Source organism: Peromyscus maniculatus, chromosome 17 (genome assembly GCF_049852395.1).
Source record: "Peromyscus maniculatus bairdii isolate BWxNUB_F1_BW_parent chromosome 17, HU_Pman_BW_mat_3.1, whole genome shotgun sequence".
NCBI lineage: Eukaryota > Metazoa > Chordata > Mammalia > Rodentia > Cricetidae > Peromyscus > Peromyscus maniculatus.
In genome coordinates, this window is record NC_134868.1 from 57,454,109 (window position 1) to 57,596,310 (window position 142,202).

Genomic DNA, 142,202 nt, shown 5'->3' on the forward strand with positions numbered 1-142,202 from the left:
TGACAATTTGTCTTCAAATGGTTCAGATAAAGCATAATAATTTCTTAGAATGTGAATATTTGAGACAGGCAGTGGTGGCACACGCCTTTAATCCCAGCACTCGGGAGGCATGAAGCAGGTGGATCTCTGTGAGTTCGAGGCCAGCCTGGTCTACAGAATGAGTTCCAGGACAGCCAGGGCTGTTATACAGAGAAACTATGACTCAAGAAACAAAATGAAACAAACAAACAAGGGAGAGGGAGAGAGAGAGAGAATGTAAAGAATGTGGATATTTTATGATTCAACCTCTTCTTTACAGCATAAATCAGGAAGTCCTAAACAGTGCGCTAAGACAAGAAAAAGGATTGGGCAACATGGCTTAGTGGTTAAAATGTTTCCTTGCACAAGCCTGACTCTCTGAGTTCAGTCCCCAGAACTCCAAAAGCCAGATGCAGCGACTTGGGTCTGTAACCCCACACTCCTGCAGTGAGACAAGGGGGAGGGACAGGAAGTCACCCAGAAGTTCACAGGCAAGCTAGCCTCGATAAAAAAGAGACAGCGACAGATTCCTGAAAGTTGTCCTCTGACCTCCACATAAGCACCGGCATGCCACGCTCTCATTCATACATATCCGTCATACACCCACACCAACATGGTGGAGGACAGACTACCAAAAATGTTTGAAAGGATAAGAAAAAGAAATTGAAAGGCATAAATATCAAATAGGAAGACATATTTATTCTCAGATGATGATTGCACATGCAGGAAATAAAAAAGTCTATTACAGCTAATCAGTAAATTCAGCAGTTTCTGTGATACAAGAGCCATTCATGGAGCCAGAGTGTAACTCAGTGGTGGAGCACTTGCCAAGCATACGTGAGGCCCTGGGTTCCTACTCAGCTGTAGCAAATCAATCAATCAATCAATAATAAAATAGGTTATTTTTCTATAGAACAATACTCTATTGTAAATATATTTTAAATATAGTTTATAATAACATGAAAGAAATCTAATTGAAATGAATTCAGATTTGCAAAATTCCATAGGTTTAAAAAATATAAAACATTGATTTTAAAAAAATCAAAATGCAAATACAAATCACACTGATGGATTTGGAGACTATGCTGTTAAGTTCCATGTTAAGTTCCACGTTAGCGGTTCCATGAGAGTTCAACAAAAAGTCTCAGCATTTTTTTCCTATAACTTGGCAATCTAGTTTTTTTATGAGCTAGGTGTGGTCCTATATACCTTTGATCCAAGGTGGGTGAGAGTGAGGTAGGAAAATGGTGAGTCCAAGGCCAGCTTTGGCAACGTAGGGAGACCTCTATCTCAAAGCAAAAACATGCCTTGTTTGTTTACTTTTCCAATGGCAGCGCTGGTGATTGGATCTGGGACCCTGAACACGCTAAGCACACTGCTAGGCTATTTCCCCAAGGCCACATTGTTTTTTAGGACAGATTCAGAGCATCTACCCTATGGCCATCCATCCATGGAAACAGTGTCTCCCCAGTAGGTAGCCTCAGGATGGTACATTTGTCACAATCATTGCCTACACCGACCTGTAATTATCACCCAGAGTTCAGTTTGTATCAAGTTCTCCTCCTTTTTTGGAGGTGGAGGACAGTGGTTTTCTCTGAGACGGTGTGTCAGTATGTTGTCCTGGCACTGGCAATGTAGACAGGCTAGCCTCAGACTCACAGAGATCTCCCTCCTCTGCTTCAAGATTGCCAGAATTAAAGATATGCACCACCAAGCCTGGCAGGTTCAAATCTTGCTGTTATATACTCTGAGTTTAGACAAACACACACCGGCATGGAACCAACACTCCGCCATCCTGAAGAGTTTCATTAAAACTATTCACTGCCCTAAAAGTCCTCTGTGTTCTGTCAACCCCTGCCCACCCTCACACACCATTTCCCCGAGCCCCACAGACCTTTCTAGTGCCCAACAGTTTTGTCTTTTTCAGAATGTCATATAGTTGGAATGAGACAATATGCAAAGCATGCAACATTTTTGAATTAGCTTCTACACTTAACATCACTTAAAGTTCCCTGTTGTATTTCTACAACTTGATCATTCTGGTTTTGTTTTTGATTTTGATTTTTTTTTTTTTTTTTAGTGATGATTGTTCCCCCCTCTGGATGCATCACAGATTATTGATTCATTGAAGGTTCTGGGTTGAGTTTTGGCAGTAATGAAAATCTGCTCTAAACCGCCATGTGCGGATTGTTATGTGGACACACATCTCAGTTCACGTGGGTAAATGCCAGATAACTGCTGGGTTGGATGGTCAAAGTCTGCTTGGTTTTAGCAGAAACTCCAAACCTTCTTTGAAAGGAAGTCAAGTCCTCTTTGTGTGTATTCAGTCTACATGACAGCTGGATCAGAGAAAGTACAGACAAGAACGGGCACTAAGGGGAAGGGACTGCATGATGGAACCTCAAGATTAGATTCCATCCTGACTAGCAAACATGAATGCATCTCAGATCTGCTCATTGGGTCAGATGCAAGCTTGAAAAGCTGAAAATAGAAATCACTATTCTACTTGACACCTATCATGGCCAGCAATGTTGAGGTCATGTTTCTATAGTCTCACAGATAAAAACTGCTGCAGCAAAATGTCAAGCAAAAAAAAAAAATTAAGAAATTCTTATATTATGTGCTCACTGTATTGTGAGAGGTGTAAAGGGTATGAGGAGCTGGAAACTAGTCTCAGGTGAACCCCCAGATCACCTTGTTCCTCTATGTGTGTGTATGTGTGTGTGTGTGTGAGAGAGAGAGAGAGAGAGAGAGAGAGAGAGAGAGAGAGAGAGAGAGAGAGAGAGAGAGAGAGCCAGGGGAACCTATCCAAAGGTATCTGTTTGGAAATCTCCCAAGAATGGAGACAATTGTCATCCAACCCTGAGCTTCAGCTCCCACAGTTCGGTCCCTTGCACTTTTCAGGTCAAACAGACCAATGGTCACTTGGCTGAAATGAGTAACAAAGGTGAAAACTGACAACCTTAGGGTCATAACCAGTTCTTCGTGGTGCTGTTGAGCTCCGACTGAGATACAGCCAGAGCTTTGGGGCTAGACTGGCTTGGTTGCCTGCCGGTCACAGAAACCCATCCTTTTCAGTCTGTCCACCATGCTCTGGGCAAGTTTACTTCTACATCTTTGACCTCTTAACTCTGTAATGTGCCTGTAGTCTACCTTTCAAGAACCAGTTTTTGGGAAAAAGAGTTCCCAGCACCAGTTCAGCACCATCAGGATAGGATAATTTTAAACCAGATGCTATCTGTGTTCAGCTGGGACATCCTGTGCCCATTGTCCTGCTTCTCTGTGCCGTCATTACCCAGTAAATCCCCTTCAGTGAATGGTCTGTCTCTCCCTTCCTTCTCCCTGCGTAAAGCAGTATTCTTTCCGCCCAGTCCAGCCAGGCAGGAGACATCCCTGAACACTGTGCCTTGTGTTTGTCCCTCCAGGCCAGGGTCCTCCTCTCTACTTAGAGGTGCAGTAGCTATCATCCCTTCTCCTCCAGAACATGAAGTCCTTTGGGAGGGGTCCTGTCATCATCACCAGGCCCCACAGTCAGAGTAGGTGTGTGCCTATAGCCATCTTCCTCTTTCCCCTACATTCCATGCTGAAGTCAGCGCCTCCCAGGCCTTTCTACGCACATCTCTCTTCCCCTTCCCCTTCTTAGTGGGGTCTCCAACTGTTCCAAGTGCCTTGACCTTTCTAGAACCCATGTCAAGAAGGCTAGTGAGTCAGCTCCATTCCCTCTGTTACTCAAGACCCGCACAAATGGGTGACAGGAAGACATTTCCGGCTCTGAATCCATGCAGCCCTGTCTTGACTAGTGTGCAGCATGCCAAGGTGACGCGGGCTGGTGGAAGCTAGGGAAACCAGACATAGTGTCCTTCCTGCCACCACCCCATCTTCTGGGGACACAGGACCCTGGACGCATGTGCCTCCACACCTGCAAATGGAGGAGCAGCATTTGTCACAGCAAATGCCATGGCATCATTTTATTCCGAAGCACTGATGCCCTGCCGCTGATGACCAAGCTCTTGGAAGGTGGTGACAATGACCTCTTTGAGTTCTCTCTTCTGGACCTGACACTGTCCCTTCCCAGTCAGTCTCGCCAAGCAACCAACCTTTGCCTTCTTCAGATGTCACAGCATTCTAGTCACATGTAGCAGCAACTGCACCAGCATGCTCCTTTATCACATCCAGAGCACACGGTCGGGGTGGGGGTGGGGTGGGGTGGAATCGGCAAGCAGATGCCACTTAGAAAGAAGAGCAACACCATTTTCTAAAAGCCTGTTTATATTGTTCTCCATTTAGAGAAGACATAGTCTATTCCAACTGACTTCAGTGGTTTAATTTATATTACTATAACCCATAATATGCATACATAATACATAATCACACCTAATATTCTGTCTCTTTATCTCGGAGTATGACAGTCAATTTGTCCTTAAAACCAGTATTTATGGGGGAATTCTTGTTAAAAGTTAACAGCATACATATATATATATATATATGTGTATATATATATATATATACACACACACATACATATGTTCCGCCGTATACACACATATGTATATACATATACATACACACACACACATAATTGCAACTGTCAACTAAAAAAGAAAATACATGCAACTGAAAAATAAAGTACCTACTATGTGTGAATGTTTCCATTCCCCAAATTCAGGTGTTAACAGGCTTAATCCCCAATACAGTGCTGGGGCCCAGGAAAGTTTAAATCAGGGAGGACCCACTGTCATAGATGGATTAATTACGATATAAGCAAGCTCCTGGGAGTGGGCTCTTGCTCTGCCACTCTTCCCTCCTGGAAATCCCCTCTGCAGCACTCAGCCCCAGGGCACCCTCCCAGAGGCGAGGGATGGAGCCTTCCTTCCCTTGACCCTGTGCTTCCCAGCATCCAAAACTAAGAGACTACAGTCCAGTTCCTGAGATTATCCGGCCACAGGCCTGTGTTACAGTCCTGGAGAGACTGAATATGCCCCCCAGGGAAACTCTGGCAGGGGCCAGGTCTTCATTTCTAGGGCACTTAATAACTAAAACATACCAGTTAAATTCCAAAGTTAGAACTTAAACATTTTTTAAACACATTCATTTGGTCTTTGAGAACTAAATGATGACGCATGAATGATCCTATAAAAAAAAAAAGTCTGATGGGGCTGGAGAGGTGGCTCAGTAGTTAGAGCACTTGTCGCTCTTGTAGAGGACTCCGGTTCTATTCTCAGAACCCACACAGTGGCTCACAACCATCCATAACTCTAGGTCCATGGTATCTAACCCCCTTCTTCTGACTTCCTCATGCATCAGGAACACACATGGTGCACATACATTCATGTAAATATACATACATACATGCAGCAAACACTCATACACATAAGCAAATCTAAAATTAAAAAAAAAATAACATTGGCTAGGGTTTATGCAATGATTAGTTCAACACAAAAATCTAACTTAAAAAAAATGAGATTGTCAGTAAGTTTCAAATAATTATGCCCTGATCATAAATGGTCTTTATTTAAGAATGCATATGCTTATGATTCAGAGTCAAATATTTTTAAACTAAAACTAATAAAAATCAACATGAAAATGTTTTATTTAAAATAGTTACAAGGGGCAAGAAGACAGCAAGTCTTTAAAGATTAAAAGTAAGCTTCTAAGCTCAAAAATAAAATTAAAATCTCATATCACCATTATGTTTAATAACAAATATTTGACCAACAGATTATAATTGTACAATAAATAAAAAAAGGCTTTCTAATTTTTCTTCTTTACCAAAAACTCATGAGCTGATGAATTAACAATAGGGAGTTAATAATCTTCATTTAAAAAAAGGCACATTCAGGCAAAATAGTTCAGGTGATTGTAAAATGCAGTGTTAAAACTCTGTACATAATCAACGGACTGCAAATAAATTACTCTGGAAAACATGACAGGAGAGCTTCTGAAAATGCAAGCGACGTGAGGATACCGCCTCCTTGTCAACGTTGCTCTGTCTCTGACAGCAGGTCAGCGGGAAGGTGCAGCAACAGACCATGGCAGGACTCTGAGAAGGGACCCACCCCGAAGTCTGTCGTCCTCTGGTGCTGTCAGAGGCTTGACCTCCTCTCGGGTCTCGGCACACACTTTGTGATGGCTGCTTTCCACAGCACTGGAGCGAGCAGGAGGCTAAGTGTGGTCACACTCAAGATGAGGAGGTACACCTGTAACACAGGGGCACAGTCACAGGAGTTCCGGGTACACCTGTAACACAGGGGCACAGTCACAGGAGTTCCGGTACACCTGTAACACATGGGCACAGTCACAGGAGTTCCGGGTACACCTGTAACACAGGGGCACAGTCACAGGAGTTCCGGTACACCTGTAACACAGGGCAGTCACAAGAGTTCCGGGTACACCTGTAACACAGGGGCACAGTCACAGGAGTTCCAGGTACACCTGTAACACATGGGCACAGTCACAGGAGTTCCTGTAACACACGGGCACAGTCACAGGAGTTCCGGGTACACCTGTAACACAGGGGCACAGTCACAGGAGTTCCTGTAACACACGGGCACAGTCACAAGAGTTCCGGGTACACCTGTAACACAGGGGCACAGTCACAAGAGTTCCGGTACACCTGTAACACATGGGCACAGTCACAGGAGTTCCGGGTACACCTGTAACACAGGGGCACAGTCACAGGAGTTCCGGGTACACCTGTAACACAGGGGAACAGTCACAGGAGTTCCGGGTACACCTGTAACACAGGGGCACAGTCACAGGAGTTCCGGGTACACCTGTAACACAGGGGCACAGTCACAGGAGTTCCGGTACACCTGTAACACATGGGCACAGTCACAGGAGTTCCGGGTATACCTGTAACACAGGGGCACAGTCACAGGAGTTCCGGTACACCTGTAACACAGGGCAGTCACAAGAGTTCCGGGTACACCTGTAACACAGGGGCACAGTCACAGGAGTTCCAGGTACACCTGTAACACATGGGCACAGTCACAGGAGTTCCTGTAACACACGGGCACAGTCACAGGAGTTCCGGGTACACCTGTAACACAGGGGCACAGTCACAGGAGTTCCTGTAACACACGGGCACAGTCACAAGAGTTCCGGGTACACCTGTAACACAGGGGCACAGTCACAAGAGTTCCGGGTACACCTGTAACACAGGGGCACAGTCACAAGAGTTCCGGTACACCTGTAACACATGGGCACAGTCACAGGAGTTCCGGGTACACCTGTAACACAGGGGCACAGTCACAGGAGTTCCGGGTACACCTGTAACACAGGGGAACAGTCACAGGAGTTCCGGGTACACCTGTAACACAGGGGCACAGTCACAGGAGTTCCGGTACACCTGTAACACAGGGGCACAGTCACAGGAGTTCCGGGTACACCTGTAACACAGGGGCACAGTCACAGGAGTTCCGGGTACACCTGTAACACAGGGGCACAGTCACAGGAGTTCCGGGTACACCTGTAACACAGGGGCACAGTCACAGGAGTTCCGGTACACCTGTAACACACGGGCACAGTCACAGGAGTTCCGGGTACACCTGTAACACACGGGCACGGTCACAGGAGTTCCGGTACACCTGTAACACAGGGGCACAGTCACAGGAGTTCCGGGTACACCTGTAACACACGGGCACGGTCACAGGAGTTCCGGGAGGTCGAGCGTACAGCCGCCACGTGTCACTGTGAGTGTCAGGAAGTTCTGTAGCTTCAGGGAGCGCACTGAATGCCACATGCAGAGGACCACATGCTGAGGACGTGCTCTCCCCGAGGGTCAGGAGGTACACTGTCACCCAGAGCTCAGCCATCTTTAAAGAAAGACAGAGTGCCCCAGGGGAGAGGACATCTGCAGTGGGAAGAACTGGGATTTGACCACTGATGGAAAGCCGCGGTGGGTTCTGATAAATTCCAGGGTAGCAGCCTGGTTTCTCTGCTGGCCCGAAGTGACCCCTCCAGGGCCCCACACACGTCAGAGGGACTCAAACTGGATCTATGCTTTTCCCATGATGCAGCTGTGCATCGGGTCCAGTGACCCTCATTCTCTCATTAGAAAGGACTCTACTCCACGGTGCTTTGACTGTGTCCCTTACACCGCCACCTCCTCCCACTCCTCCCACAGAGAGACCACCACTGAACTGAAGATGCTCTGCGGGCTTCCCTGGGCTTCCCTGGGGGCGTCTATTGTTGGTTCAAGAGAACAGCCCACCTTTCACTTCTCAGCCTGCGAATTATAATTACTGTAAAAGACAGCGGCATCACTTCCTGGCCTTTTGGCTAAGATCAGGCATAAAAGACAACGGCAGGATTAACTAGCTCTTTTCACCTAAGAAGTTTAACACCTTAAATGAGAAGGAAGCAGCCAGGGCCAGCTTCCATGGCCCCCATCACAGCTTCCCTCCAGGCCAGCTCAGTGCCAGCTTCCATGGCCCCCATCACAGCTTCCCTCCAGGCCAGCTCAGGGCCAGCTTCCATGGCCCCCATCACAGCTTCCCTCCAGGCCAGCTCAGGGCCAGCTTCCATGGCCCCCATCACAGCTTCCCTCCAGGCCAGCTCAGTGTCCACTGAGAGCACGCTGCTCTCCCCAAGGCCCGGTGTGCCCGGACTCCCAAGTCAGGTACAGTGGGACCTGGGGAGTGTTCACTCTTTCCCAGAGATGCTTGCACTGAAGCATTCAATGTGCAACTCCACAGGGCTGTCATGCCTGTCGAGTCATAGACTCTTCTCACCTCTCTCGAGATGATGCCCGCTCTCCGTGCTCGGCTCCCCAGAACAAAGGAGAACTCGCTGACCTGTGCCAGCCCTGCTGATACAATCCACTTGATGTACTGGCTGCTCCTCGGCAGGATGAGAGACAAGACCAGCACTGCCAATACAAACTGTGAGAACAGTTTATCACATCACTATTCATGACCAAAGGCCAGACGAAGTTACTCTCATAATACAGAATCGAGATGGAAAGAAAAAAAAAAAAAAAGCTTCTGGTCCAAATCAAGCAGAGAAGCGCATGCAGAGGCCTGTCAAATAGCCAGAAGGCACCAGATAAACAGAAACCATCCGGAATCCATTTAGGACAGGAAGGCAAAGGAAGAAGTTCGGATTCATTGACAGAAAGCGAGCCTTCCCCCAGGAAATCAAGTCAACGGCATTTAATATTCAGTGCTCAAGACAGAGGTGCATTCCATACATGAGGTGCTCTCTGGTGAGCAGCCTGGACCCAGCAGGCAGCTCGGCACTAGCGACTCGCCAGATGTTGCCAAATGGGCCATCACACTGTGGCTTAGCCACCAGTACAGGTCACACCGTAACTGCGGCCATGAGGATGGACATCTGGGAGTGCCCACCGGGTTTCCTGTATGCTGAAGCACACCTCCATCAGGAAGGAGGCGCTGGCAGCTCCTCAGACTTATCCACCACAAGCCTGCAGACCTAGAAAGATGCTCCCCAGCCTGGCTTCTGCTAATCCCCCGCACCCCAATTCTGAAACGTCATCCTAACATCCAAACCGCTGGGCCAGACCTGCCTCCTTGGATCTGCCCAGGGCGTAGATCGGGAGGGTCTCCACACGGTGGCATTTGGAGACACAAGTGTCATCGGGATTCTGTGGGACTTATGCAGTAGCTGGCTGGAAACAAGGGCCAATGGGAAGTGCTGTGCTGTGTAATGAGTAATGGAGCAGTGTGGACCTCACCAGCTCTGAGTGCTAGGAGACAGCCTCATACCTTCATGACGACCACAGACAGGGTGAGGAATACCAGCACGGTCAACTCATAGATCACAAAGGTGGGGAACACATGGAGCCCTGTGGAGACAGAGAGACAAGACCCCTCAGAACAGGCTCCGCTACCTCTCCACTGCAGATCTACAACTCTAGCACACTAATTAAACTTGTTCTTACAGAAGAACTAAACTAAAACCCAAGTCCTTTTGAAGGTTTCGGCAAAACCCTCGCCCTCTCCTAGGGAAAGAGAGAGGTATGGCAGTCCTCCTCCATGAGGCCACACCTGCAGAGAATGCAGCGAAATCCCCAGGAGGCACAGGACCCAGCACTCCTTGCCGACCCGGGACCTGGGCACACACAGCTTGTGTGTGCACAGCAGCCACAGGAGAGGTGGAAATGTTCCACATCTACACACGGTCTTTGTCATCTCTCACCATGGGGCATGCCTGGCCCTAGGCCCTTCTCATTGTCCTTTGTTCCTCCAGAAAAGGACAGGTGGCTATAAGTGGAAGCGTCTCTGCCCACTCAAAGCTTTGTCATCTTCTCAGGAAAACACCGGCACCTGGAGATTGTCTTCCCATCAGAGGTTCCTGGCCCCGGAGTCAACCACTCAACAGACTCTGTGGCCTCAGCTCTTGCAGACCATGTTTCTGTTTTACCCACAAACACAAACGTAAGACTGCTCCCTTTCTTTCCTAGACAGTTTCCTCTTCCTGAGACACGGAGATGCTTCCTCAAAGTGGTTTGGACTCTGGTATGTATCCACCTGACCCTCCAGCCTCTCCAGCTGTAGATCCAAGGTCCTTTGGGGGCTCTCTCCCCTTTTAAAGATCTGTTCTCAGAGCTCATGCCTAGAGATCAGACTGCTACCCTAAACTATGACTGGTCCCCCTGCCTCTTCCCACCACATTCCCGAATGTTCCTCATGTCCTGTTAGGCCCACGACAGGCCCCTGGAGCCTCCTCATGTCCAGCCCTGGACACTCAAGACCTGTACCACCAACCCACACAGACCTCCTTGGTAAGGCCATGGTTTAGATGTTTTTGGTCAGAGCCCATCCACATAGGTATAACTAAGTCCAAAAGCTGTGCGTGGTACGGTAATACTCATCCTGTCCCACAGCAACCACAGCTGGTGGAGAGTCCCCAGACCCAGCCCACACGGGACAGGCAGAACCCATACACTGGGGCACTTAAGCTCTCTGTCTTCCTAGATTCCCGCCTGCATGCCACCCAGGAAGACCTCTCTTTTCAATAGACAGGAGGTCGGGCTGCGCTGTGGACAAATCCCAACTGACCCACACCTCTCCCATGGAATGGCCTGTGCCAGGCATTGGTTTGACCTCTCCCATCCCCAGGCTTTCCCAGGAGTCCCTCCTCCTCCTCCCAGGAAATACCGTGCTTCCTACCCTAGTTATGACGCTCTCCTGCAATGATGACATTTGTTTAGCCCATGCACACAGAGGGTTTCTGCACCTGGGCTGTAGGCGGGAAACGCCTTCCAGATACCTAAGCCTACCCAGAGCCCTTCTGCTTTGTGGATGGCATTGCTTTCTTGCCCAACTGGGACACAGAATCCACTAAAACCAGTGGTGAGGGCACGGCAAAGGTGAGACAGAGAATCTGCATCTCCACAGCTTTGCCACAAGCATCCGTGACAGGAGGACAGAGGAGCGAGGCGTCAGTCGTGAAGCCGCTGTCCTTTGCTCTCATGGTGAACACCACATGCTCTCAGCGTACGGCGAACTCTGCAGGCTCCACCACTGGCCCCAGGCGGTCTCTTGGTCTCATTGTACTTGCTTCCTCTAGTCTGGGCTGGAGAGGCAGGTGGATGAAATATGTCCTGAGAAGTGCATGGTCATCCTCGTGGTCATTAGGCCGAGGGCTAGGCCTCAGGTGTAAGGTCTGCAAGATTCCCCCAAGCCAGATCCCATTAGGTGTGTAAAGTCCAACTGCTAGGCCCCGCCCCTCAGAATCTTCATAATCTGAGGGGAGGTGGTGTGTGTGTGTGTATGTAATACTCAAAACCGGACCAAGCGGTTTGCACTGTTCACAGACCCAGATGAGGATGGCTGGCAGTGTGCGGCAGCAGCCGCTCTTCTCCAGAGAGAACACCACAGGCCCTGGATCCAGCTCTGCCGCTGCCACCGACTATGGACTTCACTGGGCTCTCCAGACCCCGCTGCAGCTTTCTCCACAGGGCCATCTGGAGTCAGAGTCTGCAGGAGGTAACCGAGCTGTGATGACACAGGGGTGACCCCGTCTCACAGGGCTGTGTCCAGTATGAGGGAGTCCGTGAACATTTTCTTTCTAGTCAAGACACTTGGGAGGCATGAGAGAAATCTGTTGTTTGAGGGACCTGGTCTGGGGTCTTTAGTCCTAACATCCGAAGCGAGCCACTGATATAACAGCTGTGTCCTAGTAAAACTGCATTTCTAAAACAGGGGACAGACTAAGTTGCAACATGGACTAACCCTTGTCACCGGTCAGAATATGGGCTACAAAATCTGGTGCCATATCTCCAGCACTGTGCTGCCCACACAACCCCGGGTCACGAAGCCTCCAGCCTCACAACAGCTCCTCTCTCCCCATGAGCCTGGTGTCTTCCTTCCACACAGAAGGCCCTTCCTCGCTATGGGCCGCAAACTGCTCCTTGCTCCTCACGCTCTTCGAGTGCAGTCTCTTCTCAGAGACCCACTGACTGGAGATTAGACGGATGGCTGTATGCAGGTTTCTTCAGAACTAAGCTTGAATTTCCCCAAGCAAACACACATGGAATCTAAAGATCAGGGAGCAGATGTTTCTGTTCAAATACTATGCTGGCAGAACTCCGGGTGTAAACAGACCTGCTCTGAGGCTGGAGAGATGGCGCAGCAGTTAAGAGCATGTAGTGTTCTTGCAGAGGACCCAAGTTTGGTTACCAGCACCCACACTGGGTGGCTCACAGCCAACTCCAGACTTGGGGGTATCTGACATCTCTGGACTCAAGAGCACCTGCACTTATGTGCAGATACCCACACAGACACATACATTTAGTTAAAAATAAAGCAAATCTTAAAACAAAACAAAACAAAACAAGAACTACTCCAAAATTTAGATTCTCACTTTTACTCCACGCCTTTGAACCTAGCACTCAAGAGGCAGAGGCAGGCAGGATCTCCATAAGTTCAAGGCCAGTCTGGTCTACAGATTGTGTTCCAGGACAGCCAGGTCTACATAAAGAGACTCTGTCTCAAACAAACAGACAAAAATATGGATATTCAATGATTGCAGATGACAAGATATGGAGGGGGAGCACACATTAGCCAGGTGGCCTGGGGGAATATGAAAATGTGCCATATAAAGCTTGGAGCTCGCCTCAATGGAGGTGGACCATCAAGTGGGAACAGAAGAGTCAGAACTAGCAAGATGTCAACATGCTCCGTGGGTGTCAGAGGGTTGAAGCTGGGGTACAGAAACGAGGCGAGAGATGGGTCGTGGTCTGTGTGGGTCACTACAAATGGCTGATGTCTTGTGCCCAAGGGCCTCCCCACTGTGAACCTCTCCAAGATGGACAGAGCTATGGACAGACTTTTGTATTTCTTTTATTTATTTATTTATTTATTTATTTATTTATTTATTTATTTATTTATTTATTTATTGCCGCCAGTGCCCACCAGCGGGCCAGGCCCACCAGCCTTTTGTATTTCTACATGAATCTCAGGACTATGTTATGGGATGTCTTTCTATACGCTGTGAATATGTGTTGTGTGAATATGCGATTGGTTGATAAACGGAGCTGCACTGGCCTATGGCAGGGCAGGATGGATCCAGGCGGGAAAATCCAAGAGAGGAGGAGAAAGGAGAGGCAGAGAGACGCCGCCATCCCACCGTCCAGGGAGCAGCATGTAATGGCACACAGGTAAAGCCACAGAACACGTGGTGACATACAGATTAATAGAAATGGGCTGAGTTTAGTTGTAAGAGCTTGCTGGCAAGAAGCTTGAGCCATAGGCCAGGGCCATGCAATTCATAATTGATATAAGCCTCTGTGTGTTTACTTGGGTCTGAGCAGCTGCGGGACCGGGCGGGACACAGGAAAACTCGCAGCTACAGGACTAGTTTTCCACACCCTGGGGGACTGCACTCCATCTGCAGACCACAGCAAACCACAGGAACATCCAACAATAAAGCAGAGAGGAGGGGACCAGGGTGCAGTAGGACTCTATCTGCTGTCCCCGCCTCCAGGATGAGACCCACTGAATTCCCACAGTTGCATGGCATCCTTAGGAACCTGGCACTGGGACCTGAGGACGAAGCTTAGGCCCCTGAAGGTCACCTGAAATGGCTATACACATCCTCACCAGGGCACTGATGAAACCTGACAAGCAACCAGCTAATTCTTGTCCTTTTTTTTTTTCCCTCCCCATTTTCCCTTTTTTAAAATGTCTTTTCCTCAGACTGCAGAAAAGCATATTTACATACAGACATTACAGACGAATCTCACATGCTTATCAAAGGCATGGCAGCCCTGCAGGGAGTACCTATGGATGCGAAGAAGATGATGGCCAAGAAGTCACGGATAGGCTCGATGTAAGTCATGATTTCCTCTGTGACCATGTGCCCTTGGGAAGAGACCAGTGCTCCAGCCAGGAAGCAGCCGAGCTCCATGGAGACGTCCAGCAGCTCTGTGACCTGGGGATGAGGAATCAGCTTCATTCGGGAACACACGGTACTGCCCAGTCTGATATACTTAAGGGTGCTCACAGCCTGACACTCCTCAACCCGACAGAAGAACCACAGTGGACAGCAACAATGCCTAGGACCCAAGCACCACCCCAGAGATGCAGGTTCCTATATGCGGCCCCAGTGGAGCCTAGGAGTGGCCAGAGAGCCCATACACCAGAGACTAACATTGGTTGAGCTAATCATACTTGGAGAGAGAAAAAAAATTAATATTTTAAACAGTCACTCATGTAGATCGCTGTGCTATTTTTATATTTTCCAACCTTTATTTTAATTTTTAAGACTTTTTATTTTATTTTATGTGCATTGGTGTTTTGCCTGCATGTATTTCTGTGTGAAGGTGTCAGATCCTCTGGAACTGTTACAGACAGCTGTGAGGTGCCATGTGGGTGCTGGGAGCTCAATCCTGGTCCTCTAGGAGAGCAGCCCTGAGCCATCTCTCCAGCCCGCCAACCTTGATTCTGAATAGCTGTAATACATTTTTTAATCTACATCAGGACAGAGCCAGTCTTTGCCACTAAAACTATTCCTGTTACTGACCCCAAACCTCACAGAGAAGACAGACAGCCACCACAGGCAACCACACTGTCAGGGCACAGAGGAAGCTCCCATCAGGACAGAGAGGATGGATGAGAAGCATGAAGAAGTGAGCCAGGTCAGACGGAACTATAGAAAATAACAACAGTCCAACACGAAACACTTAAAAAAAGAAGTACCACTTACAATGACACCAAAACCACCACCAAACAACAAGACACAGATGCCACAAAATGGCAGGACCGTCATAGCCAACACGAGACGCCACCGAGGTGCCAGAAGGAGCCAACAGCGAGGAGGCAGACGCTCTGCACCAGGAAGGTGTCACTACCCCCTGAAGGGACCGACGGACTTAGGGATGCTGGTGAGACTTACGCAGGCATGAGAAATGAAAGGCTAGACCTGAAAACTTGTGAGGAAGTTGGAGAAATCGCAAATAAAACTTATGATGATCCTGACACAGAACCAAATTTGGGCCAGAATGATCCCGGATGTCAAGCTACAAAACAGTGTGAGAGCAAGCACAGATTAAATGCAAAGCAGTAGTGAATCAAAATAACACCCCCAACCCATGCATTCATACACACACACATACACACACACACACACACACACACACACACACACACACACACACACGCAAAGACACATATACACATCAACCCACTAGATAGATATACACACAAATATATATATATATATGCATATACATATATATACATTATCCACATGTATTTACAAAAGTGCACATGTGCACGTATACCTCATACAACAGGTACAAGAACTAATTTAAACATACAAATGCACAACACAGCTACTTGGATTCTGACAAGGCTATACTACAAAGCAATGGGCAAAGATTCTTTTCTACAATTCACACCCCAGGTGGACTGTAGATCTAAACGAGAAAAGTGGAGTGAGATACTTGCAGAAGACACCACAGAACATCCTCACGAACCCAGAGCATCACACATTTATACAGAATATGGCAAGTGCTAACCAGAAAGAAAACGCTTATTGGAGTATATTGAAATTAAGAACCTCAGTTTATTAAAAATGGCCATTCAGAGCAAGCCAGGGCCAGGAAGACACTGGCAAGAATGGATGTGACACAGAGCACGATGTAACCATATGGACCGAAGTGCTGGCACATTCTACATGGGGACCTGAAGGCCGCGGACTGGAAGAAGCCAGATGATAACAGCCACATGGTGTCTGATCAAATTTAGATGGAAATGCCAGGAAGAAGCACCAAGTCCACAGTGGTGGACAACAGACCAGTGCTTATGGGGAAGGGGTGAAGAGGGGAGAGTAGTGGGGGGCTCTCCCACTCGTCAGTGGTGACAGCGGCACAGCAGTGTTAGCATGCTGGGAACCACCAAATCACACAGGAAGATGGTTAAAATGGTGATGGTTATGCTAAATAAATTTCATAGCTGCTTTTTTAATGAGACAAAAAAAAACTTGTCAAAAGTATTTTTTAAAGCCTACAAATGAGGGGGCTGGAGAGATGGCTCAGAGGTTAAGAGCACTGACTGCTGCTCTTCCAGAGGTCCTGAGTTCAATTCCCAGCAACCACATGGTGGCTCACAACCATCTGAAATGAGATCTGGTGCCCTCTTCTGGCCTGCAGTCATACATGCTGTATACATAATAAATAAATAAATCTTTAAAAAAAAAAAAGCCTACAAATGAATAAGAAAATTACCAATCCCATAGAGAAACAACCAGACCACATTAAGGTGCGTCCCAGAGTGGCTCCCAGGTGTCTTGCTTGAATCTCTTAAAAGGACAGCTGACTTCAGCAGCCCCAAGGAAATGGGAATCAGAACCCACTGTGTATGTGTGTGCAAACACATGACACAGAAGACAACAGCAAGTGTGTGGAGGGTGTGGAAGAACTGGGCCCCCAGCAATCTCCATGTCACAGACGAGACTTGGGGCAAACCGGAGCAGCAGTGAAGGTGACCAGATGTGTGTTCCAACCCAGCCATTCCACCTCCTCAGAAATGAAATCCAGGGGCGAGAGCCTGGGGAAGAGCAAATGGACTCTCTCACACCACCCTAGCCGGAGCGTCAGCGACAAGCACGGTACCGACATCTGATGTGCAGAGGCCGGCACCCCTGTCACACACCTGGAGCCTGACGGCAGGCGCCCAACCAACACTGCCGAGCGAACAGAGGGAGAAGCCAGGTGCCGACCAAGAGTCACTCTGGCTGCTACATCCCTGGGGAGGGCGACACGGACCTCCACAGACAAGACAACCTTGCTGGAGGTTACTTTCAAAAACAAACCACTCTGGAATAGATAAAGCAGGGGAAATTCTTAAATAAGTAACTTTCTTGGATTAATTTCAGCCATCATGAGCAGAAGCAAATGTTGCGCTTCCCAGAGGTTATAAAATAATGCCATACATAAAGAAAGCGTTTGCTAGTTTACTTCTTAAGACTGAACCGTTAATCTCAAGACAGACAGTTTGAAGAGGAGCCCTTAGGTTCCCAGGGCAGTGTCCCGTCTAACCCAGTGGCTTGGCCGGGCTACCTGCCAGCCTTTTCCAAGCCCTAGTGCTCACTTCCTTCCTCACTTTCTGAAATGGCTATTTAATAAGTACTATACAAACGGATTCACTCAGCCATACACAGCCTTTGAAGAACGGCTTCCACTCTGCAGGGCTCCCTGAGCTTTGCGCGGACTAGCCGTTTTACGGTAGGGCAGCAGATATGCCACAGTTTCTGCTTATTTATTTAGTGTGTGTGTGTTGATGTGTGTACATATGCACTTATGGAGGCCAGAGGTCAACATCGGCGGCCTCACTCAATCACACTCCCTCTCTCTCTTGTATTTTTTAAGTATTTATTTTTGGGGCTTACCTATCCAGCTAGACTGTGCGGCAAGCAAGGCCCAGGGATGCTTCTGTTCCCGCCCACAGCACCTTCGCACTCATGGATTACAGGACCTTGTCATTGCCCGGCTTTCTGAGTGGGTTGCTGGGATCCACGCTCAGGGCCTCGTGCTTTCAAGGCAAACACTTTAACAACAGAACCTTCTTCCCGGCCTGATACACCACAGTTCCTTACCACTCACCTTGAAGGACAAATGCACCGGATTTGGTTATCACAATCCAGGGTGCTATGGACATCCATGAGTTGGAGTGAACACGCACCTTCATTTTCCCGGGATAAATGCGGAGGCATGGCCGCTGAGCGGGACCACGGTGGACATGTGTGGGAACGCCGCCGTTACTAGTTAGGCTGCTCAGGGCGTCTCTGGGCCTTTCCCCACCCTTGGGAGAAGTCTACTTTCTAACACAAGTCTGGTTTGTCTGTTTTTATCTCCTGTACTTTTTAAAATTATATTGTTTCCCCTCCCTTTGCTCCCTCTAAATTCTCTTACACCCCTCTTTCAAACACACACATGGATCTGTTTTTAAAATCCCCTTTATGGCCACAGAAGTCATACCGCTAACCAGCTCATCCGCACCAGAAAGAATAAAAAGTGCTTTTAACTTGATCCGCTATTTTGAATGTGAAGCTTAAGATAGTAAATGTGCTTATGTGCCTTTTCATGAACACATACTTGTTTTTTAAAATGCAAATCCTGTCTGGAAATACAAAATAAATGCAGCACTCACGAATCATATTTTCACAAAGTGCCTGGTAACGATCAGATAGGCTTAGCCACGGCAGGATAAACCGTGTCTGGAGTCAACACTCCTAACTTGAATGTTTTAGCCACTTCTCCGGTGAGAAGGTGGAGTCATCACAGGCTTCGGCGAGACCGGCTGCACACCGGGCCATACACACCACAGATACTGGAGGATTACCGTCAACATGAGAAAGATGAACGCCGACACTCCCAGGATGAGGATTTCCTTGTTCCCTTTGCTTTCCACGTGCAGCTTCCGGTAATACGGTCCTATGAGGTAAGTCTTTATGATGAGACACAAGAGAAAGACAGCAGCCAGCGAGAAGAGAATCTGTCCAATCAGAAAGAGTATCCGCAGTGCTTCCATGACAACGCTGGGGAGAAGAGAGATGGCATTCACCTCCAAATATATTTCTTTAAAGTCCATAAATAATCTTTTTTTTTTTTCCCCCGAGACAGGGTTTCTCTGTGTAGCTTTGTGCCTTTCCTGGGACTCACTTGGTAGCCCAGGCTAGCCTCGAACTCACAGAGATCCGCCTGCCTCTGCCTCCCAAGTGCTAGGGTAAAGGCGTGCGCCACCACCGCCCGGCCTTGTGTAGCATTTTTATGAACAAGTGACTGTGAGTCAAACAAGCAAACACAGTGTACGGACACTGACCTGGACGACGTGCTGGCTCCTGCCTGTATGAGCGTGGGCATGACGGCGATGAACAGCCCCAACTGCACATCCTGCATCACCAGCATGCCAAGCAGCACCGTGCTGTAATCAATGTCGCCTGCTGGGGAGACGGCTACTCAGAACAGAGGCTCAGAGACTCAAGAGCCCCCGTCAAAACCCAGGCCCCGGGCGACCGCGGCACATGCCTGTCAACCCGAATCCGACCTCCAGAACCCGCGGCAATGTGGAAGGGGAGCTGACTCCACAGTGTTGTCGTCTGGGCTCCACAGGCATGCCACGCACATGCTCACAGACACGCACAATAGTAAAATTAAAAGAAAAAAAATCACGGGACTTGACATATTTTCAAAATAATTCAAATAACCTTCATCATTTAAATAAAAACGACTTTCAAATCTCTTTGGAGCAGCAGGTGGGGCACACTTGTAGTCCTGACTACTACCAGGCTGAGGCAGAAGGACCCTTTAGCACAAGAGTTTGGGGCCATCCTGAGCAATAGAACAATGTCTATCTCGAGACCAACTTCAACAGGTTTATAAACTTTAAAATCAAGGTTTGCGCTCAAAGAAAATTTTTTTTTATTAGTTTTGCTTGAGATGGGGTGGGCAGGTTTTACTGTGTTGCCCAGGCTGGCTCTTAAGCTCAAGTAATCCTCCTGCCTCAGTCTGTCAAGTAGCTGGAACTACACGTGTACACCATTGCCCATAAAACATTTTATAAAGAAAATCACCAAAATAGTTTATTTCTATTGCTAGTAACATAATTATAGCAAAATGCCATAATTAAAAGACACCGTGGCAGCGGTGGTGGCGCACGCCTTTAATCCCAGCACTCGGGAGGCAGAGGCAGGCGGATCTCTGTGAGTTCAAGGCCAGTTTGGTCTACAAAGCGAGTTCCAGGACAGGCTCCAAAGCTACACAGAGAAACCCTGTCTTGAAAAAACAAACAAACAAACAAACAAACAAAAGACCAAACTGTGGCAAACAAGATGGCGTGCTTGGAAAATGGAGATACGAGCTGCCTTTACCCCCGGCCCCTAACAAGCCAGTCTCAGCCCTCCTGGTGACAGGCTCCACATTCTGCACACCACCAGAGCAAACCCCACTCCCTTCCCCTCCCCTGGCATGCTCTCCCGCGGAAAGAGACTCCTCCTACACACACAGTAAAGCAGAACTGCGGATTGCATTTCCACCCTGGCGGTCACCTCGTGTCCCTACAGGCCATTGCAAAACCCCGTGTGTGCATGGAGAAAAGCAGAGCGCCACGTGACATGCGGTGGCGTCTGCTGCCGCCAGCTTCCAAGCGGTTGCTGGTGTCCACGCCCTCCCCTCTCTGAAGGGCCATCACCCGCCGCACTCAGGTTTATCATTCAGATGTCTCTTTAGGGGGCAAGTGTAAAAGGTCATGTCTCCAGACTTTACATTGTATCAGCAGACATGTTCTGCATCTCCGTTTCTCCTCTACTCCTGACATTAGCTCACATCGGTTTCTCCTCTACTCCTGAGATTGGCTCACATCAGTTTCGTAGTATGCCGATGATTATGCCACCGATGGCATTATCTGTTCTATTACTGAACACTTGCATTATTAGTCATTTTTTTTTTGTTATTGGAAGTAATTACAAGGCCTTTTAAAGGCATATAACTAGAAAGAGAATTTTCTGTTTTGAAATCATTCTCCAAAGGGGTTAGGCCCACGTACAGTCCCACTGAGAGCGCAGGAGCTCCTGAGAGCTGACATTCCATCAATGCTAGTTCATGTCAACCGAGCCTGAAGCAGGAAGACTGAGCCTGCAGGCAGCCTGGGCTACATTCTGAAATGCTGTCTCAAAACAAAACAAAACTCTCCTCCTCCGCTCAGAAGTAGAAAGTGAAATGGCGTCACAGGGGTACTGGCTTGTCCCTCCAGGGTGCTCACAAGCAGCAGAATCTTCGTCACTGTTCACTCGGGCATCTTCTCCCCCAGGGATGCTTGGTGATCTTCCCGTGGGTCATTATTCACATGGACTTAAAGAAGTTCCTGCCATGAGCCCGATGACGGTTTACATTGCTGTCACGTTGATGGGACCTAGAACCGCCGAGGGACAAGCTGCTGGGACCCTCGTGAGGAAACTACTTGGATTAGGTTAGCCTCTGGGCATGCCTGTGAAGGATTTTCTTCTTTAGGTGGAGGCAGGAAGGACCCCAGATGTGGGCGGAGCCGTTTCTCTGGTTGGGTCCTGCACTGAACAGGGCAGAGGGGACTGAGCAACAGCACCTGCACGTCCTTCCTCACCGCAGACACCGTGCAACAAGTAGACGCCGTGTAACAAGCAGACACCATGCAACCAGCCACATCACGAGGCTGACGCCTGGACTCCCCCGAAACTGTGAGCCAAGAGAATCCCTGCCCTGCCTCAGGTGCTTTCGTCAGGGTTACTTTGACCATAGCAACAGGGAGGGTAACTAAAACCCGGTACTTTATGGAGTGAGCAAAAGTCTCCCCCTGGCCCATGCTCATTTGTTTAGTTATTTGGTTATTTTTGATTTTTTTGAGACAGGGTTTCTCTGTGTAACAGTCCTAGCTGTCCTGGAACTCACATAGATCTGCTTGCCTCTCCCTTCCAAGTGCTGGGATTAAAGGTGTGTGCCACCATACCCAGCCTATGTTTATTTTTTTAAAGCCTTAAGGTTACTGTGCTCACAGCTATCAGTGTTTTCTTTGGGGACTGGACACTAAGGTCACGGGATAACCCTCTTTCCTTCAGTAGTTCTCAAGCTCTGCTCCTCCTGCGCTGCTGGTGACCCATGTGGAGCTCACAGAGGTCAGGGAGGGCTCTGGCTTCTCTCTTTGCATCAGGGCACCTGTTCTCACCAGTTGCTCCCGGTCCTTACAGCACCTGGGTCACCTGTTCAGTCCCACACATGCTTGTGGCAAGGCTCCACTACCTTGTCACAGCCACAGAAAGTCCTGTTATCTGGAGGGCTCTTCACTCAATATATATTTTTTAATTTATTTATGTTTTTGTGTGTGAGTGGTTTGCCTGTGTGTATGTATTTGCACCATGTACACACAGTGCCCTGGGAAGCCAGAAGAGGTCACTGGACCTCCTGGGATCGAAGCTAAAGAGAAGGTTGTGAGGTGCTGTGCAGGTGCTGAGAACCAGATCCCAGTCCTCTGCTAGAGCAGCAAACGCTCTAACCCACCGATCCATCTCTCAGCCTTTCCTCACTCAAGTCCTCAAGGGCCATCCCTGGCCTCTTGGCCTCTAGTGAATCCTTTTGCCAACTCCCATGAAAACACTGGCAGGTTTCTTTATTAGAACAGCTGTGAGCTTATAAATTCAAGGAGAAATAACATCTTATAGATCAGGCCTTTTTACCCATGAACACCGACAAATTCCCTGACTAACTCTTGAGTAATACTGCAGTATGATTTTTCCGTCTCAAGGGTAACAACACACACCTTTTGAGAGACTTATCCCCAAACCTCTTGTATATTTTATTACTACTATACATTAAAACTTTAAAAAAGAAGACGAGATCTTTAGCCAGGCTGGCCCGCATGGCTGAAAAGGACCTCGAACTTCCGATACCCCTGCCTCTCTCTCCTGAGTGCAGGGATTACAGGCTCAGTCCACTCAGCCTGGTTCAGGCCGCACTGGGGATTGAACCCAGGTCCTCGTGCGTGTAGGCCAGCACTCTCCCAATTGAGCTACACTCCCAGATCACAGACACTGACTCCTCCTCTCTAATTATGTCTCCTGACAGTGCAGGTGCACCACCTTCCTAACACATTAAATTATAAACTTCTTGCCAGAGTCTACATCCCTCAGAGTATCAGCCTCCCGAACACACGTACCACAGTGGCATGTCCTTTGACCTTGTCTACAGTTCTGGTGTGACCTCTGTGACCTTTAAAATGAAACGAAGACAACTCCTTTTCAAGCAGTCCCCAGTGGTCCAGCCTGTAAATCCCCTGCTCCTGCTGTCTCCCTGGCACGCTCCCCACCCCTCTGGACCCTCTGTTCTTGCTATCCTATAGTGTGGGATACGAGGATGGTGGAAAACCCTCACCAGTCCCACCCCTGGTTGCATTTCTGCATCCATGGGCTGATTTCCCAGGCAGCGGCAGGGTCTCCACCTCCTGACGTGACCTCATGGTACAGAGAAGGCACGTGCTATTTCTTCAAGCCTTTCTTCATGTCTTTTCCGTTGAGTGCCGAGATCCGCTTGGACTGGAAATGCTGCTTCTGTATTTTGACATGAGGAGGGCAAACTTCTCAGTTTTCCCATTCGGTGTTAGAGCTGTGCATTAAATCTAAGCCTCGAGTCTTTCCCCGGGTCTGGGAAAGACCCACCAGCCACTTTCCACAGCTTCTCCTACACACACGTCCAGCTTCCCATCTCGTCTACACACATCTAAATGTTTCTTGTCCCTTCTAAGCTTTTCGTACCTGATCCAATTCCACAGACGTGGCGTCTTCGTTTATGTTCAGTCGTTCGATCGTGCCCGCTGGGGTCTAGTGGACATCCTTGTGAAGGAGGGACTCACAGACAGAGGCTGACAACCGTCTTTTCTAGAAGCAGATTTCTTCATGTGCAGGCCATCAGTCAGAGGCCACCTCACACTCCATCGCTCACCCCACTTTCCCAGCCTGTGCCCCCCAGTCCTCCGTCACAGGGATAGCGGTCTCTCTGCTAGATCAGCACAGATGTGGCCACCGGTGACAGCAAGGTGACTTGCCAAGGAAGGGTCACACCCGTGTCCCATGAGTCCCACAGGCCTGGGAGAGCTGGCAGTTTTCCCTTTCCAGTGAGAGGCCCCTTCCCCCAGGCCATACTGGGAGTGTACTGGGACAGCTCCAGGGGGACTCCAGAGCTCCAGCCCCCGAGTTTAGAGTTCAGGAGGTGGGGGAGCGGCTGGACACACTGCCCCATACAGCTCTCGGTGCCCAGCACGACAGTCTCAGTCTCATCAGAGGAGGTAGCCATGTCTTCTTGGTTTTCTTTTTACATTTTCCCTTCTATTCCAGATGTGTTTGAGGCATCAACGTGACGATCCCACGACACTTTGGCCTTACGTTTTACTTTCACGAAGCAAACACCGACTGCCCCGTGAACAAGCACATATGAAAATGTTAATGCTGCTGAAGACGCAGGCAGAGCTTGATGGTAAGGCCACTTGTGACGGCCCCATGCTGCTCTGGTCTCACCACACCAAGCAGTGACTCAGAGACGACAAAAGTTCACACACAGAGGACAAACCAAGCCACGGACAAGGGCTGGTAGTTCTGTCGATGCGAAAGCGCTCTGGTTTACAGAAAAACTCCCCACCAATTGTGTTAACTCCTAGTACTGCCATAACTAAAGGAACCAGCAGTAACACGGGCCCTGCAACAAGCTGCCACCCCCACAGCCTCCATACTCGGTGCTGTAGAGACTTCTGCTCTCGCTCTGATTTCCTTCCAGCTCTCTAAGGATGCTAAGCGTGTGAGCACACAATGGGTGTTCCTTTAACCCAGCAGAGGAGCGGAAGCATGGAGAAACTGAACCCAGCGGTAGGCTGGTCCCCTGAAGTGCTGAACATGTACCGGAGTAGCCATCAACAGCTGAACAGTCCTAGGAAGGAGGATTGCAATGTCTCCTCACAGGCCTCCAGTCACGAGTCTGCAGGTGAGCTGCCCATGAGCATGAACTACACACATACTTAGAACATGCTGCTTACCTACCTTCTTTATCACCCCGGGCACTGCCCACTAGGAACCTGGACACCAGGGGTGTGCTTGATAAGGACAAGCAGGTGGAAATGAAGACACTCTGAGTGGGTCTGATCCGCAGAAGGTGGCCCCACCACAAGCCGAAGGCAATCATCAGTAGTGTCATGTAACAAGGTCCTTGTAAAGATATCCTCCACACCTTGAAAAGAACAGACAGATTCATACACCTTCCAGGGACAGCAGCCCGTCTCCGAACGAGAGCCACAGAGCAAAGAACTGATATTTCAGGAAGGGACTCAGAGCCTATACACCCAAACATAATAAACACCCCCCCCCCAGGCTGAAACACACTCAGACACAGACACTATGAACGGTCGTCTCACAGTATCACTGGAGATTGGTGATAGCCCCCGTACCACACCAATACCAGACACTGAAATTCTCCCGTGATTTTTATTTTTATTGTATTTATTTATGCTTATGTGCATGGGCATTCTGTCTGCACGTTTGTCAGTGCACATATTCATGCCTGATGCCCACGGAGCCCAGAAGAGCATGTCAGGCCCCTTGGGAATGGAGTTACAGACAGTTGTGAGCTGACATGTGGGTGCTGAGAATTGAACCTGGGTCCTCTGGAAGTGCAGCCAGTGCTCTTAACCACTGAGCCATCTCTCCAGCTCAAATCTTCTTATTTAGAATATATAATATTTATGCCTTCCTGTAGCCTTTAAATCATCTCTAGATGACTTATAAGAATAAATACAATATAAACGCTATGCAAATGCTTATATAGTATGAATTAGGGAATTAAGGACAAAAATAAATCTATTATATATTCAGTATAGAAATAATTGTTTCTACATATGTTCATTTTGCAGTTGGCTGAATCCATGGATGCAAAACCCGAAATATGGAAGACTGACCATGGGTCATTTATACACATGACTTCTCTGTCCCCTCCAGTGTGTGCATAGACATTTTTTGTTTTGTTTGTTTGTTTTTTGAGACAGGGTTTTTCTGTGTATCCTTGGCTGTCCTGGAACTCACTCTGTAGACCAGGCTGGCCTTGAAGCCAGAGATCTACCTGCTTCTGCCTCATGTGGAGCCATAAGGCAGAGATCAACACAGGCTTTATACAGAGCTAGCCTCCAATGGCTTTTCCATCCCTACTCTATGCCTAGGGTAACAATGCCATTCTTCCGGAACTGGGAAGGTGGGGAGATGCTCCTAAGCTGGTCCTGAGATTCCCGACTGTAGCTGAGTGAACACTCACTGGCCTCCCATTATGCACAGCCGGGCTGATCAGGAATAAAAGTCTCTGAGATTTCCAAACAAGCCCACATACAGATCATGTGATCACCACAGAGGTCAATGACAGATGACTGGGTCCAACAGCTGCTTAGTCTCCTTTGCTATGTAGCTTAGACAGACTCATGAGTAGGGGTGGGCTGTTGTAGAATATGATTTTAAGGTGTGTTACTTTTGTTTATGTTGCATTTGTTTAACTCTGTGAAGCTGGGTTACTGTGCCTGTCTAAAACACCTGATGGTCTAATAAAGAGCTGAACAGCCAATAGCAAGGCAGGAGAAAGGATAGGCGGGGCTGGCGGGCAGAGAGAAGATATAGAAGGAGAAATCTGAAAGAAGATCAAGTAACAAGACAGGAAGGAGGAGGCCTTCAGGGTCCAGCCACCCAGCCACCCAGCCACCCAGCCACCCAGGGATTAAGAAGGAAAGAAAAGGTATACAGGAGTTGAGAAAGATAAAAGCCCTGAGGCCAAAGATAGATGGGATAATTTACGTTAAAAACCAAACCAAGCTAAGGTCGGGCATTTATAATTAAGAATAAGCCTCTATGTGTGATTTATTTGGGAGCTGGGTGGCAGGTCCCCCAAAGAGACAAAGTGTAAGAAAGCAACTAACAACATTTTGGTACCCAATGTAGAGCCCAAATTTCCACGCAGGACTTAAGAAAGCTTAAAAAAAGAGGATACGGCTCCTTTAAGAGTTTCCACCTCCTGCGGTGAGCCCTTTAGCAGCCAGTATATTGAGTAGGAACAAAAAACTAAGTCAAACACCTGCCACAGCATAAGCATTGGCATTTTAGAGCTCTAGGAAGGTTGAATGCAGTTCTCAGCATGAACCTCTGACTGGCTCATGAGCTTTCAGCTTCGCTTTCCCTACCTGAGAAGTGGGCGGAGCCAGCTGCCAACGCTTTGGGCAGAGGTCCCATTGCTTAGCAGTTAAAAGTTTGTTCATGGAGTCAAAAAGGCTAAAAGATACGCAATAAAGAAGTCCAGACAGAAAAAAAAAAAAAAAAAAAACCCAAACAGGTTACAGCGTGTTTAACAAGGTGCGTAGGCTTAAGAAAAGGAAAAGGGTAGAGTCATAGAAAAAAAAAGAATAGTTTAAAAATAAAGCCTTTAAAGAGAGAGGTAAAGTAATATAAAAAAGAATATGCCATGCAGAGATGGGAAACACACAGGGAGTCTGGATCCTGCATGCTGTGTGGTTGATTTCGAATTTGACTGTTGAGAAGCAAAAGACAGCTGCTAGGACACATGGGGTTGTGAGCTGGACTGATAAATTGAACCAATCTAGATACTTTAGGAATGCCTTAACTTTAAAAGAGAAAAGCTGGGCGGCGGTGGGACACACTTTTAATCCCAGAACTCAGGAGGCAGAGCCAGGTGGATCTCTGTGAGTCTGAGGCCAGCCTGGTCTACACAGTGAGATCTGTCAAATGGAAATAAAAAAATGCTTTGGAGTTTTGTTCCCACAGGAGATGAGAGGCTGTGGATTCCTTCAGGGTTAATATGGGTCAGGTTTGATCAGGGGAGATCTCTTGAATCTAGACAGGTGATACCTATCAGTAAAGGTTACTGCTAGTCTTCCCAGGACTTGGTCATTATCTCAAATTTTCTCTCTGGGACCCTAAAGATGCTTCATCCACAGATGGCAGGAAGCAGTATGGAGAAAACTACGCCCACATTCCAAAGAGTTGGGGGTGTGGGTGGTCTTTGGTTATTTGGTGGGTTATGGATGTTTGTTATCATTTAGGGGAATATAGGATATTGATACAAATTTAAAATTATTTTTGTTATACTGTATATGTGTTTCTACTCTTGTTTAAAGGATTTTTGTATACTGATACAAATTTAAGGTTATTTTTTGTTACAGTATATTGTATGTATGTTTCCATTTTTGTTTGAGGTATTGTGCCTATGCAGTCCATTTGGAAATGTAGGGTGAAGTTCTAGTTTTTGAAAGCTATTATTATAAAGTATATAGGATAATCAGGAACATAGGTTAGTAGTTAGTCATTGATAAAAATCAAAATTGTATATGTTAGGTATGTTTTCCAGATCATATAAGGATATATTTTAGATAGATAAATGGTTTTCAAACACTTCAAAGACCTACAGAATATGGCACTTAAAATGTTTTGTTAAACTAAGGCTTTTCATGACAATGAGACACATCTGCTCCTGGCAGCATCAATTTACTTCAGAGATGATTGGGCATCGAAGAAACTCCTTATGGTGTTTGCTTTCAATGTGGCAAGCCATTTGGGCAAGAAGCTGCTCTTGCCAGAACTGATTGATAGTATGTTGTATAAACTGGACATGCAGGCCCCGCAGGGAAGTGACCGCTGAACTGTGCTAAAACAAGGCAAGATAGTCCTTCAGAGTTCCTGCTTTATAGAATAAACTGCCAGGCAGAGAGAATAAATAAAAGGAGAAATCTGTGAGGAATAAAAGAAAGAAGTAGCCAGAGAAGGAGGAGGACTCCAGGGGCCAGCCACCCAGACACACAGCCAGTAAGATTTACAGAAGTATGAAAATGAGAAAAGGCCCAGAGGCAAAAGGTAGACAGGATAATTTAAGTTAAGGAAAGCTGGCTAGAAACAAGCCAAGCTAAGGCCAAACATTTATAAGTAAGAATAAGCCTCTGTGTGATTTATTTGAGAGCTGGGTGGCAGATCCCCCAAAAAGAGCAAAAAACAAACAATAATGGGCAGCCCCACAGAGGCTGGTCCCAGATGCCCAGAGGCCTTTCTCTCCGCTCCTGTACTTGGCAGTTATGTGGTGCTCTGGAGTTAACTCATATCTTAACATTCCTGCCATGAACAGTAGGAGTGCCCTGGGCTGCATCTCGTGGAGCCACTTAGGAAGCCCACTCAACTGTTCAGGCTCATGAATTTGTGGCAGTTACTCCTATGAGCAAGGATGGCAATTTTTTAAAACAGTCTTACCAACCCTTAAAGGGCCTGGAGTTTAAGACTACTTCTGTCAATCACTAGCCATGAGCGCAGGTACCTAACAGATTCTACAGCTTGAGTTTCCACATCTGGAGGGAGGAACAGTGAAACTGAATGATCTTTGAGACGGAAGGAATCTGGGGTCCTTGCGAGAGTAGACCAGCACGTGGAGGGCCCGGGGGAGGCGGGGGGGGGGGGGGGGGGGGAACAATTCATGGGAAGACTCAGGTACAAGTGGGTTCAGTCAGAAGTTCCCAGTCAGCACGGGACCCAGGATGCATTTGAAATACAGTCTACTGGTCGCCCTGGGTCAGACGGCGGCGTGGGCTTTATCGCCAGGTGATTCCCGCAAAGAAGCACTAGGAAGCTCCTATTGGCAAACTTCCCACAATAGCTCTCATCCCCAGACAGCTGGGTCCCAGCCCCACAGGCTATCTCAGGTTTGTTTCTTCTTTCCCGCGGCACATCCTTCTGAAACCCTGAAGCCAGGCAACAGGGCAGGGTGTGCTGCACTGGACCTACAGCTGCTAAGGGGCTGAGCACCGGGGCACAGCAGGAACCTGCTGCAAGTGCAGAAGAAGACACGAGAAGAAACAGCTCCGGCTCCCCCACTCATAATTTATTTGGAGAGAGGTAGAAACTGACAAACTGAAGATTAAAAAAAAAGAACAACATTCAAAGGCAGGTAACCCCGGCACTAGGGAGGGTGAGGTGGGAGGATCTCTGAGTGAGCTCAAGTCCAGTCTTCACTACAGACCATGTCTCAGAACAAAGAGAATAATTCAAGTCAATTTCAAAGCAAGACCCTGGCAGGTCCACGACCCCAGACTGAGCAGTCAGCAGGGATGGACACTCAGGGCGGGGAGACTGCATTCTCTGCCACACTGGGAAGCTCTTCCAGATTCCAGGAACTTTGTTTCTAATCAGCCCTTCTGAGGATTCAGTCCTGAGACGGTGTCCCCCAATTACTACCGTTTTGGAAAACATTATCAGATGTTTTCTACCAAACATACGCTGCCTACATGGAAGAGACCTACTGGTGTGAAGTGCTCGCTTTCCTTCCTTTGGGCTGTCATTTATATCTTCATGAGAAGGCAGGGAAGATGAAGGACTGAATACGGTGGTTTGGTAAATCAATACCGATCCTCTGCACTCCAAACCGGGAACTGCAACAGGAACAAGTTGCATCTTGGCGATGAAAGTGCAGAGCCAAGGCACTGTCTAGGTCTGGGGCTCCCACCCAGCACGGAGGAGAAGAGAGGAGTGTGGGGCCACTAAACGAAGGCCAACAAGGACTCCAGACAACGCACGGCTCCTGCCCAACGTTATTCTCCTTTATCAGGCGCGTCACCCCCTCAAGCACCCACAACACACTCCCGTGACAGCGCGAGAGTCCGTCCTTCAGGCTCTCCCCATGTCTAGATCACAAGGGCAAAGCCTCCAGGCAGCGCTAATCAGAACTAGAACTGCTTTACAATGCTTACAAACACGATGTTAGTAATATATAATAGAACATCATGTCAGCATCAACCCTTGAACACTACAGAAAAAAAATTGATTGTGAAAACCAGGAGAAACATTACCAAAATTCTACCACACAGATGATGTCCCAACTGATGTCTAGAAAGATGAGAGCCCTGCTGAAGGTCCTGTTGCTCATTATAGAACTTTACCTGCCTTGCTTTATCCGTGAACCACCCACTGTTTGCATCAACTATCTCTAGTTATAAAATCCCAGATGTTACATGTTTCCAGGAAGCCTGCCCAAGACGGCACCTGTGATGGCTGGTCCTGACTTACTCTAACAAAATCCCTTCTACCTAAGCTTATTCCTTCCCTACCCCATATTCCTCAAGAGAATGCTTAGGAAAAAATGGAGCTTTTTTAAATTTAGAATCTAGAAGAATGGTTACTTTTCTGTGAACTTTGAGTTTAGAAATTAACATATGTGGCCTATGATGTAAGAAGCACATGAAGAAGACCAAAGTCTCTGGAAGATGGCACCAACACAATTCAGAACTCCTCAAGAAGCATGCCTTGAGACGTTGGTCCCGGGAAGTGAGATCAGACAGATTAACAGAGCTTGCAGCAATGTTTAAAAAAAAAAAAGGCAGATAGTTAGGAGTGGTGATACACATTTAAATTCCAGTACATGGGAGGCAGAGGCAGACAGACTGCCACAATGCCAGGGCCACCCCGAGCTACAGAGTGAAGATCAGGTTCTATCAAGAGTCTACAGGGGACTCTCAACCATCACCACCACCAACAACAAAAACCCAAAATACTGGCTAGCTTTCACACTGCTAGACGGTGCTATGCATGCTACTAGAGGAGAAAAGTCATCATTCATCATAACCAACTGTGAATCATGCAAACCACAACAATGACTGGCTTGGCAAGGTGTGCCCTCTGGTGCAATAGCGCTATAAACATTAATGGAGTAACCAACCACCTTCTGATTGGACTCAAGCCCTTATTCCGTAAGATGAAACCCAAACCTGGCACCATTACTGAGCCAAGAATCGATGGCTAGACAGGGCGTGGGCTCTAGGGGAGAATCTCCTACTGCTATTCTGCTGTTTAAATGAACATAGCATTAAACTGACTCCTAATGACTTATCGTTATACCCACAGGTCACCTGAGCAGCGCCTACTGGCGGTAGATGGTTAGTAATGGAGAGACCCACAACCCGCCAAAGTGCAGAGAATAAGATCACAGAGTGCTGGGCCCTAAAGCGAATGCACACAGCACACCTTCTTCCTAAGGCTCAGGGGTCACTGTAGAAGAGGGAGTGGGAAGAGCGCACGAGCCAAAGGCAGTGTGGGTGGTCAGCAGCTGTGCCGGCAGGCACAAAGCTGGTGCAAGCCCAAGCCAGATCAAATCCCAGTGTGGACCCTGGAGCTGGGCACACAATCCCACCCACAGCTATGGCACGGATGGCAGCGGTTAGCTGCTGGGAGAGGGAGAGACAGTTGTTTCCTAAGACTGTGTCCTCTGGTAAGCTGCCCACACTCCAACAGAAGACCATACACCCAAGAATATTTGGGTAGCACAAATTTGTCCTTATAGGTTAAAAAAGAAAATAGACCCAAATTTGGGAAGAGTTGGGGGCCTAAATATGATCAAAACACATTCTATGAAACTTGAACCTCTCAAAGAATGAGAGAGAGAGAGAGAGAGAGAGAGAGAGAGAGAGAGAGAGAGAGAGAGAGAGAGAGAGAGAGAGAGAACAAAGTTGGGGATTAGGGAAGTAGATCTGGGAGGAATTGGGTGAGGAAGTGAATATGATCAAAATAAATTAATTTTTTAAAAAATCCTCAAAAAATAATGAAATGTTGTTTGAAAAAAGAAGTACTATAGAAAATTTGAAAACACAGAGAAGGGTCCAACAATGGTGATTCCCTATTGTCTCCATGTGTGTGCGCTTGCCTCTTTACAATGCTATTATCATGTAATATGTCTTTTTTTTCCATATGGGTCTGACTACATGCAGGTCAGGCTGGAACCCTCCTGTTTCAACCTCCCAAATAGCTAGGATTACAGGTTCATACTAATGTACACAATTTCATTTCTTTCTTTCAAAGGTTTGTTTATTTTTAATTATGTGTGTCTGTGTGTGTGGGTGTGTGCACGTGAGTTCAGGCGCACTCAGGGCTGGATCCTCCTGGAGGTGGAGTTACAGGTGATTCCAAGCCTGTGAGCCACCTGAGGTGGGTGCTGGGCACAGAATGCAGGTCCTCTGCAAGGTCAGTAAGGGCTTTAACCACTGAGCCATCTCTCCAGCCCCTCAGCTTTGCTTCAGGTTACTGCTGTACCAAACATTTTCCTCTGTTTCTACACTGTAGTATTTTAGTGGCTTCATAACATTCCATCAGGCAGTCAGGCTGCCTGCCGCTTAGCCGTTAAGTTATTCAGATTATTTACAACATTCTTTCAACATCTGCTGATTGATTGGTGGGGAGGTGCCACAGCCTGCCTCCGCAGGTCAGAAGACACCTCGCAGGAGCTGATCCACTCCTTCCACAGTGTGGGTCCTGGACATCAGACCCTGGCGGTCAGGACACCTTGCAGGAGTTGATCCACTCCTTCCACAGTGTGGGTCCCGGACATCAGACCCTGGCGGTCAGGACTGGTGGCAAGCACCTCTTAGGTGCTGTGCCATCTCCCCAGCCCCCAACAGTCCTGTTTCGTTCGGTTTTCCTTGTTTCGAGACATTTATTAGTTTTGACTTTTTCAAACTGATTTTCTAAAAAACCAGTATCAAACTTAATTAAAATTCGTTTATTTTTAATTATTATTTTTAATGAACTAGTTAAACAAACAAGAACCACTTAATAGCCAAGTAGACTCTCTGTGAGTTTAAAAAAAAAAAAAAAAAAAAAAAAGGGAGTAAACCAAGTTGCTCCCTGGCAATGGCCGAGGAGTTTGGGTCCTTACCTTCCTGAGCTTTTCTGGAGAAAACTCTAAGCCAACAAGAAACAGGGTAAAGAAGACCCCAAATTCTCCCAATGTCTCCACCTGTACAATAGACTGAAAAACAAAGAAGGAGAATATTGAATGTTTTATGTTCTTAGCACAGGTTAGCAAAACAACATGTGCTGATACAGAGGAATATTCCCCAGCCCCCCCCCCCACAGTATGTTTTTTAAAAATAAATAAATTCTGTGAATTTCCCTTATATCCGAGATCTTTTGACTTCCTGACTGTGCGCGTGTGCACACACACACACACACTTTCTTGATTTGCCAGAGGAATATTTATTTTCATTTTCATTACAGTTTCTATTGAGAAGCAGCTGTGGGGTTCACCGACTCAAATATATGGCCACTTCTGCCTTCGCCACTCCTCTTCTCAGCCTCACCCCCTCCCTCCCTCCCTCCCTCCCTCCCTCCCTCCATCCCCCCACATCCCCCTCCACCCCCCACCCTCTACTCCTGGGAACAAGGAAGAGGCACCAAAGCTGAGTTTAAGACAATTCACATTGACTTCTTGTTGGGATACGGGGAAGTTTTTCTCAGGAGGTGAATTTTTCACATTTGGCCACATCCCAGAGGTTTTATTATGTAAGGTTTATATAATTATATATATATATATATATATATATATATATATATTATATCTTTATATATATTAAATATATCTTGACTCATTTGTCACTTGTTTTTAATAGTGTCAAATTAAACGAAAAGAAACAGGACGATATATTAGGTTTTAACTTTCTCCAGTGTTCACTGGGTGGTGCGGTGTTCTGAGCCCGCACTGTCCTGAGTCAGCATGGACCGAGGGTGCCGCGTCCTTGTCTGGGTCTGTGTGCGCCTTCAGCCTTCCTCACTTCCTCACTTCCTCACTTCCTCTGCCTACACCACAGCTCTGCTTTACGACGCTTCTGTTGGGACACCATCGTTTATCTTTCGATACGGGAACTCGTTCCACTTCCTGTCGGGCCAGATGTTACCTCCTTGACATCTTCTTGTTTTATGCTCCCTTACTTCTGTTTTCCTTTCCTTTCTCGTCCCTTCTCTTGGTCAGACCATTGCTATGATGCCAGAACGATACACTTAAATCTCCGTTTCTCGACTTCATACTGAAAGCCTATCGAGTTCCTATAGGGACAGGTTACGGTTTGGGTTCTCCTGACTACATCCCACTGTTAGCTAGGATGATGCCCTTGGATCTTCGCTCACAATCACGTTCACCTTCTCGTGGTACAGCGGACTGAGTGCTCGAAGTACCCTGGTGCTGTGTGGCCCAGTTATTCTGACTTAACAGCTTGTTTGGGAGTGATCTCTGCTCCTAGCGCCTGCTCTTACCCTCTACACTCCGGGTGGGGAAGGGGTGAGGCAGAGGGGAGTTTCTCCTTAATCGTATTATACTGTTCTAAGTCAGTGGAAATATCTGTGCAGAATATGAGCCTGGAGCACAGTTCACTGCGCTGTGAAGCCTTTGAGGCCCTCACGGACGCAGGGCTGCCTCCGAATCAGGTTAACTTGTTCCTGGAAGGCACCAGGCTTGAAGCCTGAGCAGGCTGGGCAGACAGCTCTTTTTTCTGGCCAGAGATCGTTTGCTATTAAGATGAGTCTCCTGGCCAGGTGGCTCACATCTTTAATCCCAGCATTCGGGAGGCAGAGGCAGGCAGATCTCTATGAGTTTGAGGCCAGCCTGGTCTACAGAGCGAGCTCCAGGACAGGCACCAAAACTACACGGAGAAACCCTATCTTGAAGAACAAGAACAACAACAAAAAGATGATGCGTCTCCCGTGGTTGTCAGACTTCGGCCTGGGGAAGTCACGGAGCTCTTCTGAGCTGGTTCAAGGACTGAGTACCCTCTGGTCCCTGCACACTGCTTCCTTCCCTTCCCTTAGGGGGTCTCAGTGGAATGAGGAGGGTTCTGAGGAGGCTTCTGAGGCTGGTCCTGTGCTCTCCTGGGTGAGTCCCTCCACCAGGAACTCACAGCACCCATTCTGAGCCCCTTTTCCCACTGTATGCTTAAGTGACGAACTCAAAAATGCCCAGGAACCCTTTCGTTCCTGCCGGAATGTGTTTCTTTCCTTATGACAGGGATCATCACCCTGCCCCACAGACGGCTTGAGCTCTACTGTCTCCTGAGACTGGGACTTCAGTCACCTCCCCCAAACCACAGCAACTACAGAAAATTACACTGAGACCAACGTTTGCAGCTGGCTTATTGTTGTCTGAATGTTGGTCTGGACAATCCGGGCCATCATATCACCAGAAATGCAATTTTTAATAGTAATATAATTTAAAGAGACAGATAGCCTGTCATCAAGCCACCTTGCATCAAGAAATGCAATATTCCCATGCACCAAGGGTCTCTCTCTGACTGGTCTCTTCACTGACTCAAGCTCAGATTTGTTAGTGTCCGTTCATGTTTGGGTTCCATCTTGTTAGACACTAAGACAGTGAGAATTATGCTTACCTTAATACTGTTCAGCCCGGAGGGCCCCAGCAGCACACCACAGATTATATACCCAAACATCGTGGGCAATCCTATTGTTGTACACAGCCAGCCGCAAGGTAGGGACAACATTCCTATGGTCACGATGTCCTAACACAGAAAGGAAAACCAGTAAGAGCGGCCGACTGTGAGGGCGGAAGGGGACGGGGATCCTCGACTTCACCTCATCTCGTGAGACTAAAAAGCAAGTGATGAAAGCCAGGGGCTAATGCTCACTACTGCTATGTCTCACACAGAGGCTGAGGCCCCTAAACTGTGTTCTAAGAGATGAAGTCCAGTTCTGAAAGGGTTTGTCTCCTTGCTCAAGCCCTCTAAAGGACATTCCACGACCCGTGACTGCTTGAATTGCATTGAGTGTTTTGGTTCCAGGGCCCTAAGAGCTCACACGTTAATCCATGGTACCTTCACCGTTGGATTTCTCACCACTCAGTAACTGATGCGGTAAGATCCAGTACGGTGTTGAAACCCCCCGGGCGAGTGAGACTTGGAACAGGGTATTTATCCAGTCTCCAATATTTCATAGAGATTATGTACTCATCACAAAAGGAGGGGAAGAGAACTCTTCAGAGGAGCCCCGACCTCCAGGGAGGGTACTGATGATGTCAGCTACAGAGTCGGCTCTGTAGGCCATTCTGTCACAACCATGGACAGCAGCACCCGACATGCGCTTGGTTCTCCAGTGAGAATCAGCACCTGGGAGGAGCCCCTGGGCATCCTGTCTTCTCTGCCCATCAAGAGAGGCCGTTTAGAAGTCAAACGTGGTGCTGTCTCCTGTGATGCCCGCACTCTGGAGGCTAAGGCAGGAGGACTTCCGGGAATTCAGGGCCAAACTGCACTACCTAGTGAGCTCCAGGCCAGCCTGGGCTCCAGAGCGAGACTCCATCTCACCAAAAGGAAACAAGACCAGAAAGGCTTCTGAAGGAAGAGATGGGAGTGCCCCAGTGGAGCCTCTGACAGCCAGAAGGCTGGCATCGGGCAGACCGGAGGCAGCTCAACCTCGTGGGCCAGCCCCAGGCTGATGGGCACGGCTTGCCTTTATAAAGTGGTGGTCCGCACGAGGGATGGTGGAGTCTCGGGGCTTGGTCAGAATGTATTGGTTGTTCTGGGAGTCGATAAGCATGCTGAGACCCAGGCCATCCTCCACTTCCCGCTTTGTGATATTCTGCTTGGAACTGGCCTCCTCCTCCTCCACTCTCAGAACAGCCTCGAAGTTGACCCCTTTGACCTGGAAGAGCAACCAATGTTACACAATTAGAACTAAATGTGTTCACACCAGCATTTAAAGAATCAGGACTGTAGCCAGGTGGTGGTGGTGTACACCTTTAATCCCTGCACTTGGGAGGCAGAGGCAGGAGGATCTCTGTGAGTTCCAGGCCAGCCTGGGCTACAGAGGGAGTTCCAGGACAGGCTCTCAAGTTACACAGAGAAACCTTACCCCTCAAAAAACAAAACAACAACAACAACAACAAAAAGAATCAGAAAGAGTAACTGAAGTGTTTTAGTGTTCTGTGACAAAAAGATCAGTAATGTTAAGTCTGGGGCCAAGGTCTGGAATCCCAGCTCATGAAGGTAAGGCACAAGAATCCCAAGATCAAGACCTCCCTAGGCTCCAGAATGAATTCAAGGGTAGCAGAGGCAATCTAGCAAGATCCCCTCTCGTAATAAATAAAAGTGGAGAGAAGGCTGGGTGTGTAATCCAGTGGTATGGCACTTTTCCAGCAATGTGCACAGCCCTGGGTTCAATACCCAGTACTTCCAACAAACAAAACAAACCAACCCAATAGTATCCACTGGCCAGAATCAGAGAAATTTTCAACTAAAGAATTTAGGGGTAAAAATATTAGGACTTATGCTACTTCCAAACATCTAATTTACTTATGGTATATTCTTTTAAATGTTTATAGCTTTAGAAATAACTAGGAGCTCTTCTCCGAACCCAGAAAGAATTAAGCGCCCCTTTCCTTCCCTGTTTTCTATTCTCCCCACACACGTCTGCATTTACTGATTTGTTTTTACTCCATAACCGTTTATAGGTCCACCCAAGACCCACCATTCTTGACAACAGTATGAATTTTCCCTTACGATCTCAACATAGGACAAATGAGAAGCCGGAATCCTATTTCTGCTATAAGCCGGTCTTTTGCAGAATTTAACAGACGCCCCAGCAGATAAGCATTAAAACTCAACCACCCAAAACCCTGAGTCTAGAGTCCCAACCCAAGCTGAGTGTCAAAGCTAGGGCCCGAGACAAGCCGTTTATACAGGAATGAGTGTGACTGTTACGAGAGAAAGCAGAAAGCTAGCTCACTTCTGAGGACACGTCATATTAATTCCAACGTGGCGCAGAAGTGTTTTAGCCTGCCCTCAGTCTCAGCTTCCCTAAGACACACAAGTGAACACCTCGAGCATGTCGGGGCCCATGCTCCTCATAATGGCTCAGCAGGTGGAAGAGGGTCACTCGGGAGCGCTGCTTACTGATTTATTGTCATCGAAGGCATGCTCCTCTATCTCCTCCTCCAAACGGTCGGCAGCCTTCCTCACGTCTTCGAGGATCTCGTCAAGCATGGACAGACTCTTGTTTCGATGCTGCATGTTTTTAAGGGCTTCCACTTGGTGTTTTTCGGCAGCAAGAAGTTCCACATATTCTGTCTCTTCCTAATGATTTGTAAGAAATGAGGCTTTGGTAAGGGTCACACCAGGTCATGACTTCCTCACGTCCACTAAAGGCTCTGATCTGGATTAGATCTACACGTTTTCTGGGTCAATGGGCCATTTGTGCAGGTGCAATTCTAACTCTAACCAGCAGAGGGAGTCAAGCATCCTAAACTGCTCAAATACGCCGAGCTTAGCAAAAAACCGTGGGGTTGGGGGAGCTACTTAAAAACATACCAAACCGGCCTGCTCTGGGCTACCACGGAACCATGTGCTGCGCACAGCAACGCTGCAAAGGCATTGTGGTGCCGAGCACGAAGCACAGATCCACGTGGATATTTAGCTACTTTCTGAGTTCACAGGTAGAGCACAAGCCAACCCTAGTCAGTTTGAGCTGAGCACGAGGATTTACATGACATGGCTGGGAACCTCCTAGAAGCAATGGCAGAACACACAGGCTGCGAGGAAGGTACTCCCTCCGGCCAGCCTTCCTAATTGTGTGTGTCACCTCAGCCCCAACTCCCATCCCGACAGATCCCCGCCGACCGGCGGCGGCGGCGGCAGCTGACCTTAATGGCGGCCTCCCGCAAAGCCTCCAGCCGCTGCTTGCTGCTCTCTTTCATGTTGACCACATCTCGGTAATCCCCCTGCAGGGCTCTCTGCAGTCCGTAGATGGCCTGGAAGACCGAATTCTCGCTCTCGTTCAGTTCTTTCTGGAAGATCTCGAACGTGTGCACCTGGAAGAGCTTCTCCTCGCCCGACAGGCCGGCGTCCCTCTCCACCGCTCTGATGGCATTCTTCAGCTTGTTCAGGACCACGTTCTTCTGCCGCAGGAGCCCCGTGAGCCTCCGGCAGCTGTCCAGGACCCACTGCTTCCTCTGAGTGGCCGTGGCCCCCTTCCCCCGGTGCAACTTGATGGCGTGTCTGGCCACCTCCTCGTGCTCGGCGGCACTGGCGATCAGGTGGAAGAACGGGAGCAGCATCCAGAAGAGGCTCTCATCCAGGACCTTCATGGTCCAAGGACGCGGGGCAGCCTGTGGGGGCTTCCGCTACATCCAGCCCGCATCTTACACACGCATTCTCCGCTGAAAAGCAAATGTGACATTGCATCCACTTCTGAATTACTGCACCCGGACGGCCACCAAACCCTGAATATTAAAGGACCGTAAGTGGAGAGTAAGGAGTTCCAGCTGACGTTAGAGACAATTGTATTTATTTATTTATTTATTTATTTATTTATTTATTTATTTCCAAGATAGGGTTTCTCTGTGTAGTCCTGGCTGTCCTGGATCTCACTCTATAGACCAGGCTGGCCTTGAACTCACAGAGATCCGCCTGCCTCTGCCTCCCGAGTGCTGGGATTAAAGGCGTGCGCCACCACCGCCCAGCTACAGACAATTTTAAAAGTTGAAAAATATAGCCTCTCCAGACAACATGTCACATGCCTGTCATCCCAGGACATAGACGAGGGAAAATGAAAGACTGGATTGGGAGTTCAAGGCCAGCTTAAGACACATAATGTCTTGTCTCAAAACAACCCAACAACTAAAACAGTAAGTAAATCACACACAGCTTCATAAACTGACCACGTGTGAAAGACAAAAACTATTCTACTTAAGAGGAACCACATGCCGGGTGGTGGTGGTGGTGCACGCTTTGATCCCAGCACTCAGGAGGCAGAGGCAGGCAGATCCTTGTGAGTTCGAGGCCAGCCCGGTCTACAGAGTTCCAGGACAGCCAGGGCAACACAGAGAAACCCTGTCTCAAAAAACAAAAAACAAAAAACAAAACAAAAACAGGAGAAGAAAAGAATCACCTTTCCCACCATATGGAAGCCACTGTCTTCTGAGACGCTGAGTGGTATGCTCAGCCACTCGGCTTGCTCTCCAAATCCTTTTGGAGTATTGTCATTTTTTCCCACATCAGCCATAGTAGACATGAGAATTTAAAAAATTCACAAGCGTCTGACCAGGCCTGGAACTCTAGGACTTAACCAAATGTTCAAACCTTTTCCACCACTGAATTTCCACTGAAATTCGGTCTCATTCTCTTTTCCTTTGAAGGGACACCTAACACAAACACATCAGTGTTTGGGGAAAAAAAAAAAAAAGGCAGAGAACCTGGTTTCGGATGTCTCGTTTTGGGGTGTGAGGAAGGTCTTGGTGCCAGCGGTGGCTGAGGCTGGAAGACACTGTTCAGGGCAGGTGAAAGTAATGTCTTCAAAGCTGGTGGCTGCAGCGCTCAGTTATGGTCACCGAGAAAGAATGACCTTGGAGGCTGAAAAACAGACGGCAGAAGAAACAAAGATTAGAGAGGTCCAGTAAGTTAAACTCTAGGAGTCCTCCATGGAATCGGCTGGACACGGAACCCCTGGTCACAAGGAGTTTTGGCCACAGAGGAAGCAAAGCATAGCACCTCGCACAATTTATAGCTCACAGGAAACCGCATAACACTGACACAGTCCACCTGACCTCTGAACAGAGCCCCCAGGTGAACGCCATGCCTACAAGACCTCCTCCACCCACAAACACGCCAGCACTTCATCTCCCTGGGAACCTGCCTCCTAAACCACATAGCTACTCACTGCTCACCCCAGTGATTTTCCAGACAAGCAGGCTAGATACCACACAAATAAAAGGAGGCATTTCTAGAGACTGCATCCCGACAAAACCAGGAAGGGAAGCCAATGGAGACAGGCTAACAAAAAACAAACATGAGAACTTGGATCTCTGAGTTTGAGGCCAGCCTGGTCAACAAAGTGAGTTCCAGGCAGCCAGGGCTGCACAGAGAAACCCTGTCTCAGAAAACAAACAAACAAACAACAAAAGATGAGAACTCTAAAACTCTAGACGCCTGGTCATTTAGTGAGGGCTGCTACATGCAGGTGATTCACCACGTTAATTCTCTTAAATCCCACGGCCAAAGCAACTTGTGGAGGAGGAAAGGGTATTTGGCTTGTGCTTCCAAATCACTGTCCATCACTGAAAGAAGTCAAATCAGGAACTCAAACAGGGCAGGAACCTGGAGGCGGGAGCTGAAGCAGAGGCCACGGAGGGGTGCTGCTTACTGGCTTGCTCCTCATGGCTTGCTCAGCCTGTTTTCTTATAGAACCCAGGACCACCAGCCCAGGGGTAGCCCCACTCATATTGAGATGGTTCTCCCCCATCAATCACTAATTAAGAATATCTCCGGCGGGGCGGTGGTGGCGCACGCCTTTAATCCCAGCACTCGGGAGGCAGAGGCAGGCGGATCTTTGTGAGTTCGAGGCCAACCTGGGCTACCAAGTGAGTTCCAGGAAAGGCGCAAAGCTACACAGAGAAACCCTGTCTCGATAAAACAACAACAACAAAAAAAGAATATCTCCTACAGCCCAATCTTATGAAGGCATTTTCTTAATTAAGGCTCCCTCCTCTCAGGTGATTTTCGCTAGTGTCAAGTTGACTTAAAACTGTTAAACCAGAGGAGGGCCACTGTGGTCAGAATAACAATGAAAATCACCAAGACCATTTTCTGATTGAAAGCAACCATTTCAGCAGGGCTTGAGCAGGTGGCTGCTCAGGCTGGCTAGGGATGCATGGAGGAAGAGCTCAGCGCTGCAGGAGCTTTACTGCATGCCAGAGTTAACACAACTTTACCACCCGGGTTACCAGTTCAAATGCAAACTGACTACTTCCTCCTTCCTGGCAATAAACCGGATCTGTCTCCTCTAGGCCTCCCGAAGTAGCTACCCTTCTCCCGCTCCCAAGGGGCATAGTCCTTCCTTTAGAAGGACATACTGTGGCTTCTCAGAGAGGGCAGGGACCTGGGATCCTTTGTTTATGCTTCTCACCACTCACCCCCCCCCCAAGATCTCCAAGTGTGATTATTTTATCGACCTCATGCTTCAGAAAAACAGCCTCTGTGAGAATGGCATATTACACCCGTTTCTGCTGCCTTCCTCAGCCAGGTTCCTGAAATCAGCTGTCCTTCCAGCTCACATAGGAGGGAGTTAATTTTTATGACAACTTTTTGAGGATTCAGTTGTGCGAACAGTAATATTTTTCATAAAAGATACTTATAACTGAAATTATCTAGATACCCTTAAAACACAAATGACACCTTTTACATAAGTTCATTTTACTTTACTTTAAAATCTGCCTACAAAATCCTATGGACGACTAAATTATAGTATAAAAATTTAGGAAATTACTAAACATTTCTAGTTTGTTATTTTTAATTACTAAAAAGACACTTTGATAACAGGTGTGATGGCGAATATTTGTAATCCCAATACTCAGGAAGCTAAGCTAAGGCAGAAAAGCCAGGAGTTCAAGGTCACTAGGGACTACGTAAGAAGAGCATATTTTCCCAAAAAAGCAATAATGATAAAAATAAAATGGAAAGACATGCTGGCTTTCTGTAATATTGAACAGCCGCATCCAACAGCTTGGATAGATCGCAACACTGACCGGAGAGATCCCCCAAATGGCAAAACGATGTAAAGTCCACTTAATGTTCTCAAAATGATACATGATAGGGATGCACCTAGATGATGGCTGTTAGGGTAAGGAGCAGGAGGAGGTGGCTATGGCTGCTAAAAGTAGGAGAGGTTCCCAAGAGCTAGACAGGCCTGGACCAGATGAGGGCAGAGGTGCTTATCCACACTTACTCACCTGGGGCTCGCACAGCTAGACAATCTGCACATCCCAAATTTGACCGCTAACAACGTTCTGCCTCTATACAGCCCAGAAGGCAAAGGGCTGTCTCTGGAGAAACCAAGTGAGGGGTCTACTGCACCTAATTTGTATTAGTCTTAAAACCACGCTGGAATCTACCGTCACCTCAAGACAAGTTTTAAAAATATTAGTCATTACATTTTTAGATTTATTTATCTTATATGTATGAGTGTTTTGGCTGCAGGTGTGTATATGTACTATATGTGTGTCTGGTGCCCGTGGAAGTTAGATGAGCATGTCAGATCTGCTGGGACTGGAGTTACAGGTGGTTGTGGGTGCAGGGAATCAAATCCAGGTCTTCCAGAAGAGCAGCCAGTGCTCTTAACTGCTGAGTCAACTCAAAACACTAAGCCACCACGGTTTTACATTTGAATGAGGAAAGTGCACAGAAACAGAGATGTTTTCTCTTATTTTTTGTTTTGGTTTGTTTTTTGTTGTTGTTGCTTGTTTTTGAGGCAGGGTCCAGGGTCTCTCTGTCTAGCTTTCACTGTCCTGGAACTCACTCTGAGACTAAATCTGGCTTCAAACTCAGAGATCCCGCTGCCTCTGTCTCCCAAATACTGGAATTCAAGATAGGTGACTATATGCCTGGCTTTTTTTGGTTGAGGAAGAAACTTTCTGGGAGTCAAACTCGTGGCTACTCTTCATTTAGAACAGCAACATCATTTCTTCCAGCATAAGGATCACATCATTGTCCAGGCACGGTGATTCATTCCTATAATCTCAGCCATGAGTTTAAGGATAGCCTGGGACACATAGAAGTTCCAGACTAGCCTGGACTACAAACAAACAAAAAACAAACCATAGCCTTTAGTCCCAACACTCAGGAGGCAGAGGCAGGTGGAGCTGTGGGGGTTTGAGGCTAGCCTGGTCTACATAGTGACTATCATAGGACAGCCACGGCTACGTAGTGAGATCCTTATCTCCAAAACAAAACACAAGAATCATAAAATTTACTTCAAAACTTATTAAGAAGAAAAAAAATCTTATTTTTCATTTTTGAAATACTGAGTTACCACATAAGCCAGGCTGTTTTCAGGCTTCCCATTCTCCTATCTCAGCCTCCAAAGTAGAAGTTATTTATAAGAGTACATTTGAGTAGGTTAAAGAGGAAGAGGTGGATGAGAAGCAAAGAAAAGTCTCAACAGGGAATATTACTGAATTTAGACCCTTTAGTTTAAAGCCATTCATTCATTCATTCATTCATTCATTTACTCGTTCATTTATTTGTTATTTATTTATTTATTTATTTATTTATTTATTTATTTATTTATTTTTGAGACGGCCTCACTCTGTAACCCTGGCTGACCTTGAACTCACAGAGATCCGCCTGTCTCTGCCTCCCAAGTGCTGGGATTAAAGGTGTGCGCCACCACCAGCCAAGCCCACTTTAAATTCTACAATGCATTGAAAAGAGCACCTGTGGCCCCATAAACACCGCAGGGAGTTGGCAAAGATGAAGCATATTATTCATGCCTAATCACTACAAGAACTAGAGACCAAGAAAGAAGAAGTAAATGAAAAGATCGCTCTTGTGACCTCCCCACTAAAAAAAGTTTTAAAGTATGTGTTTAACTTTTAGGCAGGGGAAGGGAGCATGTCCAGTTGGCCAATCCTTGAAACTACTTTAAAAAAACAAACAAACATAATATGAATGAGGAATAAGATGTCATGAACCTGGGGTTGGAGATTTAGCTCAGTGGTAGAGCACTTGCCTAGTAAGCGCAAGGTCCTGGGTTCGAGCCTCAGCTCCGAAGTGGGGGGGGGGGGGGAGAAGATGTCATAAACCAAAGAAAGATAAGAAAAACAGAGGCTGAGCAATGATTTCACTTATAACCTACAAACCAGAGCGTCTTGATGGTGTTCAAAGGGTTGTTCAAATCGCTACGTTATTCGTTCAGGAGGCACCAACTCAAGTCCACAGAGAAAGGAGATAGCACCTACTCACTAGCTGCCGCTTGTGCTTGTTCTTCCCTTGGCTAGGAGGGAAAAAAGCCGAGGAGGAGGAGAAAAAGACTGTGAAGAAAGAGGCCCTTTCATCGGCAGCAAATATTTCTCTGGTAAGTAAGCAAACCTACACTGTGCCCCAGACAGACGAGCTGGATGCTGAAAATAAAGCCACTAGGCTCTATGCACGTGGTCCTACCCTTCTTTCAAGAGTTGGCTGATGCTGCGAAGCAGCAGCCGGAGGCTGGAGCCGGAGGTTAAACCTACGGTGCTAGGGTGACCTTCCAGGTCCCTTTCAACTTCCTTGATTGTTACACAAACAAACAAACAAACAAACAAACAAACAAACAAACCCCTACACCTAAATGAAGAATTATGAGGGAACGTGCAAGCTCTCTTGGTTGCTTGTTGACTGTGACACCTCCCAGGCTGTATAAGCTTAAGTCAAGGGTTGCAGGGCACCGCACTTCCTTATGAAAAACAATCTTGGGGTGTCCGTTTCCAGGTATACCTTTAAAAAGAGGCTGTCTGCCTTAGTACCCCACAGGGCAGGACCCGGAATCGACACAAAATTTCAGGGACGAGCAAAAACGGGAGGCTCGGGGAGCTGAACCGTCCAGTCCGAGTGAAGTCTTGCAAAGGGGAGCCCCCGAGAAAAGAAGCCCCTGGAAAGGGGAACTTCCCGGGAAGGAGCCCCCCACGGGAAAGTGGACAAAGGGGGCCCCCAAGGAAGGACCCTCCCCCTTGGAAGAGACAAACCGTGAAGGATCCCCGGGTAGGAGTCCCCAGGATTGAGCTCCCCGGATGGGGACCCCGATGGAGCGAGTCTCAGGACAGGAGTCCCGCACCCGCAGAGCTCACCCCGGTGGAGGAGGCCGCTGTCTGGACATGAGACCTCAGCATCGCTGTCCCGGATCGGGAGCTCCACGGCGCAGTGAGCAGGACAAACGTGGACCTGCCCACATCACATCCCGTTCATGGGCGTGGGACCAGGACACGGAGGACGGCACCGCCCTCTTCTTACTTCAGGCTCTTCTGACTGACGTGCAGCTGAAAAACCAGTCGCGGCCCCTTTAAGCAGGCTGCCGGTGGACAGCTCCGTCGGCCTTCGCGCGGCGCGGTGCTCGCCGGGAACTGTAGTTTCTAGAGCCGGCCGGCCAATCTCCTTCTAGTCGGTGCGTAGCCTCGGAGCCAGAAAACAGCCACGGCCTCCGACAGGGAGGTCACGGTTTGCCCAAAGCGCCGTGCCTCGGACAGGAAGGGCGCCGGTCTGCACCGCACTCAGAGAGCTGGAGACTGGGCGAGCGTCCCAGTCCGCCAAAGTGAGCGTCGGTGTACTGCGCCTGCGCCGAGAACCTGCTGCTCGCCGCGGCGGCGTTCGCCTGCGCAGGGGAGAGCGGCGTGCGCTTGCGCAGAAAATCGAAGCCGCTCCGGCAGCGTTGGGGAGCATGGTAGGTGGCGGGGTTTGCGCTTGGCAGGTGCGGCCAGAGCCGGGCGCGGAGGTCACCGCTCTGTGCCGGCTTCAGGATAACCGAACGGAGGAGGCCGGGTGTCCCCATCGGGGTGCGGAGGGAGGGGCGCGGTTGACTTGGAGAGGCATGGCCCTGCCTGTGAGGTGCGAGGAGCCCGGTTGGGTCTCCGGGAGGGCAACGGCGCCCGATCGGCCCGGGGCTGACCTGACCGGAGGGCGGGACGGGGCTGAGAGTGAGCCGGGTGCCACCTGCCCGGTGGGCGGAGCCGACCCGCGGCAGGAGTGGACAGTGACGCCGACTGGGGCGGAGCTGGCCGAGCTCTGCAAGCTCCCGGTCCGCCCGGGTTTCTGGAAGAGGTGGAAGGAAGCGGTCCCGGGGAGGTGGCGCGCGAGGCTCTGCGGGGTGAGGATGGTTTGCGATCCGCGCCGCTGCGGGCGCCGGGAGAGGATGTCACCGATTGCCCGCTCTCTTCCAGAGCCGGAGTCAGGCTGGGGCTCCTGGAGACCGGGAGAGACGGGCAAGACCCCGAGGTAGAGGAGGGTTAGCCGAGTAGGGCTGTGCAAAAGGCCTAGACCGCGCGGGAGGGACGCTTGACAGCCCCGTTCTTTGGACCTCGGGGTAGCCATGCTCTGAGAGGCTGGATGGGAGCCCAGGAGGACAAGTTTTGTCTCTGTCCCTAGAGCGGTGTCTGTTTGTGTAGAGGAAAGCGGAGGGCTGAGAACCTCTTAGGGAGGGGGAACGGATACCGAGAAGGGTGAGGCTGGAGAACCAGAAGGTATGAACCCAGAAACCAAGACATAATGAAGAAGAGCAGCCGAAAGACTCCTCTGACCAGCAGCCAGCAGACCCAGCGGCCAAGCCACTCACCTGTGCATTCGAACAGGAACTTAACGTGGGAAGGAAATGTGGGAGGCTGAAGATCCGGAAGCATTTGGATTTAACGACCCACTCTCCAGGCCTGCACATGCCAAAGCACAGTCAAACCTAAAGTGGGCCACAAATTGATCAAATGGCTGTCCTGTGAGCCTAAGAGGAGATGTCTCTGGAAGGACATTTTACAGATGCTTTTTAAAAATCTTATATAGGAGCACCCTTGTGCCTGAATTGTGTGCTGTTTTTACAAGATAACTCATTAAGCGTTTGAAGTTCCAGCTTCCCACTACTCAGAAGGTCACCTGTTCTGTTTTCTGTATTCAGTTGCTGAAACAGTTCTGAACAGCCACAGTTGTCTGTGAGGAACTGTATTGAGCTCCGTGGGAGACTATGAAAACACTAATCAGTGACTTGAGGCACTTGTAACAGTGGTCTACTGTAAATTTAATTTGGAAACATCTGAAAGTGATGCAGATGAGCTATTGGAAATGTTAGGCAAAGAACGCACCCAAGAGGTTGTCCCCGGAGGAGCTCCATTGGTCTCTTCCTGAAATGGTTTTCTTAGAGTGAAGGTTTTTTTTTTTGTTTGTTTGTTTTTTTTCAATTTAGTTGACCAAAAGGGTTAACACAAGTAAAATCGACCACGCCAGGCTGAAGTGATAGCTCAGCAGTTAAAAGTAATCTGAGTTCTGTTCTCAAACTCAGCATCAGGCAGCTTCATTGCCTGTAACTCCAGCTTCAGGGCATCCAATGTATTCTTCTGATCTGTGGGGCATATGTATGCTCCTGTGTGTGTGTGTGTGTGTGTGTGTGTAGCCCAGCATGCAGACACACATTTTAAATCCCAGCACTTGGGAGTCAGAGGCATCAGATCTCAGAGTTCAAGGCCAGCCTGGTCTACATAACAAGTTCCAGGCCAGGCTACGTAGTGAGACCCGGTCTCAAAATAAAAAAGTCTTTTTTAAAATATCATTTCCAGGAATAGTTCTAATACTAATAGCCAATTCTTGAGGTCAACTGTACTCTCCCAGTTTTTATTTCAAGAATTTGGTACATTTTAGGAGCTAGTGAGATGTTTCTGCAGGTAAGGGCACCTGCCACCAAGCCTGACCACCTGAGTTCAATCCCCGGAATCCATGTGGTAAATAAGGAAGACCAACAATACAAGTTGTTTTCTGACGTACACACACAAACACATTGTGGCATATGCACACAAAACAAATAAGTAAATAAATAAATATAAAGAATTACACTAAAAAATTCTATGCATTTTAAAACACTAAAATAAGGAAACATGGAAAATGCTCTCTAGTACTTTGGTCCCATTAAAGCTAAGCTGTAATGGAATCACTTGCCTGAGTAGACCTTGACATGGATTTCTCATCTACTACATGGATGGACTTGGAACTCTTTTTATTTTCCTGTAAATTTTTAATTTATAAGCCATTTTTCTTAAAGTTTTACCAATTCCCCTTCCCATTGAACCTGAGTTCTAGTAGCTTTTTGGTTTTTTGGTTGGTTGGTTGGTTTTTTGAGACAGGGTTTCTCTGTATAGCCATACCTGTCCTGGAACTCATTCTGTAAACCAGGCTGGCCTCGAACTCACACAGACCTGCCTGCTTCTGCCTCCCGAGCACTGGGATTAAAGGTGTACCCTGCCACCACCTGGTTTCTCTTAGCTGGTTTTTAAAGCAAGCACTCTCTAGATTTAGCTGCTGCTGATTGGTTTTAAAAAACATTTATTATTGGGGCTGGAGAAATGGCTCAGCAGGGGGTTTCCATCACCCACACAGCAGCTCACAACTGTCTTTAACTCCAGTTAAAGGGGATCTGTCACCCTTTTCTGGCTTTCATGGGCACCAGACGTGCACATGAAACATGCACATAAAATTAAAATAAACCTTATAAAAATATTTTTTATTGTGAGGCAGACATGTGGAGAAGACATCTGTGGCATCAGCTCTCTCCTTCCCCCTTCTCATGGTTTCTGGAGATTGAACACAGGTTGTCAGGCTTGTGGGGTGAGCACACCGAGCCACCTTGCCAGGCACTTTTTTTCTGGGGTGGTGAGGTGGGTGGAGGATCTCACTATGTCACATTAACTGGTCAGGAACTCATTATGTAGACCAGGCTGTCCCCAGACTCACAGAGCTTGGTCCTCCTCTGCCTCCCAAGTGCTGGGACTAAAGGCATGCACTACCATGCCGGCATCCGGATATCATTCTTTAATGACAGCGTCTGTAAAGGCTGACATCAGACTATGTGACTGTGCTGCCAACGCCTTGCTCTTCCTCCATGGGTGTCGCTGCAGCTCCTGCTGGACTAGCACCTTGGCCCTCCCTTGAGGTCTGCAGTTGGTGGGGGTATCCTATACAGATAGGCCAGTTTTAATAGATTGAAGGGAGGTCTGTTTACCTTCCTGTCTGCACTCTGCCCACTCTTTAGCTAACACAGAGGCCATTCAGAACCTCTTTGAGTGCCCGAGGTGTACTCGCATCCATCACATAATGCGCTTTGCACTAGATGTGGTTCTCAACCTATGGGTCACGACCCCTTTGGGAGTCAAACAACCTTTTCCCAGGGGTCACAAATCAGTTGTCCTGCATGCCACATATTTACATTACAATTCATAACAGTAGCAAAATTGCAGTTTGAAGTAGCAAAAAAATAGGTTGGGGGTCAGCACAGCCTAAGGAACTGTATGAGAGGGTCACAGCATTAGGGAGGTTGAGAACCACGGCACTAGATAAAACTGAGTTGTCTGTCGCACTGGGAGAGGCCTGCAGAGATGACTTCAGGAGTCACAGCTCAGAGCCAGGCATCATCCTGTCTTCCAGATGTCGGCAGTTTCCTGGTGTGCAGCTCTCTGTGACATTACACTTGTCAAATGGTGCAGCTGTCCCAGGGGATATAACTAGTGGGTTATATCCCTTGGAGGGTCTTGCTTGCTGTGTTGATTTTTTTTTTAAGTGTACAAATTTATAGTGATTAGCATGGTCCCAGTATTGTACAGCCACCCCCTTTATCTAGTTCTAAAACATTTCACCACCTCAAAGAAAATCATGGGCCCATAAGCACTTCCCAGTTCCCCCTCCTCTTCAGCCCCTGGTATCCACTAACCTCCAGACCTGCATATTCTGCACATTCCATATAGCATATAACATTTTCTGTAATATGTGGCCCTTTGTGTCTGGCTTGTTTGACTGAGCACAGTGTTTTTGAGATTCACTCACATAGTGGCATTTGTCGCTGTTTCATTCCTTTTTATGATTGAGTGATACTCTAGTACATATCCCAAAGTTAGTTGTATAGCCACGGCAGAAGTTTTAATTCTAGCACTAAGGGCTATTTCACAGTAAAGATACCATGTCTATTCTTAATAGAGGGCATGGCAGATTTGTCTTTCTTCTAAGGCTTTTTAAGTAGCCAGTCTTCCCATAGGGAGATTGTCAGATTCATAAAAAGATACTGTCTCTTTCAGTTGTCAGATAACTAGGATAGTATATAAGATCTGTCCTAATTTAAATTTGATCTTAACCAAGAATGTACCTTGGATTTTTTGTCTATTGTTTTCAAAGGCTCAGTTTTAAGGAATAGTGTGTAGAATATATTCCCCCCAGAACCTATATTGGAGCAGCCGATTAGAGCCAATAAGCCAGGCCTGTATAAAGTTTTATTTGCATGTACATAGTGTCTGAGCCATTGACCTTTACTCTTCAATGCTGAGTATGTGTGAAAAACTATATGACTATAACTTTCAGTATTCACTGTCTATGCCTTTGTCTCAGGAACCCCATGTATCTGTAGTATATAATAGTGGTCATCAGAATTTACTATGTCAGAAATTTATATTTTAAAATAAACATGTTTTAGACCTTGTGATAATGGGGCCTGAGGAGATGGCTCAGCTGTCAAGAATATCTGGCTGCTCTTCCAGAGGACCTGGGATCAATTCCCAGCACTCACATGGCAGCTCACAATCATCTGTAACTCCAGTCTTGGGGTATTTTATACCCTCTGCTGGCCACTGTGGATACTGCACACACACGGTGCACAGGCATAAAGCAGGCAAAACACTCATACACATGAAAATAATAAATAAAATTTCCAAAATTGTCTAAAGAATTTGCAGCTGGGAAGTGGTGGCACATGCCTTCAATCCCAGCACTCAGAGACAGGCAGATCTCTGTGAGTTCAAGACCAACCTGGTCTACAGAGTGAGTTCTAGAACAGCCAGGACTACACAGAGAGGCTATATCTGGGGATGGAGGTTGCAATAGTGAACCCATTTTTCCCCCTTACATCTATGAAAATATCTTACTGTCCAGCATCATAAAAGGTAAGTTCTTGGGCTCACCTTGGCATCACATATACTCAAATTGGAACCATACAGAGAAGATTGGGATGGCCACTGTGCAAGGATGGCACTTGAAATGTTCTGTATTTTTCTAAAAAAGGTTTTGATCTTTATGTGTTCATCCTTTTTCTATATCACAAATAATCATGGAGTGCCTAGAGGCCTCTCCTGCATATTCAGTGAGAAGAAGAGCATGAGACTGGTGACATTCTAGAGGCTTAGGAAAACTGTTTCGTCATTGTGTCTCAGCACCCAGGATCTGCAGTGCCGCCTCAAGTGTGCTGGATTTGACTGCATCATCTTCTTCTGCTGGGTCAGCACACGAGTGTTTTGACATGAGCATGCGGTTTGCCTTGGGACTCTGGGATGTGCTCTGTTGTCTGTTGTTGATATTTACGTCCTCACAGGGGGCATTGCACCTGCCTTATTTCATAAGGTGCTGTGAGGACCATTTCCCTCAGGATTGAGGCCAGGAGCACAGAACTATGTTGGATCCGTTGGTAGATTTTTACATGTGATCACAAGAGATTTTCCTCACCTAATCGAGTTTTCTTCTTTGCTGTGGCAGCTAGGAGGCTTGGAGCCTGCTTTTCAGCCCATTTTCAACTCTTGTACATGGTATGCATGTCTTTTATTCTAACCCCATTCCTGCCTTGTCCCCCTGATTTCGCCATCTACACCTTGCTATTCATTATGTATTTCTGTAAGCTAAAATTTATTCTGTGTTGCTATAAATTCTCATCTTTATTTGAACAAGATAAGTGTAATCCTCTTAAGTAAAAATTGTTCCCTTATTATTGTATAAAGCTTCTTTAAAATTAAAAAAAAAAAAAGCCTCAGGATGGGTGATATACCACTGTAGCATGGCACTTTCGTAGCATGCATGAGGTCCCAGGTTTGATCCCCAGTACTACCAAATAAAGACACCTGTAGAATATGGACTCTATTTTGATTTCTAGAGATGAGTAACACTGCTGGTGTGATTTTCCCCAAGTTACCCTAGAGAAGCAGCCATGCTGGGCTGCAAGTATGCAGATGCTCTCCTGTTTCACTGGAGACTATATATAGCACCGTCACTTGGCAGTTCGATTACTTACTGCCGACCACAGCCACTGTCCTGCTTCCCATCTCACACGCAGTACTACCGTGTTCATGTCATCATAAGCTCTTTTTGTGCGTGTGGCACTTCTGCAGTGACCTCCAACGTAACTCTTAGTTGTTTGTGTATTCCATCAGCATGGTTCTGCTTGTAATCCAGGAAAAGCCTTAAAACTAGAGCTTCCAAACCATCCATTTTTCTCCCTATTCATTACAGCCCGCACTTAATGGAAGCTAATGACTCTGCAGGTGGCCCTGTGACGGCATCAGGTCCCTGTGGTGTTGGCAGTACCTGATGTGTGCCACTGAGATACTGTGCTAATATTTTAAAAGGGGAAAGCTATATTTTATACAAAAGGAACTAAGTAGATAAGAAAACGTTTTTCTTTTTCTTTTTTAAAGTTTTTTAAGACAAGCTTACTACATGGCCCTGGCTGGCCTGGAACTTTCTTTGTAGACCAGGCTGACCTCTGAATATCCACCTGCCTCTGCCTCCAATGTGCTGCAACTAAAGGTGTGCACCACCATACTTGGCTAGCTTGCTTATTTATTTATTTACTTATTTATAGACAGGGTCTCTCATATAGCCCCTGGCTACCTTAGAACTCATTGCATAGAGGCTGGCCTTGAACTTGTTCATAGTCCTCCTACTTCAAGCTTCCAAGTTCCGGGATGGCCGATGTACACCACCACTCGGCTTGTAGTATATATTTTTTTTTTATAAAAGGTTGATTTTCATTAGTTTTGGAGATTAAACTTTTATATAGTTGTTACTATAGAGATGCTATCACTTCCATTTTCAGAAGACTATATAGTCTTTTGAACTGATGAAGAGCAAGGTTTTGGTTCCTGCTATTCTGAAAGTTGAATCCAACAAGAAAAATAAATCAAGTTAAAATGTAGGTGTTAAGAATAGAGGCATGCGAGGTAGTGGTGATGCACACCTTTAGTCCCAGCACTCAGGAGGCAAAGGCAGGTTGATCTCTTAAGTTCTAGGTCAGCCTGGTCTACAGATCGAGTTCCAGGACAGCCAGGGCTACACAGTGAAGCCCTGTCTCAAAAAACAGAACAAAAACAAAAAGAACAGAGGCTGAGCAAACATGGCTTCATTGGCTTTCCCACCTTTTTTTTTTTTCATCCCAAAGCATAAACTTAAATCAACTCAGAAGGACAAAGTCCGCCAGTTCATGGCATGCACCCAGGCTAGCGAGAAAACTGCTATCTACTGCCTGACACAGAATGAGTGGAAACTAGACGAGGCTACAGACAGCTTCTTCCAAAACCCAGAGGCGTTCCACCGAGAGTCTATGAAGAGCACTGTGGACCAGAAGAAGCTGGAGCAGCTGTATGGAAGGTACAAAGGTAAGGGGTGAAATGGCAGCAAAGCCAACGCTGTGGTGAGCATATGGATGATGATACAGGGATGGATGGACAGCATGGATGGTGCTGGAGAGACGGACAGTACGGACGATGATACAGGGATGGATGGACAGCACGGATGGTGCTGGAGGGACGGACAGTACGGACGATGATACAGGGATGGATGGACAGCACAGATGATGTTAGAGGGATAGACAGCATGGATGGTGCTGGGAGGGACAGACAGTATGGATGATGATACAGAGATGGACAGCACGGATGCTAGAGGGATGGACAGCATGGATGATAGAGTGACGGACAACATGGATGATGTTAGAGGGATGGACAGCATGGATGATCTAGGGGATGGACAGCACGGATGATAGAGATGGACAGCACAGATGATAGAGGGATGGACATCGTGGATATTAAAGGGATGGACAGCGTGGATATTAGAGGAACAGACAGGGTGGATGATGTTAGAGGGACAGACATCATGAGTATTAGCGGGATGGACAGCACGGATGATAGAGATGGACAGCACGGATGATAGAGATGGACAGCACGGATGATAGAGATGGACAGCACGGATGATAGAGGGATGGACATCGTGGATATTAGAGGGATGGACAGCGTGGATGATCTAGGGGATGGACAAGTTCTTGAGCCCCCTCTCCTCAGCAGAAAGGCTGGAGATGAGGGAGAGAGTCAGAAGACTGACGACAAGCTAGCCTTCACCCAACCCCTCAATCCCTGTCCTGTGCAGTGAGTGCCGTGCTGAGGACAGTCGAGCAGCTGCTCTTCCAGCTGTGCTGAGCCTGTTACTGCATTTTCCCCCAAGCTGTCTGTTCAGGCTGAAGCAGGGGCTTTGTTGGTTTTATTTGTTTGCTTTTTTTTAAATTACACTCATGATATTCATTAATTACACTCATGATATAAATCACATTTGTGGCATTCATAGATTACATTCGCAGTATGTATATATGTAATATATGTATATATTAAATTTTAAATGCCGAATGACATTTATTGAAGGAGGGAAGAAGTCTTAAATACAGGCTTACAGCACAATGGGAGGACCCCGGAGGGCAGAAGTTCGCTACTGATGTTTTACAATCTTGCATCTAAGCTGTTAATGCCCATTATGTAGGATACACAAACAAGGAACTTATCTTAAGCATTCAGGAGGGTGGAACCTGGCAGGGAATTAGCATAGGGAGAATATCAAGGTCAAGGTCCGCAAGCAAGGCAACAGTTACCCAAAACGGGGGCCAGGGACCTACAGGTCCCCCTCTTATTAAAAAATGAGTTTCTGACTTGGGTTGCGTGGGACATCAGCATCACCTTACTCATCATGGAGATGCCTGCCCAGGCCACACAGGTGCTCTGTCTTAGGTTGGGGAGTGTTCCCCAAGTATTACCTGTCTCTGAATACTCGCTATCATACAGGCTCAATCATGTGTGAGCTGCAGAGTTAACTGCTGCCAAAGATCTCAAAGTGACACTGGGCTTACAATCTGTGTGTTCAACACAGAAAAGACCCACAGAGGTCCTATCTCACCCATAACCAGTAGGCTAAAGGCAACTGAGCCATTCCCTTCCTTAACGAGCCATACGGACTGTATGTTGGAGTCCTTGAGTTTATAAATTTATAATTTTCAAAGCCAATCGAGATGTATATAACTACTGAATTAAATTTATCATACTCAATAGAATGGAAGATTAACTAACTGTGGTAGCTACTTTTGTTGCCAGGGTCTCCACTGTGCTAGCTGTAGTAAGCAATTATGAAATGATAATCCCAGAAACAGTAGCAGCGGTGGCCATCATTGCTATAACAGCAACAGTGGCAGCAGCAATGTCAAATTCTCTTCTGGATTGTGTGGACATCCACTGGCATGGATACAACTCCAGTAACACGAACTGCCAAGGCCCATTTTTCTTGATCCCAGCACGATTTTAGCTGGCAGCTCTTCTGGAGAATCCAATCTCATGGCTACAGTTCCTAGGCTTACATTAATGCTTGCCAAAGCTGGAGATATTGGGCTCTCAATCTCCATTGGCATCAGAAGGGTAGATTTTTTCATGAAGGCCCATTAGGTCTCTGTCATGTTGGGCTTCAGCAGCAGCCACAGGGTGCGTTCAGTGCTCAGGAATCCAAAGAGGAACCTCATTGTCCTGAGGAAAGACATAAATAGAACCCCGGGGCCATACCAACACTAGATCGGGTCTCCTCCACGTGCTAGTAGAATGATCTTTCCATTGCTCCAGAGGGTGATTTGCAACAGGAGCCCTCCAGTGCTTATCTGCATCAGATACTCCAGCAGAATCCACTGATAAATTCCAGCAGAATCCACCGATAAAAAATTTAAAATAGGGGCTGGAGAGATGGCTCAGAGGTTAAGGACACTGGTTGTTCTTCCAGAGGTCCTGAGTTCAATTCCCAGCAACCACATGGTGGCTCACAACCATCTGTAATGAGATCTGGTGCCCTCTTCTGGCCTTCGGGGATACATGCAGGCAGAACACTGTATACATAATAAATAAATAAATCTTTAAAAAAAAATAAAATAAAAAAAAATTTAAAATATATAAAACAAGGGAAAGAATAGAATGTGGAGAGGAATGAGGAGTCCCTAGTTCTCCCTTTTTTTTACTTTAGTAAAATGTTTGTTTGTTTAATATTTCAAATTTTTCTTTTATTTTTGTATTGTTTAAAATTAATTAATTTATTTTTCTATTATCAGCTTGATACAGTATGTATTCTTATCTTAATAGTGAGATGTTTCCTTGAGGCTTGCTCAATAATTGAGTAAAACCGAAATTTATTATAAGCCACAGTCGTCCTAGGGACCTCCATGCTATATATATAGCCTCCATGGTTCTATGGGTTGTGGTCTGATTGTTCTTTATTTTATATCTAGAATCCACTTATGAGTGAGTCCATACCATGACTGTCTTTCTGGGTTTGGTTACCTCACTCAGGATGATTTTTTCTAGTTTTATTTGTTTGCTTTTTAATAGAACCTTTGTCCCATAAGCATGGTGAGGGTTTTCTCCATGCATAAGGCTGTCAGAAAGATTTCTGGTTTCATTCATTTCATTTGTGTAATTTTTTTTTCTTTGCTGGTGGGCACCGTGGCATATCCCAGCCCTTGGGGAGCAGAGGCAAGAGAATTGCTGCAAATTCAAGACCAGCCTGGGAAACACAGCAAAACCCTCTCGGGCATCATTCAGAGTAGAGTGGTAGGGCTGGAGAGGTGGCGCTCCACAAGCATGAGGCCCTGCATTGAGAATCCCAGCACCCCCGTAGAAGCCGAGTGTGGAGACACACGCCGGTAACTCCACTCCTAGGGGAGTAGACATAGATGGACTCCAGGGCCTCACTAGCCAGCTAATACAGCCAAAGCAGCATGCTCCAGGCTCAGTGAGAGATCCTGTCTCAAGAAATAAGACTCTGGGGCTGGAGAAATGGCTCAGCAGGTGAGAGCACTTGCTGCTCTTACAGAAGACTGGGGTTTGGTTCCCAGCATCCACAGGGTGGCTCACAACCCTTTGTAAATCCAGTTCAGAGGAAGCAACACCCTTGTCTGGCTCCTGCTGGCAACAAGCATGCACATGGTTTAACACATACAGGCAAAACATTCATACACATAAAATAAAAACATCAAAAAATAATAGCATGGAGAGCAATAAGGGGAAATCCTTGAGGTTGACCTCCAGCCTCTCCATGCACACATGGGCAGCACATCAGCACACATGCACCACATGTACAATACACAGACTTCTTTGCTACCATCGTATATAGAAATAATGTGTATAGTATTTGAATAACGAAAGGTAGAGTTTCTATGAAGGGCAATCTTTATTTGGGCAAAGGAGTCACAGTTTTTTTTTTCATTTGTATCTTTGAACCAATGGAATTCATATATATACTTTGATGATGTATTATGATACATATATCTGTCAGGAATGAAAAGATCTAGTTTCTGAGGTCTTGCTGAAGTGATTTTAATATACTCTACCGTTTCATTTTTTGATAGACAGACCCCGAATTCTTTTCTTTCTAAACTAGACATGTGAGGTAGGGAGTGTGAATGTCCAAGCTGTTGAATTTGGGTGCCTTAGCTAACTGACTTGGATAATTATTGTCCCACAGCATTAGAGCTAACAAATGAAATTACTTAAAAAGAAACCAGTCAATCACCTTTGCTTTGGCAGAACTGTGAACACTCCTCTTCCCCTCCCCCTGACTCCAGCGTCAGAGCCAGGTTTACACCCACAGCGTGCGCACGTGGGGCAAACCTTTGTTCCTTAGCTTCCCCCTCAGCCAGAAATGAAGTCAGAGTTTGGGCTTGGGTTTCCTTTTCTCTGGTGTTGAAGTTAGAACCCAGGGCCTCCAGCATGTGTGCGAACGCTCCTCCCCTGAGCTGAGCTGCTGGCTCAGCCCTGAAATGATTCTTAATGGTGACCTCTCTTTACAAGAGTGCCAGTGTTTCTTCCTTCCCTCAGATCCAGAAACCTAGATTTTTAAGGATAGAACTGTTTTCTAGGTAGATTTTTTTAAATGCTCCATATTTGTTTCATACTTAATAGAAAATGGTTGTTTATTGATTGATGTAGCTGAAATGCTTGATAGAACTGTATACTAGAGTAGTATGATTCTAAGAAGTTATTTTAGATTGATTTTCAATGTAGTATGATGTTTTCCCCCCGAATTTTAACAACAGACCCACAGGATGAAAACAAAATCGGAGTTGATGGGATTCAGCAGTTCTGTGATGATCTGAACCTGGACCCTGCCAGCATTAGTGTTTTGGTCGTAGCATGGAAGTTCAGGGCGGCCACTCAGTGTGAATTTAGCAAAAAGGAGTTTGTGGATGGCATGACCGAGCTGGGGTAAGTGAATTATTCTCAACTGAAACTTTTCAGAAGGAAAGATACTGGGATCACTTTTCAACTACTTACAAATACTAATTTCATATACATGTATTTTCTTTGTGTATTATAAGCCTTTGGTTTCCTTTCAAACTCAAGTTTTTAATCTACTATCTTTATTCACATTAAATCTTCTTATTCTTTGAATGTAAGAATTCCTTCCCCTGGGTTGAGGAGAAGGCTCCCGGGTTAAGAACTTACAGTGCTCTTACAGAGGGCCACGGTTCAGTTCCCAGCGCCCATGTCAGGTTCTTCAAACCCACAGCTTGTCCCTCAAACCCCAGGGGATCTGACCCCTGTGGCCTCCCTAGGGACCTGCACACGTGCAGACATACGCACATGTGTCCTCCCCAGGGACCTGCACACACACAGACAGACACACGTGTCCTCCCCAGGGACCTGCACACGTGCAGACAGACACACATGTGTCCTCCCCAGGGACCTGCACACACACAGACAGACACACGTGTCCTCCCCAGGGACCTGCACACGTGCAGACATACACACATGTGTCCTCCCCAGGGACCTGCACACGTGCAGACATACACATGTGTCCTCCCCAGGGACCTGCACACACACAGACATACACACACGTGTCCTCCCCAGGGACCTGCACACGTGCAGACAGACACACATGTGTCCTCCCCAGGGACCTGCACACACACAGACAGACACACGTGTCCTCCCCAGGGACCTGCACACGTGCAGACATACACACATGTGTCCTCCCCAGGGACCTGCACATGTGCAGACAGACACATGTGTCCTTCCCAGGGACCTGCACACGTGCAGACAGACACACGTGTGTCCTCCCCAGGGACCTGCACACATGCAGACATACACACGTGTCCTCCCCAGGGACCTGCACACGTGCAGACAGACACACATGAACATGTGCATAATTTCAATTACTAAAAATAAAACTTAAGATTTTGAAACAAATATTCTTCCAAGTTTGAATTAACAGTGAATAGCGGGGTAGAATTTTAACCACTCCTGTTATTTTCTACTAAATGTATAATTTCTTATGTGGTTGTATTAAATACCAATAGAATACCATTTGCTTTTTGTTTCTCTCGTCTGCCTAACAGAGTTAGGATTAATGACTCTAGACGTTGCTCATTTAACAGATATGACACAGAAGGAAATGACAACACCCAACAAAGTATCTTTTAATTGCTAGACTCACTGAACACTTGGTGAGGTGGTGGAAAGGCCAACTTGTTCCCTTGCTGACGTTTCTCAACTCTCATTCCCTGCTGATGCTTCAGAGTCGGTTGTTCTGAGTTGCCGAACAACCGAAAACCCGTCATGTTGTCCCTAAAGCACACACTTGCGTCTCTTACTAAGAAAATGCCCTGCAGGCTTGCCAACAAGCAGACCTGACGGAGGGACTCTCTCAGCCGAGGGTCCCTCCTCTCAGAGGCCTCTAGCTGTGTCAGGTTGACTTCAAACTCGCCAGCACAGTGGTGAAGCAGGTGCGACATTACAGCCTCGGAGAATCCTGCTTCTCAGATACGAAAGAGAGAAGAAACCGTGAGCAGTTCAGAAAGTTACCTGTCGTAGTCAGGCTCTCTCCTGCGGTGAGCAAACACCATGACCAAAAGCAGCTTGGGGAGGAAAGAGCTTCCTCTTACACTGTCAGGTGACCGCGCATCGCCGAGGGAAGTCAGGGCAGCAACTCCAGCAGGGCGGCCCTGGGGGCGGGACTGAAGCACAGGCCCTGGGGGCGGGACTGAAGCAGAGGTCATGGAGGCGGGACTGAAGCAGAGGAGGGTGCTGCCTAGTGTACTCGAGGGCTTGCTCCCCGTGCGTGCTCAGCCTCATTTGTTGTTGTTGTTGTTTGTTTTTCGAGACAGGGTTTCTCTGTGTAGCTTTGGAGCCTTTCCTGGAACTCACTCCGTAGCCCAGGCTGGCCTCGAACTCACAGAGATCCCTCTGCCTCTGCTTCCAGAGTGCTGGCATTAAAGGTGTGCACCACCACTGCCCAGCTCTTTTTTTTTTAATTATTTATTATGTATACAGTGTTCTGCCTGCATGTATGCCTGCAGGCCAGAAGAGGGCGCCAGATCTCATTACAGATGGTTGTGAGCCACCATGTGGTTGCTGGGAATTGAACTCGGGAGCTCTGGAAGAACAGCCAGTGCTCTTAATCTCTGACCCATCTCTCTAGCCCACAATTTGTAACTCTTAATCAAACCTGCATCTTACTTTTAAAAACGCCATGACCAAGACAACTTATAAAAGAAAGCATTTAATTTGTGGCCTAGATTCAGAGCGTTGGAGCCCATGGTGGCAGGAACAGCTGAGGGCTTGCTCACTCACATCTTGATCAGCAAAGTGGGAGGCAGAGAGAGGGAATGGTGAGAGTCTTTTGAAACCTCAGAGCCCACCCCCAGTGACACGCCTCCTCCAAGGCCACACCCTCAATCTTTCCCAAACAGCTTCACCAACTGGGAACCAGGTGTTCAAACATGTGAGCCTATGGGGGATGTTCTCATCCATATCACCATTTACAAACTTTTTTTTTTTTTTTTTTTGGTTTTTCGAGACAGGGTTTCTCTGTGTAGCTTTGCGCCTCTCCTGGGACTCACTTGGTAGTCCAGGCTGGCCTCGAACTCACAGAGATCCTCCTGGCTCTGCCTCCCGAGTGCTGGGATTAAAGGCGTGCGCCACCACCGCCCGGCTTAAAATTTACAAACTTTTAATGAAAAGAAATCCCATATTTTCAACAATCTCTACTGGAGAGCTTCATAAAAGGAAGATGATTTCTAAGTATGTTTAATTTTGATCCCTGTTAAAACATATATGAAAATCAGTTTCAAATGGATTGAGTTTTCAATGCTAAAACATTTAATCTCTGATAAATCATGCAGAAAATAACTTTGTAATCATGCAAAAAGGTAAGTTTTACAATGTTACCAAATAAACATGATAAAGGAAGGACTTCTTTAAAGGGTTTGTGCTAAAAATAAATAAGTAAAAACGTTCCATCATACAAAAACAAAGCAAAGAGACACTGTATATTCTAGGTGAGAGGGCTTTAAAACAGCCTGCTGGCAGAGCTCTTAAAGAGTCTGACAGATGATGAGAGCCTGCTTGGAAAACAAGCGAGAGGTGTGAACAGGCACTTCCTGAAAGGCATCCCAGGGGCCAGTGAGACTATCAGAAGTGAGGTCTCCTTCATCATGGAAGCTTGGGTGCAGGGAGATGGAGCCTGGAGGTTGCTGAAATAAGACCCAGCCGCAGGCAATGAGATAGGCCTGGGGAGACGACGGAGTGTGGATCTCACATTGTTACCACATCAAAGGTGCACTGACCCAGACCCAAGAGCTGCTGCTCCCAGTGACACGTGCCTGGTGAGATGTGTGTTCATGTGTGCTCAGACACGTGCCTGGTGAGATGTGTGTTCATGTGTGCTCAGACACATGCCTGGTGAGATGTGTGTTCATGTGTGCTCAGGCTGTGTGTATAGAAATGCTAACAGCATTACTTGTGATAAGAAAACTACAAAAGCCAACATAATCACTGTCAGTATGTTCTATGAATCACACACACACACACACACACACACACACACACACACACACACACACAAACACACACGTAATTCCTATGACAAAGGTAATGACTGAGTTGTATCTGCATATGCCACAGGATGAACCTCACACACGTAATGTAGGCCCAAAAGACCAAGCACAAAATAGCTTGATTTCACGTTTACATCAAGCTCTGAGATATACAGTGCTGTCGCGGTGGTAGAGATAGACAGAAAACCAAGGGAGTGGGCCCCGCCTCTCCGGGGAGGGGAAGTCCTCGGTCTCTGTGGACCTGGGTGCCTGCTGCCCAGGTGTGTTACCTGGAGGTGGTGCCTGGGGCGCTTGTTCACCAGCAGGAGTCCACTACATTAGTACCACGTCCACATCCCATAAAGATGTGGACTAGTGGGTGGTCTGGGGCTGTCCGAGTGTCTCCAGCTTGTTTCCCTTGGTTTGGCCTACCCGGGATAAGTGGTTGCGTATTGTTCTTACTGTTCCCCGTTGTACAGTTGAAGCAAAAAAGACCCATTTGTTTCACTGCTCCACATGTATGCCTTAAAGAACAGTCGATACTTTCTCTGAGGTTTGGTGGTTGTTTGTGTGAGGGGCTTTTTGTCTGTTCTGTTTTACAGAGCTGGGGATGGAATCCAGGCCCACATATAGCAGGCAGGCACTTGACTGCTAAGCCACAGCCCAGCCCAGGCCCATTACTGTCTTTAAAGGGGATTGCCTTTTTTAAAGGAAAATCAATTTCCAAAGCAATACAGCCTGGGCATGGTGATGCACGCCTTTAATCCCAGCACTTGGAAGGCAGGAGCAGGCAGATCTCTGAGTTCGAGGCCAGCCTGGTCTACAGAGTGAGTTCCAGGACAGCCAGGGCTACACAGAGAGACCCTGTCTCAACACACACACAAACAGCGTGTGCCTTCCTTTCCCACGTGCGGCGCGCACAGCCAGAGGCCTCGGGCCCGACAGCTCGCTCAGTAGCTGTAGGGTCTCAGAGGGCACTGCACTCAGCACTGGCAGGGACCCAGGAGGTGGGGCTCCTGTGAACCAGGAGGGACCGGCCGCAAGCCTTTGTCTGTTGTTGCAGGTGTGATAGCACGGAGAAACTGAAAGCTCTTCTTCCCAAGCTAGAGCAAGAGCTTAAGGACCCAGCCAAGTTTAAAGACTTTTACCAGTTCACCTTTACCTTCGCCAAGAACCCTGGGCAGAAGGGTTTAGGTGAGTATGAACTCCAGGTTTGCAAGGTGCCAGATCTGAGTCACTTTGTGAGTGGACAGAGTCTGTGACTCCAGCAGAAGCTGTGACCATGCTGACTCCGTTTCAGCCTCTATGTTCCACTTAGTCTTCATGTAACTGGAAATGTCAACTGATAGTGTCTTGGCTTCTGAATTTAAATATTGTAAACTTAAAATGTGAACTGGTTTGCATTTCGAGTTATCTCTGTTGCTGTCAATCAGCGGACAGTCTGAATGTTTGGGACTTGTTCTCTGCTTGGTGGTTTTGCCGGCCAGGCCCTGAAACAGCTCTACCGTACAGCAAGCTGCATCACAATTCCTTTCAGAGTTGTACAATTAATTCTGCTTCTGCTTTACGACAGATGTACACATCTGGGAAGCTTTTAACTGAAAATTTCAGTGTGAGGTTTTGGTTTACTTGGGGGTTTTATTTAGTTCTGCATCTGAGTACTGGCTTATTTCATGTTCATTTCTTCCTAAGAATAATCCGTATCAACCTATGATTACTTGCCTGGAGTATGTAAATATACATGAAGCCTCTTACAAATTTGAAGTATGGGCCTTATGTGATCTTTTAAATGATGATTAACAGGAAAATTACAAGGTATATTTAGGGGGCTGGGGAGATGGGTCAGTGGTTAAGAGCACTGGCTGTTCTCCCACAGGACGTGGGTTCAATTCTCAACACCCACATGGCAGCTCACAGCTGTCTGTAACTCCAGTTCCAGGGGATCTGACACCTTCACACCAATGCACATAAGATAAATTTTTTAAAAAAGATATGTTTGGACGATAAAGGGGCATGGTGCCGTGGAAGTTGGCAGTTTCGGGCTCCACACAGAGCCGGTTTCCGTCTCCAGCATGAAAACCTCAGGGAAGAAGGAAAATGTATGGGACATGAGGCCATTCCATCCCACACTCGCGGGCCGTGCAGCACAGCCAGGCGGAGCGCTCGGCAGAGGTGGCCGAGGCGGACTCACTTGTGGTCAGGTGTGGCCCGCGTCCCGACCTCGTCACTGCAGGATCTGGTTCTTGCGCTCAGTATACACGGAGGGAAGCAGAGCAAAAGCCCACTGTGCATCGCGGGTCCTGGGCAGACAGGAGGCAGCAGGTTCCTATAGTCTGCCCTTCCTATTTTTGTTTTAATTTTTTGAGATTTATTTATTTTATATGTTTGGATGATTTGCCTGCGTGTACATATGTGCACCACATCGGTGCAGTGCCCAGGTGAAGGTGTTGTCTCCCCTTGGAACTGGAGTTGCAGACGTTATTAGCCACCATGTGTGTGCTGAGACTTGTAATTGTCAGTACTTGTAATCATTGAGTCATTTCTGCAGCCTCTCTACCCCATTTTAGAGACCAACCTTTGTTTATCTAAGAAAAAGGAAAGAGCCAGATGGTACAAGTTCTTCTGCTGGGTGATCTATGGCCAGCCAGTCCATGCCCAGGAAAGCTCTTGCAAAGCCTTTCTGTAGAGTGAGTGATGAGGCCAAGGGTCCTTGAAACAATTATGTCTGGAGACCCAGGCATTGGTGACAAGATCCTGGTGACATTAGAACTTTGGCTGTTCCTAATGTGTTGGTACAAAGTACAAATCTGGGCCAGAAAAACAGCCACCCTAATGGTGCATTTGGGTGTGAGGAATAAGACCAGGGCAGCAAGCATCATACCAACTAGTCCTCCTCAGCCTGTGCACATGGTCCCTGTCATCCCTGCCATTCAGACATCTAGACCAATGTTCATGTTTTTGTTTTTTGTTTTTGTTGGTGGTGGGGTTTTATTTGTTTGTTTGTTTTGGGGGGTTTTTTTGGTGTTGCTTTTGTTTTTTTTTTTTTGTTTTTTTTTTTATTTTTTTCAAGACAGAGTTTCTTCATGTAGTTTTGATGCCTGTTCTGGATCTCACTCTGTAGACCACGCTGGCCTTGAACTCACAGAGATCCACCTGGCTCTGCCTCCGGAGTTCTGGGTGTGCACCACTACCACCCAGCATTTTTTTGTAATTTTTATTTATTATTGTGGGTATATGTGCATGAGTGTGATATGGCATGTGATATGACCTCCCCATGGAGGTCAGAAGACAACTTTGTGGAGTCAGTTTTCTCTTGCACCCTTACGTGGGTTCCAGGGATCCAGTCTGGCGTAGCAAGCCCCTCTACAAGCTGAGCGAGCCTCCTCAGTGGTCGTACGCTAACATTCTGAATTCTGGTTTTGGATTGCAGAGTATGGCTACAATTTTCAGCCAAGCTTCTCCGTACTGTGAGTGCACGTCCCTTCCTGTGCTTAGTGGCAAGGGCGTAAGGTAACAATAGAATCGGTAGGTTACATGTCAGTGGTTGCTCTTCCAGGGAGGAGCTGCTGACCACTCCCCCAGGCCCTCCTCCCTGCAAAAATAGTGTTGAATTAATCCTTTCTGTCTGCTGCCCGGCCCCTTTAATTTTGGTCTTCACAGAGACTGACAATCTCCTGTCAGCATGTCCTTTCTCTCAAGTCCTTTGAACCTGAACTTATTGCTCAGGAACTCTTTCTCCTGAGAGCTCTGGGACCATTCCCCTGTGTTTCTAGTTCTCGAGTTCTGTCCCTGGTTGACTTCGGGTTTCTGTTGCTGCGATAAAACACCATGACCGAAAGCACCTTGGAGGAAAGTTTGCTTCATCTTACAGCTCGTAGTCCAACATCCTTGAAGTCAGAGCTAATCCAGCGATGGCGGAGGCGTGCAGCCCACTGGCTGGCTCCCCCTGGCCGGCTCAGTTTGTTTACCCTGGTTGCTTGGCACCCACAGTGAGCTGGGCCCTCCCACATCAACCATCACCCAAGAAAACGTCCCACAGTTGAGGTTTCCTCTTCACAGATGACTCTAGCTTGTGTCAAAATGTCATTTAAAAAAGGAAAACGGTCCCTTAACCTATTCTTTAAAATGTGGTTTATGGTGTTTTGTTTCTTAATGCTCTTTTGCTTATTTTGAAGTTGAAAGCTACACTTTTTACCCACTCTGTGGATATGACGTATACTGGTAGCTTGGGTAGCTTTCTGTCTCTAATCACTTGTATCATAATGTTTAAGGGAGTCTTTTCCAATAGTAGCGTTTGAATATAGGACCTCATACTTGCTAAACATGGGGTTCACCACTGACCTGTTATATCTCCAGACTTTTTTAGATAAAGTCTTACTATGTAGCCCAAGCTGGCTTCAGCCTCAAACATCTGCCTGCCTCTGCCTCTTGACTGCTGGGGTTAAAGGTGTGTAGCCACTCTCTAGCATCCTTACTTTTAGGAGCTGGGTTTTTACTTTGGGGACTAAAGCTCCTGGCTTTTCTGTCTTCCTCTTGCCTCCCCCATCTCCTAAGAGAGTAAGAGGAGTTAGCTGTTACATTGAAGGTCTGTTTTCATTTGGACCCTGATCATCCATTAAGTATCATCAGAATCCACAGGACTTAACGGAAGGCTGGGGCTGGGCTCCCTCAGGCTTCAGGATGTCTGTGGGAAGATGTTAGGGGCTGGAGAAAGGCACCGCTCAGTGGTTAAGGAGAGGTTCAGTGGCCCCTCAAGGATCAGCCTGTGTTTGGAGCTGGATTGATTCTGCTGTGCTGTTCATCTGCTCTTCTTCCTGAACCCAACTTCCCCGGCCAAGTTCAGTCTGCACAGGAAGTCCCGCCCACCCACCTACCCGGCTTCCCACCACAGGAGTAGTGAGTACAGTCAGGGTGCTGTTGCCATCCTCAGCAGTAAAGTAGGTGATGCTTTACTTCTGAGCAGTTGCATTCTTAGAGGCTTATCTAGTTTTGTTTTTCAGAATGAGCATTAGTCCGATCCAGGTTTGTAAGTAACCGCAATCCCTGAAGTTAGTGGTCACGAGGAAAGGATGCCTGGGCTTCAGTAGATGTCGGCACTGGTTTATCTGGTTTTTCCATTCCTTCTGTTCTGTAACTTAGCATACTATTAGAGCAAACCCTTGAAGCTGGGCATGGCCATGTGCGCGTGTGATCTGGGTAGTTGGGAGGCAGGTGGATGGCTACATGGCAGGGATGACCCTGTCTCAAAATGACAAAGGGAAATGAAAGAAATCATTTATATTTGCTGGTACTCTGCAGTCTCAGCAGATTCCTTCTGTTTAACCAAGTAAAATTTTTTTAAAGTTAGCATTTCATTTAAACTTTCACGTGTCATTTTAATTTGAACATACAGTACAGTCTCGGGCATTCCCTGTAGGCCCTTGTGTTGGGTTTCCTGCAGGACTACAGTTTCAGTGTCCTTGAGAACAACAAGTGCAGATTCAGCCTGGCATGGTGGCGCACGCCTTTATTCCCAGCACTCGGGAGGCAGAGGCAGGCTGATCTCTGTGAGTTTGAGGCCAGCCTGGTCTACAGAGTGAGATCCAGGCCAGCCAGGGCTGCATATTGAGGCCCTGCCTCCAAAAAATATTTTTGATTAAAAAAAGGAGAAAGAACTACAGATTCTTTTTGGGTTAACCAACCCACAAATACATTGTTTGTGTTAGTTATCACCATATAACAAGACACCTCAAAACTTCGTGGCTTCAAATTATCATTGTCTAGAGCTCCTAATCCTTTGGGTCAAGGATTCAGGCAGTACTCAGACAGCCCCTCTGTTGCCTGGTTGACCTGTGTTCTGTATGGGGCATGTCAGCTAACGACTGGGCTCCATAGATTTTACTTCCTTCCCATGTGCCTCCCATGGGCGTTTTTAACAGCAGGCCGCTGTTCCTATAGCATCACGTCTACCCAGTGTGTTCATAGTCCATATGAATTTTAATTTCCTAGTCTATCTGAAGCACTTACAATTGGAATCTAAAATCACTGCCCACTTTGAACCATAGAGTTAAGGCAGAGGGTTGCAATTCAGTGTAGTGCACTTGCCTAGCGTGCGTAAGGCCGCCGGTTCCATCTCCAGCACTGCAAAAATGAAGAATTAATATGATAAAATTTATTTTCTTTATTTGTGAATATTTCATTCAAGTTCACTATAGGGTAAGGAGGCTTCTGAAAGTTTTAAGATACAGGCCTCGCATGTTTGGCCTCCTCTTTTTTATGAATTTCCGTAGCCTCAGACAGTAGAATTCAGGGAGAGTGACCGCAAGTGTAATGAGTCCTTTACTGAGGACAGAGGGCTGGCTTACGTACTTCTGAGAACACTGAGTTGTTTGCTGGAGTCATTCACCAGGAAGCTAACAGTTACTGGGTTTGCTGCTTTGCTTTTACAAACGGAAAGAAAATAAAATTGTGTTAAAAAAATATAAAACCTCTTCAAGAGAATGACTAGAGAGTGTGAACACATCAAATAGACACACATTGTCTGAGGAAGTCTTTCTGAGGGCCTTGTCAAAAGCAGTGAGAAGTGAATCACTTTATCGGCTGTACATCAGAAGCAGACCAGTCCGTCTAGCCTTTCCAGAGCACACTTGTGTGGTCTGTCTGCCGAAGAATCAGCACAAGCAGGCGAGGTTGGCAGGGGCGGCTCTGCACTTCCTAGAAGAGGCGCATCTTGCGCTGGGGTGTGGCGTCGAGAGAGCTTGGCTCTCTTCTTCGCTGTGTTTTCGTGGCTGTGCGTGCCGATATCGTGTGTACAGTATTGGTGGTTTTTGAGACCAGGCTTCTGAAGTTATGCATACCGGCCCCAAAGTCCCGGACTCAAGTGATCTTCCTGCTGTTGCGCCCAGCTGCAGTGTTTTCATGTGATGTCATTGTTCATTCTGTACTCAGCAGACTGGTAACCTAAGCAACATGTATGTGTATGTGCACACATGCATGCCTGAGCACACATGTGCTTGCTCCTGTGTTTAGACTCAGAGCCTCACACATGCTAGGGTGAGTACTCAACCACTGAGCTGCACCTCAGCTTGGCACTTTGTTTTAATACAGACACTTGAGTGACTTTTATGCTGGCTCCCGTTTGAAGTCAGCTAGCTTTGAGAATCTTGATTATTGAGGAAATGAAGCTTCATCCTTACTAGCTCTTGTTTTCCTTAACACAGGAGGTTTGTCTAGGGGAGCACCACACACATCATTCTAACTAGCCTTGCCTTCTAGCATTTTCTTAATCGACAGATGAACTTTTTAGAGGTTCGTGAAAAGAAATTGATGCCAAAACATTGTCATTCCAAAGTGACTGTGGCCCCTGATTCAGTGTCAAGGTCCCCTGCTGGGGAGTTTTGTAGTTACTGTTTTGCAGATGGCCCAAGCTCACTTGGAAAGAGTGACATTTTTTACTTAGGAATATTAATGTTGGAAATTTGTACATTCACTTTATAGTCATGTAACTCATGCACATCCAGATGAGGTACTTTACAAGAAGGGGTTCTAGGACCCAAACTAACCCAAACTCAACTAGATTATAAAGTATGCCATAAAACTTTATTTTTCTTTCCTCCTCAGGTTCTTCTCCATTTCCCAGTGTGAGCGCTTTACATCATTAAGATGAGTTGAATATAGATCTCACTTAATGTTCTTCCTCAGGGATAAGGATGTAGACTTATAAGCAGGACAAGACTAATCGTCTTAGCCTTACACTGCGGGTCCCATAGGTAAGGCCTAGCAAGCCCTCCACACACCATGGTTGGACTCTGATGCTCTCCTTTCCATGGAGACTCCAGGGTGCTTAGGACGATCAGGCCTGCAGCATTCTCTGTAAGCCCCTGGGAATCATCCTATCCAGTGTTGGTCACTATCCATTCATCTCTAGTTTATCAGGAATAGTAGTGATGAGCCGGTCCGCCCTGAAGTCTCAACTGGAGCACTGACACCAATAATTTCTGTCCAAGTGGGATCAAGCCAGATTTAGGAGAAAGTCTTGAAAAGTGCTTCTTTGAGGGGTTTCACATTTAAACTAATCTGTTCCCTTAATATAGTTGTTGGTCTGCTTTTCACATTGCTTTATCTGACATACATGCAGAAATGTATTTAGGAGACTATTTCAGCATAGCTATCCTTTTATTGCCTGTGGTGAGCAGTATTCACATGATTAAAATAGTCAGGCTTAGAGGTAGGCTTGCTGTGTCTAGCATATAAGAAGAAGTACTAAAACATTTGCCGTGAGCGGGAGTAGACTGCTGTTCCCGAAAACTCAGGCTGGAGATTCTGTTCCATAGCCTCCTTAAAACCCAGTATCCATGTTCCATTAAATACGCAGCTTTAAGACAAACCTTGCAGTGTAGATTTGTTTAAGAATGGTCAAGTACTCACTGTCTTCTAGTTGAGGGAGAAGATATTGGCTTTGATTGATAAATAACCTAAATTTTGAGTATCTTTGTAGTAGTGAAAATAGTTTTCTCAGTGTGTAGACATTTGTCTTAGCTGTGCAGTGAGGAATTCAGAGTCCTAAGACTGTCCAGTTTGCTTGTGAATCAGGTCCTTCTAAGACAGCTGGTTCTGTCGTAGTTGACACGACCCTGAGGCAGGTCTCCTGGCGAGAACTGATCCCTCCCTTCCAAATGAGTCCTTTAATTTTCAGCTTATCACTTGGAAATGGCAGTGGCCTACTTTCTGAATAAATGCTATCTACACTAATAGTAATAGTAGACTGGATCAGGCACAGTAAGTCTGATACACATGGAATGCAAGTCTCCAAAATTGGTTAATTGGGGACAACTACTTGCATGTCCAAATAATACACCAGTGCTTCCTAAGAAATCTCCTCAGACTCATAATGTGAGATGACATGTCATTTCCAGAAACACTGTGTAGAGATTGGGTAAGATTGCCAAGTAATTATTTTATTCCCTAGGAAAGAAGACTGAGATTTATTAATTACCCTCTCTCTTTCTCTCTCTATCCTGCTCCCCCTCTTTCTCCCCAACTCCCCTTTCTCTCTGACAGATTTAGAAATGGCTGTTGCGTATTGGAAGTTAGTATTGTCTGGAAGGTTTAAATTTTTAGATCTTTGGAACACATTTCTGTTGGTAAGTGACTGTTTCTTGCCTTGTGTGCCCAATCAAGAGAAAGCTTTTCATATTTAAATGCTAAGGCTTAGGCCCTGCATAGGGGCACACGTCTTTAATCCCAGCACTCAGGAGGGTAAGGCAGGTGGACCTCTGTGAGTTCAAAGCCAGCCTGGTCTACATAGTGAGCTCCAGGCTAGCCTGGGTTACATAGTGAGATTCTATCTCAAAAAAACCATAAATAAATAGGTAGGTAGGTAGGTAGGTAGGTGGATGGATGGATGGATGGATGGATGGATGGATGGATGGATGGTTGGTTGGATGCTGAGACTGAATGTAGTCATCTGTCTAAATTAGGACTACAAAGGCACTCAGGTATCAGGCAAGAGGCTGCATGGTTAACCACTTGCAGAATGCCACAGCACAACAGTAGAGCCATCTACACATGGGAGCTGCTCCCAGGCTGTTCTCTACACAGTTACTTCTTCTAGAATGTTGTCGATCATCTTACAGCTGATCTCAGCAGCTCCCAACCTGCCGTCTCCTCTGAGAACTTCCTCAACTCAGTAGCTCTTCATTGCTACTGGGGAACTTCATAAAGTACCAGGACCATACTCACTGCACACTGCTCTGGACTCTAGAGTGTGGACCAGATCTTGTTGCCTAGAGGTACCCTGGCCATCATATGTGTCTGTAATCTGACACCTTTAAAATCTATTCTGCCACACACAAGATGGGCAGGAGGGTTTTATGGGGTGCCATGAAGGAGGCATCGTGGCTGGACTGAACCCTGTCTTGTAAGGACAGCAGCCAGTTTAGCTGTGAGCTATTGGAAGGAAGTGGAGTGCCAGGGCATGTCCTGGATGCACAAAAGATGGTCCCGGTGATAGCAGAGGTACTCAGACCTTCCACACTGTCACAATCGTGAAAGAAGGTCATGCTTCCCACCCCGTGGCCAGGCTGGTGCACCCCTCCTCTTTTCTATCCGTGACCCCCAGCTGGCATGCATCTGCTCTGCCATGGGCAAGACTGGGGATGTTGGGCATATTGCTTCTATGTGCCTCGGTCTCTTTATCTAGGGATAGCATTCAAGAGCATAGCCTATGGAGGGCAAGCACTGTCTTCGTGGCCTGGGAAGGTCTTCGTGTCAAGGGGCTCATCCCATCATGTGTCATGTTTCTTATAGAACGTTCGGTGGTTGATAAAGCAACACCCAGTTCCTCCTTGACTCATTTTGTGGTACTTGGGATGGAACCTGCATCCTCCTACAGGCTAGACAGGTGCTCTACAACTGAGCAACATCCCCGGTTCACTTTGGGTTTGAGGCATGGTCTTGCTGAGTTGAAGCAGACCTTGAACTGGGGATCTTCCTGTCTGTCCTTCTAAGTGGCTAGGATTACTGGCTATTTCACCAGGTTCTTGCATTTGGGTTCTACCCATGCTACAAGACGTTGTCCAGAGAACTCCACAGCCATGTGTGCAGAAGTAAGAAGGTGCTACCACACCGTGAGGTCAGCAGAATGCTAGAATCCACACAGTGCCGCTGATAGGAAGACTGATGAAGACGATGAGAATATGTACCCAATAGAGCAGAAGACAGAGCAGCGTGATTAAACAGACATGTCAGCTGGCTCCTCTTCAGACCGAGTGTTGGTGGGGGAACAAACTATAAAAACAGCTGACAACCTAGCAGTTGGTGTTTTAACATACGATATGAAGTTCTAAAAGAATAAAGTCAATAAATAAACAGGCTTCAAAAAAAGAAAGATACAAGACAAGGCCTGGCAAGATGGCTCAGCTGGTAGGAGTGGCTGCCCCCAAGTCTGATGACCAGAGTTTGACCCCCAGAACCCAAAAAGTGGGCGGAGAGCACTGACTTCCCCCCACAAGTTGTCCTCTAATCTATGGTCATGCATAGAATTAGGTAAACGTGAAAAAATTTAAAGATAGCATACACACATAACGGGCATAGAAGCTGTTTATGTTACATGCATGTACTGGCATGTAAAAGCTGGTGTGGCAGTGGTAAGTTCAAGGGGATGAGTGCGTCTGTAGGTGATGAGGAGAGAGCCAGCTGAGACAGGAGCCGCGGAGGCCCAGCTTGGCCTCAGAACGTGCCTTCTGTGGTACAGACATCGTATAGTCTCCATGTTTTTTATGTCACTGGAATACTGAGTAACAGATATTTTTAGATAATTATCTCGTCCCACACAAGGAATATTTGATATATAGAAGTACAAATGTGAGGAAATAAGGTAAATAGAAATAGAACTCCATATTGTCCTGCATCATTTCTGGACAGGTTTAGGGAAGTGGGAAGGAAAGACATTTAGACAGGAATGTATAATTTTAGAATTTAAAATCTTTTAATAAGTCAGTATTCTTTATCTGTACTTATGGCATATAGCACATACCATCACTATAAAGGACTATTACTTTCACCGGTGATAGTTGTGGATCTGTACTCCTTCCTCATCACCCTAAGGAAGATCACTTGCTCATGCAGTGTGCCCTGACCACTAGAGTATCGGGGAGCCGAGATCTGAACCTTAACCTGGTGGATGTTTTTCTCTTATGTATTAGGAGCATCACAAAAGATCAATTCCAAGGGATACTTGGAACCTTCTCCTAGATTTTGGAAACATGATTGCAGATGATTTGTCTAACTACGATGAAGAAGGTACTAGAAGTTGTAGGACTTCACAGGGTTACCAGAGATGCTCACACCTCCTGTGGATGCTAATGGACTACTCCAGAATGAGGGGCAGACATGGGCCCAGAAGGGCCACCCACCCAGAGGGATGAGAACAGTATACTGACTTAACTTCCTTGACAGCTTCTAGAACCACAAAAATCCTGGCTAGGATGATTGGAGATGTTATCCTGAGTCTATCCATATTTCCCCTAATGCCAGAGAACCCCACATTAGAGACATTTAAGGACCTCCCATACAGTAGCACTGCTCCCCGAGAGGAGCCTGGTTCTGGGTAGCTGGGCTCCCCTCCAAATGTAACTGGCCTGGACTTTGTCCAGGACATCTTCACTCCTCATGCTTTATGGCCACTACCCTGTTAGTGACAGCATCCAGTTCATGCACTGCCCCTCATCTCTGTATCCTCTACACTAAACACAGTGCCCCGTTCATAACAGATGCCTAATGAAAGTTTCGTGTGTAAAAGAAGGGAGAGTTGAATGTAGACAGCTTGGTTTTCAGGGGCCATAATTGTCCCTGGTAAAACTAACTTGTCTGGCAGAGGAGCTGTGGGAGCCGTGGTGCCCTGCACTGGGCAGAGGAGCTTGGGAGCCATGGTGCCCTGCACTGGGTAGATCTGGGAGTCTCTGTTAAGGAGTCAGAGAAAGAATGCTCATGACTAAGGATTAATGCTCCTTGGCCCCTGGGAAGCTGTGGGTCCATTGTTTCCATTCCCAGTCAGCAGGTTCTAACTTCCCATAAGTTGGCTGAGGCCTGAGGCCACCTTGTAGGCCCAGTCAGTGAGAGTGTGGTCTCAAGGCCATTATACCTACCACTCACCGACCCTGTTCCCTGGAACAGAAGAACTGAGCGACTTCAGCGGGTCATTTGATCAGATGCAAGCTTCGGATTGTTCTTTAGATGTTGGGATTGGGGAAAGAATATTTTTAATATAAAAATACTGGGATAAGACTTACTTTGACACTCTATTTGTTTTCCTTTAGGAGCCTGGCCTGTCCTTATAGATGACTTTGTAGAATATGCAAGACCAGTGGTCACGGGTGGGAAACGTGGCCCTTTCTAAGTGAAAAATCAGATAGATGGAGGGTAAGACAAGATGGACCCTGAAAGGACAGCTGAGTTGGTTGCTGTGTGCGTTTGTTGCTGACTTCAGAAGTCTTCCTCGTCCATTCATGAAACAAATCCTTACTCCGCTTAAAGGCTGCAGCGGCTGACGTGTAGAAATGGAGAAGCTCCTCGGGATGCTAGGGATGTGTCATCAGAGCTATTGCTTTAGGAGACGCCCGCATGACTTGTCTTTTCAGAAAGCAACATAGAGCCTGTTGGCAGGGCTGAGAGCATGCTGTTGAGTTCATGATGTCAAGGTGAGCACCAGCGGTTTCCAAAGCTGTGGAGTCACATTGTAATTATGCTTCAAAGTATCATCTGTGTCTGCAGAGTGATGGATCTCTTACACAAGTCCAAGCTGTTAAAAACGTGCCCTGATGAAGATGGCCTTGTCAGAGAGCCTACTGCTTTTAATCTTGGTATTCAAGATGGATAGTTTTGAATTCTCAGATCTCTAGATTTACTAGATTTTTTTTTATTTTCTCTAGAAGACATTGTTGCAATTTGCACAGGGATGGCACAGGATGTGATCCAACAGGCTCGTTCCAAACTGTTTACAAGCTGGTGGGCCTGTTTCACTTCTAATAAGGTTATTATTAGGCCTGGATGCTGCCTCCTGAGAAGTTTCTTATTTTTTTAATATATTTTATTATATTTAAAAGGACATTTTTCCATGAGAAATACTTCTTTTTGAGTGATAAATTAGATTTACAAATCAAATGCACTGGCTCCCTTCACCTGTCTATAATGTCTTCAGTGCCCAGTGTCCAGCCCTTGGATAGCCATATGCATTTGGAAGCAAACGCACACGTCATCTGGAAGAGTCTACACCCCAAGCCTCTGTGCTCCTCGTCCGTACCACGGGACGGCACCATGCCACTGTGCCGTGTCGCCGCCCGCTTTTCTGGTGTTTATGTGCTCCAGAGCCACTCGTGTGCACAGGCATGGAGGACCTGGATACTGTCTGCTCCTCTGGTGTCAAGCTTTGAACATCAATGTGCTGACCCTACCTCACACTTGCCAAGACTTGGTGTCACAAGCGTGCCTTGCTGCCCGGCCCTCAACGCGGCCATGGAGCAGATATGCTGGGCCCACTTCAGGACTCGGGACTGGTCAGATGCCTATGCACAGAAAGCATGTCCCAGACATGCTGTTGGGGCAGCCTCTGGTCGCGGGACATGCTCCTGACTTAGGAAACAGCTCTGAGGCGTGTGTGTGCCCCGTAATGAGGTGGACTGCTGATGCTGATCTCACAGAGGAGGTGGAGGATTGGAACAGGAGGCCAGTCTCCACAAAGCCAACCCTCACTGTGTGAGATGACGTCATTAGTGACCTGTCAACACAGGTCCATAAAGGGAAAACTGGAACATCTTTGAGGGTGGACATAACCAAACTGACCTAATGAAAACCTGGAGAAAAAAGCATCCTTCCAGGCTTTGTGGGTTCCTGACATGTAGTTAACCTTTGTTCAGAGAAATTTATAGATACAAATAACTAAATTCTGAAGGTCTGCAATACGCTCTCCTTTCTAAGATTTAAAATTCTTCAGGGAGACCAGTGATATGATCCAGCAGGTTAAGTCACCTGCTGCCAAGCCTGACAACCTGAGTTCAATCCCTGGGAACCACATGGTGGAAGAGAGAACTGACTCCCACATGTACCGTGACATGCATGTATTCCCCCTGCACACACATGTACTTACACAGTAAGTTAAGTAAATAAGTGTAACTTAAAAATTTAAACTCTATGGGATTGTCAATAGGCTATGAAGTACTAGTAATTGATAAAGGCTTTTCAAAGAATTGTGCTTTCTGTTCTATTATTTACACTTATTTAACCTGTGCATGTTACAGAAATGCTGAAAACTTCAGAAATAGTAAATAAAGTATTTTCCCTGGTGTCGTGGTGTCCTTTACTCTTGGTTGCACACATGCCTGCCTGTGCCCATCAAGGCCCTGGTCTTTGGCTGGACCAGCAGTAAGCCCTTGCCACACCACCTCTCACGCCTCACCAGGTAAATAAGTGCATTGGAGACAGACAACTCCATCTGTCTAGGTTTCTTTCTCAGTGCAATATACTGGACATGTGGGAGTGGCATATGTAGCTAGAGTTTTCCTACCTTGCCCACAGTCAGGACAAATCTCTGTCACCCGCCAGTCCCACAGCCACTCAGACCCAACCAAGTAAACACAGAGACTTATATTGCTTACAAACTGTATGGCCATGGCAGGCTTCTTGCTAACTGTTCTTATAGCTTAAATTAACCCATTTCTATAAATCTATACCTTGCCATGTGGCTCATGGCTTACTGGCATCTTCACACGCTGCTTGTCATGGCGGCAGCTGGCAGTGTCTCCTCTGCCTTCCTGCTCTCTCCTTTCTCCTCTCTGTTAGTCCCGCCTATACTTCCTGCCTAGCCACTGGCCAATCAGTGTTTTATTTATTGACCAATCAGAGCAATTTAACATACAGACCATTCCGCAGCACTAATACAGCTCTAGTTATGTTCAAAACATACTTACTGAACACGCCAGGTTTAAGGGATGCATGTAACCTGTTACACTTAGTACCTGCCAGGAATTTCCAGAGCAGACAGCGTCAGCCCTGTCTGAGGGACACAGGTGCTGTGTTGTGTTAGGTTAAGTGTTCAGTCCGTTTTGAACTTGCTGCTCTGTGGGCAGGAAAGGAGACATCTCCAGCGTCTGTTGCCATGTCTAGCTAGCATCCTGGATGTTTGTCAGATCGACAGACTTGTGCAATAGCCTTATCTTGTTTGTGATTTTGGCCAAATAGTGTGGAAGTTGTTCCCAAGTGTCCTTAACAAAGTTCCTCTCCCTAGAGTCCTTGGACTTAGCTGCAGCAGTCATCCTACCCGAAGTGGATCTCCTGCCGACTCCTGCTATTTGTCTTACTTGGATGGGAACCGAGTGTGTGTGTGTGTGTGTGTGTGTGTGTGTGTGTGTGTGTGTGTGTGTGTGTGTGTGTATGTATGTATGTATATGTATGTATATATGTTCTGGTTCTGAGGGACTGCTTCAGACGGAGGCTTGTGCCAGCGGGAAAGGCATCTTGCTCTGCACTAAAGTTCTTACCAATTGTATTTAAGCCCAAGTGGTCCCCTGCCAATTCTGGATGTGGCAGACCAGGTCACAGGAGGGCCAGCTGGGGTCTGTGTCCACAGGGCTTGTGCTCGAGAGGGGATCGGGAGGTGGCCAGCCTTCTGGTTCATTTCAGACTAAGAGCCCTGGCTTTATGAAGTGTGCCCTACCCAGCCTCGTATTATTTAATAATTCCATGAGCAGGCGGGAATGTTTACAACACATGAAGCTTGGGGTGGCATAACTAGGTTTCACTGTGTGTGCTGAGACATGCGCACTCTGAAGCTGAGCATGGGAGCCCCTTACTGCACAGGAAAACGTGAGATAATGCTCTGTCACAGGAGTTAGGGGCGCTACAGATTTTAAACTCTTCTCTCGTGACTTTTTTTTTTAAATGGTGCTGAGGATCCGACCAAGGGCCTCATATATATCAGATAATTAATTGCTCTATGATGGTGCTACTCCCACAGCCCTCACAATTTTATAATCAGAAAAGTTTTCTAAACGCATAAAACTACACTGGATGAACCTCGGAATTATACTGAGTGAAGGAGAGCAGCTGAGAAGGGGGCCACATACTGTACTGGTTTATTTGAAGGGGGGACCAAGCAGACAGCAACGATGGAGCAGTCTTGGCCGCCTTGTGACATGCACTTCTTGGCCAGCAGGGGGCACATTCCACCCAGGAGCTGACACGGTAGCACGGCCCAAGGGCTCTGAGCGGCTCTGGGTGTGGACCGGTGCCAGCAGGCTCCTTTGCCGGAGAGCCAGTGCTGTCCAAACAGCCCCCACGTGGTGAGCTCGGGGCTTTATCTCATTGGTGCCACCTGCCAAGGCAGGGAAGGAACGCCTGGCCATTTGGGGAGTGCTGGATGGTGATACAATGACCACTATAAATGTCAGCCGGGCCGGCGAAGGGTGGCCAGGAAAGGACAAAGGCAGCCGCAGGGTAAGAGGAGTCACCTTCTAAGATGGAGAAGTTCAAGGCTGCGATGTTGCTGGCCAGTGTTGGTGACGTCCTGGGCTATGGGAACGTCTGCAGGGAGAAGAGTGCTTTGGGCTCAATCCAGGAGGAGCTGCAGAGGACAGGGGGACTGGACAGCCTTGTGCTCTCCCCTGGAAAGTGGCCAGTGAGTGACAACACCATCATGCACATGGCAACGGCTGAGGCCCTCACCACAGGTAGGACCGACTGGCTACTCTGCTCCAGGGGTGTTGGGGTAGAAAAGCAGGTGTGTGGCTTCCTGTGTTGATGGCAAACCGGCACCAAGAACCCTGAAGGCGGTGCATGGGTGCCCGGTGTCACCCGACGCTGTGGCTGAAGGTGGTGATTTCATAGTCACCCAAGACCTGGAGCCTGACAGGCAGCAGGTCATGTTTCCCCTGTGTGTGTTTGGGGGACGGCAGCACGTCGCAGATGGTTAAGCTCCAGATCCTAAAGAGCAGCTTCCCCTTGTTTCTGCTCTTGCACAACAAGCACTCCCCTGGAAGGCACAGGCACAGGTTCTCGCTGCAGAGGATGAGCCGTCTGGTTCTAAATCTATTCCAAAGAACACGTTCTCTGGCTTGAAATTTGGACCCACTGAGGACGTTGTTTGGGGATTGCATCTCAATTCCAAATAACTGACGTTAGAATATCCATCAGAGGGATTCAGTTTGGACATTGTTTTGTGTGTAAATGTTACAAGAAGGAGTAGTCTGGATTCAGGAGAACAAAGTGTGTTCAGTAAGGAGCAGGTCAGTGCTAAGATCAACAAGGCGTTCCGGGGATTTCAGAGAACGGTGCATATGCAAACGTAGTGTGTCTTTTCTATGCAAGGTATGCTGATATCCCACAGATCTGACATGCCATCATTGCAAAATTAAGATCTCAGGGCAGCAGTTAAGCCAATAGATGTCACATATGCATCCGCCATTCTGTTCATCTGTCGTGAGCACGCTCAGCTTAGTTCTGTGGTCATTGTATAGGAATGCCACCAATGTCATGTCCCTAAATAGAGCTGAATGAAGCACGTTGATAAGATATGGTGTCACAGCTTGTTGAAATGGCGAAGCATCTTTCTCAGTGTGCATAATTATGGAATCCAAGTATTTATGGATCCTGCTGTCACTGTATAGGAATATCATCAACGGGCCCCTAAGTAACTAGGGAAAAGTAAAACTCATTGATAAGATACAGTATCACACTGTGGGAAGTGGTGAAGCATTGTTAGGGTTTCAAGAAATTAAGAATTCCAGGTATTTATCTCTTCTGATATTTTTGGCCATACTTGCATGCCTTTGTGGTCAATACCACAGCTCAGAGCCTCTGGAGAACAGGACGTCTCAAACAAAACTGCAGTGGGTACTGACTCTTGGGTGTCTGCTTCCTTGATGCTGTATGCACGTCTCTGCACAGCTACATCAAAGGCCTAGTGTGTGCTTATTTCTGATGGGTGTTCTGTGAGTGCAGAGTGCTAGGCATGTGTCTGTCTGTCTTTGGGGCTTCCCTGGAGAGCCCCTGACACAGATAGGTCCTGTGTAATGGCAAAGGGTCCGTGAGATTAGATCAACGGATCAAAGTCCACTCAAGATGAAGTGGGTGTATTTAGTTTGGGCCATTTTGCAGTATTAGTTTTTGGGTTGTTTGTTTGTTTGTTTGTTTGTTGCTTTGTTTTGTTTGTTGAGGAAAAAAGAGAGTTCCCTGCCAGTCTCCAGGAGTACCAAGCATGTGTTGCTATGCTGGGCCCTGCCATGGCCTCTCATTGAACGTCATGAGAAAACACTTGTTGAACACCCCTTAGCTGATCCTCTACACCAGAGGTTCTCAACCTGTGGGTTGTGACCCTTTTGGGGGGTGAAATGACCCTTTCACAGGGGTTGCTTAAGACCGTCTTGCATATCACATTTTTATATTATGATTCATAACAGCAAAATTACAATTATGAAGTAGCAGCTAAAATAATTTTATGGTTGGTGGGGTCACCACAACGTGAACAATTGTGCTGAAGGGTGGCAGCATTAGGAAGGCTGAGAACCACTGCTCTAGACACTAAGCATGTTTTTTTCTGCTCACTAAAATTCAAGGTTTTGTCTTTAAACAGCCTCTCTTTTTAACAACTGTAGTCCGCTTTAGGAGGCCTTGGAGACATGTTACTAATGGTGGGCACAACTCTTTGCGGCAAAAGTTCAGGAGGCGCTCTCCCACCCGCCTTACATGCACTATCCCAAGACCCCGTCATCTTCACGTTCTGAAAGGTGGCTTCAGTGTTTCCATTCCACAGGTGAGACGTGGACACTTGGCGTGGCTGAGGAACTTGTCCAGTGCCTTGCAGCCACGTGACAGCACACCTCTAGGCAACCTGGCCACAGGCGTGTTCTTCTGTACCCCGTCCACTGCCTATTTATTGTGGTGTTTGGATGCCCTGTAGCCTGCTTCCCAGAGTAGAACCCCTCTTGGCACATTTAAACAAGTGTCGCTCCTGATTCATCACCCAGCAATGGCTCTGTGGTCTATAGGCCATGGCTTAGCTGCCACAGTGGCCACAGCTCATTCAGGGTCAGCATGTGGCATTCAGGATACAAGAGCAGAAACAAAACAAGAACTGTCAGTGGTGCTGCATCTGAGACCTCACTCGGGAGTGCAAAGACTGAGATGACTTCATCACGTCACCAGGCACACATTAGTGACCACGGGCTCTCATCCCAGGCTTTGAATGTGGCCCACTTCAGGACTGTTTGCTCTGGGGCTCGGGAATGTAGCTCCGCATTCCTGCCCACTGCTGCTGAGCCTAGGATTGCTCCTGAAAATCCTTGTGGCTGTAGGAGTCATACAGAGCCACAGGACGAGGAGCTCCATGCTAGTGCAAGGCCAGCAGACTGGGGGCAGGCCTCTAGAGGATCTTGTGCCCCTGGTGACTGCCAGGGCCAATCAGTAAGGCTGGGAGGGGAGGGAGGCAGGAAGTGTCTCCGTGTGCAGTTTGCAGGGAACTTGAGACCCGCAGAATGAGGGTGTGCCAGGCCGGCCCCTTCTCTTCCTCTCAGGGACTCTGACAGTTAGAGTTAGAGCAGACACAGGGCAGAGTCAGGGTGAGAGGAAGCGGGTGCGACTTTGTGAAATCCATAGGTATTTTACTTCAAACTGGGTTTTGTTTTTAATATCGTGTCAGTTGAGAGCTGCAGGCCAGCTTTCTAAACGGACTTGCCCTTCAGGAGGATGGACTGGGAGGTAGGGTGCTGGGTGTAGCAGTCAGAGCAGCGGGCTGGATTTCTATGGACCTTTTTTTACCCTGGAAAAGCTCGGTTTCAGTTGAAGGCAGAGATTTAGTTTTAGAGGGCTTGGGGAGGGCTGGGCTGCCAGGACAGGAGGAAGCTGCCATCGGTAAGGTCGGTAAGCAGATAGCACCGATAAACCAGCGCCAGCAGCCGTGGCTCACCAAGGGCCTGGCCAAACGCAGGTCCTGCCTCCCAGCAGGGGTTCCCAGGCAGACAAAGCTAATTTTACTCCTGTAGGGTTGCCACGAGAAGCCTGTCCGGGACAGAGGGCACTCCTTCTTCCAAAACAAAGTTCTGCCCATCCTTTCTCCTGCCCCGATTCCAAGCTAGGCATGAGCCCTAGGAGAATGGCGGGGCTGCCTCTGTTCCAGGGGCGCTGAGGGCAGGGTGGGAGAAAGACCCTTTCTCCAAGAGCTCACAGCTGTGGGTAAAGCCTCTGCTCCTGTACGGGGAGCAATTCTGACAGGGAGGGTGGTGATTCTGACGGGGAGGGGGGCGATCCTGACGGGGGGGCAATCCTGACGGGGGGGCAATCCTGGCGGGGGGGGGCGATCCTGATGACAGGGAGTGGGGGTGGGGGGGTGTTGCGATCCTGATGGGCGCTTCGCTTCTCTTGGCAACAAGGGAGTCTTTGAGGTTTCCAGCCTGCTCTTCTCTGGAGCAGGGTCACCAGCCCCTTATCATGCTCCATCATCTCTCACCACCCAGCCCTCAGCAAAGACAGCCCCCCCCCCCCCCCCCCCCGCTCCCCGTGGCCGGTGGAAGGGCCAGTGTTTGTCTCTGAACGGCACTTCTCTATTCTGAGCGCCGCTCTGACAGAGAATGAAAACCCACTGGTGGCTCTGGAAGAGAACCTGGGAGAGCATGCCCCTCATGCTCACTGGGGACCCCACCTGCTGCCTGCTCCCCAGATGATCAAGCACCCTGGCCTCCACTGTCTGGGTGTGTGTGACCGTTGTCCACCGAGCTGTGCATTAACTTAGTGACCAAAACCCTCTGGCTTTGCAGTCAAAACCCGTCAGCTCTAGCCAGGTAAAGCATCTTCCTGGAGAAAATCATGGGTGCTCTGGGGCATGGGAGGCAGAGGTCGGCCAGGCCCCGTGCTGGCCACAGATGTTCAGTACAGACCAGTTCTTTTCACCCCCTGCGCCCCATGATCTTCAGGGGTTTGACCCATTCCAGCCTCCCAGATGCACTTCAAGGGAAAAGGGCACAGTTTGTCAATAGCAGCCATACAGATCCAGAGGGATCTGGATCTCAGTGGAGTCTCCCCGTCTCCTGGTGTCCCTTCAGAACAGTGCGGCCGCCGCTCTGCATGGTATAGTGTGACATAGTTTATTCTCTGCGGACAAAACCGTTAGTAAAAATGAGGGTGGTAGATGTTCCCTAGACTCTCAAGACACCACTGTGGTGGTTTGAGAGAAAACAGCCCCCCAAAGGGAGTGGCACTATTAGGAGGTGTGGCCTTGTTGGAGGAAGTGTGTCACTGTGGGGGCCGGGCTTTGAGGTCTCCTTTGCTCAGGCTGTGCTCAGTGTGACACTCAATTCACTTCCTGTTGCCTGCAAGATGTAGGACTCTCAGCTACCTCTCCAGCACCATGTCTGCCTGCACACCGCCATGTCCCACCATGATGATAATGAACTGAACTTCTGGACTGAATGTCCCCCCAGTGAAATGTCTTCCTTTATAAGAGGTGCCTTGGTCTTGGTCATGGCGTCTCTTCATGGCAACAGAAACCCTAAGACAACCAGAATAGGGGTAATGGTCTGCTTAAGGTCTAAAATCCACCCAGGCAGTGGCGGAGTTACCGAACTTTCTCCTCGCCTCTAAGCACTCGCATGCGTCCTTGCCATTGATGGAAGCTGTTCCCATGCCCAGCACCTCACCCACTTCCTATCCTCGCTGACATCTGTCCCCACCCCTTCCTCCACAGACTACTGGTGCCTGGATGACCTGTACCGTGAGATGGTAAAGCGCTACGTGGAGACTGTGGAGAAGCTTACAGAACATGGGCCGGACCCTTCCACTATCGAGGGCTGCTCGCAGCTGAAGCCGGATAACTACCTCCTCGCCTGGCACACGCCCTTCAGTGAAAAGGGTCAGAGAGCCTTCTGTTCATAGAGCTGCTGTTGGGAACCCTGTGGGTGCGGGTGCTGGCAGCCCGCCCTGGAACTCGTCCTGGCATTCCCCTATGTCTGGATCAGATCCTTCCCTGGGCAGGGCATCCCCTTGTCAGCCAGCCTTGCTTGCCTGAGCATCTGTTAAAGATGCTGTCTGTCCACATGGCATCAGGCTTCCCCCAGAGGGGCTTTGCTATCCATCTCCAGTGTAAGGGCTATTTTCCACTGCCTTTCCTTGAAGCGTGTGTTTTGGTAAGAAGTGCCGTCTGTGTCCATGGAGTGTAGCAGATAGGCAGGCCCAGCTCCCTCCCACCGCTCAGAGCCTCTCTTCTCCCCCCACTGGCCCTGTCTCCTGGTACTCTTTTAGAATGATGAAACCACTGCTCTGCATTTATCCGGAAGGGGGCAGAGTGGATATGTTCCACTGTGGATGCCACCATTGTCAGCCCCCTCTCTAGCTCCGCCAATCTGGGGACCTGGGCTCTCTCTTCCCAAACAGAAGAGAAAGTACTAAAGCCTGGGATGTCTCTGAAGGGCATGAGAGCAGCAGAGCACAGGCAGGACCAGGTCAGCCGCTCTGATACCACAGGTAGGCCAAGAGAGAGCAACCCAGGTGCAATAGATGTGAGCCGGGCGGCAGTGGCGCACGCCTTTAATCCCAGAACTCAGGAGGCAGAGCCAGGCGGATCTCTGTGAGTTCGAGGCCAGCCTGGGCTACAGATCGAGATCCAGGACAGGCACCAAAACTACACAGAGAAACCCTGTCTTGAAAAACCAAAAAAAAAAGCCGGGCGGTGGTGGCGCACGCCTTTAATCCCAGCACTCGGGAGGCAGAGCCAGGCGGATCTCTGTGAGTTCGAGGCCAGCCTGGGCTACCAAGTGAGCTCCAGGAAAGGCACAAAGCTACGCAGAGAAACCCTGTCTCGAAAAACAAAAAAAAAAAAAAAAAAAAAAAAAAAAGAAAAACCAAAAAAAACAAGGAGGAGGAGGAGGGAGAGGGAGAGGGAGAGGGAGAGGGAGAGAAGAAGAAGAAGAAGAAGAAGAAGAAGAAGAAGAAGAAGAAGAAGAAGAAGAAGAAGAAGAAGAAGAAGAAGAAGAAGAAGAAGAAAAGGGAAAGGAGGAGGAAAAGGAGGAGGAGGAGCCACAATGTGAGAGATGTAGATGCTAACACAAGGAGAGATTATTGGAACAGGTATAAACATGTCACTACCAAGAGAAGCGGTTGAAGCGGGTATCGCAGGACTACTATTCTAGTTTCATTTCCATGATTGTGATAAAATACCCTGGTTAAAAGCAATTTAGAGGGAAGGGTGGTTTGTTTCAGCTTACAGTTCTAGTTCTAGGCTACAGCCCATCATTATGGAGAACTCAAGGAAAGAACTTCAATCAGCTGGTCACATCACAGTCAAGAGCAGAGGGAAATGAATGCATGTGTATTTGCTTGCTTGCTCTCCGCTTGATTTCTCCACTTTTAAATGCTCAGGATCCCCTGCCTAGGAATGGTGCTGCCCATAGTGGGCTGAGTCTTCCCACATCAGTTCATTTAACCAAGACAAACCCCGCACATATGCCCATAAACCAACCCAATGTGGATAGTCCCTTGCTGACACACTTTCCAGGTTATAATAGACTGTGTCACGTTGACAATTAAAATTGACCATCACAACTACCAACCAAGAAGACTTCAGGGTCATTGCTGTGGTGCAAAAGGAGACATATAGGGCTTCCTCCCAGGCAGGGCAAAAGTGATACAAGCCCATGAGAAGGAAATCCAGCATTATCTGTCAAAATTATTTAATGAAAATGCCTTTTGGTCTGTTGTTGTTGTTGTTGTTGTTGTTGTTGTTGTTGTTGTTGTTCTTCTTCTTCTTCTTCTTCTTCTTCTTCTTCTTCTTCTTCTTTTGGTTTTTCAAGACAGGGTTTCTCTGTGTAGCTTTGGTGCCTATCCTGGATCTCGATCTGTAAACCAGGCTGGCCTCAAACTCACAGAGATCCGCCTGGCTCTGCCTCCTGAGTTCTGGGATTAAAGGCGTGCGCCACCACTGCCCGGCTGATATTCTACTTCTAAAAGTCCTAAAGACACATAATGACAACATGCCAAAGCAATGCTCAGAAACGTGTGTATGAGGATGACCTTTGCAAAGACCTGGAAGCAGGTGGTGTCCCTCAGTAAGAGAATGGGAAAGTTAACTGTGTATCTCTACAATGGAATGCTGTGTGGCTGTTTAAAAGAATGAAGTAGATCTGTGTGCTGAGGTGTGGACATTCTCTGCATAGAGTGGTGAAAAAAGGCAAGATCCCAACCAGTAAACTGCATCCTTTCCATTGTGCATGTGGAGAGAGCTCATAGAGTGTGCATACAGGAAACCTCACAAGAGAGAGTAGACAGCCTCAACAGCAGCAACAAAGAATGTTAGTGTCTTGATGTGTGGAAGTGCACCCCCTAGGTGAAGTGCCCAAGGAGGCCAGAAGAGGACTCGACGTCAACTGTAACTTAATGATACTGGTTTGAAGGGGGAAAGCTCCCAAGAATGTGGCTATATAACAAAGCTGTTTCCAAACGAGGAAGGAGAGGAGGAAAAGAGAGACAGGGAAGAGGAAGGATGCAGGCATGTCTGGTCAACGCTGCTTCTGATGTTCCCCGAGTAGACGCTCATTCTGAGCCCGCCCTGGGTCAAGAAAAAGTGCATTTTCAGGGGTTAAATAACCCCACTTTCTTGCAACCCGACCCACAGATCTCTTTTCTCTTGTCTGGGGCTTGGGTGGCGTGTTTATTTTTCACTCATCTAATGATATTCTGATGACATGTTACATAAACTTCGTTCTTTAGAAGTTATGAATGCCAGACTTCCAGGGGCCGCGGGGGCAAATCCGAATTCAGGTGTCTGTCTCCCATGTAGGTTCAGGGTTTGGAGCTGCCACTAAAGCAATGTGCATTGGGATGCGGTACTGGAAGCCAGAACGGCTGGAGACCCTTATTGAAGTCAGCATTGAGTGCGGCAGAATGACCCACAACCATCCCACAGGTAAAGCGGGTGCTGGGCGGACGTGAGTCCTGTGAGGATGATGTTCCACCTGGAAGCGGAATTGTCATTAAGTGTGGTGATGAAGAAGCCACACACGGGGGGGGGGGGGGGGAGATACTCATTGTCCCTGTATCGTTCATGTCAGAACAAAAGAGAAGAGAGGTATAGGTCTTGAGGGGAACCGGACTCCAGGCTAAGTAGGTGTCGGAGTCAGTCCCGTGGGCTGCTGCCCTTCTCCACGGTTGGGCACCACTTACTACAATCAATCCACGTGACTCTGTTAAATGGGTAACAGAATTTATTAAGATATAAATTGAGGAAATACACTCACGATTACAGAACGGAGTAGACCATAGAAGTCATCCTCTGATCTGACCAGAGCCAATCCATTCCGCAGGCCGGAGGGTCACATGACCCTTCTCCAACCCCTTAAAAGAGGTTATGTACAGTGGCAGAAAGCACCACCTCCTTTGGGCCGTATAGCCCAAGATCATGGGCGGAGAAAATACCGCCATATGGCCTATGCTTCTCTGCTTAGTCTCCAGGTCCTGTAGCAGCCCCCAAAAGGTGAGTGTCTTGATTCTTCTACAGAGAGAGAGGCAGGGGGCTGGAGAGATGGCTCAGAGGTTAAGAGCACTTCTTCCTGAGGTCCTGAGTTCAATTCCCAGCAACCACATGATGGTTCACAACCATCTGTAATGAAATCCGGTGCCCTCTTCTGGCCGGCAGGGATGCAGGCAAAACACCGTGTGCATAATTAATAAGTAAATATTTTAAAAAAGAGAGAGAGGCAGAACTCACAGCTCTGGGGATGGTCTGTTTGAACTCCGAAAGCCACCGGCCCAGGTAGCAGAGCTCTCTCTCTCTCTCTCCTCTTGCTCTCTAGGTTTCCTTGGGTCCCTGTGCACTGCTCTGTTCGCCTCTTATGCAGTGCAAGGCAAGCCACCTGTACAGTGGGGAAGAGATATGCTGAAGGTGCTTCCGCTGGCTGAGGAGTATTGTAGGAAGACCATCCGGCACATGGCAGGTGAGCTGTCTTCCGGCCCCACTGCCTTCCACTCACCCAGAGCACATGTGCTCACACGCCAACTCCAGTCCTGCCCTGGCCGCCCAGCAGCTCCAGGGGTTCACCCAGAGGCAACGCCTAGAGAAGCCCTCGGTCAGTCTAGGGAGAGCTGACTTCACAAAGACCCTCACCTGGCAGAGAGCAGACACCTGCTCCAAGTGGTACCAGGACTTCAAGGAGAACGGAGCCACATGGATGGCTTCCTCCCCAGCAGCCTGAGACACCCACACCCTCCCCATGTCCAAGCTGACACCAAGCGTCGAGTGCAATAGAGAACTGTCTCTGCATTCACAGAGGATTGCATCAACTTCACACATTTCACACAGCCACACCCTAACCTGCACTTGGCCAAAGATATGTATCCTGGGCCTGGAGAGATGGCTCAGAGGTTAAGAGCACTGGCTGCTCTTCCAGAGGTCCTGAGTTCAATTCCCAGCACCCACATGGTGGCTCACAGCCATCCGTAATGAGATCTGGTGCCCTCTTCTGGCCTGCAGGCATACATGCAGACAGAACACTGTATACATAATAAATAAATCTTTTTAAAAAAAGAAAGAGATGTATCCCGTGCCACACACTTCCGTCTGTACCAAGATGGGGTCCCATGCCATGAGTCCCCAGAGACCACTAAGGGCATGTGCTCCCAAGGTTTCCATCTGCTCTCATTAACCCCGAGCCTGTCACTTTTTGGACATGGTCAGCCTGTTACTCAAAAATCCCAGGAGCACTATGGCTTTCAAGGTTCAGACACACAGCAGCAAAGTATGCCCCACCCTCCCCGACTGGACTCGGGAGTGCTGTGCAGTAGACATGGGTTCAGGAGCCCGGATGCAGGAGCAGGAAACCCAGGGCTCACTCCCCAAGTCACTGAGTATGTGGAAGACCTCTAACCCCGGGTGGTTCTCCACTCTAAGAGGGATGTGTGTGAGTGGGGAGTGCGGGTGATGCCGTGTGCCTGCTGTACGCCTAGGTAGGAGCAAGCTTTCTAAGATAAGTCATCCAGAAAGGGGGATGTGAGCCCAGGACCAAGACTGCTGCTTCTCCAACAGAGCGTGAAGCTGAGTGACCCTTGAGAAGTTCCAAGCATCCCATCAAAGTCATCACAAGATGTGGGGGTGGGACATGTTCTAGAGGATTCCAGAACAACTTTACAAGGAAACATAGCACACAGGATACCCACGTGGCTTCAGCACTGAAGGAAATTGGGCCTAAAGGATGGTGCCGGGCATTCTAGCTAGCTCATCTCTGGACTATCCGTCCCTCACTTACTTGGCCTTCATGGAACATTTATTTAATTTATTTTTGCTCAGTTTAAACCATCATTTCCTGGTTCCTCTGTCTCAAGTGGGCTCAGATGTCTCCTGAAGGTCCCCCAATACTGCCTACAGTCAGTGGGCTGTTTCTCTCATCTTAGCAGGGTCACCAGATGCCTCCCAAGACTGGAAGGCAGTTGCTGTGATAGAGCAGACACTTACAGCACCACATTCACATTGCTAAGGGACAGCCAAGGACTCCAGAACCCAGGGGGCTATTGTTGGAAGTGTGCCCTCTGTGAGGGCATGAACCTGAGAACAGAATCCATGGCCAGGACATTTGGGGAATTAACTCTTTCTGGGAGGTGACCCCTGAGAATCAGTCCTGTTATAACTGGAGTCTGAGGGGCTCCTTGGACGCAGAACTTTCAAAGGAGCTTACGCTCACCCAGAAAGAGATGTTCTGTAAACATCCTTGGAGAGTGTCCCCTGGAGCGCCCTCTTTGAGGGGCAGCTGGAAGACTCAGACAGACCTTGCTGGTCCTGGGCTCCGGGTCTGGAAATCTCACTGCCAAACTGCTCTCCCCTGCTCCCTGGGTAGAGGCCGTGCTGGGCCCCTGCTGCCCCGCACAGGCATTTCACCTTTAATGGTATTCAAGCAGACAGTGTTTCAGCGTTGTGAAGCCCAGCAGGTCCAGATGTGCCAATCCAGGAAGCTGTCCCAGCACCTCCTGGCTTCTCCGCTGCAGCCTCTGCTCACCTCCCTGTAGCCCTGAACTCTCTCTGCTCCGTCCTCTGTCCAGCCAGAGACAGAAAAGATCCAGGGTCTAGATCTTTTTGTTTGTTGTTTGTTTTTTTGAAACAGGGTTTCTCTGTGTAGTTTTGGAGCCCATCCTGGATCTCGCTCTGTAGACCAGGCTGGCCTCAAACTCACAGAGATCCGCCTGGCTCTGCCTCCCGAGTGCTGGGATTAAAGGCGTGCGCCACCACCGGCCGGCTTAGGGTCTCGATCCTCATCTTCAGCTGTGGCCCCAGACCTTACCAGCCCCTAAAGGCCAGGGCATCCCCATTCTCTGTTGCCTCCAGGGGAGGACAAGCTGTGACCCTCCCAGAGCAGGCACCTCCATTTCCTGCTGCCCCGAGTCTCTGGAGGGCTTGGTCCTCTGTAAGATGAGTGGCCGCTGGCCACTGCCCAGCCAGGGCCCTCCTCATCAGATATGCTGGCCAGAGGTGCTGCAGCCTGCTTGCGGCTTGGGTTGCAGCCTATCAGTAATAATGAGACTTCTCCCCTTACTGTGCAGGCCCAGGTTTAAGCTCATCAAAATACAGAATTCCCTGCTGATTTCACTTTGGATTTCTGGGTTTCTTTTGCTTGGGGAATTTTTCTTTGTTTCTTTCTCTTTCTTTTCTTCTTCAATATCTTATGCATGCTAGGCAAGCACTCTTAACCCTGAGCTACATCTCCAGACCTAATTAATTAAAATTATAGGCTCATAATCGTCCTGTGGCCACCTTCTGCTTTAGAGACAGTTAAGTAACTGGCACTATATTACTTCCTCCCATCTTCTACGCTGCTGCTGGAAGCGGCCATGCCTACTGGGCTGCTTATTTTGGGCACAGGACCTCCATCCCCCACACCTGCCTTGGGGAGAAGGCACTGCCCACCTCCCCCTTCCCCATGCCCACCTCCGCCAGGCACCATCAGCTCACCCGCCCTGTGCTTGCGCCTAGAGTACCAAGAGCACTGGTTTTACTTTGAAGCAAAATGGCAGTTTTATCTGGAGGAGAGAAAAATCAGCGAAGACACAGAGAACAAAGCCACCTTCCCCGACAACTATGACGCAGAGGAGAGAGACAAGGTAAGTCCAGCCCCAGGCCTGGGCTGTGCCTGTGCCCTGTGGAACTCAGCCAGGGCGTAGTGAATGGGTGAACAAGACCGGTGGGTGGATGGCAGGCACAGGGACGGACCTGGATCTTTTTGCCAGGCGCACACTGACCCACGGTTCTCTTCAGACATACAAGAAGTGGAGCTCAGAAGGCCGAGGGGGGCGGCGCGGCCACGATGCCCCCATGATTGCCTACGATGCCCTCCTTGCTGCAGGGAGCAACTGGACCGAGCTGTGCCAGCGGGCCATGTTTCATGGAGGTAAGATGTCCTCCTCTGTGGTGGATACACCCAGAAGGTACGGACCCTGTGCCCTGGAGCACTCCTCAGTGTTTGGGATCCACAGACGTGGGCTTCAGCCACAGACCCAGAACACCAGCCCATCTCCATTGCCGGACACACTCTGGAGTCTCGACTGCAGTACACATGCCAGCATCAGGACCACAGACACAGTTGCAGTAACCTACGTTGGCATGGCCCACAAGCCTGCCAGTCTCACAGGTGACCACCGTCAGGACAGTGACCAGGTGCAGGGACTCTTCTCTTTCTTTGATTTTTTTCAAGACAGGGTTTCTCTGTGTAGCTTTGCGCCTTTCCTGGAACTCACTCCGGAGCCCAGGCTGTCCTCGAACTCACAAAGATCCACCTGCCTCTGCCTCCCGAGTGCTGGGATCACCACCACCACCCGGCTGACTCTTCTCTGTCTAGCTGCTCACTCAGAGCTGGCAGGTCTCCCTCAACCCAGCCACACAGGCTCCTCCCTCCTGCAGGTCTGCAGCCTGTACAAAACCACGGCATTTATAGCCCTGCAAGCAGGGATCGAGTGAATGCAGAATATCTGGAATTCACTCGCCTGAGGCAGGCTGTGAGACCAAGCTGGTACAAGGTGCCCGGCATGGCCTAGAGAGGCAAGATGGACTTAGATGGCTGAGAGAACCTGACAAGGGTATCATTGCCCTTGAGTTGCCTCTGACCAGTGTCCCAAAGCAAATGCATCTTGGTGTGGTTGAGTGTGTGGCCAGAGCCCTGAGCTGCCAATGGAAAGTTCTATGTGGGACCAGAACTTTGTTCCACAAGCCATGTTGTGTCCCTCAGCATTCTCTCAGCTTTCCTCTGAGAATGGACAGCTGGAGTCAGAGCCGTCCTGGAAGCAGGTTTTACTGGAAGGAGAGGAAGAACAGTTGTGGGAACTCAGCCTAGAATGGCTGTTTGTCGTCCCACTGTTTCCTGGATATCCATGTTCAGGCCTCTCCCAGGTCTCTAGGTACATCTGTGCCAAGAACAACTTCCCTGACTTCCCCCTCTATCGGCCATTGTGGCCCTAGCCTCATCCAATCCAGTTGCTCTCCCCATTGTGTGTGTGTGTGTGTGATAGCACATGAAAGTGTGTCTGAAACATTACCAGGACTCAGAAGCAGCTTGGGGTCAGAGGTCATGTGGGGAGGAATCAGAGGCAGTTCCAAGGTCCCCAGCCAAAAAGACGGGGACCACAAGACTTGAAGATCACAGCTCAGCTTTTTTTTTTTTTTTTAAGAAATGGCAAATTCATGAAGTTTTAGACAGTGCATCTGCACACTCAACTATGCTCATCTCACGGATGTTTAAAACTTCCTGAGACTGCAGGAAGCAAGTGACCCTGAAATTCTGAAAAGCAGGCAGGTCGTGGGGCTGGGGATGTAGCTCAGCTGGCAGAGTACTTGCTTAGCATGAATGAGGCCCTGGGTTCAATCCCCAGCCCCCCACAAAAAAACAGACATAGTGTCACATACATGTAATCCAAGCACTTGGGAGATGAGAAAGGAGGATCATAGGTTCAAGGTCATGTTTGGCTGCATAGTGAGTTTGGGGGTAGCCTGGATCACATGGGACTCTGTCTCCAAAAACAAAAAAGGTGTGTCAGGTGGTGAGGGCGTGGCTCAGCAGGTAAAACCAGAGTGTAATTCCAGGATATGGTAGAAGCAAAGAGCCAGCTCCCACGCCTACCCAAACCTTCACACAGGCACCGCGGCAGAGACACTCACATACACACAATAAATAAATGTACTAAAGTCTTTTAAAAACTGGAGAAGGGAGGTCAGCGGAGCTTAGTCGGTACAGTGCTCACCTAACGTGCACTAAGTCCTCAGTTCAATCCCCAGCACCTCAGAAACTGGGTGTGGTAGTGGCACATGCCCACATGCCCAGTATTAGGAAGGTAGAGTCAAGACGATCGGGAGTTCAAGGCTAGCTTTAGCTTCATAGTGAGATCGAGGCCACCCTGGGCTGCGAAAGACCCTGACTCAAAAACAAACAATGGAGAGATGGGTCCACAGTTAAGGGAGTTCAGTTTCCGGCATCCAGCTAGTAACTCACAACCATCGTGAACTGTAGTTCCAAGGGCTTTGATGCCCTCTTCTGGCCTCCATCAGCAACAGACACACATCTGGTGCTCACACGTTCATGCAGGCAAAACACTCACACACATAAAATAAGAATAAATATTAAAAAACAAACAAACAAAAGTAGGCTGTGGTTGGCTTGAATGCACACCAGAGATGGAAAGGCAGTGAGCACACAGTTGTCAGAAATTGGGGGCAGCCCAATTTTAAGGACAACTTTATGAATATTTCTGAGGTGGGTAGCTTATTTGTGGAGTAAGATCACTCTCTCCTCCCAGTCATGATGGGCCAGATCTCCCTTTTAGAATATTTCTTCCCACAAAGGGTGGATGAAAAGCACGGTATAACGAAGCCACGTTCACGCGTGTGACAGTTGGGAATGTGCCCTGGTGCCTGCGTTTCTGATACGGAGGAACAAGCTAACTGCACGTCAAGCTTGCTTGACCACAAAGGGGGTCTGACCATCAGGAGACAGCTGCCCCGTGCAGATCCATTTTCTTGGTAACCTCGCATATAACTCCTTTATGAGGTTGCTCAAAGATGGACCCCATGGCTGTTAAGAAACCTTAGGCTTGATTATGGACGCTGAGGCCAGACTTTTTTTTTCTTTATTAAGAAATTTTCTGGCTGGAGAGATGGCTCAGTGGTTAAGAGCACTGGCTGCTCTTCCAGAGGTCCTGAGTTCAATTCCCAGCAACCACATGGTGGCTCACAACCATCTATAATGAGATCTGGTGCCCTCTTCTGGCGTGCAGGGACACATGCAGGCAGAACACTATACATAATAAATAAATAAATCTTAAAAAAAAAAAAAAAAAAAAAAGAAATTTTCTACTCACTCCTCATGCTATCCACAGACCCCCCCTCCTCCCTCATCTCACCCCCAGCCCTCTTTCCCAACCCCCCCCCAACATCCCCACATCCCTCAAATCGAGGTCTCCCATGGGGAGTCAGCAGAGCCCAGCACACTGAGCCTAGGCAGGTCCCAGCCCCTTCCCACTGCACCAAGGCTGTGCAAGGTGTCACACCACAGGCGCCGGATTCCCAGAAACCTGCCCGTGCACCAGGGACAGATCCCGACCCCCCTGCCTGGGTGCCCCCCAAACAGTTCAAGCCGAACAACCGTCTTCCGTGTCCAGAGAACCTAGTCCAGTCCCACGGGGGCTCCACAGCCACCAGCCCACAGTTCATGGGCTTCCACTAGCGTGAGGCCAGACTTTTTCAGATTCCCAGGCTGTGCAAACAGGAACAGGGCTTGGGCTATCCGTTAGGACTCCATTCTCCCAGCTTCGCTACTCACGACTGTCTGACTGTGTTGGTTTGTGGTGGTCAGATGTCACCAGAATGGGGAGAGAAGGGAAGCCAGCTGTAGAGCAGAGAATGGCCTCGTGCTGAGAACTGTGGCTGCCTCAGAGGCGGGCAGCCTGGGGGACGGGTCCTGTTGGGTTGATGTAGGGTACTGTGAGGTAGGCCCTGGCTGGCCTGGTACCAACTTCCTGGCCCAGGCCTTGAACTCATGTCAATTATACCTGGCTCAGTCTCTTGAGTACTGGGATTACAACGTGTCCACCACTACCCCCCTCTTCTCCAGGACGGTCTCAGAGATATGAGGGCAGCAGGCTCAGTCAGCGGGACCCCCCCCCCCCGCCACCCCCACCCCCCCAGGACACACTTGCCTTTGCCGTTTCAGGCGAGAGTGGAGCCACGGGGACCATCGCCGGCTGCCTGTTCGGGTTGCTGTACGGCCTGGCCACCGTGCCCCGGGGCTTGTACCAGGAACTGGAGCACAAGGGCCGACTGGAGGACTTGGGCACAGCCCTGCACCGCCTGTCCACAGAAGAAAAGTAAAGTGTTTCTGCCATGTTCCCCTCCCGGAGGGCAGCCCCTCATGTCCACCCTCAGACTTAGAGCCTCCCCTCCAGAGGGTATGCGTGTGCAGTTTCCACACAAGGAACACGTGCCTCGTGGGCCGTGATTCAGCTGTAACTTTCCCCCCCACACACCCCGATTTCAAATCCCGTTCGCTGTATAAAATACATTGTTTGTCCTAAGAGAATATTTTTTTCCTCACACTCAACTGCTGCTAATGCCTTGTGTTCGCTGCACGCAAACCCCCGGAGGCTTGGTGACAAGCTGTCTCCTGGACAACTGGTGTATTTTATTCTGCTCCAAGCCCAGCAGCACTGCCCGTTCACCCCCTTGAAGAACACTAACAGCCATGGTCCCCCAGCCCTTCTGCCTATTTCTACCTGCTGGCAGGCTGTGGGGGCCGGGTTATCTCTCTCCAGCAGGCAGGTGTGTTCATGCCTCATGGTAGAGACCCTGGGCGGCTCCAAGATGTACCCAAAGCCGTCATCTAGCCTCCTTGCCATGTTTCAGTCACTGAGCCTTTACTGAAATCTTTTTGAACAACTTCCTGGGACAGCCAGGCAGCAGATGATTTCCTGGGTCACTGTGCAGCATCTTCCTCGGGGTAGGTTAGATCCACGTAGGAGGAAGTCTTTAGCCACCGTGGCCGGTTCCACGGAAGCTCCCCAGGAGGGGTTATAGCTGACAGTCTGGGGAAGATGGTCACATGCTCCTCTTCCATCCGTGGCTTGACGCGCGTTTTCCCCAGTCTGAAGTCAGCCACTGTTGAGGGCAGATGGCTGGTGCTGGGCTTGGCTGGTTGGTGCTGGGTTCTTCTCGCGTAAGGCCTCGTCTCTGAGGAGAGCCAACACTGTCTGCATTGAGAAGCTGGTGGGGCCCCTAGAAGCTCTGCAGGGGCTTGGGGGTGGAGGCTAGGGCAGAGAGCATCCACCCGTTGGAATCTGCACAGCCTCTAGGGTGCAAAGTCTCCGTGGGCCGCAGGGGCTTCTGTGGGATGTTGAAGGGGGTATGTGACGCCTCTCTTTTCCCGGGGATAAGATGTCCACACGGACAGCAGGACAAGAACTACGGGCTTTAGTGGAAAAGCCGCTGACACAGGCTCGGGGGTGTGTTGGGACCTCCTGAAGTTGCTCTGCCCCAGGTATCCTGTTCTCCTCCTCCCGATCCTAGGGAGCTAATCCCACGGTTACGGTGAAGCCGGCATGTCTTGGGCGCAGTAGGTGTTTTTGCGGAGTACCTGGCTTCCATTTTGTAGAGATGGGTGGAGTCGTGTGGTGGGCAGGTCTATGGTGCTCGACATTGAGCAGGGTGTGTGTGTGTGTGTGTGTGTGTGTGTGTGTGTGTGTGTGTGTGTGCCAGCCATTTGATTCTGGATAACTGAACAATAGGTGAACTAACACACTTACCAATCAGAAGCAGAGAGACAGATATGGGGAAAGTCATACATTATTGTTCTTCCACCCTGCTGCTCAAGCAGCCCAGAGCAGTGGGTGTGAATTAATGGAGGACTCTCTAGTGAACATAAACCTAGCTGGGAGGAGGTAAGTTGGAGCTTTCCCTCGGCATTTTGAGGGTTACCCTCCCTCTGTCCTTGATGCACAGTAGCAATGGCCCCGATAAGCAGCATGTGTATGGCAGATTAGGATGGACACCTACATGGGCTCTGTCTTCAGTCACTAGTGGTCCCCTGTATGAATGAATGAATGAATCAGAAATTTGCAAAGCCATTATAAATTAGAAAGCATAAACTAAGTGAGATTCACAGGCGCTATGGATGTTCCCCCAGTCTCATTTCCCTGTGACAGATAAAGTCAACGCTGAAAAGGAAGACGAAAGCCTGGATGGTAGCGAGGTGCGTCCAGCGTCTCCCTGTGAGACAGGTGATGCCAGCTGGTGTAGCTAGAGTTTTCCTGCCTGGCCCACAGTCAGGACAAATCTTTGTCACCCGCCAGTCCCACAGCCGCTCAGACCCAACCAAGTAAACACAGAGACTTATATTGCTTACAAACTGTATGGCCGTGGCAGGCTTCTTGCTAACTGTTCTTATATCTTAAATTAATCCATTTCCATAAATCTATACCTTGCCACATGACTCGTGGCTTACCAGTGTCTTCACATGCTTCTTGTCATGGCGGTGGCTGGCAGTGTCTCCTTCTACCTTCCTGTTCTTTCTTTTCTCCTCTCTGTTAGTCCCGCCTATACTTCCTGCCTAGCCACGGCCAATCAGGCTTTATTTATTGACCAATCAGAGCAACTTGACATACAGACCATCCCCCAGCACAGCCAAGTGCAGACCATCTCAGACACCTGCACTCAGGCCCGTGGTCCTAATCATCCTCTATGCGGACCTGCTGGGTAAAGCCAGGAGGAACCCGAGAAAGGGCTCCCACAGGACATACAGAACATCCCACAGCAGGCTGGCTTTGTTCTGACCACAAATGTGATGTGCACACACGGATTCGGAATCCAGACACTGTTGAATAGTGGCATATAGGAAACACGATCTCCCCAAGCTTCACCTGAGCTCACACCCTGGGCAAAACACAGGGCACAGTTCCTGTCTTATGCACCCTGCCAGAGCTTTCTTCTATATCCACTGTATCTTCTATATCTATATCAGTGTTGCATATAGGAATGATGTATTTGTACGTGTGTGCTGTGTGCCCATGGTTCCTATCATACATAAGATTGTAGTAGCTGTGTATATATGTATGTATGCATTTGCTTCTGGCTTTCCCCACTCACATGGCTTATCAATCTATCTTCATTCTGCATGTATGCATGAGGGCATACATATACACATACTGGATACTTTTCTAACTGGTACTCCGTGGTATAAGTGTACCAATAGTCCATATACTCAGACCCTGAACCGAATTTTAAATTGTTGTGTTTTTTGTTTGTTTGTTTGCTAATTTGTTTTTTGTTTTGAAAAAGGATCTCTATATAGCCCTATATAACCCTAGCTAGCCTGGAACTCATACTCACAGATACCTATCTGCCTCTGCCTCCTGAAATTAAAGGAGTCTCCACACCCAGTTATATTGTAGGTTTTCTTGTTTTGTTGAGATAGGGTTTCACCGTGTAGCCTGGGATGGCCTCAGACTCATGATCCTTCTGACTCACTCAGCCTTCCCAGTGCTGGTGTTACAGGTGTGCGCCGCCGTGCCCAGCTAACTTCCACATCTCTTGTGCAAACAAATTAATCCCTACAAATATCACAGTAAGCTGTGGTTTACCCTAGGACATTTATTTTGCTTTCCTAGCTCTGAAACTGTGGCACAGACAACATTTTCTTGTCCTCTAATTTAATCAGTGGAGTGGGCAACAGGCTCCCTCTTATGGGCACAGTACCCTAGACTAAGTGTCACCTGCCCACATACAGGGTCACCGCATCTGTACGTTAGGTTTTAGAGGGATCAGTGTTTCTAATTCCTGGGTGACAAACTGGGGAGACTTCCAGAAAAGTGTGGGTCATAGATGTAACCTTCTGTACTGTTTTGTGCCTAAATCAATGGCACAAATCACCCTCTCTTGATCTAGAGGCATGGGCATGTGAGTTAAATCTGGGGCTTAGACTGAGAAGCATATGTCTGGAAAGATCCGGACTCCAGTGTGTTCTCAGGAATGTATGTGAACGTGTTCTGTGGTTCCCCAACAGAAAGCCATGTTCCCAGGAGAGGAATATGCGTTATGTGGACAAGGCTGGTCAGGAGACACAAGGTTTAGAATTCAGGTTAATTTAGACTAATTTTCCCAAACACTCTGGAGACAGAGAGAGAGAGAGAGAGAGAGAGAGAGAGAGAGAGAGAGAGAGAGAGAGAGAGAAACAGACAGACAGACAAACAAAGGCAGACATAGAGAACACATGGTAGAGATGGGACCAAAGCCATGGCTAGGTAATTGCTCTATTACTGAGCTATAATCCCAGTCCAAGGTCTTTCATTTATACCTGAAATCGTTTTTCTAAGGTTTTCATCTCTGAAAGCCAGGTGAGAGGTGGGTATTATGGGAGTCATTCCTTTCTAACAATTGGAGGAAATAAGTCAGCTAGACGAGATGATAGACTCCTCAGGGAGGTTGACAAAATTAGATTCTTAAGCAAGTGGCAGTTGATACACACTCATAATATCAGTACCTGGGAGGCAGAGGCAAGAGGATCATGAATTTGAGGCCAACCATAGCTACACAGATGGTCACAAGTCACAAAGGCCAGCCAGAGCTTCATGGCAAGCCCCCCATCTTGGAAGGAAAATAAAAACCACCACCAACAAACATCTATGAGAGAGCTGGCGAAGCTTATGTAACTCCTGGCACAAACGCCCCTTCACATCTCACAGCCAGAGTTCACCAAATGCCAGCTGAGTCGCGGGACTGTTGTGGTGCCTGGCTTTCCCAGTCTCTGCTGTGACATAGTAAAAACAGCCCCTGCTGCTGAGCAGGATTTCCATCAACCTGGACTTTCCATGAGGTAGCTAGTGTTGAGGAGCCTGTTTGTAGGTGAGAAGTCCAGAATCTAGAGGTCAGCGTATCTCACTTGGGACAGAGCAGTGAGAAGACTTCAAATCTAGTGTATGACAATCAACCCTTTTCACTCTGCTGCCTGGCCCAGGTGGCCTCTGTGCCCTTCAAACCTCCCCTTTCTGAAGGGCACACCAAGAGCATGGCCTGTCTTGAATGTGGAAATTTTGGGTGGAAAAGCCAGCCCAAAGGACAAGTGCTAATATTGACAATGTCCAAAGTGACGTTCACCTCAAATGTCTGATTAGAATCTCCATCACCGCCGGGTGGCGGTAGCACACGCCTTTAATCCCAGCACTTGGGAGGCAGAGAGGCAGGTGGATCTTTGTGAGTTCGAGGCCAGCCTGGTCTACAAAGCAAGTTCCAGGACAGCCAGGACTGTTAACACAGAGAAACTCTGTCTTGAAAAACAAAAACAAAACAAAACAAACAAACAAAAAATCTCAATCATTAAAATTCATCCCAAAGGCTCTGTTAAGTTGGAAATGTCTTTTAGGTCACTGAGCTACCATTGCCTCTCTGTTAAAACTGATACTGGGCTGGTTTTCCCCTGTTAAACAGAAATAAATTGAGAGCGCACTCAGAATGTTATAAACAAAGAATTGTCATGGGTACGAAAGTGAGGACTCACATCCTCAGGTGGCCACATCGTAAATAAGAGGCCAGTGCTGTGAGGCCGCCAGTGCCTGGAGCACAGACTTCATCCTAAATCCATGCTGAGTTCACCACAGACTTAGGGTGAACTTAGGGCCAGAACTGAGGGCCCCAAGATCATAACCCCTTACGAGACCCTTTGGACCACATCTTTGTGATCTACTCACCCTTCCATGATTTCTGTAGGGGATTACTCAGGACCACTTCCCCTCTTCCTGGAGTGTGTCCTGGGAATGTCAACCTGGAGAGCATCTACCTCAAAATCACCCCCCATGCTCACCCCAAATCCCAAGGAAGTGCTGAAACCCTCTCCGTGAATCCTCTATGTCAGCAGCATCCTTGAATTCCACTTGTCACACCATGACTTTATGGTTCTGTTTATCCTTTCCTATTTGGATTGTTCTCAAGTCAATATTTCCTCCCTCCCTCCCTACCTCTATCCCTCCTTCCTTCCTTCTTTCTTTCCTCCTTTTTTGAGATAAATTCTCAAAACCCAAACTGCCCTCAAAATTGCAAACTTCCTGCCTCCACCTCCCGAGCACCAGGATTACAGATGTGCACTGCCACACCTGGCCTCAGATGAGTTCAAATGCATTTTTAAAGCCTAGTGTGGTGGATCACACCTATAATTTCGGGACTTGGGAGGCCAATCCAGGAGGATCACCACAAATTTGAGGCCAGCCTGCATAGTAAGTTCTAGGCTAGCTAGCTTTGGCTACAAAGTAAGACCTGTCTAGAAAGAAAGGAAGGAAGGAAGGAAGGAAGGAAGGAAGGAAGGAAGGAAGGAAGGAAGGAAGGAAGGAGAGGAAGAGAGAAAGAAAGAGAGAGGGAGGAAGGGAGGGAGAGAGGGAGGGAGAGAGGGAGGAAGGAAGGAAGGAAGGAAGGAAGGAAGGAAGGAAGGAAGGAAGGAAGGAAGGAAGGAAGGAAGGAAAAGAAGGAAAACAGTTGAAACAGTAGACAATTCCTGTATTCTTTCCACCTGGTTTGACAACTGCTGATATTGGGCCGTGTTGGGCATGTTATTTTCTGTCTTTCTTACTACATGCACACACACCACACACACATGCACAGATACAGACACAGAGACACAGTTACAGAAACACACTGATACATAGATACACAGAGATAGAGACACACACATTTTTTTTTTCTGAATCTCCTGTGTCTACTCTCCGCCCTTCACCCACCACAGGTCCTGAAGAGCAGCACCATGAAGCAGCTGGTAGCAGGGTAATTCTCCACGAACCCTTGAGTCCTTCTTATATTTTGAGGCATTGAAAAGTGCCCAACTCTTAGGTGTGGGTCAGCCCAGGTGACGGCTGTCCTCTGTCCGTCAAAGCCTAATGACCAGACCCCCTCTGTCCCTCACTGCCTAATGACCAGACACTCCTCTGTCCCTCACTGCCTAATGACCAGACCCCCTCTGTCACACCTATAGCCACACATATTGAATCCAAGCACAATATCAGGGCTATCATGGCCAAGACAACCAGCCATCAATCTTGAGACAAGTGTATTTCCAGGATAGTACTGACATTCCGATTCTGATTCAGAATTCCATCCATAGCCACCCAGTAATATAAATGACAGGGAGAAGTTAACATGATACTGCCACAGAGCTCTCCTGGACAGTAGTCACCGTTACAGGAGCTTACAAATTACAGGCAACACTCTCACTGGCTCCATGGCTCACTCTGGAACAGTGACATGGGCCATCTCACTCTCACTGGCTCCATGGCTCACTCTGGAACAGTGACATGGGCCATCTCACTCTCACTGGCTCCATGCTCACCCTGGAACAGTGACATGGGCCATCTCACTCTCACTGGTTCCATGCTCACCCTGGAACAGTGACATGGGCCATCTCACTCTCACTGGCTCCATGGCTCACCCTGGAACAGTGACATGGGCCATCTCACTCTCACTGGCTCCATGGCTCACCCTGGAACAGTGACATGGGCCATCTCACTCTCACTGGCTCCATGGCTCACCCTGGAACAGTGACATGGGCCATCTCACTCTCACTGGCTCCATGGCTCACCCTGGAACAGTGACATGGGCCATCTCACTCTCACTGGCTCCCTCGCTGGGTCTTCTGGGCTGTTTGGAAAGTGCTTTTTCTCTTAGAGATATGTTTTTCATCCTTCGTAAGCCTAACATGAGACCTACTAGTAAGATATTCAGAACCTCCACTTTATTTTTTTGTTGTTGTTTTTGTGGGTTTTTGTTTTTGTTGTTGTTTTGTTTTTTGTTTTTTTTTTTTGTTTTCCGAGACAGGGTTTCTCTGTGTAGCTTTGTGCCTTTCCTGGAACTCACTTGGTAGCCCAGGCTGGCCTCGAATTCATAGAGATCCGCCTGGCTCTGCCTCCCAAGTGCTGGGATTAAAGGCGTGGGCCACCACCGCCCAGCAGAGCCTCCACTTTAAAAGGCCCCGTTATTTAAACCAGTCTTAGTGGGTTGAGTAGTGGAGGGCATACCTAGTGTACATGAGGACCTGTGTAGGTTCCACCTCAAGAAAACCCAAAAAGCAAAGTGCGATCTTACTTAGAAAGGTCATAATGAACCTAGATTGTGTCTCTCTTATATTACTAACTTGGCAGTTACATACAGGGACTGGTCACTGGCTGAGGAACCAGGCCCTTGAGACAGATGGTTACTGGTCTGTGGAAGTAGATCAGGCTGTGCACATTGTAGAAAGTCCCTATGTCAGTGCCCCACTTGGACACTGTCGACAGCTGGGTGGCTGGATGCCACCACCACAAATGGGCTCCTGACCAAATTTTGAGGGTGGCCTCAGAGGGTCCCTATTCTCATGGCCACCGTGTCCTCCCAGCATGGCCATGAGGACCTGGTGGGGACTGATGAGGCAGCTGGGACTCTGTCTACGAGCTGCGGGAGGGGTTGAAGTATGACAGGCACAGGCCATTGTCCCCGAGCAAGGGAGACCTGATGCTCTGATATTCATGGCTTTTGAGGAAAGGCTCCCAGAAAGAACAGCCATAAAAATAAAACGTGGTGGTCGGTCAGCTCGTTTAATGATTGTCCACCATGTGCTGGGCGGGATGAGCAGGAAGAGGCTGTGGCCCTCAGGCCTCAGTTTCTGGGTAAGGAATGTAAGAGTGGTTTATTGTTATGGTTTGCTTTCCTGTTAATGTCATAAACACCATCACCAAAAACTAATTAGAGGAAAAGGTTTGTTTCTGCTGATACTTACCGTCACAGTCCATTATTGAGGGAGGTCATGGCAGGAACTTGGAGGCAGGAGCATGGAGGAGGGCAGCTTACTGATTTGCTCACTGGGTCCTGCTCAGCGAGCATCCTATACAACCAGGACCACCTGCCCAAGGGTGGCACCTCCTACCATGGCCTGGTCCCTCCTACATCAATTGTTAATCAGTCTGATGGAGGCAATGCCCACAGTTGAGACTCCCTCAGATAACGCCGAATAATAGCAGAAGCTAACTAGGAGACAGAAAGAGCCATCCATAGATGATATGCCCAGATGGAGACATGTCCCCTTGTTGGGGACAGCATCCTGATATGGATGTTCTGTGCTGAAGAGACAAGGGACAGGCAAGTGGACAGGTTGGTACCGTGACTTGCGAGGCCGCTTCAGTCACTACAGAGGGAGTGACTGACTGCAGGGACCCCTGGAGGCAGGTGGAGACAGTGGGCCCGCAGCTTGTTCCGAGGGGGGTAAGAAATGGCAGCATGATGCGGGCCCACGGGTAGAGACCTCAACATATTTTATAAATTACAATTTGCCGTGGCCCCTGCGGGTCCTGCAGGAGCAGTATGGTTCAGGATGTGGCGTCCTACCAGGCTAAGAACTGGGTCTCTCTGGTAGGTACTTGGCAGCCATGCTGGGCCCCAGAGTTTATTTGAGAGCCCACTTCTCCTGCAAGGGAACTGAGGCCGAGGAGCACTGTCTGCCAGAGGATGCTCAGAGCAGAGCAGGGCCCCCCCACAACCCTGGCGTAGCCGCCGACCATGGCGCAGTCAGGGAGGCCCTACTGACCATAGCTGATGAGGAACTGGACTGACCCAGGACTACATGTGCTCAGATGGGGGTGGGCAGGGCTTACCCTGTCCTCTTTCTTCAGTACGAGCCGTGATGGTGGCATTCCTCAGGGCTGAGCAGCCTGGGTGTGTCCTGAGACGATTGTCCAGTTCCCTGTCCTAAATGACCTTGCCTGCCCGCCGCCACCGCCACCGCCGATGCCTAAATTAAGAAGGTTTATGGGCCCCCTGTTTGTGTTGGCCATGGAGGGGAAGATTCTGTTCCGTCCTGGGCCAGGCTCTAGAGCTCATCCAAGCACCTAAGAGACATGGGAATGGGCGTAGTCATGTCTGCACACTGCAGCTGAGCAAAGAGTGTCTCACGCGAGCAGCGTACGGCCCCCACAAGCTATCCTGGTGCTTCAGTGTGAGTGTGAGGATTCTGGAATGTTCTGGCATAGATTAGGCCAGAATGGGCCAGCCTCTCAGAAGAACTGAAGTGGGTGGGAAGAGACCACAAGAGATGCTTGGGCCTCAGGAAACAGAGCACAGAGAGGTCTCCATAAGATTGCGGCGTAGGACTCACCGCTAAGAAAGGAACCTTGAAAGGGGCCCTGACGAGGGATGTGGAGAGTGAGCAGCCACATGCCAGTGGAGAGGGGGCTATGCTGCCGGGGTGGAAACAGATCTGTGGGGCCAGCACTAGAGCAAGGAGGGCAGAGGGGTAGGAGGGGCTGGCCCACACGCCGCCAGCAGCTCTCACAGAGCCGGATGAGCCAGGTATCTACAGGGGCCTCCCCACTCCATCCACAGGCTTCTGCCGAGGCTGGCCCTCGTGCTGGGAAGTGTGTGAGTGAGTGCTGGAGGGACGTGCAAAAGAAAACACACTTCCCACCCATGTGAAGCCTTCCTTGCAGTGGAGGGTTGAGGGCAGAAATAGAATGGCTCTTAAAATTACACTAGGAACTCCAAGTGGTCACAAGGTGACTGGCTACCCCTGATGATGTGCTAGGAAGCAGCCATGGGCTACGTTGGCAATTGCCCTGAAGAGGGAACAATGAAGCCACGTCCCGAGGGCCTGGCATTAGCTCTTTCAAGGACAGAATGCCTCAGGCCGATGAACTAAGGCAAAGATCTCAAGGTGAGACCTGGCCAGAATTCCATTTCCTGAGGCTTACTCCTTCATCTTGAGCCTGCCAGGTGTTGGAAGAACTTGAAGGACTGGGCCTGGAGATCAGGGGAGGCAGCTGGGAAGAGGCCAGAAGCTCACTCACAGCCACAGCATGGCCTGCGGGACACTTAGCAAAGATCCACCAGAAGGAGGAATTTTTAGTTAATAATTTTTTTTTTTTGAGACAGGGTTTCTCTGTGTAGTTTTGGAGCCTGTCCTGGAACTCAATCTGTAGTCCAGGCTGGCCTCGAACTCACAGAGATCCGCCTGGCTCTGCCTCCCAAATTAAAGGCGTGTGCCACCACCGCCTGGCAGTTAATAATGATTGTTAAACACAATTTTGACTCACTGGAGTGAGCTGTGAAATCCCCCTTTACTCCTTATTTACAGTGCAGACACCCCCTCTTGCTGTAGGGCCACAGTGTGACAGGGCCAGGTGTGGCCCACCAGAAAAGAACTTAAGTCCCTCTCCTAATCTGCTAATCCTGGCCCATAACGCTTAGGAAAGCGTCTGCCCCAACCGAAAACATCTGCGATGATCATGGGAGCTCTAGGGAACGTTCTGAGACTCCATCTGGGGCTGTTAGCTAAATCCCCTTTGCGTGTCTGCCCAAGAAGTCAGACTGGAGGCCGCAAGTGGCCTCAAGTGTTGGTCCCTGGTGATGGGCAGGTGGCGAGCTGCTGGGCAACACCTTGGCACTGTGCTAACTTCTAACCGACTGTGAGCTGAAACATGATGCATCACAGCTTTGGCTCGGACAGCCAAGCTGGGCTTAGACACACTAACACCCTTGATCTAAGGACACTCAGCAGGCCTCCCTTAATGTACACTGCTTACACACTCCCCAGAGCAGAAGGCAGTGTGGAACCCCGGCCTGGGGCATCTGGAGAGGCTAGGCTGTCCCTTCTGTGGTGGGAGAAGCTGGACAGTTAATGCCAGCTGGGTTTCTCATTTCTCCGTTTAGACCTTGGGCTCAGGGAGCCCTCAGAGAGGAACTTGGGAATGATACTTAGTGTCCTCAGGTTGGGCTCGTGGCCTTTTAGTCAGTCGGTCAGAATATCTTCGCTACATGTCATCAGTACGGTTATTTCAGTCCCCTAATGACTCACCTGAGAAGTCGTTAAGACAGTTGAAATAGCTTAGCTGGCCTCACAAGCTGGGTGACCACAAAGCTCCAAGAAGTACACAGGTCCTTTGAGCCTCCTCATAGCGCCAGAGCCCGGTGAGTCTATCCATATCCCAGGCCTGGGGAGCAAGACCCTCCTGTCTCCACAGGCTCAGTGGGCCCTGGGAATGCACATGGGGGGGGGGCAGACTCTTGTGGCCCAGTGTGGGACACCTAATTGGAGCTGGTAGTGATAATTGCCAAGCTCTTCTTGGAGACTGCAGTGAAGACCAGACCCTGCTGGAGGGTGTGGCATTTATAATTACAGGTGTGTGAATTCAGCCTGCGCTGGGTCCCAAGCCCCACTTGAGATCCTATGCGTTGGCATTCAGGATGGACTCAGTGGGCACATCCTGAGACCAGACCCACACAGGATGGTGGCAACAAGAACAACATAGGAAGGGCAACTATCCGCCACCTAGGGCGGTGTGGACCGGAGATGGTGTGGTGCCCTGGGCAGCACAAAGAATATACAAGGAGAGCAGAGGCTACTGGAGTGGCTGGCACGGGAGGATTCTGGTCCTGTGGCCCGTGGCCATCAAGAGCATGGACACTGTTGGCTGTCAGGTTCAGCTGTGTGTGTGTGAGGCAGGAAAGCCTGCAAGAGGGGCGGGGAATGTTTCCTGGGGCCAGGGACCGGCATAAAGCTGTGGGGCCCTGTGGCTGTAGGGGGTGTGGGCCAGGAAAGCTCCTGTGTGCCCAAGGGGCACAGTTAGCAGAAGGAAGAGTTTGGGGTGTAAGGGCTTAGTTCACAGGCATGCAATGTGCCTGTGAGACCCAAGATATCCAGACAGAAGCTCGTGCCTAGGCAGCTGCCGAAGGCCAACCCCAAGATGTAGCAGTTAATGGCCACCAGTTCCAAGATGCCCTGGGAAAGGAAAAACCAAAAAGAAGCCACCCCAACCAAAACCAACCCACTTCCAAGACAACACTGTCTTACCTCAGAGGCGGGAAATCTGGGACCCCTCACATCCATTCAGCTGCGCACAGACTCCCTCAAGCCCAGCAGAGACGGCACCTAGCCAGCCCCACCCCCACCCCGTTCCCTCTGCAGCTGCACAGGTGACTTTGCTGGAAGCCTCCTCCCCCCCCCCCACCCCAGAATCACTCTGCTGATGCCATCTGAGGCTGGTGAGGCCCCTCGGGTGAAAGGAGGTGTCTCTCCACCCAGGGCAGCTTCCACGGGTGACCAGATGAGTCTGGAGAGAGGTGTCCACAGGCCATCTGGATGGGAGACAGGTCAGGCAGCAGGAGACTGTGACAACCAGGTGTCACAGGGCCAAGCCTGAGCTCCGAGCCTGCTGGCTCCTCAACTCTGAAAATGGTGTGTCTTCCCACTCGGAGGGGGGCCCGAGGGAGTGGCCGCCCCAGGATTGGTTTCCTCTTGCAAGGACACAGGAGCAGCCTCTTCCTGGTGGGCAGGATTGGCCTCCATGTCCTGATTACTCAGAACAATGGCGTTCTTGGTGGCGGATGGCACAGCTGCTGCTTAGGTTAGTTATTTTTACACCGTGGTCATTGCTGCGTGCGTGTGTGCGTGCTTACTCACGCCCTGCCAAGGCTTTGGGCATGCTCACCACGCAGCTCTTGTTTAATACCCTTATTTATACGTCAGCCCTCTGCGTGCACGCTGGTCTCTGGCACGGAGAGACCTCCCTATCCCTGGCAGTGCTCAGGAACAGCACCAGTGCTCAGGAAGGCCCCGTAGGTCCTGACTCCGGAGAACCAGCCCCAGGGGCGCTCCAGGGGCTGTGACACTGTCTTAGTCAGGGTGACAACGGCTGTAGTGGAACACCATGACCAAAAGCAACCTGGGAAGGAAAGGGTTTGTTTGACTTACGCGTTCCCATCGCTGCTCGAGATCAGAGGAAGTCAGGACAGGCACTCAACCAGGGCAGGAACCTGGAGGCGGAAGCTGATGCACAGGCCATGGAGGGGAGCTGCTCATCAGTGGGTGGTGCTCACCAGTAGGGTGATGCTCACCAGTAGGGTGATGCTCACCAGTAGGGTGATGCTCACCAGTAGGTAGGGTGGTGCTCACCAGTAGGTAGGGTGGTGCTCACCAGTAGGTAGGGTGGTGCTCACCAGTAGGTAGGGTGGTGCTCACCAGTAGGTGGTGCTCACCAGTAGGTGGTGCTCACCAGTAGGGTGGTGCTCACCAGTAGGGTGGTGCTCACCAGTAGGTGGTGCTCACCAGTAGGGTGGTGCTCACCAGTAGGTGGTGCTCACCAGTAGGTAGGGTGGTGCTCACCAGTAGGTAGGGTGGTGCTCACCAGTAGGTGGTGCTCACCAGTAGGTGGTGCTCACCAGTAGGTAGGGTGGTGCTCACCAGTAGGGTGGTGCTCACCAGTAGGGTGGTGCTCCTACTGGTGCTGCTCCTCATGCCTTGCCCAGCCTGCTTTTTTGTTTTTTTTATAGAACCCAGGACCCCCAGCCCAGGGGCAGCACCACCCACAATGGGCTGGGCCCTCCCCCCCTATCGATCACTCATTAAGAAAATGCTCGGGCTGGAGAGATGGCCCAGTGGTTAAGAGCACTGACTGTTCTTCCAGAGGACCCGGGTTCAGTTCCCAGCACCCACATGGCAGCTCACAACGGTCTGTAACTCCAGTTCCAGGGAACTGACACCCTTACACACGCAAAACACCAATGCACAATAAAGGAATTAATTAATTTAAAAAAAAAGAAAAGAAAAGAAAACGCTCCGTAGATTTGCCAGCCTACAGCCCATGTTCTCTAATTGAGGTTCCCTCCAATCAGATGTCTCAAGCTGACATAAAACTAACCAGGATAAGAGTAACCTTATGAAAATGACAATAAAACATGTGACATTGTGGTTTTCTGTTTTTTTTGTTTGTTTTTTTTTTTCTGTCGTTGTTGTTTTGTTTGCTTTCCTCCAGCTCCAGGAACAGCCAGATCTCCCGTGAGAAGATGGCCATTGATGCGCAGACACTCAAGAAGAAGATCAGCAGGACATGCAACGAGGCAGCCCGCACCATCCTCAACAGCCTCCTGCTTTACGTCTTGGACTGTGCGGACGGGCCCCAGAAGGCAGAAAACAGAGCAACCAGGGTCAACCGCCCACCCCAGCTCCAGGAGGCGGGCCGGAGACCCACACGGTTCCAGCTTCTACAGGCTAAGTTCATGGGCACAGGCCGGGATCCCCACCTCAAGAAGACCCGGGAAGTGGGCCGGCTGATCTCCAAGGACAAGCAAGGGCCGGGCAGGAGTTTTGTAAATGCCACTATCAACAAGCTCCTAGAAAAGACCAAGGAAGGAGCCAACGGTGCCAGCCAGAGGACCCCAAGCAGTGAGAAGCCCCGGTGGAGCCCTGCGAGTGGGAAGAGCACCGTGAAAAACATCCTAAAGAAGTTCTTGGCTGCAGAAGAGAAGGAAGCTAAGGAGAAAGAGGCGCGAGAGAAACCCCCTGCCCAGCGGCCTGGCGCTGCCAGGGGCCTCCTGCCGCGAATCGTGGGCCGGAGCTCCATCCTCTCCAAGCTGAGAGAAAGATTTGAACAGAGCGGTTGTCTGCACTCGGAGGCTGGTGTGCTGCCCCTGCACAGGGAAGGACGGAAGAGCAAGAGCCTGCAGAAGAAAAAAGTGCACAGGCCACAAGTGCGAGTGCTCCACGTGGCCACCATGGCTACCAGCTGCACCAGAACTCCCCCTGCCCGGTTCCTGGCCTGCACAGCCGAGCCTCTGCCAGCCCTCAGTATCGCCACCATTGTCTGCGGCCCCCAGAGCTGGCTGTCCCATTGCGCAAAGCTTAGTCACTCAGAGTCCAGACGCTGGCCCCTTGGAGAAACCATCATGTCCTCCAGCTCAGAAAGCCTGGAACCCGGAGGAAACGAATCCAAAGAACTCATGAATGAGGAGCGCAAGGAACAACTCAAGTCCTCGGTGTCCCAGGCCGCAGCTCCTGTGGGCAGTCACGTGGCTATGAACGTGGGTTTCTCGGGCATGTCTACCAAAGGCCAAGACCTGTCTGGCCATGCATCGGTGTTGTCCCCACTTGGACTGGACAGCCCCAGAGATACTGGGGTAGTCAGGAAGGACAGAAGAACAGAGCCCAACACACAGGAGGTGGCACCTGACACCCAGGAAGTGAAGGATGGCACAAGAGAGGCCCCTGAAATCACCATGACTGTGTGCAGCTCTGAGGATGAGGCAGAAAGGACACCTTCAGGCCCAGAAAGAGAGCCCTTCTTTGCCATCCAGAGGCACCTTCCGGAACAGGAGGCAGTGGCTCAGATCCCCCTCCCAGCCCCTTTAGCAGTCCAGGCTGAGCGGCGAACGCAGCCCGCCATCAGGCCTCCACAGATAACAGTACAGCTTCCTATTGTTCACGAAATGCCAGCCTTTCCCGGGCTTCTGCAACACGCCACAAGTCGTGAAGACGATTGTTCTCAAGTTCTGAGACGAGAGGATGGGACTGAAAATAAACAAGCCGCGTTTTCCACTGGGACTGAGGATAGGAGGGGTTACCAAACCCCCACAGCACTGAGTAAACCCCAGGGGATGCCAGTGAGTCTCCTGCCTGCAGCAGAAGGTGGACTCCAGGAAGACGGAAGAGATGACACCCATGTGGTTGGTGATGCCTCACAGATGTTCCCAATTCCAATCCTTTCAAAAACGTTTCCTGGTGGAACAGAGAAAAAGCAGCACAGCCCCGAGGACTCACGTGACCTCAGGAATTGCAGTGGAACTTCGGAAGAGTGTATCTCTGACCTCACCTGGGAAAGGCATCTGTGTCCAGAATCCAGTGAGGCCCCTCCAGCTGGCAATGGCACCTCAAGTCATCCCACTGTTGGGAGAAGCTATGCAGGAGTGGGCACCAGCTCGGCCACTGGCCTCCAGCAAGGGGTATCCCCCACAGTGCAGGTGCCACCCCAGGGCTGCGTAAGGCCTGGGGGTTCTATAGCGTCGGGCAAAATCACCCAGTTTGGGCAGGAAGAGTGCAAAGAGCCCCTGAACGAGTCGGCTCCACCCCCAAGCATGGCTCAGGAAAGCGTCAGCCATGATTTGGGCAACGACAGCCAGTCCACATTCGGTGAACAGCCTACTGCAAGCATCGGAGTCTCTGGGGAGGCGACAGCTAGAGGGACCATCACTGGTCTCACAATGCCGCAGCCAAGTAGCACCCAGAGCCCTGAATGCAGGATAACGGCACGGCCATCTGGTGCTCAGGACGCCGAACCCAAGATAACGCCACATAAGGGTGGTTCCAAGGATGCTGAACACAAGAAAACGCCCCAGACAAGCGGTGCCCAAGATGTCAAACACAAGCAGATGTCATGGGCAAGGGACACCCAGAACAATCTACACAAGCTGACTCTACAGCCACCTGTTTCCCCGGATGTTGAACCCACGATGACACCAGGTCTAGGTACTTCCCAAGAGCCCAAGCTAGCACTGGGACCCAGTGGTACCCAGAATGCCGAGCACAAGACAGCACCACAGCAAGATAGAACCCAAGACACGAAACAGGTGACACCATGGCCAGATGGTACCCAGGATAATGAACACAAGATAACGCCACACGGTGCCCAGGACCCTGAACACAAGGCGGTGTCACAGACGGGTGATACCCAAGATGCTGAACACAAAACAACCATATGGACAGGTGGTACCCACACCCCTAGACAAAAGGCAACATCGCAGCCAGGCGGTACCCAGGATGCTAAATACAAGATAATGCCACAAGCAGGTGGTACCCAAGACACTGGACACAAGAGGTCAGCACCAGTCGGTGATGGCCAGGATGGTGAACATGGGCCTGAACACAAGACAACACCATGGTCAGGTAGTATCCAGGACTACAGAGACAAGGTAGCACCAAACGCCGGCAGCCACCCTTTGGTGTTGAGCAGGTCCTCGAAGGAGGAGTGCAGAGCCACTGAAGGAAGCATCTCAGAAGACACGGTGCAGACCCACGTCCTAATGTCGGCAGCCCCGGCTGCTGAGCCGGGGGAAGCTGCAGATTCTTGCCCGGTGCCTGTTAAGTCTCCACCGTGTGTTTCAAGTGAGCCAGCGCTGAGAAAAAGCAGTTGGGGTACCGAGAACAAATTGACGGCCTTGCAAAGCACATCATCCCCAAGGCCACAAAAGAACCCAGCAGAGCATCTGGGCCACTCACCACCGCCCTCTGTGGGCCTACAGGCACTGGACGGAAAGCATCCTGAGAGAGAACAACACTTCTCTGGTGCACCACATTCCTCTACATATCCTCTGAGGCCAGCCGCAAAGGGAGAGACCAGGCAGGTGGAGCCGGCCTATGGTCCAGAGCCTCCTGTGTCCACCCAGAAGGCAGAGCATAGGTCTGCCCCCCCTCAGACAAAAAGCTTAGGGAGTGAAGCCAGAGAGAGTCTACCAACACAGGGGGACATGGGCCGGCCGCAGGGTCACCTTGAACCAGAGGAAACTGGTACAGGGCATGCAAGATTACACCAGACTGGACAGTCGGATGATCTGTGTGTGGCAGAGCCCGAAAAGATGCCAGTGGAAGAGAATCCCTGCTGGCACAGGGACAGGGATCAGGAGCATCCCCTGAGGCCACTGGGCACGCAGGAAAGGAGCCCAGCTCAAGGAGACAACCTTCAGGATGATGAGAACCTAGCCACCCCAGGGAACCCTAAGAAGCCTCGTGACTTGGCTATGCAGAAACGGACCCAGAGTCAGGCACAGGCCAGCCAGCCAGTACCTCAGGCCTGGGGACAGCCTGACAGCACACCTGAAGAGGAACTGACTGCTGGCACACGTGAGGAGCCTCCCAGTCTGGGCCCCACTCCTGGCCATCAGCAAAGCCCAGGTGCCCCGCACCTGCCCCAAGAAGGCCAGTCCCTGGCTAGTAGCAGGACCACAGCCTGCTCCCTTGACAGAGCAGATGACTCTCCCTGGCTCACCTCGAATACTGGGGGCCACCCGCTCTTCCAAACCCTTGCCCAGGATGGGCCCCCAGATGCTCCTAGGGCAGAAAAGGACCTCTCAGACCATAGGCATCGCAGGTCGGTGCAGTTTGCAAAATACCGTGCCCAGAGCTTCCGTGACCAGAAAGCCTTTGATCTGTCCTTTAGGCCCAGAGTCCTCAGGGCGAGTGATACTTTTGAGCCCCCAAAGTGAGGACTCACTTGGAGCCAACATGCTTGTCTCCGAATGAACATGACTTTGAGCATCCCCTAAAGAGAAAATGTAGACATTAGTGTCTCTCATTTCCTCTCACTTGACATGAACTAGTCCTGGGGATGCATGTGGGTGGTGCTTCCCATATTTGAAGCCAGGCTTCTTCAAATGAGGGAGGTGTTAGCTATCCAAGGCTGCTGGCTGTGGCCCACATCTTGTGACATCTGACCGGCACTGTGACGTGGAGGACACAGAGACCTCACTCCTGTCTTGACAGAGGAGGGATCAGAGCCGTGGGCTGCCCACTGGTCCTCTGCTCCCCAGAGCTTCCCCGCCATGCCCCTGCCTACTACCCAAAGTCAGTGCCTGTGACCTATGACCTGTGACCTGACCCTTACATACGTGGGAAGTGCAAGGCTTGCCAAGCCGTGTCCCACTTCTAAGCCGGTACCAGGGTCTCACTGATCACAGCAGGCAGAACCTTGGGGTCACGGACTGGCTTATCCCTTCAGCAGACATCAGGAGAGGCGACCCCAAGGAGCCACAGGAGGCGGGCTCGGTGTTGATTTGAGGCACACAACTCCAAGCACGCTTTTGTTTAGAACTGGGTGGCCACTTCTATTGTCCCTAGCAGGACTCATGAGGCAACCCTCCCACTGCACGAGCTGCATGGGATTGCAGTGTTTGGCTGCTGACTGCATCTCCATCTGGAGAAGCTGCTGTCCTGAGGCGTACGACGAAGGTGACCGTCAGCCATTGCAACATGGCTCAGGATCGTTTCCATGAACAGCTTACGGGTTCCAGACGGCCCGGTGCCTGGGTCTGTGTAACACATCTGAGCAGTCTGCACCTCTTCACGCTCTGGTCGTCACGACACCTGACTTGTCGGGATGCCCCACACCCCACAGAACTGCAGAAGAGCTGAAGTGGTGGTCAGCATCCCTTTGCTCTCCTTCGGGTGGTGATTTCCTAGGTTTCTGCTCCTTGGAGACTGGCCCTTTGCTTTCTCCACAACTGAGAAATTCCCTAAAATGCTCTCCCCGCTCTGGAGCGGGCTCTCTATCCTCTGGGACTTCCTTTGTTTTCTAGCTCAAATATCCACAACAAGAATGTCCTGTCCTTTTCCTGATGCGGCTGACTATGGGTGTCCCCACCCCAGCTCAGGGACGCCTGAGTGGACAAATGGGTCGTAGCACTGGAACCTGAGCCCCTGATCAAGCCGGAAGCACAAGGGTTTCGGGCATTGAGCTCAGGGCTCCCTCTGTAGGAGGCAGGGCTTTTGCTGAAGTTACAGGGGATGTTTGAATTTCCTGAACACAGGGCACTGCCCCCTTGTGTCCAGTGTTCCATCCTGGGGTCATCTCCCATATCCTGGGGTCCTGAGGAGATAGATGCCTTGGTTTTGGTTTTTCAAGCCCAGCCAATATTGACGGTACATGGAGCTACAGGGTACAATGATTCCCTACCCTAGCTAGAGTCTCTGTGAAGCCAGCTCCTAGGGACTATGAGACGGGAGGGTAGTCCCAGCAGAGTCCACGGAGCTCCTATGGGCCTTTTCAGAGTTCTCAACAAGATCTGCTCACACCAGGTGTGGCCATGTAGTTGGGAGGTAGCTGCAACCCTTGGAGTGTCCAGGTATGGCTATCTCCTACCAGACAGGTGCAAAACCAGTTTACAGGTTTCTTTCTTTATACACTTTGTTCCACAAAGGACATGGGGTGATGCTTGATAAAAAGCATGAGAGGCGGAGGAGATAAAAACTGCATGCTCAATGGGCATCCCTTTAAAAGGTGTCAGTAATGGGACTTCGATGAAGGGTTTTGTTTGTTTGTTTTTAAGATGGAGTACTTTTGCAAAAAAAAAAAAAAAAAAGAACAAGCATTTTCCCTCCTGCTGTTTCTAACGGGCCTGGAAGTTGTGACGAGTGAGCAAGGAAGGTCATAGAGCGGGACCCTTGCAAGCCGCACAGGGTGGTCCGCCTGTCCCTGATGATCACACAGCCACAGTGAAGTCGCCTGTGCCTTTAGGCTGAGGGAGGCACAGCTCTGCCCCGTGTTCAGGAAGCCTGTGAGCCATTTAATACAGCTCTAATTGAAATTAGGGCAAGTCCCTACCGCCCAGTCTAAATTCAGTCGGCAGACTGTCGTCCTACGCGGGAGAGACACGCAGCACTCCTGGGTTGAAACAGCCGACGCCTGAGGTGGTGTGCAGACCGTCCCCCATAAGATCCAAATTTTAAAACCATTTATTCCAGCCCCTAACTCATCAGGTCCCCTAAGGCACAGGGGCCACTCCCGTGTTCACACCCTGCTGCAGGCTTTCCAGGCTTTCACAGACCTGCAGCCCAGGCAGGACAGCTGGTGAGTGAGCCCTTCAGGTGTGTGCTCTGCGGCCTGTGCGCTGGGTAATAAGACACTCCCTCGGGACTGTCGCTCTCAGAATGGTGCACAGTCAACACTGCTCATTCTTTTTCATCAAAGATGTCATTTTAGTAATGTATCGACCCACGACTACCTATTAAGTTTTGTTTCTATCCTTCTTTGTATAAAAAACTCTAAAATGGATTGGTCAGAAAAAAAATATTTTTGTTATATTGTTTCCTTGGAATCTGTACTAACCTTGTATAGCTGGAATTTTGTAAAAGGAAATAAATTATATTTCCTATTATAACTCTCTTATTTACGTCTGTGGGAAACAAGACCTTCATTCTGCAATTACAAATCTGAGACTTGAGAAAGTGAAAGGTTTTTGTTTTGTTGTTGTTGTAGCCCTGGCTGTTCTGGAACTCTCTCTGTAGACCAGGTAGGTCTGGAAACTCACAGAGACCCGACTGCCTCCACCGCCTGAGTGCTAGGATTAAAGGCGTGCGCCACCACGCGGCGAGAAAATGAAAGTTTTAAACTCTGTAGAAAGGGAGACTGGCATTCAGGGGGAAAAAATGATAGGCACGGATTTTGCTCAAGATTGATATTTTTAAATCCCCGATCGTGAGAAATTCCTGTTCTCTTTTCCCATAGGCTAGCGCTCCAGGGAGTCACAGTCTTCAGGCTGCTCTAGCATAACCCTCTTCCCAAGTTACTCATCCTGTTGGCTCCGGACACAAAGCCTTATCTAATGAATGTTCTGGGGGCTTTAGATCTCTCCCTTTCCTGGTGGTGGGCTCAGTGCCTAGTACTGGCTGCAGCCTTCAAATTACGAGGGTTCCGAGACAAGCAGGCACCAACCACCAGCCAGGGGAGAGGGGGGCCTCGAGCCTGCTGCCTATCTACGAGGCTTTGATGAACTCTGCGCACACTGAATACTGAAAATGGACCAATTCCGTTCTTATCTTTGGGCACGCTGCACGGGTGAGGCAGGCATTGCACAGGAAATTCAGTGGGGCAAAGCCTGGGCTGTGCATGGCATGAAGAACTCCATGGCATATCCGCACCAAGCCAGCAGGGGTGGAGGCTCTGGCCAGAGGTGTCATGTGTGGGAAGAGAAGCCCTCAGCCTGTTCTGGGGAAGAAGGGCAACACCATCTCAGGACCATCCCCAGGCCTGTGTAGAGAACTCAGGTGCCTGCTCTGGAGGCATCTGATGGAGGCTCTTTGCTCTCCCTGCAAGGAAATTGTGGGCAGGCAGGAAACTCTCCTGGTGCTGGTCTTGGGCAGCTGCAGCAGGCTTCAGCACTGGAGCGCAGAAGCAGACAGGTGGGAGCAGCTGTGAAACCCTCTAGTGTTGTATAGTTCCTGTGTGGGTGCCGAAGCCCCTTGTCCCCAGGGTGACAAACGTTAACAGCTCTTGTGCAGGCCGAGGACATAAACCCTTAGCTCTGCAAGTGTCACAGGCCTTACATTGATCGCCCTAAAGAGTCATAATCCCCCAGCCCCTGGCAGCGGCTGGCGTCGCAGCTCCCGGGCCTGTGTGTCGGGAACCTATTGTTGCTGCTGCTGTTATTGGCGTCATAGCTCTATACCCCTTATGTAGTTGTCCAAGGAAATGTCACTGCTCTGGGCCTGTTGGTTACCAACCACTCTGCTGTCCCTGATTCTGTCACTTCTTTCTTCCTGCTCTTAGCTCAGCCAACTCCATTAAAAAGCAAACAAGACCACTTAACAAACGCATTTCATTAAGCCTAAATTTGCATCTTCGGGGAAGGCACTTAGGAAGCTATCTCCCAGCCTGCTCGTGAAGCGAGCCAAAAAGCCTGCTTAGATAGCCCAGGAGAGGGCATTTGTACCAATCGCAGCAACCCCCGGATGGAAAGAACAGTATTTGTGCCAGTTGTGACACAGGCCCTCATGCAAATGAGGGACTACAGTCGGACCAATCACAGCAGCCCTCCTGTGCAAACAAAAGAGTGTTTGCACCAGTCACAGGCCTTCTGCTGGGTCACCCGAGGAAGTGCTCCTTCCCTGGTGAGGCTGCAGGATTCCCTAGAGTTTGGTGAGGTGCTGCCGAGTGGCATAAAGTCTGTCACAGACGGATCGATTGTAGCTGTGGCTGTGTCTTCAGGAGCTTGAAGTTGCACTTGAGCAGAAAGCATCTGCGATTGTCATATGACTTCCCCAAGCCTTCTTTGGAGTGCTCAAAGCAGCTGGTACTGCGTCAGGGAAGTCCAGCTGGCTGTGCCACTGACGCCGCTTCCCTCAATATAGCCAGGGCACCGGGGGTAACAGCTGCCACCTGGGGGTCAGGACCTCTCTTCTCAACATCAAAAGGGGTGTTTCCAGTGGAGATGTATCACCAACAGTTCCTCATCCACATTTAACATCAACTAACAATGATTTTGAAGGTGTTGACTCTTAGCCAGGGGGAGGTGGGCTCTTCTAATATGTCTGAAGGCCACACTTCAGGGTGGAGGATGCTTTACTTCCGTGGAGACACAATGTGGCATGACATCTAAGTAGCCGAGGCCACCCAAGGAGACAGGGGTGAGGAGAATAAGAGACAAGAGCAAGTACAGCCTACTGAATGTCTCCCTCTCTCCAGGACGGTCAGTCTCTGCCTATGATAGAGTACAGGGAGGAGGGGCCTTCACTCTGACATGAGAAGGGACTCTGTCCCAGGGTGGGAGCACCTGAGGAACTGAGGACCTACCTGTGGCCAGCACTTGGGATGATCGGGGGACTTCTCGTCCAGAGAGGAAAGCCCTGTCACTGAGCCAAGATGCAAACTTTCTATGGGCTACATTGTAAGTTGAAAGCTCTTATTAGAAATCTTCACGCTTGATGTAACAGTGTTTCCTAAACATTATGAGGAAACACTGACCACACCAGGGAAGGATTCAGCCTGCTGAATTCTGGCCCATTTGCTAAGATTGAGCTAACTCTATGGTTACCATGGGTTTCTGACAGGAACTTTTTTGTTTTTGTTTTTGTTTTTGTTTTTCGAGACAGAGTTTCTATGTGTAGTCTTGGCTGTCCTGGAACTGGCTCTGTAGACCAGGCTGGCCTGAAACTCACAGAGATCTGCCTGCCTCTGCCTCCCAAGTGCTGGGATTAAATGTGTGTGCCACTGCTGCCCAGCATGGAACTTACTCCATGTATCCAAAAGCCCACCACTGAGTCATCCATGAATGGCGTCTCTAAACCCGCCAGAAGGTCTAGTAACCTACTAGAAAGCCCACTTGAGGACTCCTGCTAAGAACATGCTGAGGGACTTCCCCTACAAGCACAGAGGACATCAGGCAGTGTTGCAGGTCTCCATCGTGAAGAGGAGGCTTGGCACAGTTCTGCTGGGGGCTATTTCAATGGGTCGGTACCACTGCCATGAAGGGAGTGGAAAATCCCCGGCCTCTGCTTGCTCCTGTGACTTTTCCCTACGTCCTCAGGCTCTCTACATCTGGATCCTCATCTCCGAGCGGGGAGACAGGGACGTTGTGTGGCTTCAGCAGGCCTTGAGGTCATGTGGTGGACCAGCTGTGGCCATCCATTTCTGCAGCTGGATTCCTGCGACTCTTGATTCTCAGGTGCCACCAGGGGGCACTGCTGGCCTCCGGATGGCAGCGTTGGCAGGGGTCCAGGACCCAGCTGCAGTTGCAAAAAACACAGCAAGTATTCCCAGCTGCTGCCAGAGTCCGTGGCCCCTGGCTTTGCCAGAATAAAACTGAGATGAATGGACGCACGGGGAGGGGAGGCAGCAAACAAAGCCTGGCACACAAACTCACTGCACGTGAGAGGCCCTTATTTTTCAGCGAAGGTCCCTCAAACTAGGCAAAGACTCCTCCCAGAACAGTGCTGAGTCTCTTGCCCCTTCTCCGTGCTCTGGAAGGTCACTGATTGCCTGGGTTTCTAGGGAGACCGTTCAAGACCCAGAACTCTACGTGGGACACTGTGCATTCAGCACTCAATACAGTGCTGGGTACAGTGCCTGCTGGCGTGGCTGCGGCAGGTGTTGGCCTTCCAAGCCCTGGCCAATGTCTTTTTTTGTTGTTGTTTTGTTTTCCGAGACAGGGTTTCTCTGTGTAGCTTTGCACCTTTCCTGGATCTCGCTCTGTAGCCCAGACTGGCCTCGAACTCACAAAGATCTACCTGGCTCTGCCTCCTGAGTGCTGGAATTAAAGGCGTTCGCCACCACCACCTGGCCTGGCCCAATATCTTCTAGAGCTACCCTCCTCTCTGGGGAGGGACATGCTTCCTGGCCCTCCGAGATGGCCCCTTTGGCAGACGTGAGAATTGTGGTTCTGTTCTGCCTTGGGGGGATGGAAAAGTCCTCTCTTCAACCCACTTCTTCCTGTTGTCTGTCAGGCCTTCTCAGGGCCCCTGAGCAGCTCAGCGGAAGACCACAGGATGAGGTGAAGCCACCACAGGATGAGGTGAAGCCACCACAGATGAAGCAGACCAGCAGAAATAGTTGTCTGAGGGCTTTCTGAGGTCAGCAGCCACTGAGCACCCCAGTGAGCAGGTACCACACAGCCCCTAGGGTGATAACAAGGAGAGCAACCAAGCCCAGATATGCTGGGTCGTGTGACCCCTTCCTGAAGGCCTCGGGGGCCAGAAGACTCCTCTGTGTGTGTTGGGGAATAACAGCAAGCACCAAGCATCTTGTCCAGTATGTGACCCCCAAACAGAGCTCATTATTTCTTCTCGTGAGGCGTCTCTGCCACCAGAGCTTCTGACTGGGAGAAAATTGGGGGAAGATGGTTTAATGACCACCGGGGCAGAGAGCTGGCATGAAACAAAGAGAGGGATGGAAGTGGGGTGCGAGGACAGAGAAACCAAGGGGACACGGGAGGAAAAGGATACTCCGTACCCCAGGATCCAGTCTGTGCTGCCTGCAGGTTCACGGGCAGAGACCTTCACACAGCTGACAGAGCCAAGATTGCCGTCGAGAAAGGTGTTTCCGAAAGACACCCTAGCCCCGGGTGCTGCGGGCAGCAGGTGAGCTGGGCCCACTCAGGGCCTTGAGCCCAAACAACGCACCACATACAACCACCTGACAGCCGAATTCACACAAGCAGATTCTCTAAGATAGAGCTAAGACAACCAGCTCGTATGTAAACTTGCTTTAATTGTTAAATGGTGCACTCTCTCTCTCTCTCTCTCTCTCTCTCTCTCTCTCTCTCTCTCTCTCTCTCTGTGTGTGTGTGTGTGTATCTCCTGCTTGTGCAGGTGTTTTGTTGTTTTGCTTTGCTTTCTGAGACAGGATCTCATGACTCGGGCTAGCCTCAAACTCCCTGTTTAGCCAAGGCTAGCCTTAAACACCAAATCTTTCTGCTTCTGTCGCCTGAGGGCTGGGATTATGGGAGTCCAACACCGTGCCCAGTTCAGATTTGCTTAGCCATTAAACTTGGTCATAAACCACCTTCTTTGAGCAATGCAACTTCCAAAGCCTGTGTGGAGACACCTGAGTGTGCCCCTCCCTCTTGGGAAGCCCTCCTCTCTGCCTTGGGTGTCTAATGTCCTTTTCTTCGTCTCTCTAAATGCCCACGCTTAAATCTGCAGTGTTCTCTCCCAAGTCTCGGCTTGATAAACTCAGTGACTTTGCTTCATACTCATCTTGAACCCCTAAGACCCAGAGTCACCCCAGCGGACGTTCCTAAGTGGAGAGTATCTCGGGTTCCTGGGGGCAGTTTGTTCGGGGCTGCATCTTCTCACCAGCACCAGCAGGATCACAAGCCTTGGCCCTTTAGATGACACTGTAGGCCTCCTGGACTCCAGCCTGACAGTGCTTGAATCCGGGACATCTCCAAGAAAACCCAATCGCAGAAAAGAAAAGAGGTAGAGTTTGCCTCCCAGGACAAACTTCCGTGTGTAAGGAGTATTCTCATCTCCAGCATGGATCTGTGGATGCAGTATGGATCCACTAGCAGCAGTAAGCTGGAAGAAATGCTACAGTACACAAACAAAGACACAACACACCCACAAAGAACCGCAGATCAGGAAGTAGAGGATAAAGGAATGGAAAACTAAACCAAGTAGGTCCCAGTGAGATTTCAAAAATGATCATGGGAGCCGGGCAGTGGTGGCGCATGCCTTTAGTCCCTGCACTCGGGAAGCAGAGCCAGGCGGATCTCTGTGAGTTCGAGGTCAGCCTGGTCTACAGAGCGAGTTCCAAGACAGGCTCCAAAGCTACAGAAAGACCCTGTCTCCAAAAAAAAAAAAAAAAAAAGCCATGGGACTTCACTACCAAGGGGCCTAAGTCAAGCTTAGGAGCTGTGTGGAGTTTGCTCATCGGAGGGAGAAATCAAAAGCTTGGGCAATGCTGCCACCATGGCGGCGGGGGAGGGGGGGTGAGGGGTGGGGGGGGAGGGGGGGGAGGGAGTAAAAGTGCCAGCGTTCCACAGGTGATCAAACCCTGGGCCAGCACAGCCTTGTGACGGCAGAAACCACCCCGGTGGACAGGGCAGTCCGTGTTCACAGCTGCCCTCTAAGAGCCTCCGTGTGACGACCATCCACGAGGACGGACAGGTTTACTGCCATGGGAGACGCTCCGGGCATTGGGAAGGTAGATTCCTGCTCTGAGCTCACACAGCAAAGCCGCCGTGAAAACCCTGCCAACCGGGAGCTTCGAGTGGGTGAGTTTTATCGTGTGTGAATCTCGTTTCTTCACCGCCAGGAGAATGTGAGGAATTACCCGGAATTAAAAGGCAGGGCAGGGGGCTGGAGAGACGGTTGGGTGGCTAAGGGAGTTTGCTGCTCTTCCAGAGGACCTGGGTGCAGTTCCCAGCACCTGTGTGGTAGCTCACAACTGTCTGTGACTCCAGTTCCAGATGACCCGATACCCTCTTCTGGCCTCCTTGGGCACGTCATACATCAAAACCCTCATAAAATAAAAATAAAGAGAGGAGTCTCTTATATGGCAGGCAGTAACAAGTAACAATTTATTACAAGTGAAGAATATACACGCACATAAACACAACACATGTGCACAGAGAGAGAGAGAGAGAGAGAGAGAGAGAGAGAGAGAGAGAGAGAAACATAGAAAGACTCCCCGCAAAACAGAGAGGGCAGCCGATTTAACATATCCAAGCTGGACCTGGCAGACAGGGTCTCCCAGCACCCCTCAGTCCCTACCTGTCACAGGGTATGGCTGGCTTACCTGCCCTCTACCCTGCACTCTCCTGCCCAGGGGCTGGGCTGCCCTTCCCCCAGAGGCTCTTCCCAGTATAATCCAGACATTGTGGTTGCCCGCCCTTTTGGACCTTTGGCCTCCTGGCTGCGGCACCTGGTTCCCCTTTCTCCCCTCTCCCTTCCCCTCCCCCTCTCCCCACATGGCGCAGCTTGGCCTGGTCCTGTCCACTCTGGACCCTCCCAGATGTCCCTGCCTCTGATTACGCTCTCCCACATATCTTTAAAAAACTTTCTCCTCCGTCATACCTAGGAGCAGTCATGGCCTTTCCTTTCCTTTCCTTCTTTTTTCATTTAAAAATCCCTTCGGATGGCCTGGATCTTTCAAGTTTTTATTGTTTTGGTAGCTGACACAGGGTAAATTCCCTTCCCTTGACACACTGGGCTGGTCGGCTTAAACAGAGAAAAGGACGCTGATAAGCCCACAGCTCTAGGTAAACACATTCAGGACAGGCCTGGTACACATCTGACCAGCCTGGACCGGTCCCTGCCCCTCCCCGCCAGGCCTTTGTCTTCAGGTCAGGAGGGCGAGGAAGAAACTGGAAGTTCGCCATCTTGATTATTTCTCTGTGACCCTTTTCCATCTGTCTGCCTGTCAGGGATGTTTTTAGCTTCTATGCCCTCAGAAGGAGAGATCTGACCCCTGAGAGCTGTTCCTTGACCTCTCCACAGATTCTGTAATGTGCCCCCTCAAGACAAATAACTAAATATAATAAAGAACTTTAAAAGATGAAGGTATGCTTGTCTTTTCAATGACTCTGGTAGAAGAATATTCTATTTGCACATGCAGAGTTCTCCCGGGTCGCTGGGCCCCTTGGGGATACTCTTCCCGGTCTGCAGACACTACCTACCAAGCAGGAGTTTGTCCAGGAACTCAGAAGGATCAGCCAGCATGCATCTGGTGACCTGTCTGCCTCCCCCCTTCCCCCCCTCCCCCTCCACCCCCCACCCACCCGCAACAAAAGCCACAAGAGTGTGTTCACACCATGTGTCCTACCCCTCAGATCGACCTTCTTAACAAAAAGATGAGGGAGATAAAAAGACACAAAAGAGAGCGAGTAGGATTCTATGATGTGAGGCGCCTAACATGGACACACCCCACAGGAGTAGCCACGCGGCTGCAGAGGACTGTGGGGTGTGGCATGGGGCTAAGCTGCAGTGTGGGAAGCCGGGGATGGTGGTGATGGGCACACAGCTGTGTGAGTCCACACTCAGGAAGCTCCAGAGGTTGTTGTATGTATTCTGCTAGTTTGAAGGACGGTCTGAGCTGGAAAGGTGGCTCAGCCATTGAAGAGGGCACCAGATCGCATTACAGATGGTTGTGAGCCACCATGTGGTTGCTGGGAATTGAACTCAGGTCCTCTGGAAGAACAGTCGGTGCTCTTTTTTTTTTTTTTTTTTTCTTGAGACAGGGTTTCTCTGTGTAGCTTTGCACCTTTCCTGGATCTCGTTCTGTAGACCAGGCTGGCCTCAAACTCACAGAGATCCACCTGCCTCTGCCTCCCAAGTGCTGGGATTAAAGGTGTGCGCCACCACCGCCACCACCACCCGGCCAGTCGGTGCTCTTAACTTCTGAGCCTTCTCTCCAGCCCGGATCCCTGCATTCGTGTTGAGTGGATCACCTGTAATTCCAGCTCCAAGGAATCTGATGTCTTTTTCTGGCCTCCTCAGAGATCTCCATAAACACCATCTTACACACACACACACACACACACACACACACACACACACACACACACACACACACAAAGTATTTTTTTTAAATAAAGTAAAAATAAATAAAGGCAGTGCAGCCCTGACATTGGTGGGAAGGGTCCGGTAGGGGTGGTTGAGGTTAGGAGCAGACATTATCTTCTCCTATGCTTGGGGACAGCTGTAACTTCGGCTTAAGGAGTGGCAGGGGTGGAACTGGCTGCTGACAAATGTCAACAGCTTCTAAAAATAAACAGCCCAGAACCCTGGTGCTCAGAATGTGTGAGCTTAGCCTTCACTCCTCGGCAAGTTCTAGAGGTGCAGGCAGCCCCTCTGAGGCACGCCGGCTTCCCAGCACCAGTTCCGACCTCACCACCAAGAAAGCTCCAGACTGCTGTTATAGATCTGAGACACATGGACAAGCTGCCCACTGTGTTTGAACTGGGTTTTTATGACACACCTGTCCCCAAGATGATGCACCAGACGCTGATGCACAAGGATGTGGCTGCTGTGGCCATGCCTGCTTGTAATCCCAGCATCCAAGAGTCTCAGGGGATGGGGGGGTGAAAGAATCCCCAAAAGCTTGAGGCCAGCCAGGGCTGTGTAGTGAGGTCCTCCTTCAAAAACACAAAACAAAACAAGGTTAGGGGAGACGGTCCATTGAGTAGAGGCCCCTGCAGCCAAGTCTGACCGTCTGAGCCTGATCCATGAAACCTGCAAGGTGGGAAGAAACTTGGAAGGAGAAATCTCCTATGTGCTGCCCTCTGACCTCCACATCTGTGTGTGTGCATGCCCACGTGCACTCTGGCGTGCACCATGTGTATGTGTGCACGCACCATGTGTATGCATGCATGCATGCACATGAAATAAATAAATAAAGCAAGCAAATATAATAATTTTTAAAAAAAACCAACAAACAAATCAGGGAGATGGACAGGGGTAGGTGGAGGAGTTGGTCAACCAAAAATAAGTACGTTGGAAAATGCCATGAGGAAACCTGTCACTTCATATGCAAGTCAAAAATATTAAATTAAACTTATGCCAAAAGGAGAAGGAAGGGGAAGAGCGCGGCTGGAGAGGAGCCTGATGCTCTCCAGGCTGTTCCGCAAGCTGTGGGAGGAGCGGCAGGGAAAGCCGCATTCTCTTCGTGGGAGGAGCCTCTTGACCCAGCAGATGTTCACTGTGGGGAGGAGCAGGTGACTTCTCCAAGAAACAGGGCGAGGCCGACAGTTGTGCATTTTCTGGAGGCCTGACATCACCCAGGACTCTGTTAAACCCACCCAGACACAGACCAGGCCCCGGGGGACTGGACAGAGCCTCAGTGCCTCCTTATGGCATTCTCGAGGCTTATAAACATTGCAGCACGTTTGGGTTTATATTTAAGTATCTCACCAGTAGCATTTTCTTCCACTGGCAGCCATCTCCAAATGCACTTAGTCACCGTTCAGTGGCAGGGCCAGAAAGCCAGATGTGGTGTGGTCACACAAGCACTGTCCCTGTGTCTAAACATGCCTTGCCAAGGCTGCCTGCCTGCTCACCCCCGAAGACAGCGGCCAAAGCCTTTACCCTGCTCCTCTCAATACTTTTTCTCTTCTTGGAGATATAGTCTCACTACACAGCCCAGGCTGTCCTGATGCCCCTATATAGTTCAGGCTGGCCTCAAATTTATAATCCACCTGCCTCAGCATCCCTAATACAAGCATGAGCCACCGTGACCAGCTATGTCTAATCTATTTCAACATTTTATTTTATTTTTTTGGTTTTTCGAGACAGGCTTTCTCTGTGTAGCTTTGCGCCTTTCCTGGAACTCACTTGGTAGCCCAGGCTGGCCTCAAACTCACAGAGATCAGCCTGCCTCTGCCTCCCGAGTGCTGGGACTAAAGGCGTGCGCCACCACTGCCCGGCCCATTTCAACATTTTATTATTATTGTGTGTGCCACAGTGTGTATGTGAAGGTCTCCTAGGTGGTCTTTTGGGGGTCCCGCAATCTGGGCATAACACAAGCAAACAAACAACATAACTCTCTCTCAAAGGCCATAAGAGATATTATTTTTTGGAGCCAAATATGAGTGACCATAGCCTGGGAACTCAGATTTCGCTTACTCTAAAGTCCATGTAACAATGTGGAAGCAGATTTATAAAGTTTGTCTAGGAGCAGAATAAAGTAAATAAATAAAAGTCATAAAACAATCAATCAAGATGCTTTTCTTTCTTTCTTTCTTTCTTTTTTTCTGTTTCTGTTTTTGTTTTTTTTTGTTTTGTTTTTTGTTTTTTGTTTTTTGGAGACAGGGTTTCTCTGTGTAGCTTTGTGCCTTTCCTGGAGCTCACTTGGTAGCCCAGGCTGGCCTCGAACTCACAGAGATCTGCCTGCCTCTGCCTCAGAGTGCTGGGATTAAAGGCGTGCGCCACTACCGCCTGGCGAAGATGTTTTTCAAATAGAATGAGGAAGCACGGGGAGACTGGCTACAGCGAAATGCAATGAACTCCGCTCTAGGGCTCAGACACTGATGACACTTTCAGCTTTGGGGCTGGTAGAAGCTAGTGAGTGCGTTCCAAAGGGAAACTGGTGCTTTGCTTGTCCATTCCAAGTGTTTCACCTCCCGGTCACGGAGCTGCTAGGTCTACTAAGAGGAATTAAAGACGGCATGAGGCAATTTGTCTCCGAACTTGCAACATTCCAACCTCTTCACAGTCATTGGTTGCTCCAATCAGTTGATCAGCCTTGCAGAAGGTTCAGTTCGAAAATGCAGCTTCTTTCTGGGACATTTCGTCCATATTCACCATGTAGCTGAGGCTAGCCTTCAACTCTGGGTCCTTCTAGAGTGAGAGGGAGTGAGCTAACATTCATCTGCTGCTCCACACACTGGAGGTGTCTCATAATGAACCTATCCTGGCTATCCTGGCACTCGATCACTAGACACTAGGCTAGCCTCGAACTCAGATATCCATCCACCTACCTCTGCTTACTGAGTGCTGGGATTAAAGGTGTGCCCCACCACCACACTGCTGGGTTTTTATGTCTTAAACATATACTCTATCAGGATGAACTCAGTACATACGAAAGGAAAGAACAGCAAAACCACACACTCGCCTAGAGTACTTTTCAACTTGAAGAAACTTGTCTTCCAGGTACCCTGGAGCCGTGGAAGGGGATTCGAGGTGTGCGGTGGAAGTATTTGGACGTCAGGCCTTCCTCTGGGTTACTGGAGCAAAGTGCTCTTCCTCTGGCTCGGGTGAAAACTGGCCACCGGGCTCTGGTCTGTCTGGCCATGCTGCACAGAGGAGAGGACCCAGACTGAACCAGGGAGAAGGTCTTCCTTCCCCAGGGAATTCTCAAGAGGCTGTCTGCCTTGTTGCCATGGAGAACAACTCTGCCTTTTCTTTTCTTTTTTTGCTTTCTTGAGACAAGGTCTTGCCCAGACTGATCTCAAATTTGCAATTCCCCTCCTCTGCCTTGCAAGCCCTGGGATTAGCAGCTTCAGGGACTTTCATCTCCAATCTCTCTCTCTCTCTCTCAAGGGCCTTCAAGATGCTGTCAAGGCTATCTAGCGCAGGCAAGAATGTGATCAACACAGTGTGGTGTCTTCCAAGGGGGAAGTGTGTTCCTTGCCTCCTCTCCTCTCCACCCTAGGGATAATCAGGCCACATGGGGCTGATGGGAAGTAGGCTCTGCCTACACAAACTGGGATCAGCTCTAGACTGCTAGGTTATAATCCACATTCTACACACGCATGGGAATGTCAGAATGAAACCCATTATTTGGTGTGACTAACATACACTAATAAATTGAAAAAGAAGCCTTAGTCTGTTTTACAAGCTGCATTCGGAGCCAGTTCCCTGGTTCATGATGATCCTTAGGAGCTCCACTCTGGGAACTGGCAGGTCCGCACCCACCCACCCTCCCCAAGCCCCACCCATTCACCACCTCAAACCTGTTTTCTTTCTTCAAAGTACTCCTGGATACAATCTCAGGGGAGGGGCTGCCGGGCTCTGGGAGTGTCTTCTGAATCAGATCAGGCGGGGAAGGCCCTGAGTTTGGAGAGGTCAGCACCTGACAGGGATAAAGTCACCAGCTCAAGAGACCCAAGGCTGGCCACACTGCCACCACTGCTCTTAGTCCTGTGAGCCAAGTGATCCCGTTGAAGTCACTCTTACCAGTGTAACTGAGCTATGTCAGCCCAATGCATCCTAGGACCCTGTGGCCAGGGTGAAGTGATCGCCTACATGATTGTAGTCATGGGTCCTACTTTGGCCTCATGTCAAATGTTTAGAGGGAGTTCTGGGGCTCTGGAGGAAAGGCCCCAAGGTCTGCCAGGATCTGGAAACTCAGTATGTAGACCTGTAGAGCAAACTGCCCTAGAACTCACAGACTTACCTTGAGACTCATAAATGCTGGGATTAAAGGCATACAGAATCTGGGCATTTTCTGAGATCACGGGGGACCCCCTTTATACCGATCCATTTATCCCTTATTCATGGCTCTGCACTAACCCCACTGCATTGGACACAGCAGCAATAATGTCACCTGAGCCCTTCGCAGAGAAAAGTACGACTTCTGTCCTAATTCTCAGGACCCCAGCATTTGGACAGATGGGGTTCTGTCTCATTTCCACATTAGGAAGCTGTCCAGGGCACAGAGCTGGGGTGGAAGCCAGTGGTTTGTTCCAAGAGGAGAGATGGAAAATTTCAAATACCGACAAAAGTCTCCCCCGAGGCTCATTATCCAGCCACACAGAGGGTGTTAGAATCCTCCTTCTCCTTTTCATTTAGCTGAAGGCTTTTGTGTTTGCTTTTGTTTGCTTGTTTGTTTATCCTAGCGTTGGGTACCACAGGCAAATGTCCCACCTCTGGCCCGTCTCACTGCCCTACTGCTGTCCCCAGCCCCCATCAGGCGGAACATCTTTAAAGCCACTTGCAGACTTTATGTTCTTCTGTTTTGTCAAGTTTTTAAGAGCCTGCCAAACCCACAGACGCCGAGAGCTGAAGGTGGTTGGTTGCTGGGGCTGTAAGGGATAAACCCAAATTTAAGGAGACAGGAATGTGTGGAAGCTCTGGCCATCCCGACTGCAAGGTCACGGGATGGACGGAAAGAGGCTCTCTTCTGAATGGCACTCAGATCAGAAGGGCATCATGAGGGGTTGGGTGAAGGGCTAGCCAGAGAACCTGCTCCCCAGAGGGGCCCTGCTCAGGGGAGGGTAAAGGTGAGGGCAGAGAGGCACCCGGATCAGCAAAGACACCTGCACGGGCTTCATGAGGCAGAGGGTGGGGCAGGAGGACCTATGTCTGGCCTGTCACATGGGCCATGGCCAGTCTCATCCACAGCACACAGATAGGCAAGGAGCCGTTTCCTGTAACACAAACCAGGGGGTGTTCTTTATCCGTCTACTTTCCAACTTCAAGGGCTCAGATGAAGTCCAGAAACACCAATTTCTATTACAGATAATTAGCTGAAGAGGAAGGAAGGGGCCACAAGTCTCCAGCCACAGCTGAGGAGCCAGTTGATGGCCTCTGGAGAAGGGAGGGGCAGTTTCTTTAAGGGCGTGGCCTCTGGTGTGTCAATCACACTCCCCTGGACGGCCCCACACCCATGAGTGTATGGGCCGTGCAGATTCTGCAGGTTATGAGGAGAAGGGGGAGGGGTAGGAGAGGTGGTTCAGAAACTGAGACCACTTGTTGCTACTGCAAAGGACCTGGGTTCAGCTTCCAGCAGCCACATGGTGGCTCACACCATCTGTAACTCCAGTTCTAGGGGATCCAGCACTATTTCTGGTCTCCAGGGGAACCTGCATATGCATGATACCCATACATACATACATACATGTATGTATGTATGTATGTGTGTGTATGCATGTACAAAACACTCATTTAAAAAAATCCTTAGTGTCAGATGTGTTGGCACATGCCCTTAATCCCAGCACTTGGGATGCAAAGGCAAGTGGATCTCTGTTATTTTGAGGCCAGTCTGTTCTCCATAGAGAGTTCTAGGCCAGCCAGGATGATGTAGTGAGATCAAAAACAAAAAAACAAACAAACAAACAAAAAAGACACAAAGTTAGGAAGGGTGGGAAGTGGGAGGCAGCGCTGGGAAAAGTTACGTGGCATAGTCATGAGTGAACATGATAAAAAAAATATTTGATATGAACACATGAAATTCTCAAAGAATTATTAATAAAAATACTTTTTTGTTAAAAAGGCGAAAGTAAGCTGTGGTAAGACACCATGGCCAAGGCCACTTTATGGAAGAGCTAGACTCAGAGAAGATCACAGTCCCAGAGAGCTGGAGTCCATGACCGTCATGGTGGGGAGCATGGCAGCAGGCAGGCAGGCATGGCACAGGAGCAGTAGCTGAGAGCTTACATCCTTATCCTCAAGTAGGAGGCCGAAAGAGCTAACTGGAAATGGCCTGGGCCAACCCCTAGTGACACACCTCCTCCAACAAGGCTGCACCTCCTAATCCTTTCCAAACAGTTCTACCAACTGGGGACCAAGCCTTCAAATATTTGACCCTCTGGGGGCCACTTTCATTTAAACCACCACACAAGCTGAGCACAAACATTCACTGCTTTTTCCTTCCTGACTGCCATGTAATCAACGGCTTCAAACTCTTGCTGCCCTGACTTATATGCCGTGATGGCTATACCTGGAACCATACGCCAGAAACCCAAATCAGCTGGGCCTGGTGGTGGAGGTCTGTCATTCCAGGCCGAGGCAGAAGGATCACAAATGTGAGGCTGTCTGGACTAGTGAGTGAGTTCAAGGCCAGCCTGGCCAACTTTGGGAGGCTGATTCAAAAGAAAAGGTGAGCTGGGTATATAGCTTAGTGGTAGAGCACTTGCTTAGCAAGCATGAACGTCAAGATTCAGTTTCCAGTACTACAAAAATAAAATCCCACATGCGAAAAAAATACCCACCAGATAAGAAGGCTGGGTACATAGACCCAGCATCATCCACGCACCCAAGAGATGTATGGCTCCCTAAGCTCCGTGTCCAGATTCCAGCCCGTCACATATGTCTCTAAGGGACAGTAAATCTCGCCCCTGGTTCTGTAGCCCCTCACAGAACAATGTGTCTCAAGCCTCCTTTAAGCTACAATACCTGCCCCTCCCTTTCTGCCTCAGGTCCTCTGTTGAAAACTAGGGGACACGGGTCGGTAGCTTGTCACACATGACACGTCCAAAGACCAGCTAACCAGGCTCTGCAAATTCCCAAGCCCTGGTGTAGCATTACTGCATTAAGACCCACAGTCCCACACACTGGAACCTGCAGCTCCTCAGGGTTTCAGACATTTTGCTCTGTGATTTTTTTTTTTTTGGTGTGTTGATTGTATTTATTCTTTTTTCCACTTATTTATTTTTCTATTATCAGCTTGATACAGTATAAACTCTTTTTTTAAAAAAAGATTTATTGGGGCTGGAGAGATGGCTCAGAGGTTAAGAGCACTGGCTGCTCTTCCAGAGGTCCTGAGTTCAATTCCCAGCACCCACATGGTGGCTCACAACCATCTGTAATGAGATCTGGTGCCCTCTTCTGGCCTGCAGTCATACATGCTGTATACATAATAAATAAATAAATAAAAAAAAAAAGATTTATTTATTTATTATGTATACAGCATGTATGACTGCAGGCCAGAAGAGGGCACCAGATCTCATTACAGATGGTTGTGAGCCATCATATGGTTGATGGGAATTGAACTCAGGACCTCTGGAAGAGCAATCGGTGCTCCTATCCTCTGAGCCATCTCTCCAGCCCGATACAGTATAAACTCTTATCCTAATTGTGAAATGTTTCATTGAGGCTTGCCCACTAATTGAGTAAAACCAAAACTTATTATAAGCCACGGTCATCCTAGGGTCCCCCCTGCTATATAGCCGCCCTGGTTCTGTGGGTTGCAGTCTGATTGTTCTTTGCTTTATATCTAGAATCCACTTATGAGTGAGTACATTCCATGTTTGTCCTTCTGGGTTTGGGTTACCTCACTCAGGATGATTTTTTCTAGTTCCATCCATCCATTTGCCTGCGAATTTCATTCTGTCATTGTTTTTCTCTGCTAAGTAGTACTCCATTGTGTATATGTACCACATTTCTTAATCCATTCTTCCATTGACGGGCATCTAGGTTGTTTCCAGGTTCTGGCTATTACAAATAGTGCTGCTACGAACATAGTTGAGCATGTATCTTTGTGGTATGATTGTTGCTCTGTGATTTCTATGAGGAAAATGTAGGCAACCCATCCCCAGTGACCTGTTCTGAAAGTTCTGTAATGGTTGGTGTGTGAGAGACAGATTGGCTCCAGATTCAATGAGCCCTTCATCTTCATCCCAGTCCACCAGTGGCGGGGCCGGGGGTGGGGGTGGGCGTATTTTTAAATGAGAATGGCCCCAGAGGCTTGTATATTTGAATGCTTGGTCCCCACTTGGTGGGGCCATTTGGGAAGGATTTGTGTCCATGTTGGAGGTAGGTGTGTCACCGGGGGTGGGCTCCAAGATTTCAAAAGCTCTTGTCATTCCTAGCAAGCTCTCTGCCGCCTGCTTGTGGGTGAGATGTGAGGCCTCAGGTACTGCTCCAGGGCTATGCCTGCTGACATAGTCCCTGCCAGGATGGTCATGGGCTCACCCTCTGGAACTGTAAACCCCCATAAACTCTCCTCCTCCTCCTCTTTATTCTTTTTTAAGATTTATTTATTATGTGTACAGTGTTCTGTCTGCATGTATGCTTGCAGGCCAGAAGAGGGCACCAGATCTCATCACAGATGGTTGTGAACCACCATGTGGTTGCTGGGAATTGAACTCAGGACCTCTGGAAGAGCAGCCAATGCTCTTAACCATCTCTCCAGCCCAACTCTCTCTTTTATAAGTGGCTTTGGTCATGGTGTCTCTTCATAGCAATAGGGACATAGCTAGGACAGGGCGGGCAGAGTGGGGTGGGCGGCATCAGGGAGCAGATGATGCCTGGCTGGCCATCTAGGTAGTTGGCATTGAAGATATGCCGGTGAATTCAGTGGTTGCAATCTTCATTCTTCACCAATGCCCTGTCCACCCACCTTGGACCTATCTCGTTTTCCGTTAGTCCGAGGGAATAGCCTCAGACATGCTTCACTCCTGAAGCAAGGCTGGATTTCCCTCAGACGCTGGGTCATTGTGTCGAGTCTTCACAGTCCAGTGCTGCTGTTATTCTCAAGTTGAAGTGTAGGAGGCCCGTGGATGCTTCCCGGTCTGCATCAGAGCCACAGGCCAGGCTCTTCTCCGAGGCCGCAGAAAGGACCGAGACTCCCACGCTCCATCAACAGAAGGACAGGAGTTCCAGAGAATGCTGTTGAAGATGCCCTTTGGGTTGGGGTGCCGGAGAGGATGGGAGCAGGCCATAGAAAAGAGACAAGGAGGCAGGCTGTCAGCATCCAGCTTTCTCTCTCTCTCTCTAAATAATTTATTTAACTTTATATTATGTGCATTGGTGTGAAGGTGTCAGATCCCCTGGAATTGGAGTTACAGACAGTTGTGAGCTGCCACGTGGGTGCTGGGAATTGAACCCGGGTCCTCTGAAAGAGGAACCAGTGCTCTTAACCTCTGAGCCATCTCTCCAGCCCTCTTGTCTCTTTTATATGTTTTAACTGCAACAGTCCGTCTCAGGGAAGAAAACAGAAAATAGACTCGGGAGGCAGAGGCAGGAGGATCCCTGTGTGTTCATGGCCAGAGTGAGCTCCAGGACACAGGACTACATAGAGAGACCCTGTCTCAAAACCAAAACCCCCCAAAAAAACCTCAAATAAGTAAGTAACTCAGTCAGTAAATAAATAAATAAATAAATAAATAAATAAATAAATAAGAGGAGGAGCAAATGTGGAGGAGGGAGAGGAGGAGGAGCAAATGTGGAGGAGGGAGAGAAAGGAGGAGGGGGAGCAAATGTGGAGGAGGGAGAGGAGGAGGAGGAGCAAATGTGGAGGAGGGAGAGGAAGGAGGAGGGGGAGCAAATGTGGAGGAGGGAGAGGAAGGGGGAGCAAATGTGGAGGAGGGAGAGGAGGAGGAGGAGCAAATGTGGAGGAGGGAGAGGAGGAGGGGGAGGAGCAAATGTGGAGGAGGGAGAGGAGGAGGGGAGCAAATGTGGAGGAGGGAGAGGAGGGGGAGGAGCAAATGTGGAGGAGGGGGAGGAGGGGGAGGAGCAAATGTGGAGGAGGGAGAGGAAGGGGGAGCAAATGTGGAGGAGGGAGAGGAGGGGGAGGAGCAAATGTGGAGGAGGGAGAGGAGGGGGAGGAGCAAATGTGGGGGAGGAAGAGGAGGAGGAGCAAATGTGGAGGAGGGAGAGGAGGAGGAGCAAATGTGGAGGAGGGAGAGGAGGAGGGGAGCAAATGTGGAGGAGGGAGAGGAGGAGGGGAGCAAATGTGGAGGAGGGAGAGGAGGAGGAGGGGCAAATGTGGAGGAGGGAGAGGAGGAGGGGAGCAAATGTGGAGGAGGGAGAGGAAGGAGGAGGGGGAGCAAATGTGGAGGAGGGAGTGGAAGGGGGAGCAAATGTGGAGGAGGGAGAGGAGGAGGGGGAGCAAATGTGGAGGAGGGAGAGGAGGAGGAGGAGCAAATGTGGAGGTGGGAGAGGAGGAGGAGGAGCAAATGTGGAGGAGGGAGAGGAGGAGGGGAGCAAATGTGGAGGAGGGAGAGGAGGAGGAGCAAATGTGGAGGAGGGAGAGGAGGAGGAGGAGCAAATGTGGAGGTCTCCTGTGTGGCCAGGCCAAGGGGAAAGTCATGTATTGGAAAGAATGAAGTCCTGTCTGCGTGTCTGAGTCACTGGGAGGGAAAGGCTGAGTCCTGAGCACTGGCAGTGCCGTCAGTCCCAGGAGTGAGGACACTGGTTTTAAAAAGCCATTCACTGCCAGACCGAGCTGATCTCTGCAAGTTTTCTCCAGGGGCAGCAAGCAAGCCCGGCATCAGTGGGAACTGGAATCTGGTTCGGTTCATGCCAGCACTAAATTTCATCATCTGTGGCTCTAACTGGATTCCCAGGTTCATTTCTTGCTGTTTTCTAAAAGAAAGATGGGGTCAGACATGGTGGCTCATGCCTTTAATCCTGGCACCCGGGGGTGAGGGTGGGGTGGGGTGGGGTGGGTGGGGCAGAAGCTGCAGATCTCCCTGAGTTCAGTACCAACCTGGCCTACATAATGAGTTGCAGACCAACCAGTGCTACACAGTGAGACCCTGTCTCAAAAAATAAAAAAATAAAAAAAAATTAAAAGAAAAAAGGATTAGATAAATAAATAAAAAAATAAAAGAGAGATGGGGCCACCAAAACTTAGTAGCGGGAACTTGTTCATTACAGTCTGGTCAAAGCAAGGAGAGGGTAAGAAAATAAAAACGAACCCATGTTCTTTCCGTCTGCCTTGCAGGAGTCTCTCAAGCTATAGAAAATGAAACAAAGGCCTAGAGTAGAGATACCTATGGAACCTAGAGACAGTCTCACGGGGTGCTGGCTCTATTCTCAGCATTGAGGTCAGGCTCGCTAACCCTCGGGGTGTATGGAGAAGAGTGCTGAGCACCAACCCAAGGGTCCCCAGTGGACCAAGCGAAATTCTATTAATTTCCCTCCAGGTTTCCTGTTAGGTATTTCTTCGAGGCTTCTAGCTAGTCCAAGTTAGTTCCCAAAGTCCAGCTGAGGGTCATTCCTACCACAGGCAGCAGAGCTTATGGACTTTTTCGGAAGGGACTTCTAGAAGGTGAGTAGCTGTCAAGGGCTGAGAGCAGAAACCCCCCCCCCCCCCCCGCCCACACACACACACAAATGCTTCTGAGATGTCCAGTCCGCCCCCTGGGGCCGAGGTGCCAAAGGCCTATGCTTTACCTCGGCTCGTAAATAAATCACATTTCAGAAATGTCTCCATAGGTTTCCGTTGGCACCTCGCTAAGAAAAGCCGCCAGCTGATTTCCATGCCCAAAGTCTGAAATCTCAAGAAACTGATGGCAAAAAAAAAGGCCAGGACTGTGGCACTATGCCCCTGCATTAGCGCACGGCGTGGGGACTTCTCCAAGCGAGAAGAGGTAGTGAGGTGGCAGCGACTCGTTCCAAGGCTAGACCTTGGATTCCAAGGTTTGGAGAAGCGCGTATCCGTAGATGGTGGCCTTCGAAGTCATATGTTCTCAGTTTTGAAATTCAAGGGAGAAAAGTTTAAAAAAGAAAGAAAAAAGATTCCTTTTTCTGCAAAGGAGCTCCAAGTCCGAAGTCCAGTCAGCCAGGCACTGAGGCTGGAAGGATACTTAAAAGACTGCAAAGTGGATCCCGGTCTTCAAACCTCGGCGAAGGTTCCCATCTGGATGGATTTTCAGATCCCCAGTGCCAGGCTGCAGCAGGTGCACCCGGTCGGGGCCCTGGAGTCCCTAGGCCCTCCCCTGCCCCACAGGGCCCCCACCCCATCCCCGCCCAGTCCACCCACCGGCCCCGCCCCCACCACCGGCCCCGCCCCTAGTCCCCGTCCCGCCCCCGTCTCGGCCACGCCCCCGCCGGAAGCACTCGCGCGCCCCGGGGCCGGCGGCGCACCGGGGTCCAGCGCTCGGGGCTGCGCTGCGCTTGGGTCCCGCGGCCCGCGCGCGGCCCTTCTCCGCATGGATCCCGCAGAGCGCGCGCAGGAGGCGCGAGCTCGGGTGCCCAGGTAGGTGCGGAGGCCGCGTGCGCGCGGGCGCCCGCTCCGGACTGGATCTGAGCCCGTCGCTGCTGCGCGGGGTGGTGGTGGGGGACGCGCTCCGGTCCTAGGAGAGGAGAGAGGGGAATGAGGGGCGGAGGAGTGCAGGGGATGGAGGAGGAGAGGAGGAAGAGATGATGGACCGAGGATGGACGGAGGGGCGGACCGAGGGGTGGCGGGTGGCGGAGCTCCTGGACCCCAGCCGCATCCCTGCGGGCGCGGAAACTTGGTTCGGGAAACAGGTTCTTTTTTGTGTGTGTGTGCTTGAAGGATCGATCCGTATGGATTCGAAAGGCCCGAAGACTTTGATTATGCGGCTTATGAAGAATTCTTTTCCACGTACCTGGTGATACTCACCAAGAGGGCGATCAAATGGTCCAAACTTCTAAAGGGAAGCGGCGGTGTCCGAAAAAGCCTGACAGGTGAGAGGCCTGGTGATGGCTGGCACAGCAGCCGTTCAACCAAACGTGACTTCCCCCAGCCGCCAGGCCCCCTGGGGCGCGACCCCGAGCGCGACCTCTGGACTGCCGGACCTCCTTTAGAGCTACTCTGCAGCAGTTAGAGTCCCCGTGAGTCCCCAGCAGTAGAACCCTGGGTAGGGCAACCCGCGAGTGTAATCCTCCCGACCCGTCCCCCAGCAGCAGGACCCCTCTATAATGAGACTCCGAACTCCTCAAGCCAGACCTAGGAACACCTCCGCTTCCTGGCGCGCCGCACGCTCTCACACACAAGAAACTCCCTAGGAGATGGATCCCTCCATAGTTGATCCCCACCACCCCAAGCGTGACTCCTGGAACACCACGAAATCCTTGCCTAAGCTGAGGCTGTGTGTGTGTGTGTGTGTGTGTGTGTGTGTGTGTGTGTGTGTGTGTGTGTGTGTGTGTGTGTCCGTCCCACAAAGCAGGCTGGGAAGCTCCATACTGCACCACACCCTCTTAACTGAAGATGGGCAAAGTCCACACTTACTTGGAAGCCTCGAGGAAGCCTCGTGTTCTGAGGGGGTTTAGAACAGCACCTATTCCCCGGAGATCGGGTAAGGGTAGGACTCAGGGTGGGGCTCTGGATATGTGCTTTCCTAACAGGTGCTGCCTTGGGGGACCGGGCACCAGATTGCTCTCATGCTTCAGCATCCAATAGGCTGGGCTCCTGGTTGGTCCCATTCTGAGACAAACCTTCCTCGTGCTCTGAACAGGAACTTCTGTGCCTTTCCAAACTTTTTTTTTTTTTCCTTCCCCTACATCATATTTGATAGACAATTTGTTTCCTTGGTAGAATCAAAGGCCCCTCCCTTCTTTCAGGGAATTTTCCTTATTTCACTGTGGAATCCTGGATACAGGGAACATTGCTTTGTTAAGATAATAGGGACTTCGTATTTGTTAAAGGCGTGTGTGAAGGCGTCTGCCAGGTGGCCAGGTAGACAGACCTGCAGTGTAACTGAGGGCATTAGGGATGTTTCTAGAGCTGGAGGGCCCAAGCAGAAGGGGTAGGAGCGAGGGGGAGAGGGAGAGGACACTCCTTGCCCCATCCTGTCTCTGTGCGCTAGCATGCTTCCGGCGAGCACCTACTTCTTTGGTCTTTTAATGTTAGAAAGTTTTATTTATACTTAATACATAGTTCATATATATGGTAAACATTTGGTTAGATGGAAAGGTACAAAATGAAGTTGCTTCTCTCCCACCCCAGGCTCTGGTCTACCAGAGAAGTAACCACTGGGGACTACTTGACTGTGTCCCCCAGGAGCACTTGGCCTTCAGTGCAGGAAGCGACTTCTATGGCTAGGAGGGTAGGTAAGGCCAGACTGATCACTTCTGGAAGATGGAGGTCTCTTCTCACACATGCCAGCAAGAACTCATCCTGAGGGCCAGGCAAGCCTTGAACTTGTGATCCTCTACAGGCCTCAGCCACTAAGGCCTGGTTAGCAGTTGCCTAGTACCTGCTTCAGCAGCTTTGGTGTGCCTTTGGACACACGTCTCAACCCTCTGAACGTGTCACTTGCTGGGCTGGAAAGGAAGCTCAGGGAGTCGGCGGCTGAGTGCTTCCTGCTCTCCCAGGGGACCCAAGTTCAATTTCCAGCGCCCATGTGGGGTGGGTCACAGCCTCCTGTAACCCCAGCTGCCTGGGAATCCAATGCCTCTGGCCTCCGGGGGCACACATGCTCATGTGTAAACATCCACATGCAGACACACACACCCATTATAGACACACACACACACACACACACACACACACACACACACACACACGATAAAAATTAAAATAGCTGGCTTTATGGCACATGCCTTTATCCCTAGCTCTTGGGTAGATCTTGGTGAGTTCAGGGCACTATATAGTAAGGACAGCCAGGGCCACACAGAGCCCCGCTCCTCTCTCTGTTTTGTGAGACAGTGTACTACTGTGCAGCCAGAGCTGGAATAGAATAGAACTCTCTGTCTAGACCGGATTGGTTTCGAACTCACAGAGGTCTCCTGCCTCCACCTTCTGAGCGTTGAGATTAAGTGTGCAAGACACCACATCAGGCATAGTTAAAAATGTATCTCAAAAAAAAGTTTAACTTGTTT

General features: G+C 49.2%; 4 protein-coding genes and 1 pseudogene across 13 annotated transcripts in view; 4 read left to right on the forward strand and 1 right to left on the reverse strand.

Annotated features, from left to right (window-relative positions):
* Positions 1–5,590: 5,590 nt before the first annotated feature.
* Positions 5,591–46,578, reverse strand: Slc9d1 (solute carrier family 9 member D1). 3 transcript variants are annotated; one of them, XM_006981292.4, is made up of 14 exons: positions 46,439–46,578; positions 41,036–41,192; positions 39,485–40,000; positions 38,739–38,918; positions 37,297–37,488; positions 36,225–36,353; positions 33,725–33,817; positions 25,039–25,225; positions 19,308–19,425; positions 18,828–19,023; positions 14,265–14,415; positions 9,744–9,823; positions 8,751–8,900; positions 5,591–6,215 (listed from the first exon to the last, which is right to left on the reverse strand). In XM_006981292.4, the coding sequence occupies exons 3-14, from the start codon at positions 39,926–39,928 to the stop codon at positions 6,102–6,104; spliced, it is 2,034 nt and encodes a 677-aa protein (XP_006981354.1). In that variant the 5' UTR covers positions 39,929–40,000; positions 41,036–41,192; positions 46,439–46,578; the 3' UTR covers positions 5,591–6,101. The 3 variants fall into 3 exon arrangements, with proteins under 3 accessions (XP_006981354.1, XP_042118910.1, XP_076409816.1); XM_042262976.2 differs by having other exon boundaries at positions 19,308–19,428; positions 46,337–46,486; XM_076553701.1 differs by having other exon boundaries at positions 46,337–46,481.
* Positions 46,579–46,898: 320 nt separating this feature from the next.
* Positions 46,899–78,063, forward strand: Dcun1d2 (defective in cullin neddylation 1 domain containing 2). 7 transcript variants are annotated; one of them, XM_006981294.4, is made up of 8 exons: positions 46,933–47,028; positions 52,848–52,897; positions 54,523–54,739; positions 59,467–59,635; positions 64,307–64,437; positions 72,283–72,365; positions 74,928–75,024; positions 76,041–78,063. In XM_006981294.4, the coding sequence occupies exons 2-8, from the start codon at positions 52,895–52,897 to the stop codon at positions 76,118–76,120; spliced, it is 780 nt and encodes a 259-aa protein (XP_006981356.1). In that variant the 5' UTR covers positions 46,933–47,028; positions 52,848–52,894; the 3' UTR covers positions 76,121–78,063. The 7 variants fall into 7 exon arrangements, with proteins under 7 accessions (XP_006981355.1, XP_076409817.1, XP_076409821.1 ...); XM_006981293.4 differs by lacking the exon at positions 52,848–52,897 and having other exon boundaries at positions 46,899–47,028; XM_076553703.1 differs by lacking the exon at positions 74,928–75,024 and having other exon boundaries at positions 46,945–47,028.
* Positions 52,272–52,370, forward strand: LOC121823611 (U6 spliceosomal RNA; annotated as a pseudogene).
* A 1,979-nt stretch (positions 78,064–80,042) lies between the features above and the next one.
* Adprhl1 (ADP-ribosylhydrolase like 1) lies at positions 80,043–118,415 on the forward strand. Its single transcript, XM_042262495.2, has 8 exons — positions 80,043–80,444; positions 85,451–85,615; positions 88,538–88,663; positions 89,550–89,690; positions 92,714–92,841; positions 92,996–93,128; positions 96,936–97,089; positions 111,526–118,415. The coding sequence occupies exons 1-8, from the start codon at positions 80,234–80,236 to the stop codon at positions 115,742–115,744; spliced, it is 5,277 nt and encodes a 1,758-aa protein (XP_042118429.2). The 5' UTR covers positions 80,043–80,233; the 3' UTR covers positions 115,745–118,415.
* Positions 118,416–139,456: 21,041 nt separating this feature from the next.
* Grtp1 (growth hormone regulated TBC protein 1) overlaps positions 139,457–142,202 on the forward strand; it is a 27,594-nt gene continuing 24,848 nt past the window's right edge. For both annotated transcript variants that reach the window (XM_006981300.4, XM_006981301.4), the window contains exons 1-2: positions 139,457–139,614; positions 139,915–140,066. In XM_006981300.4, the coding sequence (XP_006981362.2) occupies positions 139,568–139,614; positions 139,915–140,066 (199 nt within the window). In that variant the 5' untranslated portion in view covers positions 139,457–139,567. The remainder of the gene's footprint in view (positions 139,615–139,914; positions 140,067–142,202) is intronic.

Excerpts from the sequence above, each read along its gene's own strand:
- Dcun1d2 (XM_006981293.4), top strand. Across the intron at positions 64,438-72,282 it reads CCCTGGGCAGAAGGGTTTAG|ATTTAGAAATGGCTGTTGCG; the intron begins GTGAGTATGAAC and ends TCTCTCTGACAG. Across the intron at positions 75,025-76,040 it reads GTCTAACTACGATGAAGAAG|GAGCCTGGCCTGTCCTTATA; the intron begins GTACTAGAAGTT and ends GTTTTCCTTTAG.
- Adprhl1 (XM_042262495.2), top strand. The coding sequence starts at position 80,234 with ATGGAGAAGTTCAAGGCTGCGATGTTGCTGGCCAGTGTTGGTGACGTC. Across the intron at positions 80,445-85,450 it reads GGCTGAGGCCCTCACCACAG|ACTACTGGTGCCTGGATGAC; the intron begins GTAGGACCGACT and ends CTTCCTCCACAG. Across the intron at positions 97,090-111,525 it reads CGCCTGTCCACAGAAGAAAA|CTCCAGGAACAGCCAGATCT; the intron begins GTAAAGTGTTTC and ends GCTTTCCTCCAG.
- Slc9d1 (XM_042262976.2), bottom strand. The coding sequence starts at position 39,928 with ATGAAGGTCCTGGATGAGAGCCTCTTCTGGATGCTGCTCCCGTTCTTC. Across the intron at positions 37,489-38,738 it reads CCTTCGATGACAATAAATCA|GTCAAAGGGGTCAACTTCGA; the intron begins GTAAGCAGCGCT and ends TTGCTCTTCCAG. Across the intron at positions 8,901-9,743 it reads TGTCTGTGGTCGTCATGAAG|TTTGTATTGGCAGTGCTGGT; the intron begins GTATGAGGCTGT and ends CTGTTCTCACAG.